At 35.3% G+C, this 128,896-nt stretch overlaps 1 protein-coding gene across 3 annotated transcripts; it reads left to right on the forward strand.

Moving 5' to 3' along the window:
- Positions 1-42,564: 42,564 nt before the first annotated feature.
- LOC126717484 (ankyrin repeat-containing protein ITN1-like) lies at positions 42,565-119,784 on the forward strand. Of its 3 annotated transcripts, none has more exons than XM_050419227.1 (6): positions 42,565-42,996; positions 60,757-60,939; positions 61,099-61,182; positions 69,998-70,153; positions 102,804-103,429; positions 118,682-119,784. In XM_050419227.1, the coding sequence occupies exons 2-6, from the start codon at positions 60,768-60,770 to the stop codon at positions 119,384-119,386; spliced, it is 1,743 nt and encodes a 580-aa protein (XP_050275184.1). In that variant the 5' UTR covers positions 42,565-42,996; positions 60,757-60,767; the 3' UTR covers positions 119,387-119,784. The 3 variants fall into 3 exon arrangements, with proteins under 3 accessions (XP_050275184.1, XP_050275186.1, XP_050275183.1); XM_050419226.1 differs by having other exon boundaries at positions 42,566-42,996; positions 61,096-61,182; XM_050419229.1 differs by lacking the exon at positions 69,998-70,153 and having other exon boundaries at positions 61,096-61,182.
- The last annotated feature ends 9,112 nt before the right edge of the window (positions 119,785-128,896 follow it).

Raw genomic sequence — 128,896 nt, forward strand, 5'->3', positions numbered from 1 at the left:
ATATGAGGGCCACAAATCCCTTTTTGAACTTCTTCCATTACCTTCTCGGCTTCTTCCTTCTTTAAGTAACGAAGGTGTACACCATTGTAGGACCTTCTATAGAGTTTTCCTCCACATAGGATGTATTGTGTTGCCAACGTCCTAATGGAATGGCATTTTCTCTTGTCGACGCCATCCAGATATGCCCCTATTTTCAAGAACTTCATGATGTCATAGTACCACGATACTTCCTCTTCCTCTACTGTTATTACTGAAGCTTCGGTCTTCCCTTTGTGCACTTCCTCATAACTTTGCTCAATCTCTAAGGGTTGTGCCCACACTCCTTCGAGTATTTCAACAATGAAGTCTAAGGTAGCTAAGGCATCCGCAAATTGATTTTGATCTCTAAGGATGATTGTGTACTCAATCTTGTCAAAGGTCTTAGTCAAGTTCTCCAAGTATTGTTGATAAGGCTTCAAGTGTTCCTCCTTCACCTTCTACAATTTTATTTTTGCATTTGGGCTATAACCAAAGTTGAATCTCCAAAGACTTCAGCCTCTTTTACCCTTAATTCTCAAAGAGCTTCCATTTCGGCAATACAAACCTCATATTTAGTCATGTTATTTGTTGCTTCAAAGTTCAACTTGATTGCCAACGGTATGTGAGATCCCTTGGGTGTGATCAAGAGTATTCTTATTCCATTCCCATATTGGTTTACGACTCCGTCAAAGTACATTTTTCCATATCCCTAACTCAACATTCAAAATTTCCTCATCTGGAAAGTCTTCTTTACCATCTTCCCCCTTCATAGGCTTTTTGGCACAAAAATCTGACACGAAGTTCCCTTTGATAGTTTTTCTAGCCACATACTTCAAATTGAATTCTGTCAATAAGATCAACCATCTTGACAAACTCCCACTCAAAGCGGGTTTCTCGAAGAGATACTTCAATGGGTCCATTCTTGCTACCACCCATATTTGGAAAAGTAAGATGATATGTCTCAATTTCTGTACGGCTCAAATAAGTGCAAAGCATGACTTTTTTATGGGGGTGTACGTAGTCTCATAATCATGGAATATCTTGCTTAAGTAGTATATGACCCTCTCATTCTTGTCATCATCTTCTTATACAAGCATACTTTCAACCGCATCCCCAATGATGGAGAGGTATAGGAGTAAGGCTTTTCCATGTTGTGGAGGCACTAGGATAGGTAAGTGGAGGAGGTATTTCTTAATAAGTTCAAAGGCTTTTTGGCACTCATCGTTCCATGTATGTGGTTCATTCTTCATTAGGAGTTTGAAGATGGGCTCACAAGTAAAGGTGAGCTTGGTAATGAATCGACTAATGTATTGTAATCGACCTAAGAAACCCCTTATCTCTTTCTCACTTTTGGGTGGAGGCATCTCCAATATGGCTTTGATCTTGGATGGGTCAACTTCTATCCCTCTATCACTCACTAGGAAGTGTAGCAATTTTCCGGCAGTAACTCCAAAGGTACACTTTTGTGGGTTTGATCTTAGCCTATACTCTTTAATCCTCTTGAAGAACTTCCTCAACTTACGATGTAGCTTTCTTTATCCTTGGATTTCAATATCATATCATTAACATACACCTCTACCTCATTATGTATCATATCATGTAAAAAGGCTGTGGCCATCCTTTGGTTAGTTGCCCTAGCATTTTTGATGCCAAACGGCATCACCCTGTAACAATATATTGCCCATTCGATAGTGAAAGTGGTTTTGGTCATATCCTTGGGAGCCATCTTGATTTGGTTGTACCCCAAAAAACCATCCATGAAAGACATCGAGGCACTTCCCCCATGTTATCCACCAAGACATCAATGTGAAGGAGAGGAAAGTCATCCTTAGGGCATGCCTTTCTCAAGTTCCTAAAATCCACACACATCCTCACCTTCCCATCCTTCTTAGGTACGGGCACGACATTAGCTATCCATTTGGCTTGGTCATATCCATGGGAGCCATCTTGATTTGGTTGTACCCCGAAAAACCATCCATGAAAGACATCAAGGCACTTCCCCCATGTTATCCACCAAGACATCAATGTGAAGGAGAGGAAAGTCATCCTTAGGGCATGCCTTGCTCAAGTTCCTAAAATCCACACACATCCTCACCTTCCCATCCTTCTTAGGTACGGGCACAACATTAGCTATCCATTCAGCTTGGTGTACGGGTTTGATGAACCCAACTTTAATTGCTTAGTGACTTCCTCCTTGATTTTTAAGAGCCATTTGGTCCTCATTCTTCTCAACTTTTGTTTAATGGGTACCATATGGTCATAAGTATCAATGTGATGTTGAGCTATCTCGACGTCAATTCCAGGCATATCTTCATAGGACCATGCAAACACCTCTTGAAATTCCATAAGGAGTTCTTGAACATATTTTCTTTCTTTTTCATTTAGTGTTAAGCCAATTTTAATTAAACGTGGATTCTCATCATTGCCCAAATTAATAGTTTCAAGAGTTGGTTCCATAGGTTCAATTTTCTTTTCCAATTGTTTATTAATTTTGTTTCAAATTCATTTGAATCATTTAAGTGCAGAATTTCAATTTATGGGACACATCAAAGTAAGTCATATCAGATGTCATCTTATTGAAAATTATAAGGTTGAATTTAATCAACTATCTTGTTGGCTTTATTCCGTGCCAAGTTTGCTTGTATTTCAGCATTTAGTAACCCTGTATTTAGGTGGGTTTTGTTGTAAGGGTAGTGAGTGAGATAGAGTGTTGAATGCTCAAGAGTGTGCAAGAAAATAGAGACTCGCGACTTGATCTCGCGGCTGCAAGCCGCCAGATGCAGCACACGTGCCAAGCATGCCAGAAGGTGAACAGTCATGCTGGCTGGAGCACTACAGGACAAAACAGGACAACTGGCCATACAGTTATCTCGCAACTGGATCTCGTGACTCAGTCAAGTTGAGAGGCCAAGTCGCGAGCCACCCCTGTTTTGAAAAACCTGACGTTTCACATTCTCTTCTCACCCCAGTATAAATACCCCTTATACCCATAAATGAAAGAGAGCTTCCAGAGAGAATTTTGAGAGAGAAACCCTAGAGTAAAACAAGATTGATTCATTTACAATCTTTACATAAGAGTCTCTTCATATTCTTCAACTCTCTTCCTCTCCATTGTCAAACCCTTGAGAGGCATTTTACCAAAACCTTGTTCTTACCATATTCATTACTGTGAGAGGGCTGTTTGGTGTTCTGGGAAGTAGTAAGGAAGGAACCAATCTACATTGGTTGATGCTATGGTCAAGTAGCGGAATCCGGGAAGCTAGAAAAGAAAAAGGTTCGACGCAACCTCGTTGGAGCAAGAAGCTTGAAGAGCTTAGGTGCACTGGGTAGATTAGGCTTGGAGGGTCTATTGCTGTCCATGTATCCCAACTACATTTTCTAGTAGATTGTTTACTACTTGGAGGGTGGCGGAGAGGTTTTACGCCGACGGTTTTGGTTTCCTCTTCGATAATACATCGTGTGTTGTCTTTGTGTTTGCATCTTCCTTCCCTTTTATCTTTGCCTTTTATTATTTGCGGTGGGTTGTGATTTTAATTTGGCTTAGATTGTTTACCAATTCTGTTTTATAGCTTTTGTTCATTTTTCGCACACTAGTTGTTTGACATAAGCTTGAATTGGTTAATTTGTAAATTGGAGGTCTAAACGTTCAAGGGTGTTTTTACACTATTTGAACTTTCAAAAATATTGAAAAGTACGTTGGAACTTGCATAACAAAACTTTTTCCCCATGTTTCCAGAAAACCCAACCTAAATCCAATTATTATTAGGCCCCACAATAGGCATGATGAATTTGGAAGGATCATTTGGCTCTTCATTGGTGACAGTGAACATGTCCCCACTTGTCTTTATCTTTGTCTTCATTGCTTTAGCATCTATGTAGTTCACCCAATCGACCTCTTCTTATATCTCCTTGATCACCATGGTAGGCTTCTCTTTAAAGGTGAGTTTTTCATTAAAAAACATTTCCTAACCTAGATACACCTTTCCATCCTTGCCTACCCAAAGCTCGGGGAAGCCACAATAAGGGAAGTTTTCTCTTTCTTTCATGAAGTTCCCATTGAGAGTGATAGGCCAAAAACAGATTGACCCCTTGTGATTGAAATTAATTAATTAATTTGCCAAGTTATTAATTAATCAATTTATCATGCAAAGCGCATGGTAGCACAAACAAATCACCAAACAACTAAATATGTAGCGGAAAATAAATGACACGGTGATTTGTTGACTAATGAGGAAAACCTATACGGCAAAAACCCCACCGGGTGATTTTCAGGTCACCACTCCCGAAACTCCATTATTATCACAACAAGCAGTTACAAGTAAAGGAATCCTAAGAACCTTACCAACCTACAGTTGAACTCTTACCCCAATACCCAATTGGACTTGTTCTATAGTGACAGTTCCCCTTTCAATGCACGACTCCCAAGTACGTGACTAACCAATTGCGCGGATCCCAATACGTGACTTCAATCACCAACTAAGAAGGCTATTGGCTGCAAAGTTCTTTAGTTCATCCACACGATGAAGAATCAAGAAGATGCTTGGTCACAAAACCCTACGATGCACATACACAACAACTTCTTCAATAGAAAGAGATAAACTAAGGCAAGAACTTCGTCTCTGGTCATAATTTTCTTGAACAGAGTTTACTCAATGCTTGTGCAACTTGTGAACTGTTTGATGGCCCTTAAAACAATCCTTTTATATATCTAGGGTTAGGAGAAAAGAAAGCCCAAAGACACATTCACAGATCCCAAGAAAATCATATCAGAATTTTGACTTTCTTAAACCTCAATAGATAGGAGGTGTCGAGCAGCTGTCAAGCAGGTGTTGAGCACACGGGCTGAACAGCTTCTCTAGACCTCGACACATGCTAGCTGTCGAGCTTTAGTGATTCTGCACTTTCAGCTTGTTTTCTTGGACAAACTTGAAAGCTTCAACACTTGATCTTGAAACATGGTTTTTTGAAGTATTTAAACACATCCTAAATCTACCCAATTACAAGTAAAGTGCGTTTTGTCAAAGGATAAGCCAATTACATAAAATCATGACATAAGTTCTTAACATGTGAAACACATATGTCCTAACAGAGAGTGCCCTAGTTTTTCTTGATTCCAACGCAGCCTTCAAAGAATCCTAGACCTTCCCTAGTCACTTGAGTCTTAACATTGGGGAACTCAATTACCCATTTTCCTTCTTTTACAAGGCCTATTCTAGGCATGTATCCCATGTTCTTCATCATTGTAATCACCTTATGGCTATAATATGGAAACAAATTGGCAACATATATCTTTCATCCTTCAACCCATAGTCAACCATATTCATGAACTCAAAGCCACTCATTTGAAGCTCACTTCCTCCTTCCTCGAGTCCACAAACCGGTGCTAGAATTTCACCATCTCCAAGCACGATGGAAATCCCTTATTTCCATGGGATCTTTATCTTTTGATGTAGTGAGGAGGGGATTGCCCTATTGGGGTGAAGTCAAGATCTTCCCAAGAGAATGTTGTAATTTGGGGTGATGTCCATGACATGAAACTCCATAATGGTTTCTATTGGCCCAATATTGCAAGGAGCCTTGAGCATACACATGACCTTCCTTAAAGTGTTGTCATATGCCTTTACGGTCAAGGGATAAGGGATGATAGTCCCTATATCTAGGCCAATAGTGAGGGCGGTCCTAAAAGGAGATACATTCAAGGCAGACCTATTGTCAATAAGGACCATTGGAACCTTGGCACCCATGCATTCAATGGTGATTTGCAAAGGTCTAGTGTGAGTAGCTCCTTTGGGAGGGAGATCTTCATTAGAAAAGACAAGGAAAGGGTGTGAGGAACCCTCAACTCCCATGAGAGACTATACTTCTTGTGGTGTAGATTCTATAGGTACTTTTTTCTCATTTAAGGTGTCCAAGAAAGCCTCGCGATGTTTTTGAGAGGCCATGAGTAAGCCCTATACAGACACATGAGCTTGAGTCTTTTTCAATTTCATTATGACCCTATCTTCTTCCTCTTTGTCCCCTTTAGGTTTTGTGGGTTTGGACCCTTCCTCTAAATCTCTACTAGGATGATCATTTTCCAAAAAGGATGGCTTGTAGTGCTTCCCACTCCTAGTGATATTTGCTACATTTGCCTCTAAGACCCTTTTCTTTAATTTTGTCACCCCTTTGGGAAGTATTTCCCACACCACTACTGCCTCCTTCAAGGCTTTACCTTCTTCATCCCATATTCCTTGGACTTCCACGGCATTGATATCGACATTTGTTATTTCTATCAACTTTGAGCAATCCCATTCAATCTCATTTATTTGCACCCAATTTTGATATGGAGGAGGAACCTTATGGTAATCGGGCAAAGGGTTCTTTTTAATTTTGGGTTTGGTGATGATGTTGGGATTTGGGAGGGTTCCATTGTCTATGAGGTCTTGTATTTCGTGTTTGAGGAGGAAGCAGTTGTTGGTTTTGTGGCCGGATTTTTGGTGGCACTGGCAATATTTATTGAGGCTCCAAGTGGGAGGTATGGGATTAGGCACGGGTGTAGGGTCTAAAGGTTTGATGAATCCTTTGGAGTATAGGTTTTCATATGGTTGAGTAAGGGTCATTCCTAAGTGGGAGAATTCTCGGCAAGCTTTCTTTGGGTAGGCTAGTGTTTGTTAGGGCATGATGGCGCTTACATTTACGGGATTGGGTGTTTTAGTGGTGGTTGCTTCCCCTCCATATGTTTTCTTGGTTGGAGGCTTGCTTTCCCCTTTCTCCAATTGTCCATTGTTGAGGGAATCTTTGATTCTTGTCCCATAATCACATAGTTCTCCAAATGAGCTAATAGGCGATGACAAAAGCCTACTATTATAAGCCAAAAGCAATTTCTTGATGTTCATGTTGATTTGGTCTTTCTCATTTGGCCTATTGACCATTCTAGATGCCTTGGTCTTCCATCTAGTCATGTATTTGGAAAATGTCTCCCCTACACCTTGTTTGGTAGTCTCCAAATCCCTTAGAGTCACATCAATCATGGTGTTCAAGATGAATTGGTCCACAAACAACTCCACTAGTTCATTCCACACCTTAATTTTGCTTGGATCAAGGCTATAGTACCACCTTGATGGATCTCCTGTGAGTGAGAGGGGGAATGCATGTAAAGTTTGCTTCTAATCTAGCCCTTTCATTTCAGCAATGCTTAGGTATCTTCTTGTGTGTTACTTCGGATCTCCAGTCCTATCAAACTTTTCTGCATCGGAGATCTTGAACTTGGGAGGCAATGCAATAAGAGCTTTTGAACTTACTCCCCCCCATGTTATAGAGGTAATCATCCATTCCTTGTGCCTTACAAAAGACAAGTTGCATTTTCTCCATCTTTTCCCTCATAGTTATGGTTTCTGTGGTGAGCTTCTCAAATTGCTTGTTCCTTTTATATTCCGCTTTGTCTTTTTCGTCCCATTCTTCCACTTCCTCTTCATCATCATGGATTTCCACGTGCAGATTTCCTGAGCTTAGATTCCTCCAACCTAGTGAGACGTCGTCCCATTGTCTTAAGGGCCTCTCCATGTTCATCCAAAGCCTTAAGGATCTTTTGTGCCATTGAATCTTCTACGGAGGTAGTCATTGTTTCTTGGAGGGTTGCTTCCTCTTCTTGGTGTGCGTCCTCAATCTTAATCAAGTGTCTTCCTTTCTTTCAAATCCAAATGGGAATGGGGACATGTTTTCTTGACTTTGATGGTGCAATTATGCCTAAAAAAAAGCCTCATTTTCATTAAGTTCATGTCCCAATTAATGGTTTTTTTTTAGATGTCCTTAGAAAATTCTTAAATTCATTTCAATGAAGGCCCAATTACAATATCACTCCCTTCCCTCTCATGGATTTTTGCCCCTTGTTTCATTAGGCTTTGGTCCATTTGCAATAAAGCTCATATCTTACTCTTAATGGTTGTCATTTGAATGTACTTAGAAATTTTCAGTCCTTTGTCTCAAACATGGGCTTACAATGTATTCATCACTTTTGGGCTTTTCGTTTTTTATTTATTATTTCACTTTTCTTTTCTTTTTTTTTTCTTTTTTTTGAAATAGCCCTTTAGCTAGAATACATTGTAGCCTTCCTCTCAAAGTCCACGAAGTTCTCATCCCCGAGATTAGGGAAGTTCATATTGGCTTTGTAGGATTTTTGGATGCTAAGTTTGTAGCATATTTGTTACCTTAGGCCCAAAGTCCTCTTTTTCAAAAGGCCTTTCGATTTGGGCCTATAATAACAATTAGTCTATGGTCTTATGAACCTTTCAAGTTAAGATATACCTTTAGATTTAGGGAGAAGCCTCTTATGTGTGAGAACTTCTTTTCTTTTATCCCAAAACATCTTAGGGTATACCATAACTTTAGGGCCATCACTTCTATCTTTACATCTTTTATTTGTTCTTTAGAATTAGGTGAACACATGATATATAGTTGAACAAATAAGAGATATAAAGGGCATCCTTTGTGATAGGGCCTAGGATCTCTCTAGTGTGGGTACGCTCCCTAAGGCTAGAAGGATAGATAAGTAAGTCACTCACAACTAGGTGGGCTATAATTCCAACCGAGGGCCTAAGTAGACCCCATAGTGGATTGGAAGCAAACCTTTAATGTACACAAAGCCCATTATAGGCGATGACACCAATTGTGAGTTGGTGGGATGAACACGGGAATATTTGGGCCAAAATAGAGCCTTCCATCTTCCCACTTATCACCAACCGAGGTTAAGGGACAAAGGATTACAAGTGATGTGTGTGCGAACAAATATTGAAATAGTTTTTATTAATTTTAAGAAATAAGAAACATAGGAATTAAACTCACTATCCCCTACGAAGTCACCATTGTGGACACAAGGGGTCTTTGGAGTCACCACCTAGTTTTTTCAATGATCTAGGAATCATATATATAGCGTCCTTTCAAGAAAGGACCTTTGATCTTACTACTAGAGTATGGGTTTGGAGTTTAGGTACACTTTTGGGAAAGTGTTAGGCACCCAAGATTGCCCAACCCTAACCTCCCATCATTGTGTCTTACATCTTAACCTTATTAAAAACATGTTCAATACTTATATCCTAACTCATACATACACTAGAATACATCTAAACATACAACATGCATCTTTCATCCCAAAACAACATATCATATCTATCCATAAAACAAAAGAGAGCCAAACACATATGAGAAATCCTAGTATATAAAACCCTATTATACATCTTAAAACAAGGCAGCAGCCTAAGCATGGCAGCAAGCATATCATGTTATCAATTAAGTGCATGGTGCCTATTTTGTATATTCATCAAGAAAAGATCAAATCAACCAAATGCATGTTCATATGAATGCATGACTCACCTTTACTTACCTTTCAGCAACTTAGCACCTATGGCATTAATGCATGGACATGTGAATGAATGATCATGATATTAAAACAAGGCATAAAACCCTAATCTAAACATATGAGGGATGAACAACAAATAAAACATGTGAAACAGAGGATTAGATACATGTGTACATATGAAAGAGTTTAAACAGGGGCAAAACATATGAAACAAACAAACCAAATAAAACAAGAAATCTGAATTAGGGTTTCTGGGCATGTACCTGCGTATGCATGCTCATGGCATGCGTGCGTGGACTTGTTCAAAAACCCCATCCCAAAAACACAAAACAGAAAACAAAGCATGAAAGAAAATGCTAATTCTAACAACAAAACATGCTCAGAATATAAAAAGAACTATAAAACTAACCTAAGCAAACATGTATAAACATAAACTAAGAAAAAACATGATTAAAACACAGAAAGAAAAGCACAAAATAAAAAGAAAGAGTTGAAGTTTGATACCTCAAAAAGGAGTTCCTACGCTTTGATTGACCGTTCCCCTCAGTCAAATCTATCACAAGTCATTAAATAAACAATTAGCATTGTTAAACTAAAAGGATTGGGGCCAGAAAAGGTCCCAATCAAATAAAAATGACTTGAGGGTGTTTTGTGAAAAAAATCCCTTTTGATTCACTATTTTCTAGTGAATCTTAGGTTTTTCCAATGGGATTTTCTGTGTATTTTGAAAATGTACCATGTAAGGCTTTATATAGTGGAAAAAAAAATGTGGTTTGGAATGGCTTTTAGATGATGTGGGATTCATTCCAAACCTTAGTCATTATAGTAGAAAACTTGCATTTTTGATGCTTCTGAAACCGTAGCTGTGTACGCAGGAATGTCCCTATGTATGCATGCTTTGGCCCATGTACGTAGGCCGCTACCCATGTACGTGGGTTGAAGGCCACTTTGGTCATTTTATTTCAAAAAATAGATTTTTGCTCATTTAAAAGGTTATATTTTCCATTTTAATACTCCTCAAGTCAATTTGATATCTAATTGGGTTCTAAACTGGCCTTGGGCCTTAGAGTTTGAGCATCATTGGGGAACGGGGGCCTGAGTCGTAAGGGGTACAAAATGCAGTGTCTACAAATAGGTGCAAAGGTCTCACCAAAGTCTGCTCCTTCTACTTGAATGTATCGTTGAGCAACAAGTCTAGATTTGTTTCTAATGACAGTTCCATGTTCATCAAACTTGTTCTTGAAGATCCATTTGGTACCTATCACAATAACATCCTTTGGTCTAGGAACCAATTCGCACACATCATTTCGAATGGATTGATGCAGTTTTTCATGCTTGGAATTTATCCAATTAGCATCTTCTAGAGCTTCATCTACCTTCTTGGGTTCTACTTGAGACATATAGCATGAATGTGTGATAACATTCAAGGCCTTTGACCTCAGACACATGTTGTCGTTTAGGCTTCCCAAGATGCTTGTGGCAGGGTGATTCAACTTGATCCTTATAGATGGGCCTTTCACAAGAGAAGTTGATGTTCTTTGTCATTCTAAAGGGGTACTAGTCTCACCTTGTTCTTGTATCCTCTCACGAACTGGTGTTATTGGTTCTGACATAACATCATTTAGAATTTATAATTCTTAGTCATTAGCTCTACTAGCATACTGCTTAGGTAGAGCATGTGGGTTTATCCTGGATACTTTGAATCACTACTTCAAAATGATCTTCAACACCTTGTTCATCATTGACCACAACGTTAGTAGATTCCATTACTGTTTTGGTCCTGAGATTGTACACCTTGTATGCTTTGCTTGATGTAGAATATCCAAGAAAGATCCCTTTATCACTTTTTGCATCAAACTTTTCAAAATTCTCACGATCTCAAAGGATGTAGCACTCACTACCAAATATTCTGAAGTATTTTACGACTACTTTTTTTCCTCTCCAAAGTTCATATGGAGTCTTCTTAGTATCCGATCGAAAATACACCTTGTTCAGTGTATAACATGCAGTGTTTACAGCTTCTTCCCAAAATGATTTTGCCATACTTTTGTTATTTAGCATGACTCTGGCCATTTCTTGGATCACTCAGTTCTTTCTTTCCACAACTCCATTCCACTGAGGTGTCTTGGGTCTGAGAACTCTTGCTTAGTTCCTTGATCATTGCAGAAAGATGCAAGCTTGGAGTTTTCAAACTCTCTTCCATGATCACTTCTAATGCTAGCAATCATAGAATTCTTCTCAATTTACAGCTTCTTGCATAAATGTGTCATCTTTTCTAGAGCTTTAGATTTGTCTTTCAAAAGAATCGCCCAAGTGTATCAAGTGAAGTCATCTACAACAACTAAAATGTACTTCATCCCTCCTAGACTTTGAACTCTGGCAGGACCCATTAGATCAATGTGTAGCAACTCTAACGGTCTAGATGTTTGAACATCACTTATGGACGGATGTTTGGATTTCAGTTGTTTACCAATCTGACATGGTCCACATATACTTTCTCAATCTTCTTAAATTTTGGTAAACATAGAACAACTTCACACTTAGAGATTTTTTCAATTTGTTTGTGACTTGCATGTCCTAACTGTTGATGCCATAAGTCGACCTTATTTATATTTACATTATAGCACTTGTGACTGATGCTTGGAGTTATGCCATTGCAATTATCAGCTGTCCTTATTCCAACACAAATGCAATCACCACCATCATCAAGTATTTCACATTCATACTTGGTAAATAACACATGCAGTCCATTATCACAAATATGATTGATACTCAGCAAATTAGCCTTTAATCCATCTACATACCAGACATCTTCAAACACTGGCAATCCTAGGATGTCTATAGTTCCAATACCTCAGACGACTAATTTGTTTCCATCTCCAAATATAACAGTTCCAATCTTTCCTTCAAAAAGAGTCTTGAACAAATCTTTGTTACTTGTCATGTGCCTAGAAAACCACTATCCAAATACCACAAACAAGTATCACTAAATTTTAAGGCAGATAAAGTAGTATAACAAACATAGTTATTACAACATGTAGTTATACTAAGAAATTTTAGAATAGGGTTAGCACATTTAAAAAACCACCTAGTCCAAGAAGAAAAATATTCAGTTTTCAGTCTAATTGAATGTAAAGGAAAGATGAGAGAATCCATGACAGCAGAGATTAAGGATCAACTCAAGGTAAACTACCTAATCAAAAGCTAACCCCCTCTAATACCACTTGTTTGTTTGTTTAGATCCCTGTAAACCAGATTGTTTAAACTAATTTATTAACTAAGTGATTACTTAGGTTAATTATGAGATCTAGGTTAAACTATAAAAGATCATATCATGCAAATAGCGGAAAAGTAAATAACACACAGTTATGATCACCTAGAAAAACTGATGAAACAAACCGTATCAAGGTAAAAACCTGGAGACGATTTGACCTAACTATCCTTAAGGTAAATAAATCCATTAATAGAGAATTAAAATTTTTACAAAAGATTTAATCCTAAATTTATTGTTACCTCCAGTAGTAGCTTACTAACATGACCACATGCAAGCTTCAAATCCACAAACTTTTCTCTCTTGGATTTGCAGCACACAAGCTCCTACACTTATGACTTTGAGATCCCACTCAAAGGTTTCAGATCACCACTTGTTGATCTTGCAGCAACTAGATTCCACCAACACTTGATTGTAAATCTTATTCCGGTAGACACTTGAAGAGTTAAAAGGCACAAAACCTCTCAGATTTCACATGAGTAACTCACAAGTCTTCCAAGAGTCTTTAAAATGTAGTTAGGGTTTTTATTTTATACTTAGGAAAGTTGGACTAAAACCCCCAACATTTTTGCGGGCTTGGGCTTGATTTAAGTTTTGCAGAAATTATTTTTCTACGTTTTTCGATCGTTCGAGCTTGTCCTTCAATCGATTGAGCTTCACTGATATTTAATTCTTTTCCTACAGTTTGAATATTCTTGAGAATTGACTTGAAACACTTTGAGCAATGTATAATACTTATTCTAGACATGTTTTTTGTTCTCAGTTTGCCAACATGGTTAGGCTTGCTCAAAGTGTGTTTATTTGTAAAATTGGAATTGAGTGATTGTAGGATTTATTGGTCTAAATCTGCAAGACTCGGTTGATCAAAAATTAGACTCGATCGATCGAATCTCGTGCAGATTTATTTTTCTACAGAATTTCCAATTCAGCCCAAGCCCGTTTGACGTGTAGGGCTTTATGTTTTACTCCAAGTATAAAAAGAAAAACCCTAGCTAAGTTTTAGATGTCTTTGATGTGCTGTGTGTTGAATCTCTTGTGAGATCTAGAGGTGTTTACCTTCATACACACTTAGGGTTATCAAGATCAAGATTCATGTCAAGAACTTGTTGATCGCTTCAGTTGCTGCATAAAGAATTTAAAGAAGCTCTGAAACCTTCCAGTGGAGTTTCAAAGTCACAAGTGGGAGTACTTGTAGTTGCAGTGGATCAAGGAAAGAAGTAGACCGTGGACTCGGAGCTTTCACGTGGTCATGGTAGTAAGTTTTCTACTCGAGGTAGAAATAGTATGTTAGTGGTCTAAGTCTTATTGTACAAACTTTAATTCTTTTATAGTGGATCTGTTTTACCTTAAGGATAGCTAGGTTAAATCTTCCCCAGGTTTTTTATTTGTTTGGTTTTCCTGGGTTATCATATCATGTGTTCTTTATATTTCCGCATTATTTATATGATATGATTTGCTTATGATAAACTAGATCTGAATAATTTATCTAAGTAATCACTTGGCTAAATAACTAGGTTAAATAACTTGTGTTTTAAGGGGTCTAAAAACGTATACATATTAGCAGTCTTGGGTGAAGGCCACAAAATTATTCCTCTTACTAGTCTATCTCCCTTTACTTTACCCTTCATGGCATTTAGTGCTTTGTAGAATGACATTTCCAAATTAAAAACTCGAATGTAATATTCATTCCTAATTAAAAACCGGAATGCAATTGGAATGCAATTGCAGGCAGCCTATTCTTTTTGGTTACTTTTCTATCGTTTATTATTTTTTGGTTTATTTTTATGATGAACGTCAAGAGTACTATACATTCCGAAAGGATAGATCGGACCTCAACTGCATGTAAGTCTCTCTATCTCTGTATGTACACAAAAATAAAGGATAGATCGGATTCTATGTGTGTTTTTTTTTTTTTTTTTTTTTTTTGATGAATAGGGAATATAGGCGAAAACAGCCAGATTCCACATTTTGACAAAATTTGTGGCAAACTAGCACTATTTCAAAAATATTTAGCAATCTACTACTTTTTTTAGTACTCAAGTTCCACAAAATCGAGTTCTAAATAGTACTCGAGTTCAATAAACTCAAGTTCCTAGTAAGTCACCAGCGTGGCACTGCTAACCTGGAATTTGTTTAATTAAAAAAATAATGTGGTACTCGATATTACTGAAATCGAGTACTTCTTTATAGTGCTCGAGCTTCATATAGTCGAGTACCTTGTTTTTCTTTTCTTTTTATTTTTTTATTTTTTTTTATTTTCTACTTTTCATACAGTCGAGGTCTTTTCTATCTCTCTGTCTCACGTAGAGGCACTCTTTCTTCTTCTTCTTTATTTTTTATTTTTTATCTCCCATAGGAACTCACTCTTGCAAGTTAAAGAAACTTGTCAAGTCAAAGAAAATGGCAAGCAATTATGGCCAAAGAAAAGAAGCATGAATTTGGTTTGCATGTCAGGTGTTATTCCTGGCCATCTTCTTTGACAATTCATGAAGAACATTTAATGCAAACTCTTACATTTCTTCATGCATGAAACTTCTTGAATATCATGCATCTTCCTGACATGGGCATGCAAGACATTTAATGGTTTGTTGGCTAATGTCAAGCCACTAAGTTTGACTATTCAAGCCATTCCAACAGAAGAAAAAAGTAGGAAAAAAAAAAAGTACTCGACTGCACTAAGCTCGAGTATTATAAAGAGATACTCGATTTCAGTAATATCGAGTACCACATCATTTTTTTAATTACACAAATTCCAGGTCAGCAGTGCCACGCTGGCTACTCACTAGGAACTTGAGTACTATTTAGAACTCGATTTTTTAGAGCTCGAGTACTAAAAAAGTGGTACATTGCTAAATATTTCCGAAACAGTGCTAGTTTGCCACAAATTTTGCCAAAACGTGGTATTTGGCTATTTTCGCCGAGAATATTTGGATTGTGCACACTTGATCATTTTCCTGGATTGTGCACAATTGATCATTTTCCTGGAGAGATATATATATATATATATATATATAAAAGAAAACTATTAATTAGTATATAAGATTATAAAAGTTAATGTTTTGAATATGGTTTTAGTGTCCAAGTTCTGTTTATTAGCTTTCATTTAGGCCCAGGTGCAGAGCTTGGATTTTTTTGTTAGGGAGGCTAAATTTTGTTACTAATATATTAGTTTCGAGTTAAGATAAACCATCACACACATATGTGCACATACACAAATATAAACATTAATATTTTGATACTAGAGTAAGTCATAATTTATAAATATATTGAATATAAAATTAACAATCTTCACATATGTATATTCCCAAACTTATCATCTTTTAAACTCCAATACTATACAAAAGCAGTCTAGTTTGATATTAATCATGTACAAAAAAAGAAAAATTAGAAAAAACAAAAACTACTTTGTCTCTATAACTACTAGATCAATTGACAAATTCTATTGGTTTTTAAGAGTATCATTGGACTAACTCAAACATTTGGGGGAGCTAACTTCTATTTTTGTAACTAAATATTTAGAGTTTTTAATACTTATACATAATATAAAATATTTTTAAAAATTTTTGGAGGGCCATGCGCCCCTAAGCTTTGCTATAGCTTCGACCCTGTCTAACTCCACTACTAACATCACTTTTTTATTTACTAATAATCATTGGCTATATTAACAGTTTGTAAAAAAATTTGTATCTTGAGCATTATTATTATTATTTTTTAATAAAAAAATTCAATTCTACCTCTCTAGTTATTCAATTTTTGTTTTTAACGTACAACTATAACGGATTTTATTAGACTAACAAATCATTTTGTATAATGGGTTGAAGAAAAGGAGGGACATTCCTCTAAAATCAAATGATGTCAACACTTTTCAATAGTTAATGACAGATATTTTGGGTAATATTTATTGTAGGTATGGTTGCCTAAGTTCACTAAATATGAAAAACAAAGTATTCCAACTAACTTGTATTTGAGAATCTATTTCAACTTAACTTTAGCCCCAATTTATATCCAAAAAATTTAGGCGGGGATTGATTACTAATTTTTCTCCTTGGATCTTGTCACTTGTCACCAATTAAAGAGCTAATGACTTGTATCCTCCAACCTGTCTCCTAATCTGTCATTGAATGATCTCGGCCTTTAAGTTTTAACCAACTTTTCTGGCCCTGCCTCTATCACCACCATCAACACCGAATTAAGTTTCAATCCAAATCATTCTTAGGAATATTTGAGATTCACTTATTTTGTTAAAACTGAAAACTTTTTACTGAAAATACTATAAATAAATGTAAAAGTTAGTTGAAATAGTACAGTGAGACTCATGAATAGTACTAAAAAATGTAGTAGGACTCATAAATAGTAGCAAAAATAAGTTGAATAATAAAATAAGTTGGTTTTTTAATTTGGAGCCAAACGTGCACTTAATGTAGCTTGACAATCACAATATTCACACATTTGCAAATTTTTCGTTCAGAATAATCCAAACAAAACCAAACATGCTAGTATTTTGAACAGATCAAATAATGAAAATATGAAATAGTTATACAAAAAATTTCATCTGTTTCAACCAAAAGAAGAATTTAATACTTTTCTATAAGTTACTATTATAGTAAATTAGTAATCATTCATTTTACGGTTACCATTCATAATCGTGTGGGACTTAATTTACCAACTTTAATAATGTTAATACTCTAAAACGAGTTCGTCTCCCAAAAAAAAAAAAAAAGAAAAAAAGAAAAAGAAAATTAAATGAGTAATATATATTTGAAGATGTTTTATGATAGAACATAGGACAAACAAAAAAGATAACTTTTTACTTATTATTTGTTTTTAAATACAATAGAATTTCCTTCTCAAAAAAAAAAAAAATACAATAGAATTTTAATATATGATGTCTTTAAGAAAATTGCTACTTATCATCGGACTAAGACACTTATTGATTTTTAGGTAAGCCTGATTCGAACTTCAGATTTTTTATTTGACAACTAGAAATTTTATTAATTTAGCTAATTCAAAGAAAAAAAAAATTGTAGTTGCCGAAACATAATAAATTTGGTCATTCATATTTGCCAAGCTGCTACCAACCGATGTATAGCACATTTAAGGCAAAGGTAGGAAAGTTTGAAAAATTTGGGAGTAATTCTTTAGTAAAAGGTGAAATAATAGTTCGCTCTGTGCTCACCGTGTGGTTACATATATTCAAGAGTAATTCTAGAACTATATTCTTTATTACACTCTTTTTCACAACTATTAACAGATTTTGATTTGTGATTACCATCAATTAATGTATAGCACGTTCATGGCAAAGATGATAAAATTTGAATAATTTTAGGACCACATTCTTTACCACACTATTTTTCACAACCATCAATAAATATGAATCTAAAACAAATTATTCCGACTAACCTATTTTTGAGAATCTATTCCAACTAACTTTAGCCTCAATTTATCTCCCAAAAAAAAAAAAAAAAAACCTTTAGTCTCAATTGTTAGGGCATATGTGGAACTTGTTAGAGATATATGTTATGTAAATTGGCTAATCTTTTGACAAAACGCACTTTACTTGTAATTAGGTAGATCTAGGATGAGTTTAGCACTTCAAGGACCAAGAGTTCAAGTTTAGTATTGAAGCCAAGCAAATCTGTCCAAGAAACAAGTGAAGAAGTGTTGTTCACTAAAACTCGACAGATAGCTCGACAGATCATATCTATCGAGGTTTAATGCTGGTGCTCGACAGCAGCTCGACAGAAGCTGTACTTATCAAGAATTACGAAATTCAAATTTCCAAATTTCATTTCACGCATATCCATGTGTATTTGTGTAGGGTTTCTTTTGTCATAACCCTAGACATATATAAGGATTATTTTAAGGGCTGTCAAATGTGATGCAACTTGATGAAAAGTCATTGTGCATGCAAATTGTGACTAGAGACAGAATTTGCCCTAGTTCATCACATTCTCTCTAGAAGTTATTGTGTCTTTGCGCCAAGGGTTTTGTGACCAAGGAGCTTCCTGATCTTCATTGTTAGATGAACTGAATAACTTTGCAGCCAACATCTTCCTCAAGTTGGTGTGTTAGTTACGTACTGTGATCTGTACATCATTGGTTAGTCACGTACTGGGATTCGTGCATTGAACGGAGAGATTGCCGCTACATCACAAGTCCAATTGGGTATTGGAGTAAGAGTTCAACTGTAGATTAGTATTAGGTACTGGGATTCCTTTTACTTGTAACCGCTTGTTTTGATAATAGTGGATTCTCGGGAGTGGTGACCTTAAATTCACCTGGTGGGGTTTTGCCTTGATGGTTTTCCCCATTCGTAAACAAATCACCTGTGTCAAATTTATTTTCCGCTGCATTTAACTTAGTTAGTGATTTATTTGTGCTACCACGCTTATTGCATGAAATTAAATCTAATTAATTTCACTTGGCTAATTAATTTATTAATTTACCAAAAGGATCAATACATTCTTAGCCTATCATCAATTTAGGCTTTCGGTACTGTTAATGATTTATAGATAGAGTACTCCTTTCTCTTTAGATCTTTTCACCAATTAAAGAGCTAAAGACTCGAATCCTCCAACCTATCGCCTTCAGGTTTTATCCAACAATTTTCTAGCCCCACCTCTATCACCACCATCGACACCGAGTTAAGGATCAATCCAAATTATTCTTAATTTCGCTTTGACAATCACAATGTTCACACACGCAACGTTCTCATTTTGAAAATTTTTCTTTCAGAATAATAATCCAAACAAAACCAAACATGCTAGTTTTTCGAACGAAATCAGATAACGAAATCGTTATATAAAAATTTCAGCCGTTACAACCAAAAGGATAATTTAATACTTTTCTATAGTTACTATTATAGTAAATTAGTAATCATTCATTTTATGGTTACCATTTTAATTTACCAACTTTAATAATATTAATCTTTATAACGAGTTTGTCTCAAAAAAAAAAAAAAAAGTAATATATATTTGAAGATGTTTTGTGATAGAACCTTCTTTTTTTTTTTTTAGAAATAATTACAACATGCTGCTAACTCCACAGCTCGAACCCTTTCCTCCCTAGACCCCCAAGCATTTTGTGCATGAGAAAGTGTCAATTTAGCTACAAAGCCTTTGACTTTTATAATAGAACCTAGGACAACCAAAAAATATAAATTTTTTCTTCTTATTTGTATTTTTTTATAATTTTTTTTATTATATATATATAAATTCCAGTTTAGCCCAATCTAAGTATATATATGTATGAAACTCCCTCTTAGAGACTTGAACCCTGACTTTTAGCCCCCACACCCCACAAGCACTTATACTTGTGGAGTGACCATCGTGCTAAGGGTGCACGGTGGTTCTTACTTGTTTTTAGATATAGTAGAATTACAATATATGACGTCTTTACAATAATTGTTCTTTATCATCAAATCAAGACACTGACTAATTTTTGTATAGGTGTGGTTTGAACCTCAAAATTTTCATTTCACAACTAGAGATTTTATTAATTTATCTAATTCCAAAAGCAAAAAATTGTAGATAAGGAAACATAATAAATTTGGTCATTCACATTTGCCAAGCTACTACCAACCGATGTATAGCACATTTAAGGCAAAGCTAGGAAAGTTTGAAAATCCAGGAGTAATTCTAGGACTATATTCTTTATTACATCATTTTTTAATATATGACGTCTTTACGATAATTGCTCTTTATCATTAGACCAGGACATTTATTAATTTTTCTATAAGTGTAATTCAAACCTCAAAATTTTCATTCCACAACTAGAGATTTTAATAATTTATCTAATTCAAAAAAAAAAAAAAAAAAAAAAAAGAAAAGAATTGCAGATGAGGAAACATAATAAATTTGGTCATTCATATTTGCCAAGTTACTACCAACCGATGTATAGCACATTTAACGCAAAGCTAGGAAAGTTCAAAAATTCAGGCGTAAGTCTAGGACAATATTTTTTATTACACAATTTTTTTACAAGAAATTACATGGTCCATATGGTGGACCACGTTTCTTGTCCACCATTTCACTAAAAAACTCATATATGTTTAAAATTCTTGAGTCAATTTATAAGAAAAAAAATATTTGTGAAACTAACTCAACAATTTTAAACAGGTATGAGTCTTTTAGTAGAATAGTGGACAAGTGACGTGGTCTAACATGATGACGGTAAAATTTCTCCTTTTCACAACTATTAACAGACTGTGACTACCATCAATTAATGTATAGCACATTCAAGGCAAAGCTAGGAAAATTTGAAAGTTCAGGAGTAATTCTAGAACCACATTCTTTACCAGACCATTTTTCACAACCATCAACAAATTGTGATGAGTTATCCATTACTTTTACATGGACTTGCTATTTTTTTTTTTTCCAACCTCTTACAGTCGGTCAGATTCTAGATTTTTTTCGAAGTTTTACAAGACAACCACTTCTGTATTTAAAAGGAGACAACAACTTGTTGCACATGGTTGCTAGATACAACATACAAGTCACAATAAATATACACGGAGCGTGATTGCATGAAGCAATCCTGACATCAGAAAGCGTTGTGTGGAGGGAAATTTCCGGTCATATCAGAAATAATTAGGTCCGCGGTAGATTCACATGCACTCTTTTCCTTCTTTCATACTAGCGGGTACCTCGCTCATGGCCCATGGGTCCTGTAAGCAAGTGAATTTAAGAGGCATTTGATTCGCTTGATGTTACATCAAGGTGTAATGTTACATTATTGTAATCTTAGATTCATATATTCACATTACAATAATGTAACATTATCATGTAATTGGTTTAATAGTTGCACTTCCATCACATCACAATAATGTATTATTATTTTTATTTGCTTGGTTCCTAATATTTCGAAAATAATTATCAATTTTAAAATAAACTTCCAAAAATATCCTTTTAAATAACTAAACAAAATTTTATTCTTTAATTAAAAAAATCCTCAAAATATAGAACACAATTTTATTTCATTTTACTTCCCTTTCTCACCAACCAAATAATTCACGATCTGTTAACAAATTTAACAAATTCCTCACATTTTCCCATGCTTTCTCAACTACCAAAAAACTGAGATGCACAAAAAATTAGCAAAATACAGAAAAGCCCTAACAAATCTAACTCCAACAACACGGAAACAAAAAGAATTTTTAGCTTCTTGGAGGCAGGGGGCTTCAGATTTGAGATTGTCTCCGGCGAGGCGGCCACCACAAGCCCTTATAGATCTTTCCTTTCATCTTGCTTTGGGACATACCTTCTGGGTGTTGATATGTCTACGTTTCCACTTTGTGTGATGAAAATATATTATGCATGCTTTACAATGCAAAGGTATACCGTGCACTTAGGATGATGGACATCGATGATTAGGTGGCAACCTCTCCTTAATCATGAATGCTCTTTAACCTTAGAGTATGTGTATATATTCAAGGCTTATACTACTGATGCATATCCATGCTTTATTGGGAGCGAGATATACCATGTGTGCGATTGCCCTCATCCCTGTCAGCTAGTGACATGTGGTTTCACTGTGTGTATGAAACATACCACATGTTTGGTACTTAGGTGCGCCTCGGTGTGCCTTAGACCAAGCATATTGGTGCACGCCGTACATACAAACATGAAACCCTGCCGGTGTGCCATGGTGCACCTAACGTGAATTTCTGCTAGATTTTTTCCATGAAAATATGGAAACTTCTTGCAATATTTTCACTGTGAAAACTTGGTGAGAATCACGCTATGTGTGCCACGACGCACCTGATCCAAAATATTATCAAATTTTTGTAACAAAAAATAAGGCAAAATGCTATCGAATTTTCGTCAAAGAAATTTGGTAGAAATTTGAATGTGCTAGCAAAACATGGATGAAGGCCACACACTTTTCAAAATCAAATCTCAAAACCTAAAGTCTTTAAAGCCACCAAAGCTACAGCCAATAGTTTGATTTTATCTGCCAATGACTAAAACTTAAAAGTTTATCAAAACAAAGGACTATCTCACGATAGGCGTCGTGGGATGCCTAACATTTTCCCAACATGTAAACAGACTTTCGAATCCAAGAATAAAGATTTTGTTATCATCCATTTAGATTGGGAAAAACTGAATTTTTTTTTTAACCTATAATTGGTAATAAAATCAAAATAGAGCTAGGTGACCAATCACACCTAGAAAAACCTAATGATTGGTTGCGACTCTTGAACCATAATAAAAATGGCTCACTATCAAAAATTCACACCCACTGTGCACATTCTTAGGGGGGAGTGGACACCTGTTTCCTTTTACACAACTAAGGGCATGCATCGCCATTTAGGGTGGTCGTAACTGTGAAATATCGACATTGTGGGCACCCCCAAAAAGAATAAAATTTTGGTTTTTTCAGGTGTGGTCGCACATGGGGTCCTTGGCGACGTGAGTCTTGTGTGCTTGTGTTTCTAGGGTGGGGTGTGTGTATGTGAGTCCCTTTTTCTTATTTTATTTTAGGAGTCACCACCAACTATTGGTTTTTTATTAGGTGTTATTGGTTACTTATGTGTCTAATTCATTTTAAATTACCTAATTAGATAAACCAAATTTTAAGGGTTTACTAATTAAGGCAAACTAAAAAGTCACAAACCAAAGATCTTCGACTTGGATGTTTGGTTACGTATGGGGAAGGTGTTAGGCACCCCACAGCGTCTATTTGAAGATAGTATCTCATTTTAATTTATTTTAAATGTTATCTTTTTAGTGTAAAATAGGATACTTCGCATTTTGATTTTTGAAAAAGGTTTTGCAAACAATAGACATGTACATACATGTGAATAATTATTTACCATATTCACATGTAAATATTAACTTCAAGGAATATTTATAAACAAAACATGTGAGGCATATGCATAGGTAACATGTGAGGAAGCGTACAAAAAAAAAAAAAAAAAAAAAAAAAAAAAAAAAAAAACTTACAAGAGCATGTGAATAGAGTATTTAATAGATAGGTAGCATATGAGTGTTATCTACGATATACAACAAACAACAACACAAAATAATAATAATAATAATAATAATAATAATAATAATAAAAATAAAAAACAGGACAAAGTTAGAAGAGGAGCACCTTTTTTGTCATCCACAATTTTCTCATTTTTATCATGCAAAAAAGATGATAAATGAAATATGTTAGTACCAAAGAAATAAGTGGGACAATGTGAGCTTGATTGGTATCTAAGGACTCAAGAAAATGAGCCATAGACATAAATCTTTGACAACACTATTCTAAGGAAAAGTTTGAAATCAAAAAGTGTGAATAAAAGTACAATGTCAACTTTTTATTATTATATTTTTTTTGAAAAGAAAAATTTTCTTTAGAAAGGTTTCATTATTCATATTTTGAGAAACTTCAAAAAAAAAAAAAAAATTTCAACACATATATTTTTAGGAAAAGTCCCTTTTGAACAAGCAAAGTTGCAAGGGAAAAACAAGCTTTCATTTTTTAGAAAAAAGGATTTTTGAAAGATGCCATTATTTAGAAAAAAGTGTATTATTTAAGTCAAAAAGATTTCTAGAAAAAGGTTCATGGATTTTTATTTTTGGAAGAAAAAGATTTTTGGGTTTCAAGAAAAATCCCATGATTTTTATGCAAAGACAAGTTTCTTTTAGAAATTAAAGACATTTGCTTGTTCAAAATATTTTTTTTATTGAGAGAAATTCTAATGTGGTAAAAACATTTTTATATTTGGGCATGTTTTTCAGATTTTTAGAAAAAAAAAAAAAAAACATTTTTTGAAACAGAATCCAACGTGGTAAAAAAAAATTAAAAAACTTTTTTTCAGATTTTTAAACAAAAAGAAAAAAACATTTTGTTTTGAAAGCTTTTTAGAAAAAGGAATTTTTTCTTAGAAAAGCCTTTTTTGAAGAAAAGTTTGGAAGAAAACCCCTTTTTTAACCTTATTTTAAAAAGGAGCATCCTTTGAAGAAGGGAGAAAAAGATATATATATATATATATATATATATATTAAAAGACATTTCCTTAAAATAATATGTAAAGAACTTGTTTCACCCAAGCAACTTTAATTTATGGCAACACTATCAATGGGAAAAATAAAGGAGCGATGATAATGAAGTGCATAAAATAAATAACAACGTAAGTAAAGTGCAGAAATTTAGATGACATAAAAGTAAAGTGCTGAAAAATAAATGACATAAAAGTAAAGTACTAAAAAATAAATGACAAGGAAAATAAAATGCTGAAATATTGTAAAGGTTCGTTAGAAAAGTTTTTAGAAGTCCCTTTTAAATAAGTTTTAATCCCTTTAAGTGGCGGAGCCACATTGGGACTGAAGCCCCCCCTCCCCCCCAATATTTGAAAAAAAATTAGTGTGTACATATATATAGAGTAGAGTTATTTTGATAGTGTGGTTAAAATAATTCTTGCAAAAGCAAGTGTGTAGCTGTGTAGGCTACTCCCACTTTACCATATACTTTTATTTTATTTTTCATTTTGTTTGATTTGACTTTTCTCATATTTTTATTTGTTCTTAAAATATTAAAATAATCAATATATCATAACATTATAAATGTATATATGATTAAAATATATTATTTTGATAATTTAATTTATATAAAAAATAATATAACATGTATTTAGTTGTAGTTATAGATTTTTTTTATATATTGAAATTTGAATGATTGTTTGTATTTTATTTAAGAATCTTTAAATTATTAGTATTTTTTTTTTAAATTTTAGTCATTATATTTAATGGGTGATAATTTAATTTAAAATATCTAGGTTCATAGACAAGTTTAGGAGATGGTAATTAAAAAATAATGCACTTTTGGATTTTGATTATTAAATTGTATATACATTACTATTAGTATGAATATAATTAATATATACATAGAGAAATAATTAATTATCTAATTTTATGTCCCCAGCCCCCCCCCCCCCCCCAAATATAAATTCCTGACTCCGCCACTAATCCCTTTCAAGCCTTATGGGTGCTTCATAAAAAAGAGATGAGATTTCTAAGCCATCAACCATCCTTAAGAGACATACCCATATTGTGCTTTACTTGGGGTTTAAAATCGATTTAAAAATGATGAATAGACAATCTTTTTTATTTTTATTTTAGGTGACTATATATATATATATTTAGACACACACATATATAAGTGCAACAAAGTAAAGGGGAGAGGTATTGAGCAAGAAACTAAAGGGGTGACATAAAAGTAAAGGAGGAGGGATTACTTGAAAATAAAATTGACAACAATATATAAATAACAAGAAAAACCCTTGATGCCTAGAAGAGAATGAGACTTCTTCCCCCTAAGGGTACTTCCCATGTAGAGTCTTGGAGGTGTTTCAATACCCATCAAGGGATAAAACACAACATCACAAACAAACAATAACAATATAGACATAAAGAGATATACAACAATAAAGGAATTTCAAACAAGTAAAATAAAGAGAAAACATGAATATAAGAACTTTATATATAAACAAATGATGTTTACATGAGAGAATGAAGAAAATGGGAAGGAATAAAAAATCTTTATCACTCTTTTTTACAGGAATGACTAAAAAATCCTAAGAGAAAGACATGAATAACCATCTCACTACTAAAACTTGTTAATCATAAAACATCTGTGTGCAATTCATAAAAGCCATGCTCAGTAAGGTGTAGCACTTACGCAACAAGAAAAGGATGTTTGGCTTACATAATTGGGTATTTCATTTCTCTTTCCTTTATGCCCATGCATGATATGTTTAAAAGAAAACTATGCAAAAAATTTGATAAAGCAAAAAAATCAAAATACTTTTATATATGATTGCATGAGTGTTTTTAGGAGATGTAGGAGTTATATGATGTACCTCAAAAGTGATGGTCTCCATCAAAAAATTATGATTGTGTGTGAATGTTCTTGATTTTACTATATCATTATTTTCACATGATGAGACACTTATGCTTTCTTGCTATAATTTCACACACAACACGCAATCTCTTTGCTACTCTTGATACTATTGTACATGTACAATGTGATTTGGCCATCACAAGGAATACACGTGGTAGTATAAGCTTACTAAACTGTCTTAACTTTAAAAAAAAAAAAAAAAAATTGGTTAGATTTGTTTAGTTGTATGTGTTGATCTGAGAATGCCTTGCATCTAGAGTTTGTGACTTGTTTGAGTGCCTAACATGCTTCTTTGAGATTTGATACAGTGTTTATCTTGTTTGCATTCATCTCTTGTGTTTTTCCCTCTTTGAGTAACCTTGTCTCTGTCTACTCAACACTAGCTCGATAGAAGCTCAATAGTAGCTCGATATCTCTCGACACAAACTTCTTCTATCAAAGTTTTCTAGATTTTTCTCGATACCTCTCAACACATAGCTCAATCAATTGAGCCAAATTTCTGAACTCTCTGTTTGCTTAATAGAAGCTCGACACCATCTTAATCCATCGAAGCAGTTTGGCCGTCGACACCTCCTCGATACCACTCAATCTATCGAGATGCCTAATTCTATATATATTCGAGGTTCGACCAGGTTCATTTCGTACTCAAATATTTTGATCTCTCTCTCTTCTCTCTCGACCCAAACATCTTCTTTTCACCAAAATTCCTTCCCCCTTCAAGAATTCGGGCTATTCCAAGCTCCAATTCTTTGGCAAGTGATCTAAATCTCTTCTTTTCTCATTATTCATGCATTTCATGCATTTTGTGACCTAGGTTTTAGGTTTTGGGAAAATTTTGGGGTTTTTGTGTTTTTGATAAATCTTTTGGGTTGGGTTTTGTTGAGATGATATTACATGATCATGCATTGTATTCTCTAGCATTCTATTCACATGTTCATGCATTCTAGGATTGTGTGACTGATTATATCTTGTGAGTATTATAGTTTGGATTGGGTTTTTGCCCATGACGTAATTTCTTTTTGCACGTAACATGCTCTTGCATTCCCATGCATTGCTCATTTCTTCCTTATCTTTCTTGAGTATTTCTTTTGCTATGTTCCTTTGTCTTTTTGCTATTTCCTTTAGATTTTCTGACTATGGCACCCAAGAAATCTGTTCCTTCGAAAAACCCGATCTCTCTTCATGGTTCTTCATCTTCTTCTTCTCTTCTTGCTAAAGGCAGGTTTTGTGATTCAAAATCCCAAAAGGATTTTGATGAGAAATATTTTGACAAGGCGATTCATTCGAAACGCCAAGTCATTATGTTTAACTTTTCAGACATGCCCTCTTTCTAGTGCATTTAGCTCTTAAGGTTGGGAATCTCTTTGTGAGAAACCCACGAGGTGTCCCGGTGTGTTAATACGAGAGTTCTTCTCCAACATACATATCATTGATACCTCTATTCCCCAGTTTACTATGGTTTTCTGAGGAACACGTATCGTAGCTACCCTAGAGCTCATTTCCAAGGTACTACATGTTCCGAGGGTAACTCATCCAGACTACCCTAGTCATCCTCGTCTTCGTTCCTTTTCTTGAGATGAATTGGCCTCACGTTTTTTCGTGAGAAAGATATGGTGTGGGGTGATCTTCTAAATTTCACCACACATGACTTTGCCAAGGGTCCAAGGATCCTTAATATGGTGATGACCTTTGTTCTCACACAACGGTCTCACTATAACACTATCATTAAGCCTCGTGCTCATTTTCTTTTATCTTTCTTGAAGGTTCCCTCTATAGACTTTCCTTCACACATGATAGATATCTATCAAGACACCACTACACATGATAAGCTAATCTTTCCTTCAGCTATCACATGCATTCTCATCCACGTTCATATTCCTTCTGCCCCTCTCTTCTCTGTTATGAGTGCTATTAGTCGGGAGTCTATATGGAGGAGTGATGCACAGCTAGCTGCTAAAGGCCAAGCAGCCTTGTACGAAGTCTACTTCCGCTTAGCAGGAGGAGGCTGACATTCGTGTTACGGAGGATGCTGCCTTTGCCCCCCGACCCCCTTCCATTTCTGTTCCATCTTCTTCTTCTTTTAGAGTGGAGGCATCTCTTGCCGCCATCTCGGATCAGCTTTAGCATATGTGTGATTATTTTGGTAGTTTTCTTGACCATCTTCCGAATGAGATATGTCAAATGAACCTCAGGATTGGACGCATTGCTCACCGTTAGTCATGCCTTGGTGGTTTTGCTCATTCTCTGACACCGATCCTTCTGAGAAATCTTCTGATAGTGGAGATGATGAGAGTGGTGATGCTTCTGGCTCAGAGTATGTTGATGAGATGACTATCTCTCAGTGATTCACCCTTTGTCACTTGTGACACAAAGGAGGAGTTGTGTTGATTATGAAAGTAGCCATCTTGTTAGGGGGAGAAATAGTCTAGTGTTAGTGATAGAGGGAGAGTGTTTTTGAGAGATGTAGTGAGGTTTTTGTTGTATAGTTTTCATTACATGTACCTTGGTCTTATGACCTTTTACATACATTTTACTTACTTGTGACCTATTACATGCATGTTTTTCACCTTATCTCACATATGTTGTTTATTTTCTCTCTTTATACACATGTTTCTTAGTTTATATAACTTGTCAATATTTCACACTTGATGCCTTGATGGATCTTGCTTTAAGTGTTTCAACTAAGATAGGTTGCAAGTCTTTCATGCCATGATCTCTCTTCTTGCAAAGTTTTTCAAGAGTTCATTGTATTAATTAGACTTATGTAGTCTTTGTGTAATAGTTATGAAGACTGTTGTTTATACTTTTCTCATATTTATACTTGTGATTTTGTCACAAATTGACAAGGGGGAGATAGTGAGGGTCATATTTTCTATGTAATTGGCTAATCCTTTGATAAAACGCACTTTACTTGTAATTGGGTAGATCTAAGTTGGGTTTAATGTATCAAGAAGTATGTTGCTCAAACATATCAAGTGGTATCTTTAAAGACATGAAGATTGATCCAAGAAACAAGTGAAGAAAACTGATTCATTAAGTCTCAACAGAAACTTGATAGATATTGCTATCAAGGTTAAATAAAGAAACTTGACACAAGCTCAATCTATCGAGAATTAAGATTTCAGAATTTCTAGATCTGAAACTTGTTCCATGTTGTCTTATTTGATTAGAGTTTGTTTTCCCACAATCCTCGTTATATACAAAGCAGATTTTTAAAGCCGTCATATACAGACACAAAGACCCTGAACTCATATAATTTGTGTGAAGCTGCTACGTTTGTATGCCTAAAGGTTTTGTAACCAAGTACTTCATGATCTTCATTGTTGATGAAGTGAAGAATTTTGCAGCCAACAACAATTATTCAAGTTGCTAGAGTTAGTCACATACTGGGATCCATGCAAAGGAGTTAGTCACAAATTGGAGATTTGTGCAACAAAAGAAAGAAGGATACTATAAGATCAAGTCCAATTGGGTATTGGAGCGAAGATTCAACTATAGGTTGGTATTTTGGGATAGGTCAGGGTAGTGGTAAGACTCCTTATACTTATAACCACTTGCTTATTGATTAATGGATTCTTAAAAGTGGTGACCTTAAATTCACTCGGTGAGGTTTTTGCCTTGTGAGAGGTTTTCCCAGTTTCTCAACAAATCATCTTGTTAATTTATTTTTTGTTGCATTTATTTTATTTGATGATTTGTTGGTGTCTCTACGATTTGCATATAATTTGACCTAATTAATCAACTTGAGTAATTGAATTAATTAATCGGGGTCAATCTATCTTAACCCAACACGGAGAAAGAAAAAGGACCAATATTTCTTTAATTTTTTTTCCCAAAAAATGATTCATGCCTTAGTTTTTGAACTTTCAAATATCACACCTGGGTTTCTGTTTGAATCCTTATAAGTATTTGAAACAATTGTAATCCATTGCTATGTAGTCAATACAAATAGGATCTAGATTTGGAAGTATATGGAGTTGTTGCTCTTTCATCTTTTCCCATAAGGCTTCATATGCATTGTGGAAATTTTGATTTAGGTTTGAAAAGAAGATCAAGATTATATTTAGATTTGAAACCCTACTAAAGTTGAAAAAAAAGGGGGGAATTTAGAAAATGTTTTGAAATTGAATAAAGTTATTCACCGTTGATTCTAAGTCATAAGAGACGCTAATATTGTGCAAATGAGTTAGTTGAATTAGAATTTGATATTGGGTATTTTCTAGGAGATGACAGAGAGAAGGGTTGAAGGGGAGAAATATGCAATTTTTAATTTTTTTTACCAAAATGATAAGGCTGCTTGGACGTGTAAATTTTTGTAATTTTTTAAATTAAAAAAATGACATTTCATTAAAAAAAAAATGGCAAGTCATTATTCAGTTAGCCACATAAGTAATATTATTAATTGTAGTTAACAAAAGGATTAACATCGTTCATTTTTAAAACTTGAAGGACCAATAACACACACTTGAAACTTAAGGGACTAATTATACTTACAAAGTAAATTTCAGGGACCAATAATATAGTTTACCCTCAAAATAAAACCCAAATTAAAATCTAAACACGTGAAATAACCCTCTCTCTCTCTCTCTCTCTCTCTCTTGTTAAGAAGTCCTTTGGGTTTTTGTTTTTGTTTTGGGTTTGATAGATTTGAAGGTTTTTCGGACATGTTTAGGTTCTTAACCAATTCAATGTTTTTTCTTGTAGAATCTGAATAGAGAGCAATTGGGTTTCTATTTATGAAATAAATTGGTTTGCAAAGATCCAGTTGCTATCAAGGGAGTCAATATCGTACCGGAGGCTGTACCAGTTTGGCCAGCGGTACGATATATTTCGGATACCGATTAATACCGGTGTACCGTTTTGGGTTTACCGCTATTTTTTATATTTATAAATATATATATATATATATATATATTTGTATGTGTGTGTATATATATTATAATAAATATAAAAGTTTACCATAAAACATTTCCTCAATTCAAAACTAATTATTCATGGTTTTAGACTTTAGTATCAATTAAAAGAAAAAAAAAAAAACACAATATAAAAAATAGAAAGCTTAAAAGTTACCATTGCATACTAAAAAAACAAATAATACTAATAAGTTAATACAAATAAGTTATCATTCTGCCTTAACAAAAATTCAAAAATTACAAAACTTAAAAAAAAAAAAAAAAAAACATTTTTCAGTACATGGCCAGTACAGCCAGTATTTAAACCGGTACGAAACGTTGATGTTTCGATACCGGTATACATACCGATACGGTACATACTGGCTGGTACGGCTGGTACTGGTACAGTATTGACTTCCTTGATTGCTATTGGTGAAGAAGTCACGCCTTTTCATCGATAACAATTTCTTTCTCTTTATTTTTGGGGGCTGAGATTTAGAAAATCTGTTTGGTTTTTTGTTCCCTTTGTTCTATTGCCTATTTCTTATTCATTATTTTTTGAATTCGAGGCTCTTCCCTAATCTATACAAAAACGCATCTGCAATTTCACTTGGAGCCGTGAGGTGTGAAAATTTTGTTGGGTTCATCTTCTTTGAGAGGAAAGTTTTCAAACTTTTGCGGTTTTTGCTTCTATTGTCCTTTTTCTCTTGCTCTTTTCTTCCTATTTTTCAATTCAAAGGCTCTTCTGAGAAAAAACCCAAGTGAAATTTCATAAAAAGAGCCGTGGGATAACTGATAATATCAACCTTTTACAATTTTTTTGCCTCTTGTTCTCCTTTTTCTCTTGGTCTTTTCTTGATGATTTTTTTTTTCATCAAGATTTTAATGATCGCAGATTTTAATTTGGATTAAAAAAAATAATATGACATGATAGATGTCAATTGATGTGACTTTAAAAATAATTTTTTTATTGTTTCGATTGACATGCCATATATATATATTTTAAATTTAAGGAATAACAGCAAGGATTAAATTGATACTGCATCAAAAAGGTTAAGAAACAAATTGATACAACTGAAAACTTATGGACCAAATTGAAATATTGTGTAAAGGATAATAAAGACTAACTTCCAAGTTTACCTTAAAATTTTTTATAAAATAACTTATAGTTTTAGCATTTTTCATGACCAACCTGAGAGCAAAGTTGTTAGGTTCTAAATGTTTAGAACAATTGGCAAATCGTGAAAACAAACTTGTCTAGATATAGATCTTAGAGTTTATAGGTATTATTAGAGAATGTTCAAGGTGATTCAAGTCAAGATTCAAGAACATACAAGTTACAGGAAGAAGATTTCATAATCTGTCTGGTTCGATCGATCGAAAGACAGGCTCGATCGATCGAAAGTCGTATCTGTAGAATTTTAATTAAGGCCAAACAGTAGTTCAAGCCCATTTAGGATTAGGGTTTCTAATCTACTTCTCCCAGTATATAAAGGAAACCCTAAACACGTTTTTATGTGGCTTTTCAGAGAGAAAAGAGTGTGCCTCTATTGTATTTAGGGTTTTGTTCCTAAAAAGTTCTCTTATGTCTTCTACCGGTGCTATTCCTTGAAGAATCTCAAGATCCGGTATTGTAGAAGTTGCTGCCTTCTCTTGTCATCAAAGGTGCTGATGATCTAAACCTTCAAGGGTAGTCTTGGAGTCACAAACAAGAGAGTTTGTGTTGCTAAACCTTTGAGTGGGATCTCAAAGTCACAAACGGGGGTGTTTGTGTTTTGCAAAGGCCAAAAAAAGAAGGAGTCTGTGGATTCGGAGTTTGCACATGGTCGTGTCAGTAAGTTCTACTGGTTGGTAGTAATAAGAAGTCGAGCGTGGGGGCTTGTAAGTCTTATTGTATGAACTTCGATTCTTTCTAGTGGATTTGCTTTTTACCTTGAGGATAGCTAGGTTAAATCCTCCCCAGGTCTTTTACCGGTTTGGTTTTACTGGGTTATCATATCGTTGTGTTATTTAATTTCTGCTGCTATACATTGATATGATATATTTGTGTTAACCTAGATCTGTTAATTTAACTAAGTAATCACTTGGTTAATTACCTAGGTTAATCCAATTGTGTTTTAAGGGGTCTAAAAACTAACAAGTGGTATCAGAGCGGGTTGCTCTTTTGTTTTAGATCTTTTGATCTAAGAGCTGATCCTTGACCCTTGTTGTCATGGATAATTTGAAGTGTCTTTCTGATCATGTTTCTGCTCATGCTTCTGTTGATTTTATTGATGCCTGTGAAACTCTTCGTAAGGAATTATTGAAATTTATGAAAATTGCTAAGAAATTAAAGGAAGAGTTAAAATTGGCTAATCTTGAAAAAGAGGAATTGATTGTTAGATTAGATGAATCTAATAAAAAGAATGAATTTTTGAGAAATCAAATTTCCTCTCAAGATGAGAAGATGAAAAGCTTGGAACAAGAATTAGTTGAATCTAAAGCTAAAATTGAAAATTTGACTTGTACCAAGTCTGCTGTTGATAACAGAAGTGTTTCTGTCTCTCTTAAGCCTAAAGCTGAGAAAGTTTATATCCCTCCTTTTAAGAGGAATAATAAAGAAAATGCTTATTTTGCTAGGTTAGACAAAGGTAAAAGTTCTGATGTAGACGCTGAAGTTTCTAAACCTAAGTCTAAACCTACTGTTAGAGAGCATAATAAATCTGTTTTTGTGCCTACTTGTCACCTTTGTGGTGTTGTTGGTCATATTAGACCAAATTGTTCTTTGTTGAGGCAAAAAACCAAAATCTGAGACTAGATTTGTTGTTAGGAATACTGATGTTCCTAAATTTCATATTCTTTTGAAAAATTTGAGCTTGTTGGTTTGTGAAAGGAATTTGCAGGATTTTAGTCTTTCTCAGAAGATTGGTGTAATCCCTCAAATACACTCTGCTTCTCATGGATTTTCACCTACAAAGCCGAAGACTCGTGTTATATGAGTGAGAAAAGATTCTCTAAGGGAGAGTGTTGCTGACTTGTCCCTGATTTAATTCTTTCAATTATTTATGGACATGTTTTATTTTTGTTTTTGGTTGTTTTTGTTTTTTTAAGGTTGTTTTTAAAAAAAAAAAAATCCAAAAACATTGAAAAATTTTCAAAAAGACAAAAATATTTTATTTTGTGTCTTGTTTTATTTTTCTTGAGGATTACATGAATTATGATATCTCTCTCTTGATTTAGAACATGCTTGACATTGTGGAGAAACTTGAATAGAATGTGTTATATATGTGCTAAATTATTTTTGATTTTGTATGAGTATGTACTAGTTTGTACATGTACTCGTGGGTTAATTAAGAAATTGATATTTCTTATTTGTGTACCCTCTATAGCTTAGTTAAGCACTGTCATGCATTGATCGGTGCAAAACTGCAAGTGCACAGTATCGTAGTTTTATAGTAAAGTGATGAGAAGAGTATCGTCCTCAGGGATTGGTAGCTTACTTTTGACAAATACCAAAATTATCGTCCTCAGCCCTCTTTCTTTCTTTTCTTTTGTTTCAACCCTCTTTCTTGTTTCTGTTCAGCGCCCCTTTTTTTGTTAAGCCCCCCCTTTTTGCTTCATTTAGCGCCTCCTTTTTGTTGTCTTCTTGTAGCCCTACGTTTTTTTCTTTTTTTTTTGACGTGTTGCCCTATTTTTTCAGCCCAAAACACTTTTTCAGCCCTAATACTTTTTCAGCCCAAAACGTTTTTCAACCTTTCTTTTTTTCTTAAGCGCCTCATTCTCTTTTTCTTGCCAACTTCCAAGGCCAAAAATATTCTCTCTAGCTACTTCACATCTCTTTTATTTGAGTAAATCTTTATTTTCTTCAAATCTGGAATAAAATTTAAATAACAAAAATCAAGTCTAAAATCAACAAAATAAATAAAATTAGACTAAAGTTTAAAGTTGAGAAGTGATAAATTACACTCAATTATGCAAGTTATCATGCATTGCATTTGCATTATTCATTTAGCATAATGTGTGCCTTTTGTTTTAGGTCATAAATTTTTTAAAACCAAAAAGATTTTTGTGTTTTGTATTTCACATCTTGGATTTATAATCAAGGATTGACCATATTATCTTTACATAACAAGTTTATGTACCTTGTTTAGCCTTGATGAGCTTACTTATTGCACTTTACTAGTTGAAGCTTTGTAGTGCATGTTGTGTGGGAAAGATGTTTATGGTTTTGATCACTTTGTCTTGATCTTGGAGTCACATGTCTTTGACTGTCGGACTTGAACTTTTAGAGAAAGGCATAAATAACCATCTCACCATTGTTCACTAGCCAATCATGAACACTTTAGTGTATATCGTAAGATTTGTACTCGAGAAAGTGTAGCACATGCACAAAAAGAACATAAGGTGTAGCCTCGGTTTAATTGCTTAATACTTAAAATTGGTGTGTACTATTAGGCTTGATGCCAAATCACATAATTAAAATTGGTGTGTATATTATGAGGCAAAATTCAAGAAACTTACATGATTGCAAGCTTATGATCTAGGAGATGTGGGAGTTATATGATGTAACTCTTTAGGTGATAGTCTCTTTCAAATTCTATGTGATGAATTTTGTAGACATTGTGATTGATTTCTATTTACATATCACCTCACATGTATCTCAAGTTTTTGTTAGTTGCACACACTACAAAACTTACTCTTTGCTAAACTTGGTACATTATATTGTGTGTGATCTTGTTGTGACCATCCAAGATTAAATTTCTTTGATTTTGATGCAAAATGTGCTTAATGCTTGAGTTTTTTAGGACAATTGGTTAAAAAACTTGTTTTTGAAAATCTGGGTTGAATTCAAGTTTTTTTTTTTTTAACTTTTAATCTCATACTCATGCATTTCATTCATGAAATATTGTGGTTTGAGAAGTTTCTGCATTAAATTGCTCCATTTTTTCAAAAATTTGATTTTTTCATGCATCATTTGTGTTTAGGATTCACATGCATTGCATTGTTTTTGTATCCATCTTGTAGTTTTGCAATCATATCTCTCATTGTTTTCACACATAACATGCATACACTTTGTTACATTGGGTACTCAACTTGATCAAAAAATTTATTGATTAATTTTTGAGCTATGTACTTTCTAGTATATGCCTTTTTTATGTGTGAATTGTAGAAAAAAAATTTCTTAAGAGATATGATGGATAATCAATGTGCAAATATTTTCTCTACTCATGCAACTGTTTATGGGTCACATAGTGCCATGTTTGCATTTTATTGAAAGGGAGAATATTTTTTGTGTATCCTCAACTTAGTTTTTTTTAACAACTTGGTTTATGTCTTTTTATTTATCCCCAACTCCTTTATTTTTTGTCAAAATTGTTTTTCCAAAACTTGTTTTGTTTTTCCTATTTTTATAGGGGGAGAAATTTCTTTTAACCTTTGCGGTTCTTAGGGGGAGTTGTTACTCTTCATAGGGGGAGTTGTCTCTATTTTCTCTTACTCTGTTGCGTATGTTTTTTGTCTACCTTCTGATTAGGTAGTCTTTGTCAATATGTGACAAAAAGGGGGACATAGATGACCTGTTTGTTTTGTTTAGGGGGAGAATATAAAAACTTTTTGATGTATCTAACTTAGGGAGAGAGTTAGAATTTACTTTTGTTTTTTTATATCCTGTTCATATTATTGTTTATATGTCTTTCTTTTCACACATGCGGTGATGTGTTTGTTGAGTGTTTCAGGAAAGACAGGTGCATTCTGATCAAGACCTTCTACCTCTTCTTGCAACTTCTAGGTTAGGAGTCTTAGATTGAGATTTGTGATGTAATTGAGCATTTTATTGTATTAGGTTGTTCTTGTATTTGAGCATTTCATTTTGTATGAAAGTTTTGTCACGAATTACCAAAGGGGGAGTTTGTTAGGTTCTAAATGTTTAGAACAATTGGCAAATTGTGAACACAAACTTGTCTAGATATAGATCTTAGAGTTTATAGGTATTATTAGACAATGCTCAAGGTGATTCAAGTCAAGATTCAAGAACATACAAGCTGTGGAAGAAGATTTCATAATCTGTTTGGTTCGATCGATCGAAAGACAGGCTCAATCAATCGAAAGTCGTATCTACAGAATTTTAATTAAGCCCAAATAGCAGTTCAAGCCCATTTAGGATTAGGGTTTCTAATCTACTAAAGTGGCTAGATCCAACACTTTAAATAAACAGTTCTCAATAAACTTATCTTAAGAGGGTGGTCAGACCCAACATTTTAAATAACCAGTTCTCAATAAACTTATTTTAAGAGGGTGGCCAAACCCAATACCTCAAATAACTAGTTCCTATTGAACTTATCTCAAGGGGATGTTTTGTGTCTCTATAGAAAAAGATTATGAATTCCGTATTGAAAATATGTGTTCCATCAACAATACATGTGCGATTACCCAAAATACTGAAGTTTTGACCGTTAGATTGGATCTCACTCTTGATATATCAAAGCAACCTACATTTCATGATTGGGTTAACAATTCTCTTAGGATTGAGAGTCTATGAAAATAGAAGTCGTGAAATTTATTATTTAGGTGACAGTTATTAGTTGAATAATTAATTTCACAGTGATCCTGTTCAATGTCAACTAGAAGTCACCACTTCCATGATCAAGACAAACCATTTTAGTTGATATGTTATAGTCTTCATAGATGAAACACCCAATTTCATCACTGACTATGAATTATGTTTTTGGGTTTATAAGAAACTTGTGATTTATATCTTTTGTAACTAAATCACATAAATCATATACAATGCATCTTAAGCATTATATGATAATATCCAATTAGTTCGTATACAAATGTCTCATATAACTAAAAATTTTAATTGTTTATAACATGCTGATAAATTGGATTTTAGGGCACAAACCCTAACAAGCTTGCCCACATAGACACACCACTCACAACGAAACACCCAATTTCATCACTGACTATGAATTATCTTTTTGGGTTTACAAGAAACTTGTGATTTATATCTTTTGTAACTAAATCACATAAATCATATACAATGCATCCCAAGCATTATATGATAATATCCAATTAGTTCATATACAAATGTCTCATATAACTAAAAATTTTAATTGTTTATAACATGCTAGTAAATTGGATTTTAGGGCACAAACCCTAACAAGCTTGCCCACATAGACACACCACTCACAACTTACCATGTGGGCAAATTGTGAAAATTATTGTGGTGGTGAAGTTTTTATTTTGCACTTTCTCACCGATTGATATCCACACTAATTAAAAGCATCTAAGCCAGTCTCTATCACAATTAATTGGGTCCTTTGATGCACTCCTTTCTCCCTTTCATACTAGGGGGAACGGGTAACCTCACTCATGGGTCCTGTAAACACATGGAGCTTATTATCATGTAAGAGGGATTATCATATAGACTCCTCCCTTCATCTCGTATTAGGTTGGTTCTCATCCACAAGTAGGGTTGTTCACATGATATAGTTTTAGCAAATGAAACAAGGCATAGAATTACCAACTTAGGCATTTAGAGAGAATCTACATGATTTTGACTAAGTACGATTAAAATAAAATACTAGGAATGAAAATTTAGTAAAAATATAAATAAAGATAAAGAGGTTGCAAGACATGATGTTCATGATAAGATCAAAGTAATGTTAAGAAAAATTGAAGAGTTAGTTCTTTCAATATCTTGGATCAATAATTTATAAGGATGGAGAGATTGAATAGGATGTTAATGATAAGATCAAAGTAAGGTGATGAAGAATCACATCAAGAGTATTGTACGATCATAGAATACATATTAACGGATGCCCTTAGAACAATGAATAATAATTCATTTAAAGAAAATTTTTATGGGAAAAGAAAAAATAAAACAATTAATGTTTTGACAATTTTTTCCATTTCTCATAAAAGTGTGTCAAAACTTTCCTAAAATGAATTGTTAACCATTGCCCTAAGGACACCCGTTAGCATAAATTGTTAACTATTGCCCTAAAATAAATTGTTAACCATTACCTCAAGTATTTTTATACATTTAATTGTATATATATAAAAGCGCACACAGCCATAATAAATTTATGAGAGTAATCCAATGTATCATTAATAAATGTGTTTATATTTTAAAAAAGAGTAATACTAAAGATACAAATTTTTTTTACAAAAGAATTTACAAACAGTTGACATGGTACGTGATTATTGATAAATGAAAATATGATATTAATGGTAAATCTTGATGAAAATCAATAAGAAATTAATCACATTAATAGTTTGTAAAAATATTATAAAATAGTTTATGATATAACATTACTCTTCAAAAAATATGCATTAAATCTCATAATTGAGTATTTAATCTATACAAACTCGCTCATAAACTTTATATTTTCAAATAAACAACATATATTAGTGAAAATGGTATTTTTTAAAAAAAAAAGGACATTTCATACTAAAGAATGACATGATTGATGTCAATGATATCATACAAGATACCGTTGATGAAACGTAATCAATTTTGTCATTTTGTACCGGCAACGCTGCCTTCAATGACTACTTTGAGAACAGTGCAATTAAGGCAAAGCTTGGAAAATTTGAAAATCATTAAGAAGACAACAATCTCTGTAGTCTGTGCGTTAAACAGAGACAACAACGTGACAATAACTATACATTGGAGTATAATGCAATCCTCAGATCAGAAAGCTTTGTGATATGTGTGGAGGAAAATTTTCTAGCTAAGCCAGTCGATCAATATCAGAAATAATTGATTCCGCGCGGTATGAACTCCTTTCTCCTTTTCTTACATGGAGCTTATTATCGGACGGACTCCTCCCTTCATCACATACTAGGTTGGGTTTCATTCGCCAGTCCTGCAAACAAATCAAGCAAATCTTGCTTTTAAATGTCAAATATAATTTAAAATTTATTCTGTACTAAATTAATTTTAAAATGTGGAATTTAAAAAATAAAATAAATGTCACACACCCTAAAACTGGCTAAAAATGAAAGGAAATTGGAGGATTCAATTAGAGGGGATATTGAAGAATTAATTTGGTTTTATGCTAGGAAGATCTAACATAAAAGCTATTTTCTTAATTAAATGTCTATTGAAAATAATATAGAAAATTCTGTGAAGAACTCCCTATGATCTTTACTATCCCAAAGAAAGCATATGATAGGGTAAGTAGTGGATTTTTAAAAATAGAAAAGTTACAAGTATATTACATTGCTTAAGGATATTTAAGATGGAGTTGTAATTAGTGTGCATACTTGTATTTATTTATAGAAGAAATTTAAAAATATGGATTTGATATTTTAAAAAGTATTTCGTATAAACCATTGAACGACATGTAACAAATATATAAACCATTAATATAAATCATAGGAAGTGTTTACTTTCTCATAGATTAAAGTACAAATGGCTTATTCTATGAGCATTTTCTAACTTTTTCTCCAAAAAAGAAAGGAAAAAAGAAAAAAAAGCTTTTAAGCTTATCCATATCATTATGTAAGATTACAAATATGTTGAAAAATTATCAAATTTTTCATATTAACATATGTAAACCTTAGAGTTTATAAAAAAAAAAAACCTAAACCTGATATGAGATATAGAGTAATAAGATATGAATATATATATAGAATGGCCAAATGGCCACATAATCCAATCGGCCATTTAAATAGTTGAACTTACCCAACCTGCTTGAAAATAAATATCATATCTATTCGGGATGTTTTGGAGCAGAGCAAATCGGACAGTTTAAGTGTACTGAGGTTGTTGGACAACCCGAGTATGCACAGGGAAAAGCTTCGCTGCTGCCTCAACAGTGAAAACGTAAAATGCAACTTTTCTACACAAAAGCGTAGAAAAGTTTACTAAATTACTCTAACTAAAATTCAACAACTGTCCATTTTATTTATTTATTTATTTTTAAATCATCAACTAAAAACATGTTTTTAAGAAATCGGTGTGGTAGAGTTTAATATCGTGTTCCCAAGTCTTTACCCATTACTCGAGTGCACATTCAATTCATTAACAATCTCCGTACAATACAAAATCCCACCCAAAGTATTGCGTCATAGTAGTTAGTAATCGTACCCTAATCCTATACCACTCTCTATACTCACACCACCACAAGCAAACCTCAAAAACAAAAAAAAAATATATATATATATATATATATGGTTATAATTTAAAAAAAATGTAAAAAGTCAATTTTATACCGAACGCCTTCTAAGCTTGCTTTAGGGAATAAAAATTTCATTACCATTTGATAACGATGTAACGTTTCAGAATCACCACCATTTATATATTTCTACACATAAATATGTGTTTTTATTTATTTGTGTAAGTATAATTTTATTAATTTTTATGTTTATCAACATAAATAGTCTGTTTGGATATAACTTATTTTGTTAAAACTGAAAACTGAAAACTGAAAACACTGCAGTGAAATATTTTTTAAATGTGTGAATAGTACTGTGAGACCCATTTTTAATGAAAAAGTTGTTAAAAAGTGTAATTTGTAAGACTCGTGAACAGTGCACGAGAGCACTGTTCACAATTGACTTGTCAATAATTGCGGGCTGAACAAAAAAAAAAAAAAAAAAAAGGCAAAACGCGCTACAGTGCAAACGTGGACGTGGGATAATCTCTATCAAAACATGTACAAAATTTATATATTTCTACACAAATATATGTTTGTATTTATTTAAGTATGAATATATTAATTTTTATATTTATCAACATAAAATTTAAAACCCACATATATATTTTATAAGCTAAAATATTAGTCTAAGTACCGTAAATAATATATTAGCTTAAATAACATGTTTTTAATAAATTTTTTCAGAATTTTAACATTTTTTAATTTATTTAATGTAGCAGTTGAAATGTCAATACCAGCCAAAATATCTCTGGTACAATTGATAAAGGTTGGTACAATCTAGTATTTTTTTGGTACATTTTAGTATTGATATCAGTTTAATGGCCGTACGATATATTTTTGAGATATAAGTTTATAACTGATTCCAATTTGGTATTAAATTCGATCAAAAGTCCTTGTCCCAAACTATACCTATTAGCTTTCTTCTTCCCCCTTCAATCAATTTAAGAATTTAACGGTGCGGTTTCAAAAAAAAAAAATAATAATAAATAAATAAATAACGGTGCGGTTTCAATTTTGTCAAGTCTATCCCAAACCCTCTTACCCACACCACACAACCCTGACTCTCTCTTGCGGTCTTGCCCCACCCAGTGTCCCTCATATCAAATCACTTACTCTATAAATATTTCACCACTTGGCTTCATCCCACGCATATGGTCATTTCAAACAAACCTGTTTTTGCTTTTCAATCACTACAAGTAAAAACTCTTTCAACTGTTTATCATAAACACAATGAAATTCCTACAACCATATCAACCATGAAACCCACCTGCAAGAGAATCCTCTTCTCCCGTTGACACTCAACTCAGTGTTCCAATTCCCAATCCCAATCCCAATCCCAATCCCTTGTAGAATCTTAAGCGCCTCTCCTTTTCTAATTTAGGCTCAAATAGGAATTTCTGAAAATTTCACGGTTTCTACGGCTGACTGAGTTGACTGCTTGGACAGGTATAATTATTTCATATAACAAAACGACTTCATAGACCAGTGTTTTTTTTTGGTAGCATGTGCAATACTCTGTTTTTTTTTTTCTATTACATATACGCACTATTACTCCCTCTTTTCCTCTTTTGTAGAACATGTGATTATTTTTAAGCCAATCTAAATATCTCTTTGCAAAGTGCGCTAAGAGTGTTTGTACTGTATTGAAAGCTGTCGAACTAGTATTACGTGTATTGTTAGCCATTAAACTAAATTACATAAATTATCTAGATAAACAATCTCAAACATAATAAAAAAAATAACAAGAAGTAAATATTATAAGTTGACACATTTGTAGGTTTCACTTAGTTCAAAAAGTAAAGTTTTTTGTCCCAAAATAACAAATTTAGAGTTCAAATCTTGTCTACACTAAAAAGAATTGATATTTTGGTTTATGATAAATAGCAGTTATCATGAAACTGATGCCAAGGTTGAAATTTTATTTTATTTATTTTTAAAAATTATCAATTTTAGTAAAATTTTTAAAAGCTCCTTGTCATATTCTTTAAGAAAAATAAACCAATTAAAATAAACACATGTACCTGTAGTTAATCACCAGGCCGTGAACTCTGTCAACTATATATGTTCTCCATTCTTTTGTGTAGAAATGAAAACATACAAGCTAGAAGGAATATTATTATTTTTTTGGAAAAGTGAACATGAGGCTGTTGGGTAAGAGCGACCAGCCGACTACCAAGTGTGGAGACTTAGATCTCTCTCTCTCTCTCTTTCTGAACAACCAACCACAAAAATCACCCACATCACCCACAAAAATTAAGTTTTTATGCTAAAATAGATAGATACTTTCGCACTAGCTAATGTGGATACTCTAAGAGGCTTAAATTATACAAAATATAATAAAAAAAACTTAAATATATTGACATCACACAAAAAAATACACACATACACAAATACATAAAATTTTACTATTTTCTTCTCTTAAAATGAAAATTCAACTCAACTCTAATTTTTGTTGTTGCAATATTTTTGTTGTGTACATAGCATTACTCCAGTAAAAATAAATTTTTTTATTGTGTCTATAGTAATACTCTATTAACAATTTAACTCAACTCAAATTTTTAGTTGTTGTATTTTTGTTGTCCACAATATTAATTTTGTTGTCACTCAACTTATTGATTTTTGTAATTGTGTTTACAATTATTGGTTTTTGTAACAATATTTTAGGGTGTTCATTTTTTATTTATGGTAGACAAAAAAATATATTCCAAAAATATTATATATAATTTTTTTTTATAAGTTAGGGTGTTCAAATAACATGGAGCCTCTCTCTCTCTCTCTCTCTCTCTCTCTCTCTCTCTCTCTCTCTCTCTCTATATATATATATATATATATATTAGTCATTTAAAATTGTGAGATTTCTAAAGTTTTTACGTGGCACAAAATTAAGAGATGAGTTATGCTATATTCATAATAATTTCAAAATAATTTAACAACAAATTCTAGATGGCAAGTGGATATTGGTGAGTAAAAATGTGATGTTAGTGAAGGGTTTAGATTAGAACAAAAAATAACTTACCACCCATGATTTATTATGAGCTCAACATTTATCGCAAAAGATTAATGAAAGTCAAACTAACTAATTTGTTTATATATACATATCAACTAGAAATATTAGTTTTACATATCGAAAGTGTTACATACAAACATAATAAACTTTAATTAAATATTTTATTTTTATTTTTACAGTTCAAATACCAAACCGAATTTAGAGATCAGAGTTGGTTTTTTTTGGGGGGGGGGGGGGGGGGGGGGGGGGGGTGTGGTTGGGGTTGCAACCTTCTCTTTTCTTTCCGCTCTCGTTGAAGCTTTAAATAAACGTCAGAAAATGCAGGGGGTTTGACATTTTTAATTTCTGTATTTTTTGTGGTGAAAATATGTAAGCATGTTTTCTACAAATTGTGGATTCTACTTAACTCAACTTGGAAACTCTCTTGTTTTTAAATAAAGAAATTGAATTAGAATTATACCATTACCAAAAATCAATTGGTGTTTTAGTTCAATGATAAAAATAATTATCATGAAGTAAACACTACATGTTCAAATCCCATTGTAATTATAAAAAAATTTCCTAAGCACATATAAGATTTAGAATGTGCAAAATGATTGTTTGTGCTTAATTATGTTATTATATTAACTACTCATTCTTCTCATTATTATTTAATGTGGGACTTCACTCACATGTATTCATCCAACAATCTTTGTTTTACATGCACGTACCTTCTCTTTTCTTTCCGCTTCTTGTTGAAACTTTAAGTAAAAGTTCGAAAATGCAGGGGCTTCCACTTTTTTAATTTCTGTATTTTTGGTTGTGGAAATATGTAAGCATGTTTTCTAAAAATTGTGAATTCTAGTTAACTCAACTTAGAAAGTCTCTTGTTTTCGAACAAAGAATTTGGATTTGAATTCTACCATTAGCAAAAATCAATTGGTGTTTTAGTTCAATGATAAAAATAATTAGCATGAAGTAAACTCTACAAGTTCAAATCCCATCGTAATTATAAAAAAAATTTCCTAAGCACATTTAAGATTTAAAATGTGTAAGGGTCATATATTCTATGTGTTAGCATATCCTTTGACAAAATGCACTTTACTTGTAATTGGGTAGATCTAAGATAAGTTTAATAAATCAAGAAGTGTGTTGCACAAACATCACAAGTGGTATCATTAAAGACATGAAGATTGAAGTAACAAATAAGTGAAGAAAAGCTTATTCAGACATGCTTGACACTAGTCTTGACACAAGTTAGACACTAGCATCTATCAAGACTTATGAGGAATTCTCGACAAGAGCTCGATCTATCGAGAATTACGATTTTAGAATTCTCAAATCTGAATCTCAGCCCATGATGACTTGGATAATTAGGGTGGTTTCATTCTCAAAAACCCTAGACCATACAAAAGGCTTATTTTAAAGTCATCAAAGACACAAAGACTCAATTAGAGAACTCATACACTTTGTGAGAAGCTACTGCACCTTAGAGTTTTATAACCAAGTGCTTTTAAATCTTCAACGTGCTTTGAAATGAAGAACTTTGCAGCCAATAGCAATCATTTAGTTGCTTGGAATTAGTCACATACTATGATCCATGCAAAGAAAGAAGTCTTCCACAAGATCAAGTCCAATTGGGGATTGGAGTAAAGGTTTAATTGTAGGTTAGTATTTTGGGATAGTTCAGGGTAGTGGTAAGATTCTTTATACTTGTAACCACTTGATTCTTGATTAGTAGATTCTTGAGAGTGGTGACCTGAATTCACTCGACAGGGTTTTTGCCTTATGAAAGGTTTTACCCATTTGTCAACAAATCATTGTGTTAATTTATTTTTTGATGCACTTAGTTCATTTGGTGATTTGTTGGTGTCTCCACAATTTGCATGTAATTTGGCCTAATTAATCAACTTGGATAATTAAATTAATTAACCGGGGTCAATCTATAACCCAATAGAATGTGCAAAATGCTTGTTTATGCTCAATTATGTTATTATATTAACTACTCATTCTTCTCATTATTATTTGATGTGGGACTTCACTCACATGTATTCACTCAACAATCTTCCTCTCACTTATGAGTCTGCCTTTTTGTGGGTTTCAAGATCTTTTTGTGAGCCATGAACATATCTTACTCGCTCCTCCTTGCCTAATGGGCTTTTTCCTTCACTAGTGCATCATCCATGGGTCTCCACATGTCAACCCACACGTCTTTCATCCATGAGAACCTCACATCTCACCATTGTTTAGTACCATTAACAATACTCCTTTATTAGGCCTTGTGTGCAATATACCTTCCCCGCTTTATTTATGTAGGATCTCTTAGTACATGCACCCCGTTCCCGTTCCAACTGCAAAAGGAACCTTGATAATCTTGCCATCTTTGCCCCACAGCACCATGAGCTCTGATACCCACTTGTTGGGGAGATAAACCCCTTAGGAATCTTCTTTGAACAATTAATATAACATATGTAAATGCACTTTAACTCAAAAGGCTTAAGCCCAATATGTATGTGCTTAATTATATTATTATATTAACTAATCATTATTTTCATCATTATTCAGTATGAGACTTCACTTACATGTGTTCACCCAACATCCAAAGCTATAAAACTGAATATATAACATTAAAACCAACACATAATTCAAAATTTTGATGATTTTCAATTGTCTGAATGACTAATTCACTTTAGTATATGAAATTTTACAATCTACGATTGCATTATATTCTATCTTCTATATAATGTATGTATGTGTGTGTGTGTGTATATATAGAGTTAGGTTTAAGTTACACCTAGTGTAATTCTAAACAATATTACACCACATAATATTTTTTAATTGGATGTGAATTTTGAAAAATCCACCGTTAGATCATTACATTATCTTCTATATTCTCCATATTTGTAAAATTTCAAGGTAAACAAAGATTAATAGCCATGTCATTAATCAATTGTTTAAATTCAAGTTTTTGTAATTTAAAATAATGCATAAAAGATGAGTTTATGGATTAAATGATAAATAACATCTGATTGTTATGAAAATTGGCATGAATGTTAAGAACATATAGAACATGCAATTCGATAGTGAGATTTTCAAATTTTCAATTTTATAACAAGTTATTAGGTGGTGTAACGTTGTTTAGAGTTATACTAAGTATAACTTAAACCCAACCATATATATATATATATATATATTCTACAACAATTAGATTTTACGCTCAAGACTCAAGAGAGAACATTTTCTTCAGATTTATCTATTTATTTCTTTTTAGGACCACGCTGTTTACATTAGGCTCTTTTAGATATACACCACTGTAAGTTTCTTTAAAAATCTTCTCTCCTCTCCCCGTATGTGTGTGTGTTAAAAATACTTAGTATTTTCAAAAGAAAAAATAGGGGGTTAATCCCACATTGGAAAATAAGTGTGAGTTAAAGAGGTTTAAAGTGCTGTGTATCCAAGAGTTAGGCCCTTTTAGATATACACTACTGTAAGTTTCTTTAAAAAAATTTCTCCTCCCCTCTTCCCTTGTGTGTGTTAAAAATACTTAGTATTCTAAAAAAAAAAAAAAAAAATTCATTATTTATACAAGTTTCCATGTTTTCCCTAAAAAGAAAATTTATTGGGAACCTTTTTTTTTTTTTTTTTTTTCTTTCTTAAAAGGCAATAAAAGTAAGAAAAATTATTTAAAAGAGACTAGAAAATGAATGGTTTATTTATTTATGTATTTTCAAATCAAATCTCGTTATAAAGTCTTTCGAGTTGATATAAGCACACAACAATTAACGTATTTCCAGGAATTTTTTAAAAAAGTTGCCTAAAAATGAATGGTTAGAATACACAATTAGCTTTAGTTAGTGTTAAACATTATATGCCATGTTTGTAATTTGTAATGTACAATATGATGAGAAAGTTTTAATTTGCAATAAATACACCATTTATTCAATAGCTTTTTTTTTTTTTTTTTTTTTTTTTTGGTGGAGAATCATCCATAGTTAAATCCTAAATGTGAATTAACCGGACTTTTGGTAAAAACCTGTGGAGCTGAAAATTTTGTATAATTTATTATTGACATATGGCACAAATAATTCCATGTACAAACAATTCTATGACATGTGGCATAGTTTGCCCATGTAAGTTCGCATGTGTCAAGTAGTGAGTTCTTTAAATAAAAATTAAAACAAAATCACAATCTTAGTCATACCATCCCAATAAAAATAATTAAAAAATATTCATGTGAAGCACCACGGCCACCAATATTTTCAAAAATCGATTCTAGATCAATATTTTGAAAATAGCACAATTAAATTACATGTTTTATGTGTTCTTCACATGCATTTTAAATTTTATGTTAATAAGATATTATTTATTATCTAGTCCATAAACTCATATTTATGCATAATTTTAAGATACAAAAACTTGAAATGTAAATGTGGGGACTATGGCCCAAAATAATGTATTGGGCCTTTGGCCTTGTCTGAGGACACTAACGAGTCCGAGGAGAGAAACACGACTTAGGCGATCTATTTTACAAGCCTCAGCATTGGGAGACAAAGGGAAGAAAGTCCGAGGAGGAGCTTCTCCTCGGACACGGCAAACCCAGACCAAGTGTATATTCAAGCGGTTGAAGTACACCCCCTGAACACATGAAAGAAAAGAAAACTCAAAATATCTAATGGAAAGCTGCCACCACCACATTAAATGCATTGCAGCTACTTTTTTGGCCGCATTAATATGGAGAAGACCCCTGAACAGTGTTGTCTTGGCTGCCGCAACTCACAAAGGACTAAAAGGGGTGTCTGATGGGACGAGTGCTCAAGTGGAGGTCCAGATGATCAACAAGTGTAAGGCCTAGATGATCAGAAAGAGCCTATATAATGTAAAGAAACCCCCATGAAGTAGGGGGCGAAAAAGAAGAAAATAAAACTGTACCATGCAAAAGAACCTTAATGTAGTGATTTGTATTCATAAATAAAATTCTAAGTCTCCTCGGATAGAAGGTCCTTTGATCATAACAGTTTTTATTCTTGTCTATTTGTTCCTTAATCCCATGCAAGCCATTGCTCAACTCATCTAAACCTAGTTCTTTGACCCATACTCTACAAAATTCATTGTATTGGGCTTTTTAGACCAGGATTCCATACGATTCGGGCTTGGGTTCCAAAATTTGTCCCTACAATTGGCGTTGTCTGTGGGAAGAACTTGGGTGTTAGTGAGTGCAACAGTTAAACATGGTAGGGTCAAGTCCACACCAAGAAAACCCACGCCAAACCGATCCCCAGCGGACAGAACCCATTGGGCCTTAGCGGCAAAGTAATCCTTCTGACCCTGAGCAAAATTAGGGCAATGAAAGGAATCGAGAGGGGAGTGTACATACTACCCAGACGAGCCAAAGCCATTCCCAAGTAGGTAGTCACATATCCCAAAGACAAAACAATCGTTAGGCCATGCAACGAGAGATTGATGACTCTAAAAGAAGATTGCGCCATGCATAGGAAAAGCGGTCCCCTACCAATTTTGACATATCATTTAATAAAGAGGAGGACGTCAGTTATAGGCGGAGATCAAGAACTCCCCCAAGCGAAACCTTCTTTTATGAAAAGGAGCAGCATCATGGACGGAGACATGAGAGCCCATCTGGTAAGGGCTTGGGTAATGATGCCATGAATAAAGCTTTGGATCAGATCTCTAAGTCACCCTTCACGCATAAGATAGAAGGGGCTAGACTACCTCGACATTTCCACCAACCTACATTCACCATTTATAATGGCCGAACAGACCCTGTGGAGCTTGTGAGCCAGTTAACCAAAGAATGACCATCCATTCTCGAAACGAGGCTTTGATGTGCAAAGTTTTCCCGTCCAGTCTAGGACCCGTGGCAATGAGGTGGTTCAACAGCTTGAAAAAGAACTCCATAGATTCCTATAAATAGCTCACCCAAGCCTTTGGCTCTCATTTCATTACGAACAGCAGGGTTCCTCGGCCTTTGAGTTCATTGTTGTCGTTATCCATGCGCGAAGGGGAAACTTTAAAAGCGTACTCGAACAAATATTGGGAAATGTACAATGAGATGGATGGTAACTATGACGACGTCGCCATCAACACGTTTAAAAGCGGTCTCCCTACCGAGCATTGTTTAAGGAAATCCCTAACTGGTAAACCTATTACCAGCGTTTGTCAACTAATGGACTAGATTGATCAATACAAAAGGGTGGAAGAGGACCAACTACAAGGGAAGGGAAAGAAGAAGATCATCCCTCACAAGAGGAATGATTTTAGGTCGGAACAATACAAAAATAACCATCCGAAGAGATTTTGCGGGGCAATCTGGATCAACCAACACGCAAGCGGTCAACGCCGTATTCAGAGAACTGGTACAACAGGTTTTGGAGAAAGTCAAGAATGAGCCATTCTTCAAGTGGCCGAACAAAATGGCCAGAGACTCCTCAAAACGCAATCAGAGTCTATATTGGTAGTACCACCAAGACCACAGACATACCACCGAAGACTGCAGGAACCTATGGAACCACCTAGATCAGTTGGTTTGAGAAGGAAAATTGCTGCACCTGTTACGTCCTTCCAGTGGTCATCTGGGTCAGGTAAACCAAGAACCTTGTAGAGACATATCTCTAAGACCTCCCATGGGCACAATAAATGTCATCCTTGCCGCTCCGGGAAGAATCGGCTCTTTTCCCTCTAAGGTAATGTCTGTGGCTCGGCTCTCCACCAAGGACAATGATAGGGAATCCAAAAGGTCTAAGAAGGGAGCCTCACCTGTGCTGGGATTCTCGGACGAGGATAAGATTGGAACCATCTAACCCCATGATGATGCTTTGGTAGTTACACTTAGGATTGAGGGGTTTGACGTGAAGAGAGTACTGGTAGACCAGGGCAGTGTTGTGGAAGTAATGTACACTGATCTGTACAAGGAGCTGAACCTAAAGCCCGAGGACCTAACAGCATATGACTCCCCTTTGGTAAGTTTCGAAGGGAAGATTGTTACACCAAAGTGACAAATTAGACTGCCCATACAGACCAGTTCAAATGTGGTGGAGGTGGATTTCATCGTGGTCGATGCCTACTCACTGTACACAGCCATAGTGGCCAGACCTTGGCTCCACGCCTTAAGAGCCGTTTCTTCTACACTTCACTAGAAGGTAAAATACCCGTCAGAGGGTCGAGTAGAGGAGATTGTAGGAAATTAAGTCATGGCTAGACAATGCATGGTGGCTGCCATCTCACGCTAGTCTAATGTAGAATCCTCGGTTTCTATAGGAAAGGACTTATAGCAATCAGCCATCTTGGCAATACCCGTTGATGAGCCAATCGAGGAGACAAAATGCGAAAGTCTAGAAAGGGTTACTGTTGACAATGACCCAGAGAGATTCTTTCAAGTCGGCTCGAAACTACCCCTCCGAGAGAGAGAGAGGAATTGATTGGGTTTCTAAAAGAAAATGTTGATGTATTTGCATGGGACGCCTACGATGCCCTAAGGGTTGATCCAAATCTCATTTGCCATTACCTAAATGTTAACCCATCCTCTATTCCCAAAAAGCAACCACCTCGACGCCCGTTAAAAGAGCATGCCGACTCTGTTAAGGACGAAGTGACAAAGCTGAAAAAGGCAGGGGCTATCAAAGAAGTCTTTTACCTTGAGTGGTTGGCGAATATAGTAGTGGTAAAAAAGAAAACTGGGAAATGGCGAGTCTGCGTAGATTTCACAGACTTGAACAAGGCGTGCCCAAAAGACCAATTCCTAATGTCTCGGATAGACCGGTTGGTAGACGTAACTGTAGGCCACCCTCGAATGAGCTTCTTGGATGCCTTCCAGGGTTATCATCAAATACCACTGGCCCCGGGAGATCAAGAAAAAACAGCATTCTTGACTCCTGTCGGAAACTACCACTACAAAGTGATGCCATTCGGATTAAAGAATGCAGGGTCTACCTACCGAAGGATGATGACCAGAATGTTTGAACCACAACTAGGCAAAAGTGTTGAAGTCTACATAGACGATATGGTAGTAAAGAGTAAAATGGTATCCGAGCATGTGAGAGATCTCAAAGTAATCTTTGGCATCTTATGAAAACACAAACTGCGTCTTAATGCCTCTAAGTGCTCATTTGGTGTCTTGTCCGGCAAATTTTTGGGCTATATGGTAACTCATAGGGGAATAGAGGTGAGCCCAGACCAAATCAAAGAAATTCATAACTTACAAGCTCCTTGGAACCCAAAAGAAGTCCAGAAACTCACTGGAATGATCGCGGCATTGAATTTGTTTATTTCCCAATCTGCAGACCAATGCCATCCTTTCTACCTCCTGATGAACAAGTGGAAAGGATTTGAGTGGTCCGAGGACTGTGCCTTAGCCTTCTGGCAACTTAAAGAGTACCTGTCGCGGCCGCCCATCATGTCTAGCCCTGAGGCTGACGAAGTTCTGTTTGCCTACATAGTAGTGGCCCCTCACACTGTGAGCCTGGTGTTAATACGGGTTGACAACGGCGTACAACGGCCAGTTTACTATGTGAGTAAATCATTACATGAGGCCGAGGTGTGTTACCTACCATTGGAGAAGGCAATTCTTGCAGTAGTGCATGCTACACGGAAACTCCCCCACTACTTCCAGGCACACACGGTTGTTGTCCTAACTCAACTTTCCTTCAGGTCGGTACTCCGAAGCGCCGATTACACAGGAAGAATTGCCATGTGGAGCACGCTCCTAGGGGTTTTCGATATTAAATACATGCCTCGGACCTCCGTCAAGGGCCAAGTTCTCACTAATTTAATAGTCGAATTTACTGAACCCACAGTAGAAGCAGTAGTAGAGGAGGAAAACATGGATAGAAAATCGGTTGGCACAATCTCTACACAAGGAGCCTCACGGTGGAAAGTCTATGTTGATGGGGCGGCAAACCAAAGGGGATCTGGGGTAGGGTTGGTTCTAATATCCCCCGAAAGGATTACCATTGAAAAATCATTGAGACTAGGGTTCTCGGCTACAAACAACGAAGCTGAGTATGAGGCTTTATTGCAAGGAATGACTATGGTGCAGAAACTAGGGGGAAAGGCCTTAGAAGTGTTCTCGGATTCCAGACTGGTTGTAGGCCAGGTGAGGGGCGAGTTGGAAGCTAGGGATGTAAGAATGTAGGGATACCTTAGTCAAGTTAAGCGCTTATAGTCGGACTTTGAATTTTTCAACTTGACGCACGTCTCTAGAAGCGGGAACACACATGCGGATTCATTAACCACTCTTGCGACGTCCTCGGAGCAGGGTCTACCCCGAATCATCCTCGTCGAGGATTTGTGCAAGGCAGATGCAATCAAAAAGGACATGGTTCGAATCCATCAAGTCAGAGTGAGTCCGAGCTGGATGGATCCCATAGTGAGTTTTCTCAAGGATGATGTATTGCCCGAAGAGAAAACGGAAGCCGAGAAAATACGAAGAAAAGCTCATCGGTTCTGGCTGTCAGGAGATCATAAGCTGTACAAGCGCTCCTATTCTGGGCCATATCTATTATGCGTGCACTCAGAAGCATTAGAGATGTTACTCGAAGAATTGCATGAGGGAATTTGTGGTAGTCACACAGGAGGAAGATCGCTGGCACATAGAGCCCTCACTCAAAGGTACTGGTGGCCGGGCATGCAAAAAGAGGCCCAAGAATATGTCAAGAAGTGCGACCAATGCCAGAGGTTTGCCCCAAATATCCACCAACCGGGAGGGGTCCTTAATCCCCTCTCCAATCCTTGGCCGTTCGCTCAATGGGGTCTGGATATTGTGGGCCCTTTCCCGAAAGCAGCAGGAAACAAGCGATACTTGATGGTCGGCACAAATTATTTCACCAAATAGGTCGAAGCTGAGCCTCTAGCCAACATTAGGGACGTGGATGCAAAGAAATTCATTTGGGGAAACATCATTACACGCTTCTAAATTCCTCATACCCTTATCTCGGACAACGACCTTCAATTTGATAGTAAGACCTCAGGAAATACTGCTGCGACCTGTGAATTACGAACTGATATTCCACTCTGGCCTATCCTCAAGGAAACGGGCAAGCCGAGGTTGTAAATAAGGTCATAGTTAATGGGATAAAGAAGATATTGGATGATGCAAAGGGAAGATGGGTGGAAGAACTACCACACGTCCTATGGACCTATTGGACTACGCCACGACGGTCAACGGGAGAGACTCCTTTTTCTATGACTTACGGGGCCGAGGCTATACTCCCCTTAGAAACTAGCTTTCCAATGTTGAAAGCAAGCACCTTTACCCCAAGCAACAATGACGAACTCCTAGAAAGAAGTTTAGATTTAATCGAGGAGAAAAGAGAAAAGGCAATGATCCAACTGGCCTATTACCACTAGAAGCTCAAGCAGGGGTATGATGCCAATGTAAAACTGCGGCCACTAGGGCTAGGAGACCTAGTGCTAAGAAAAATTTTGGGCAGCGCTAAGAACCCATCTTGGGGAAAGCTGGGACTTAACTAGGAAGGCCCGTACCGCATCACTTCGGTGGCAGGAATAGGTGCATATTATTTGGAGGACTTAGATGAGAGAGCTGTACCCCGCCCATGGAATGTAAATAAGCTAAGAAGGTATTATTATTAATAAAAATGATTTTGCCTACACTATATTTCATGATAGTTGCACGTCTTTCGTCTATCCAAGTTTTAAACAGAACCTAAGTCCTGCATGGCTCCTCGGACCACAAGCTTAGGGGAAATTAATAACTTATGGCATCTATCCAAGTTTTAAACAGAACCTAAGTCCTACATGGCTCCTCGGACCACAGGCTTAGGGGAAATTAATAACTTATGGCATCTATCCAAGTTTTAAACAGAACCTAAGTCCTGCATGGCTCCTCGGACCACAGGCTTAAGGGAAATTAATAACTTATGGCATCTATCCAGTTTAAACACAACCAAAGTCTTGCACTGCAGCCTTCACTGCCTAAAGTTCATTGCACAGTCCTACTCTTATCACTTGATTATATTGGCAAAATCTTGTTGTAAACTTCAACTAAAGCAACAGTCACATTGACTCGGAACAATACAATAAAATCCCATCAACATCAAGCAGAAGAATAAAGAATGAGAGAAAGAGCATTTATATTAATAAATGGAGATAATACAATACTATTGGATGAGAAGTATTTGAAAACAAAAATATAATACAACTTCTCTTCAAAATGATACAAAAAAAAGAGAAAGAGAAAAACCCTAGGTGCTAAACCTCAGCAGGGGGATCTTCTTTTTGCTTTGGCTGAGGAGTAGGAACATCCTTGGCTTTTGGGTCAACCCCATGACCCTCGGCCTCAGTAACTGTCTCCTTAGAAGGATCCTTAGATTTGGAGGACGGTTTCTTCCCTTTGCCCTTACCTTTGCCTTTCTCCCCCTCAGCATCCTCACTTTGGACGGTGACCTGGCTAGAGCCCTTAGTAATTTCGGCTATGGGGATGGCATCAGGGACAGCCGTAGGCTGTTCAGAAGCTTCAGGGGCATCAGCAGGGACCTCCTGGATCTCTAGAGGGTAGAAGACATTTTCGGGCAACCTCCAAGCAGAATCTGCAGGGACACCCACAACATTGAGAGCCTAACCCCATGTAATGCTGCAGTAATCCCTGCATACTTCTGACAATTCCTCGGTGAGCCTTGTTTTCATCTCCTCCACTCCAAGCTGATAAGCAGCCCTCTTCTCGGCCTCGGCTGCTTCCTTGGCTAGTTGGACCTCTTCCTTAGCTTTCTGCAACGCGGTTTTGAGATTCAGAACGGCTTGCTTTTCGATGGCAAGGTTAATCTCAGTCACGTGTAGCAACTAGTGTTGGTCTTCAGCTTGTTTCTCAGCGTTCTTCAGGCTAACCTCAGTGCTCCTACGGCCTGTCTCCGCTTCCTTGAACTTCTCAACCAGTTCATACTGCTCCTGCTTGAGGGCCCCTAGTGTCTTCTCTACCTCGGCATGAGAGATGGCTTCAGCATCAGCCATCTTGCGAGCGTCACGACACCACTCCTCGGCCACAAAGACCTGTTGAGTAATCTGCCAAAAAATCACAAAATGGCATGAGTTAGAATATAGTATGGCCCAATAATTATGCCTGTAAGAGGATAAGTTGTCTTACCATCACAAGATCCCTCTTCAGAGACAGGAAGAGTTCATTTTGCAAAATGTGCCTGTAAGCTTCCATGTCCTAAGGAAGGAGCATGGGTTGCTCCAGGGCTTCAGCAATGTACCCTGCTCGGCCCCTCTAGTACTCCCGGACTGAGGCATTGTAGGGAATTGCTGCTTCGTCCACCTCGAGCTGAGGGCTTCAAGTATGCAGCGGGATGCGCACTTTAGTCCTTTCCAGCTCATCTCGGCTCTCCACTGATGGAGCCCTTTTGTCCCGAGGCTCTCGGATCACTTTTTTTTGTTTCGTGCCCTGGCGAGGACCCACCTCGCCTTCCTCAAGGGACTCGACCGGCCTTTTCTTCTTCAAGTCGGGATTGACTTTCAGGCCGAGGTCGGCGGGGACCTGTGAAGGAGCAGGAGGAAGGTTGGAGGGAGTTTGGGACTTAGTGGGCGCTTTCGAGGTTTGCCCCTTACCTTAAGCAGCCATGAGCTCCCATAAACTCTTATTGCCTTTGTTTGAGGCCATGCCATCCACCTCTTCGTCGGAGGAGTCGTCCGGGCAGGCAATAACAAGAGGAGGAACGAAAATTGTTGAGTTTCTATCAGGCTCGCCCTCGGCGTTCGAGAGTTCAATTAGGGGAGCTTTTGGGTTATCCTCCTTAAAATAGAACTCGTCTATCTCCTCCTCTAGTGAAAGACAAGATGACTCGGTCTCCTCTTCAACAAATGCTGCAGCTTTGGGATTGTCTTGTGGAGGTAGCTGTGCAGCTGGTTGATGATTTTGAAGAATGGGCAGAGTAACCGGTGGAAGGTCCCTTCGAGCCAAGAATCCCGGCTTCGACATGTCAATCTGAGATAACCTTGTACTACCCGCTCTTATTGATTGGCTGACATCCAAAAAAGTGCGGGATAAGGGCTCGTAACCCAAGATCAAGTGGGCGGCACGCAATTGTCCTTCCTCGTGAATGAAGATCTCTGACCTCAGGAGATAGTTGAGGGCTTGAACATTTGTATGGCTTAGCCGAGAAGCAACGTGGGCTCGATCTGCAAAACAGCAGAGAAGGGAATTGTAGTCAGATTGTTAAAAAGACATTTTCTAAAAAAATTAAAAAAAAAGGGGAAAAGTTTGAATTTCCAAGCGAAAGAAATAAAACTAAAGGGTTAAATCCCCTTCCCAAGGGATTGATCCTAGAGGTACCGCACCTGGATCTCCTGCCCGAGTTGAACAATAAAGACTGTCGCTCCATTCCCCCGAGGCAATCAGGTAGTCATCCTTCATACCCTTATTGGACTTAGGAAGACAGGAGATTAGCCTAACGATCTCGGACCAAGATTTAAGGTAGTACCCCGGTTTGGCAAGATGGTGGCACTCGTACATGTGAACTACGTTGTGCCATGTGAGACTTAAGCCTATCTGCTTGTTCAGGGCATCTATGCTGCCCAAGACCCTAAATAGGTTGGGGGCGCACTGATAAGGTGTCAACCTATGGTTAAGCAAGTAATCTCGGGTAATCCTACGCATGGGAAGCGTCATCCCTCCCTCTATGAAAGCAATCATGGGAATGACGACTTTACCCACATCTTTATCGGTCAGTACTTAGTCTTTGGGACAATACGCCAAAACCACCCCCTGTGGAATGCGGTACCTAGCTCTAAAAGCCTCCATGGCGGCTAGTGTATCTACTAAACGCTTGAATTTACCCATCTATATGAATTGAAGGGCCGAGGAGGAAGGCCGAGATGAAGATAGGGTAATGTGAAGGAATAAGAACTTACTAGTATCCGTACAATAGTCTCTAAAGCTTTCAGAGATCTGTTCAAGGGAAAACTTCTCACAGGAATGACTACGGGAATTCAAAGGTCTGGTGCATTTTAGGAAGACTGGGCGCTGAAGTTCTCTGAAGTTCTTGGAAGTTCGTAAAAAAAGAAAGGCAAAAGAGTTTCATCAAGGCTTTATATAGCAAGGAAGGAGGGGAAAGGTTGCTCCCGCTCAAAATTCAAGGAGGAATGCCAGCCATTGGATCTACGCTTCGCTGTTGGATGGGGGAACACATAGCCGCCTGGAGCAATTAATAGCGCATCACAATCTACAACGCGTCAGAAGCAACCACTCCCGCACGTGTGAACTAAAAATTAATTGATCTTATCTCTCCAAAAAATCAAAACCCCGCTTTTCTCCTCGGATGGAGAGAAAAACCAGAGTTTTGAGGGGCTATTGTGGGGACTATAGCCCAAAATAATGTATTGGGCCTTAGGCCTTGTCCGAGGACACTAACAAGCCTAAGGAGAGAAGCATGACTTAGGTGATCTACTTTACAAGCCTCAGCATTGGGAGACAAAGGGAAGAAAGTCCGAGGAGGAATTTCTCTTCGGACACAGCAAACCCAGACCAAGTGTATATTCAAGTGGTTGAAGTACGCCCCTTGAACGCGTGAAAGAGAAGAAAACTCAAAATATCTAAGGAAAGGCTGCCACCACCACATTAAATGCATTGCAGCTGCTTTTCTGGCCGCATTAATGTGGAGAAGACCCCTGAATAGTGTTGCCTTGGCTGCCGCAACTCACAAAGGACCGAAAGGGATGTCTAATGGGACGGGTGCTCAAGTGGAGGTCTAGATGATCAACAAGTGTAAGACCCAGATGATCAGAAAGAGCCTATATAATGTAAAGAAGCCCCTATGAAGTAGGGGGCGAAAAAGAAGATAATAATACTGTAGCATGCAAAAGAACTCTAATGTGGTGATCTGTATTCATAAATAAAATTCTAAGTCTCCTCGGACAGAAGGTCCTTCGATCATAATAGTTTTTATTCTTGTTTGTTTGTTCCTTAATCCCATGCAAGTCATTGCTCAACTCATCTAAAGCTAGTTCTTTGACCCATATTCTACAAAATTCATTGTATTGGGCTTTTTGGACCAGGATTCCATGCGATTCGGGCTTGGGTTCCAAACTTTGTCCCTACAGTAAAGATTTAATACATGAAATAATTATTTAAGTTTGATTGTATTGAAATTTTGCAAACATGGAAAGGTATTAGAAGAAAATGTAATTCAATAGTGAAGTTGTCAAAATTTGTATCATATAAAAAAATATTGAATAGTGAAATTTTACTTAAAGTTACACCTGACATAATATATATGAGTTGGATTCAAGTTATACCTGATATAACTCTAAATAATATGACATCATCCAATAACTTATTACTGAATTCATATTTTTTCTTTAATTAAAACATATCACTGCATGCTTTGAATTTTGTTCCATTCCACCTAGAATGGCCGAAAAATTTTCATTCCAAGTAATTAATCAATACAAAACACCCCTCTATTCTATCTTGTTCTAAATTCTAACATATTTTACCCAATTTCACCTGTTTCTGTCCATTCAACTAAATTATAGCCGGTATGATTATTTTGGCTGGTATGTAAATGAATCATTATTTTTTTCCTAAACTTATTTTTGTATTACTTAGTCACATATGGCATTTTATTATTATTTTACTTTAACAATGTATTTTTCTTGTTTACATTACTCACACATGACATGTTTTTGTTTTCTTCATTAATATATATTTTTTTCCTTTACTCATATATGACATATTATTACTTATATTATCATTGTGTATTGATGATATTAAGAATGCATATATTTTTTTTTTGTTATTTTGAATTAATAATTTGATATGGTATGATATCATGTGATGCGGACTTAAGGATATAAATTTTGTACTATATATATATATATATATATATATATTACAAAATTTATTAGCGGTAATCTGGAAATATAGTACACTTAAATAAGTTGGTACTGAAATATTCCGTTTTATTAGACAAACCAAAACGCGGTCCAAAACACTAATAAGAACATTGAAACATATGAAGAATTTTTTTTAAAATATATTGATAGCATTGATTTTAGGTAAAGTTAAATGGTGCAATTTGTTGGCTGATTTACATGACCTCGCTACCGTTCCTTTGGTAACATTCACATAAAACACCATTCTTGATGTTGCAGCAAAATATGGAAAGAAGGATGTGTTGCGTAACAAATTATAAATGATTGTCCATCGTTTCTGTATAAAACAAACAACACCCTAAAGCATATTGCTGCTGGTTTAGGGCATCTGGAGATGGGCAACGCTCCATTGGGTAGTGCAGGACACGAAGATATTGAAGAACCACTACTACGGAATAAAGAGTTGGAAGATGATAACTGGCATAATGCCGATGATGAAGAATCTCCTCTGTTCAGGGCTGTGGATAGAGAGCGTTACCAAGTTGCTCTGCTTATCCTAGAAAAGAGTAGGTGTCTATTTGGCAGCAAAATTTTTATCTGCTGATTCTGCTTTATTGTTGAAATCCATTTTTTGTCTCTACTTCTACTAAGTAAATAAATAAATCAATTCTGATTTGATAATATACTAACTTATTTTCTTTTTGTCTTTCCCTTCACTTTAGTAGAGGGCAACCCTGACACAAAATTCTACTCGCGGGGAAGGAAAGGCATGAATGTCTTGCATGCAGCTGTCATTCGCACGCAGAAAAGTAAGTCCCCTCATCTGTCTAGTTTTTTTTGTTTTGGTTTTTACATCAAACTTTTTATTTTGAAAGCAATAATTTTATACAATCTCGCAGCAGATTATATACCAACTTGTCGCTAACACGTGCAATGCGCAGGAAAACTATTAAATATGAGATGTTGTGTATTTTCTTATTATAGTTTAAGAGCTTATTTCAAATCTTCATTTCATATATTTTTGTTGGAATAATTTACATAATATATGTAGCAATTATTCAAAATATCATCCAAAAATGGTTTTTTTTTTTTAAGAACAAATGTAATAAATTGAAACATAATATACTATATTGTTCTATGGATCTTACAACTTTAAAATAAGAATTGTAATAAATTGAAATACAAAAATTGTCTTCCAACCCAAATGTTTATGAAGTTGCATTCCAGTGATAAACTCCCCATGAAAAAAATATAAATCGACCCAAAAACATAATTTTAGAATCAAAACATGGATAGTGATTTTTAATGGATTGGGTTAATAGCACTAGCTTTCAGCAGGGAACAATCTGATTTAAAAAGTCGCATACCTACGATCATATACAGGAAAGGAATTGAAACTGATGTCTATAACTAATTTTGATTTCTTACTTATTCATCCCTTGAATGTCAAATTATTCTTTTTATTTTTTGCACTTGAATTTTATTATTTAAGTGACAATTTTATCTTTCTTAGTCACACACTACATGATAATGTTTCCCCTAAGACAATTAGTCAAACTTTGAGAATAAAATATCTCACATATATATTATAAAGAACTTGCATTTTTATTTTTTCATTCTATGGTAAAGAAAGTACTAAGAAGAGCACTGGGATTAACAGGATCAGGAAAAAAAAAAAAAAAAACTACTAACCACTATGATTAGTGTTATGGTTTTAGACCCCAGTTGAGTCAGATTCAATCAAATCTCTAGCCAATTAATTAAAGTGATTAATTATGCAGTTAGATATGATTTAAACAAACATCACACAATCACAAATCACATTAACACCAAGAATGATGACACAGGAAAACTTTTGAAACTGTGGTTTCAAAGTAATAAATTTGAGGAGGATTTATCCTAAATAATCCTCAAGACAACTAAGAGTTCAATAAGTGTATGAAACACCTTGAACGTTTAGACCCCCAATTTACAAATTACCAATTCAAGCTTAATATCAAACAATTAATGTGCGGAAAATGAACATAAGCTTAATGCAGAATTGATAAACAATCTAAACCAAATAAAATCACATTCACAGCAGAAATTAAATGGAAAAGATTAAGGGAAGAGAAATGCAAACACAAGGACAACACTCGTTGTGTTATTGAAGAGGAAACCGAAACCCTTGTCGTAAAACCTCTTTGCCGCCCTCCAAGAGGTAAACAATCCACTAAAGAATGTAGTTGGGATACATAAACAGCAGAAGACCCTCCAAGCCTAATCTACTCAATGTACCTAAGCCCTCCAAGCTCCTACTCCAACGAGGTTACGCCGAACCTATTTATTCTTTAACTTGCCAGATTCCGCTACTTGACCATAGCATCTACCAATATGAAATTGGTCCCTTCTTAACTGCTTCCTAAACACCAAATGGTCTTCTCACAGATATGGTTATGGTGAGAAAAGGTTTTGGTAATGTACCTCTCAAGGATTTGACAATGGAGAGGAAGAGAGTAGAAGAATTTGAAGAGTCTCTATGTGAAGATTGTGGATGAATCAATCTTGTTTTTCTCTAGGGTTTTTCTCTCAAAATTCTCTTTGGAAGCTCTCTCAAAATCGTGGGCATAAGGGTATATATATAGTAGGGTGAGAAGGAATGTGAAAAGTCAGTTTTTCCCAAACAGGGTGTTTTGGCGACTTGACCTCGCAACTGGGTTGAGTCTCGAGTTCAAGCTGCGAGCTAATGGCCTGGCCAGCCTGGGACTTTTGTCCTGTAGTGCAACAGCTGGTGCGACTCTTTAACTTCTGGCATGCTTGGCACGTGTTCAACTTTCTGGCGGCTTGCAAGCTGCGAGCCACCCGCGAGATCCAGTCACGAGTCCCTGCTTCGTTGCACAATCTTGAGCATTTCTTCATACTCTCTCATACACTACCCTTACATGATTCCCACCTAAATATAGGGTTACTAATTGCTAAAATACAAGCAAATTTGGCACGGAATAAAGCCAACAAGATGGTTGATAAAATTCAACTTTACAATCTCCCCCTTTGGCTATTCCATGACAAAACCCTAAAACAAACTCTAGACTTAATATGTGAGTTGGGAACCGTTGAACAAAACTCACTCACACCTAACTCTAAAATCTGATAAGCTCTTGAAACATATGAACAAGTAACTCCTGAAACACAACAACACAATTTGATCATTGTATGCAGAAAACTTGTAAGGCATATGAGACAAGCACAATGCGATCAAGCAAAATGGAATGAGAAATAAACCATGGCTTGACCAAACAGGTAATCATTATAAAATAGTGACCACAATGCTCATTTGCACTTGGAATGAACATCCAGACATACAAGTTAATAAGCTCAATACAAATTACTTGCATGGCCAACACTCAACCAATGCACAATACTTAAAGTATATGCATCTAGGAACAAAATCCTACTAGGGCACAAGAGTGAGAATACTTAAAGAAAATGCATAACATTTAGCTAGAAGTATTATGGTAACAGAACATAAAGGCTGCATAGCATGGTACAAACCATAAAAGCCTACAAAACACATGGAAACAAACCCTAAAAGCTTACAAAAGCAACATAGGCACAAACCACCACAAACATACTGGAAAACAACTTTAAATATTAACAAACCAATGTAACATGAGTTGTAATAAAACAGATCCATGAGTTTAAAACCAAAACATTAACCTAAGTGCTTAGACACATTAAACCCATAAACTATAATAAACATAAAGTAAAACCAAAGCATAAACAGCTCCCCCTTAAACTAACACTCCCTCTCAGGAGCTATTCCTTAAAAGTTCTCCCCCTTTTTGACCGGAATAGCCAAAGGGTCATTGCTGGGTGCTAAAGCTGTCAAACTTGGTTGAAAGTATGTTAAGTTGATCCTGAAGTGCTGCCATCCTGTCAGTATGCTTATTCTGGACCTCTTTGAGTCCATCAATCCTCTCAAGAATGATCTGGAATGCATCAGGTGGTACCTCTGATGAGGTTGAAGCTCTTCTCCTCTTGCCTCGGCTTCTGGGTGTTGAAGCTTGTCCTACAGTCATTGTCTCAGTCTCCATTTGGTCACCCTCATCTTGATCACCTACCTCTTCATCACCTAGAAGACGAACTTGAATCCTGATGATGGTTAGCTTGTTGATAGCTGAAGGTGTAGACATGGGACTGATATCTTGAGGGATTTCAACACCTTTTACTCTGAAAAGCCTCATAAGAAGGCTAGGAAAGATCAGCTTGGGCCTAGAAGTGGTTTTAGTCTCATCCACAATAGTGTCAAAGATGTGAGAGCTGATGTCAATGAAAGTTTTCTCCTTAAGTTCCATGAGGAAGATAGCTCTGGCATTATTGATTGTAGTCAGCTTCCTCACAGGATACAGATTGAACATCATGATGGTGGTTAGGCACCTCATGTCAGCTAGAAATGCGGTAGTGTTGAGGCATCTCCCTTCTCGTTGTCCACCAATGCGAGTTTGGACAGTTTCTATAAAAAGCATCCTGTCCTTGTAGTTGGTGAAGTCAAAGTCTCTAATCCTTCAAGCCCTAGCACCTCATCAATATCATGGGCATCTATGGTGAATTCCTTTCTTCTAACCCAACAACTCAACTCATCCTCCCTTATCACAGCATTTGCATAGAATTCTCTAATTAAAGGCTCATAGACAACAGGTAGGTCATTCAGTAATTTATCCCATCCTCTGCCCTCAAAGCAACTTGGAATGAAGGTGTCCCTAAAATCCCCTAAGTCAACAAATCTTTCCTGAATGATGGTACCCCTCAAGAAAGAATCCCTATATCTATCAAAGTGTTAAACCGACCTAAATAAGTTATGGTCCATTTTTAACATTTTGTCAACTTTCTTAGTAGGAGTCTTCTTCTTTGTAGGAGAATGTGCCATCTGTGAACAAGCAGAAAAGGCCACAATACAGAGCACAATAGAGGAATACTCAGAACATTAGTAACACGTTATTGTCAAAAATATAGCACCAAAGCACTCAATCAAGACATAGTTCAGAGACAGGTGTAGAATAAGAAAGTTCAAAGCAGTGAAGAATAGAACAAGCTATTTACACAACAGCTCTTGGACTTTGATTTCATCAAGGTCTTTGCTCTCCTTAATTGCAGTCACCTTTGCACGGAAGCTCTCCGGCAATGAACGAAGAATTTTTCTTACAACTTTCGAGTCCTCCGTTTTCTCTGCCAAGTTAAACTTGCCAATTACCACTTCATTTAGCTTACTATAGAAAGAGTCAAAGGACTCATCCTCGCTCATCCTGAGCTCATCAAACTGGGTAGTCAGCATTTGTATCTTTGTGTCTTTAACTTTCTTTGTACCCTTATAAGTGGTTTCCAAAATCTGCCATGCTTCCTGGGCAACGGTGATATGAGAAATCCGATGGAATTCATCTAGGGACACACCACAAAAAATTGCATTAAGTGCTTTACTATTAGCATTTGACACCGCGAGAGCTGCCTTATCCCAAGTGGATTTGGCTACCTCTGGCTTTGTCCAACCTATTTCAACAGCATCCCAAACAGCCTCATCAATAAAACACAGAAATGCTTTCATCCTTACCTTCCAAAAGGCATAGTTGCTACCATCAAAATATGGTGAAACATTTAATGTGCGGAAAATGAACATAAGCTTAATGCATAATTGATAAACAATCTAAACCAAATAAAATCACATTCATAGCAGAAATTAAATGGAAAAGATTAAGGGAAGAGAGATGCAAACATAAGGACAATACTCGATGTGTTATCAAAGAGGAAACCGAAGCCCTCGGTGTAAAACCTCTCTGCCGCCCTTTAAGTGGTAAACAATCCACTAAAGAATGTAGTTGGGATATATGAACAGCAGAAGACCCTCCAAGCCTAATCTACCCAATGTACCTAAGCCCTCCAAGCTCCTACTCCAACGAGGTTATGTCGAACCTATTTCTTCTTTAGCTTGCCGGATTCCGCTACTTGACCATAACATCTACCAATATGAAATTGGTCCCTTCTTAACTGCTTCCTAAACACCAAATGGCCTTCTCATAGATATGGGTATGGTGAGAAAAGGTTTTGGTAATGTACCTTTCAAGGATTTGACAATGGAGAGGAAGAGAGTAGAGGAATTTGAAGAGTCTTTATGTGAAGATTGTGGATGAATCAATCTTGTTTTTCTCTAGGGTTTCTCTCACAAAATCCTCTCTGGAAGCTCTCTCAAAATCGTGGGTATAAGGTTATATATATAGTAGGATGAGAAGGAATGTGAAAAGTCAGTTTTTCCCAAACAAGGTGTTTTAGCGACTTGACCTCGCGACTAGGTTGAGTCGCAAGTTCAAGCCGCGAGCTAACGACCTGGCCAGCCTGGGAATTTTGTCCTGTAGTGCAACAGCTAACGCGACTCTTCAGCTTCTAGCATGCTTGGCACGTGTGCAACTTTTTGGCGGCTTGCAAGCCGCGAGCCACCCGCGAGATCCAGTCGCGAGTCCTTACTTCTTTGCACAATCTTGAGCATTTCTTTACACTCTCTCACACATTACCTTACATGATTCCCACCTAAATACAGGGTTACTAATTGCTAAAATAAAAGCAAATTTGGCATGAAATAAAGCCAACAAGATAGTTGATAAAATTCAACCTTACAGCAACATTTCACTAATAGAATAGAAGTTTGTATAATAGTATTTACTTACGTGACCACACGCAACTCCGAATCCACATACTCTTCTATTGTGAAACTATTGCACACAAACTCTCTAGTTTGTGACTTTGAGATCTCCACTTTTAAATCATCAACGGTAGTTGAATTGATGCAACAACTTTACTCTATTATTGGATTTGTTATTTGCACAAGGTCTTCAGCTGTAACTTAAAAAGGGTTTGGAAAACTTCAAATATGTGTACAAAATACTGCCCTCTTGAGTGTGAGTAAAATGTGCTCTAGGGTTTGTATTTACATCTATCAAAACCTTAGATCCAATAGTTGAGAAAGAAAGTGAGAATTTAGATCTGCACAAATCTCGATCGGTCGAGATAAGTGAGTTTTTTTTCAGCACTTATCTTTTCCTACTTTCTTGAGTCTTCATTTCTAGACTAAACAACTAGAAAAAACTAAGGCTGGGTTTGGATAGCAATGCATTTGCATTGCTTTACGCATCTGCGTTTTTTTTTCTATGGGTTCCGTGCACTGTTCACGGGACTCGCAAGTACGGAATTCAGCAAATATAACTTTAAAACTGGGTCCCACGACATTATTCACACATTTAGAAATTATTTTGCTACAGTATTTTCAGTTTTCAGTTTTCAGCAATAAACGGTATCCAAACAGACCCTAAGTTCTAAAGGTTACAATTTTTTCATGGTTGCCAACCTAAAAATATTGACTTTACAAGTAGTATTACATATAGTGGCTATAACAGCGTTTATAGAAAATGCCACTATATGGTACCTATAGTGGCGTTTTAGACAAACGCCACTAAAAAAAACGCCACTATAGTGTTTGCTTTCCAGCCCAAAGTCGAGTTTACCAAACTCGACTTTCAAAAAGAGTCTAACTAACTAAATAAGTTTGAACACATTCCATGCGCCTAATATTTTGCTGGAAATAGTCTATTCAGCAATTTTTGCCGTCTCTATGTGATAAACGAAAGAAAGAAAAGAAATAGGAAAGAATTAAATAAAGAAAGAGAGAAAATATTATTTTAATGTTAGTGGGAATATAAAATTGTTATTATTATTTTTTTTTTCAGCTTCAAGCTACCGTACGTTGTTAAAAGTAGTTGGTACTATAGCTTTAGGTAAAATTTTTAACATTACCTTTACTATTGTAAAGTATTTTTTGTATTTTAGTAGAGTTAAAATAGTAATATAGCTATTTAATTTTATTATTGCTGTTTCTCAAAAAAAAAAAAGAAAACTTCATTATTGCTAGTGCTCTTACACCTGATGGACCTTTCACCTTTTTTTTTCCTTTTCCTAGTTTCACCCCTTTATTTTTTTTTTCCTTAGGATCCGCCCATCCCACCGCAAAATCTGCATTCATCACTCCACTATAGGCTGTCACTATGTTTGGATTTTCACCCCCCCCGCCCCCCCCCCCCCCTCTCATGACAGGTCTGCTAAACTGCCGCTCATTCCAAATTTGAATTTGTTATCCTTGAGATCCTTTTTAATCCTCGAAACAATAAGATTTGAAATTGGAAAATCATCATTAAGCTCCTTATCAATATCCTCAATTATCGCCTCCAAATTAGGGGCTAAGTTGGCCGAAATTGAATTCCTTACATTCATGGTAGTTTCCAAATTCGAACCCAAAAGCTCCTAATCACTCCCCCCCCCCCCCCCGTTCCACTACCGTGGCCAGGGTTTCTCGCCCCCCTTTCCACTCCTACCATCCCTTGATTGTTCTGAGTCAGCTGCAATCCCCGATTCTGACGGCCTCATTAAACTAGGTTGGGATTTCCTTGAATCATATCCCTTGACCTTAATCGTTTGGCGTCTAGATGAGCTAAACTAAGAAGCTCTTATCTAGTGCCCAAACTATTGGTTTACTACAGACAGAGTGCCCTTGCTTTTCAACCAAATCTCGCAGTCTTTGTCATCATGGGACAGCATTCCACACCAAAAGCATATATTTGGTAGACGTTCATATTGAAAAGCAACCCACCCTTCGGACCTTCCATCAAACATAATTCTCCATCCTCGACATAAAGGTCGGGATACATCTATATTGATTCGAACATGCATGAAAGTGCCACCCTTCACCTCTGATAGATCTTAGGAGATTGTAACCTGGCCGATTGCCTCCCCTATTTCAATAGCAGTCTCCAGAGTCATATACTTGAAAGGCAGATCATGGATTTGAACCCAAAAGGAACAAGTCTTAAATTCTAACTTCGAAATAGATTTACTCCCATCAAAATGTTGCAAAACAACCAGATGCCGATCATATGACCACGGTTCTCCCAAAAGAACTTTATCAGCATCAACCTCAAGATCAAAAGCAAATAACAGAGTGTTGCTCCCGATCATATGAATATACTTAGCTTGTTTGAACATGTAATTTAGTTTGATGACAAATTTAAACTCGATTCGTGTTTGAAATAAAATTAAATAAAAATTAATTACTTTTAATACTCAACTTAATTTAGCTTATTTAGGAGGCCATCAACCGTTGCTGTATTTTTTTTTTTTTGGATTAGAACCATTGCTGTATTGATCATTTTTGTTAAATTATATTATTAGCAACTCGATGTGTTATATCATGTTGTATATGTTAAAGTGGATGCGGAAGGAGAAGCATAGAATAGGTCACTAAGAACACGAGGGTTTACATGGTTCAGCCTTGTTGACCTACATCCACAAAGGAATCCCTCAAGAGCTACATCTTTATTGTATAAGAGTGTAGTACAATAACCTATGTTACAATGAACTCTAACATGAATATATATAATAGACTAAACCCTAGACTAATAGACTTCTAGTACAAGTAGGAGACTTAGCTTGCACACAAAGTAGAATTAGGTTTGGACCTATTATATTGGGCTAATATGTCTAATATATCTCTAACAATTTTGTTGCGTGGTTTAGGACTAAGATCTGCTACTCTTGATTTATTCGTTGTAGGCAATCTGTTTAAAAGCAAAGATACTCTGGGAACTATTTCGTTTCTTACTTCGTCCCTGGTAAATGCTATTATGAACTTATCAGAGAGAATTTATCTCAAGGAGCGCCTTCCCATAATAGATTACCAATCATATAATGTCCACATCACAAGAGAAGGTAATCAATTTCCTCTCGTTGAGTAATTCCTGTTATTATATCTTTTAAATTGGAACTTTTTTTTCCTCTGTCTTGACTTTGTTGGACAACTCGACAACATAGAAAGAATAGCCCAAATCGATTTTCCCCTTAATAATCTCAATTTGCAGGTGTAAAATGTTTTGGATAGTACTGGATTTGTCTGGCTTTGAGCCTCTAAGGTTTAGGTTGAAATTATCCGCACCTAAACGGGATATTATTTTTAAACCTGTGACAAGTTTGCACAGTTTCAGGTTGACCTATGAGTGTTGGCCCCCCTTATTTTTTATTTATGTAATCTGTTTAAGCTGTTGTATGATGATTAAATGATGAGTGGAAGTATAAAAGAGAAAGCACATATAAAGGTTCACATAGTTCGACCTAATAGTTTACGTCCATAATAAAAAAGAAAAACTTCTTCACGGCTACATATTATATTAATCATTTGGGTTACAATGAAATTAACGTGATGTTTATATAGTATAAAATAATTGACTAATCCTATGCTAACCATAGACTAACCTAGGGTTAATATGCTTGTTTTACAAGTACATGTGTAGTGTCAACTCGGGTTAGCATGTTGGGTTCGTGTCCTGTCAAGATAGGGGTATACGACTAAAATGTCTCAACCCAAACCCGACTCATTTCATAATTGTGTGATGGCTCTTCAACCCTAACCCAACCTGTTAATGAAGTGGGTTGACATGACCCGACCCACTTGACATGTTTAATAAACAAGTCATGTTGGGTTGACATAAATGAGATACAACCCATTTTAGCCTGCTTAATATTAAATATAACATTCATATATAAATAAGCTCTTTACATCCTAAAAGTAATGCATACACTTCAAGTTTTCAATTCACATTCAAAATAGCATAGTTCAACAAAAATATAACATCCATCTACAAAAAATTTCTTTAAACTCCAAAAGAAGTCCATACACTTCAACTCAAATTTAAAATAACATAGTTCAACAAACAGAATACGTCAAAAGCTAAGTATTAATATTGAAAGAATTAGTGCAAACAGTATACTGATCATGACCAGGGTTTATAAAGTTTTAGTTTCTAATTATATCACTTGTAAGGTTTTGTAATTACTCACTTTTCTTTTTAAGTTTAAAAGGTATTTGACCAATCTAAAATAAAACGAATATTTATATGTTATATGAGTTAAATGGTTTGTGTTAAATGGGTCATTTTGGGTTAACACAAATAAATTGTCATGTTAAACATGTCTATTGCGGCTCACGTGAGTTGACCTGCCTATGACACATTTCTTATCGAGTCACTTTTAGGTCGAACCGTTTAAGACCCAAACCTGCAAAGGCCTAACCCTAACTTTAACCCACAAAAACCTGTGTTGTGTTCAAGTCGTGTTTGCGGATTGGGTCAAACATTGACACCCATGTCTACAATTAGTTTGAGTCACTAGAGTCATAATATGTCTAACATAAATATTAAAAATAAATTAATTAGCAACATGAAAATGATATTAAGAATCTCAGGTTAGTGTTAGGAGGATTATCACCAAACTAATACAACTTATAAAGCCATTCAAGTCAAATAATTTTAACAAATTATAACCAAATTTTGAAAAAACAAATCTAACTAGATATGTGCCAATTACAATTTACAAATGTATTTATATATATACAATCAAATTCATCACAATAATCTTCTCAAAAAAGAAATCATCATAATAAAAAGTAATATTTTGGTTGCATTGTTGTAGTCCCGTGAATTCCATGAGTAAAAGTTACGAAAACAAAAGGAGTTGAGAGAAAGAATAATAAAAGAAACAAGACAGAAATGCCATCTTTTAAAAAGGTATACTTATAACCTCAAGGGGTTAACTTAATGCAGGGTCAGCTCTAGACATTTTAGGGTCTAAGGCGACAATTAAAATGGGGTATTTTTATATTAATGTGTTAATTAATTAAATTAAAATTTATTTAATATTTTTATAGTATAATATATATAATTTAAAATCTATTTTTCTTGCCTTCTGAAATGCAAATTGACTAATTAAATTTTTGTATTCAAGTTCTTCTGACATCTTTTTTTCAATAATATAACTAATCTACTTAATATTTCTTGGGACATTGTTGATCTTAGATATGATTTTATAAATTTAATTTTGAAAAAATTCTTTCTGCTGAGCAACTGTAACATATGTTGTTAGTAAAATTCTATAAGCATTAAATGTATTTGGACATCTTTTAACTCTTTTTGGTAAACTTCTTCTTCATTTATGAGATTTTCATCATTATAAATTATTTTAAAGTTTATTATCAAGATTTGTTTTATTGCAAAATTGAACATCATTATGGTTATTTTCATTGTTATCTTGTAATTGTATCATTTCATTATCTTCTAAGTCTTTTTGGTGAATTTCATGCTCATATATTTGTGATATTTTAATCTAAATTTGTATTTTATTTTGTTTATTACTAATAAAAATTTATCCATTCATCATTTTTGAGACTCAATTTATTTTTCTTCACTCACACATATAATGTTTTTATTTTGTTTTTCCTTTAGTATTATTATTTCATTTTCTTTTTTCTTTTTTGGATTGAAGTTTTTTATTTTTTTTATTTTTTGCTTTAGTCTTAGTGTAGTTAGTGGCTACTTATACACAACAAAACACAAGATTTGGTAATAACTACATTCTATAACAAAAATGATAACAACTAGCCTCTGAGCACGTGCTCACGCACGTGCTCAAAGGCTCTTCTATTTTTTTGGTAATAATTAATTTAGAGCATTTATTATAATTTGGAATTACTACATTTTCCAATCACAAAAAATTAATCACACCCCTAGGTTTTTTTTTTTTTTTTTTTTTTTTTTTTTTTTTTTTTTTTTTTTTTTTTGCGATTGAAAAATGTAGTGATCCCAAATTATAACAAATGCTCTAAATTAACCCTTACCCAAAAAATAGAAGAGCTTCTGAGCACGCATGTGAGCGCGTGCTCAGAGGCTATTTTTGTTTTTTTTTTGGGTGCATGTATTAATTTTTTGAACCCAAGCCCAAAAGTTTAATAAATAAAAAATACCTAGGTAAAATTCTATAAAGCGTGTTTTTTTTTCCCCCTCTTTTCTTTAAAGATAATATTATAAAATCATGGAAAAAATTGCTTCTAAATAATATCTAAATAATAGGCAAAATTTTTGGAATAAAAATACCTAAATCATGTTTTTTTTTTTTTTTTTTTTTAAATGTAAAATAGTGCTGGCATATTATTAAAATACCCACAACATGAAACCAACGTTAGTTTTTTTTTTTTTTTTTAATTTTACATTTAAATTTTAAATGTAAAACAGTGCTGACATGTTTTTTTTTGCTTGAAATTGTAAAAAAATATGAAACCAACATTGAAGTACTCACACTTTGTGCAAATTAAAAAAGCATGGTTTGTTTGGAGTCTTTTTGTCTTTTGGTATGTTATTTTGAATCAGATTAAATTTTACCAATTTTTAAAATGTATGTACATTAAAATTTAAAATAATGTAACATTTTAAACTATTAAATATAAGATATATTTAAGGGTGTAGGTTTTTATCCCTAAAAGTTAGTCTATTATTTAGAAGCAATTTTCACCACAATTTTTAAATTTAATCTTTAAAGATAACTTCTCTTGTATCATTCTTGTTTTAGCAAATTTGTATGGCAATTTCTTACGGAATCATCAAATGTGCAATGAAAGGCACAAAAGAGGACAATATTAAATTTCATATGGTAGGATATTTACAAAAAATGTTTTTTAACAACTACTTAATAGATTGACTACCACTTCACTCACCCGAATTCATCCAATGTGCTTGCTATGCAATCTAACCAAATTGTTGATATGTCACCCTAAAAAAAAATACAAAAAAATAGAGAGTAAGCCTTAAATGTAAGAAAAACAACAGACAAAAATAATAGGAGGAAGAGAGGGCACCACTTAAAACACATACACTAAAATAATGAGTCAAACCCAAAAACCACAAAAAACAAAGAAAAAAAAAAGACAAATTAATATCTATCATTCCCATTATTTAAAAATAGTCATTAATTAAAGAAAATATTAAACACCCATCAAACTGACTAGATAAAAGAAAAGAAACGATTAAAACAAATAAGATAATGGTATGGAAAAGATAATAGAATTACATTTTATTATTTATATTTAATACTTTGCTTTTTTTTTTCTTTTTTTTTTTTGGAGAAGATTAAATACTTTGATCTTGATCTACATAATTGCAAGTTGCAACAACAATCATCCCGTCACTTTGGTAGTAGAGTAAGGGCTGGATATTTGCTATCCAATGAATCTGGGACAAAGTATAATTTTGTTTCATAGGGAATCAATGAGTTTCCTTTTTTGTGGACTCCAAACTTGATTTATACTTATCGGGTAAAAAAGAAGTTTATCTACAATTTACACGCTTAGAAAATTAAGATCATCTAGGATTGTTGTTGAATTCAAGATTAAAATCATCTACAATTTCTTTTCATTAGGATTCTTGCAGGTGGCTGAGAACGTTTACTGTAAACTATCTTAATAACTAAAAACTAATTAATGAGAGTTTTATATATTAGAGTATACTATTGGCAATGGAATTCAATCCACGTTGAAGAGTTGTAATATGAGTTGTGAACAAAACAATAGGAATATAAGAAAACGTGAAAGCAAAAAAAAACCAACATAGAGAACCCAACACGCATGAGGCATCCAAAATAGAGGTGGTCAAAGATACTTACATTTTGGCTGTTGACTACACCTTAAGTCCAAAGTTCAAATAGTCCGTTGCAGTTGGAGGACAGAGCATACGAAAATCTTGAAAATCAACACCCCAGTGCACGTTCCTTTAAGAAATATGTGAAAGAAATTAAAGGTGGGATTGAAATATTTGATTTCTTTGTACAATATAAGAAGTTGTTCATGAATTAAAAAACCAAAATAGAAAAAATCAATGTACATTAACATACACACACCATTGAGCCGGAGCAAATTTGAGCGGAGCAAATAGAAAAAATGATTATAATGGTGAAAAGAAGATTAACACAGAGTTGAGAGAATTGGAGAATTGAAGAAGAAAAAATTTCAGTTTGAAAACCAACGTGAGTGTATTGGGAGTGTGGTCCTATTTTGTAGATTGTGTTTTATATGGGAGTTAATGAGAGTTCAAAAACGTGTACAAAACACCTTTGAACGTTTAGACCCCCAAATTACAACTTAACCAATACAAGCAATATGTCAAACAACTAGTGTGCGGAAACTTAACACATGCTATAATATGAAATTGGTTAAAGACTATCTAAGCCATAACAAAATAAAACCACAGCAGATAATAAAAAGGCAAAGATAGAGAGGAAGGAAGATGCAAACACAAAGACAACACGCGATGTGTTATCGAAGAGGAAACCGAAGTCCTCGGCGAAAAACCTCTCCGCCGCCCTCCAAGCGGTAATCAATCCACTAGAAAATACAGTTGGGATACAAGGACAGCAATAGACCCTCCAAGCCTAATCTACCCAGTGCACCTAAGCCCTCCAAGCTTCTTGCTCCAACGAGGTTGCGCCGAACCTTTTTCTTTTCTAGCTTCCCGGATTCCACTACTAGACCGTAGTATCAACCAATGAAGATTGGTTCCTTCCTAACTGCTTCCTAGAAATCCAAACAACTGTCTCACAGTGATGATGATGGTGAGAACCAGGTTTGGTATAATGCCTCTCAAGGATTTGACAATGGAGAGGAAGAGAGTAGGGGAATTTGAAGAGACTCTAAGGTATAGATTGTGGGTGAAACAATCTTGTTTTTCTTTAGGGTTTCTCTCTCAAAATTCTCTCTGGAAGCTCTCTTTCAATCGTGGGTAAAAGGGGTATTTATACTGGAGTGGGAGAGGAATGTGAAACGTCAGGTTTTACAAAACAGGGGTGGCTCGCGGCTTGACCTCGCGGCTTGACTAAGTCGCGAGATCCAGTCGCGAGTTAACCGTATGGCCAGTTGTCCTGTTTTGTCCTGTAGTGCTCCAGCTAGCATGACTGTTCATCTTCCAGCATGCTTGGCACATGTGCTGCTTCTGGCGGCTTGTAGCCGCGAGTCACCCACGAGTCCCAGCCGCGAGTCTCTGTTTTCTTGCACACTCTTGAGCAATCTTCACTCTATCTCACTCACTACCCTTACAACAAACCCACCTAAATATAGGGTTACTAAATGCTGAATTACAAGCAAATTTGGCACGGAATAAAGCCAATTAGATGGTTGAATAAATTCAACCTTACAATCTCCCCCTTTGGCTATTCCGTGACAAAACCCTAAAACAGACTCTAGACTTAACATGTGAGTTGGGAACAGTTGAACAAAACTCACTCACACCTAACTCTAGAAGCTGTGAAGCACTTGAATCATATGAACATAATACTCCTGAAACACAACAATACACCATGATCATTGTAAGCAGAAAATTATAAATGCATATGAAACAGGCAATATGTGATCAAGCAAAGATGGAGTTAATAAACAAACCATGGCTTGATCAACCAAGTGAACACCACAAGGTAGTGATCACAGTGCTCATTCACACTTGGAATGAACACAAGGACATACAAGTTAACAAGCACAAGGCAAGACACTTGTATGCTCAACACTCAACCAATGCATAACACACAAGACATATGCATCTAGGAACAATCCTACAAGGGCACAAGAGTGACAGTACATAAACCAAAATGCAGAACATTTAGATTAAAGTACTGATTTCAACATAGCATAAAGGCTGCATTAAGCAAGGTACATACCATAAAGCCTACAAACTATGCATAAAACATTAACCCTAAAAGCTTACAAAAGCACATGGGTACAAACCACAAAAACATCCTGAATAACATCATCAAAATATATTAAAGTTTAAACCAAGAGTATAGGTTAAGAGTTAGAAACAGCTAAACACCAAAACACAATGTATCAAACCCATTAAATAGTACGCAACAAACATAAACCTAAAACCATAAGTTTAGAGGATAAGACTAAAAACAAAAGTATGACAAAAGTATGTGTGTACTCCCCCTATCACTATGCACACTTCCCTTTGAACTTTTCTCCCCCTTACTGAATGCTCTCCCCCTTTTTGTCACGAATAGCTAAAGGCTCTCGTCCAACTTTCGTTGAATATCATCTAGCTGATTCTCCATAGTCTCGAGACGCATTTAGACATGGTTGTTTGTGGAGTAGAGAAGTGCCACAAGCTCATCAACGCGTTTCTGAATATGCTCAAGTACACTGCCGACTCTATCAGTATGAGGAGCAGTCTGTGCTTGCGGAATACTAGCCGGTGAAGCTTCAGGAACAGCACGTGATGTAGATGTGGTATGTGCATGTGTCTCTGAGTCAGGGGCAGATGGAGTAACCGGAGAGATGTGAGCACTTCTTGGTGATTTAGAGGAGTGACTTCTGCTAGCTTGAAGAGTGAACAAGGAAATGGGACGTTGACTAGTCAACATTTTTCCATCTGCAGGAGGAATAATGCCTGCACGAAGAATGAGCTTCATGATGAGACTGCAAAATGGAATAACTCCTCGAGCTGCAGATCGACGCGCGGTCTTCCTCAAGGTGTAGTAGATGTGAGCACATATATCAATGGGGGCTCCTGTAATAAGGTCACATAGAAATAGAGCTCTCCCAAGATTGATGAATGTAGTGTTGGACAGTGGGTAGAGATTGGTGAACATGATCAACTTCAGTGTGGTCAGCTCAGGTGCAAACTTTGCGGTGCTGATGGATGTTCCTGCACTGGATACTTCATGATCGTATCCTAAGATTTGTAAAATTTCTCCAACTTCTGGATTTCGTTCATCATAAGGAGTTATATTCACATTCTGAGGTCTGGTGATGCCGAGAAGATCTGCGATGGAGTCTGGGGTAACACTAAACTCTGTTCCTCTGACCTAGAAAATGAGTTCAGGTCCAAGATCAGTTGCATTGGAGAAGCATTCTTTGACCAGCTCATCCATTGGATCATCAAAGTTCCCGAACAAGTTTGCCCAATCTCGTTTCTCAAAGATTCGAGGGATGAAAGTGGTCCCTAAGGTGTTGAACTCTACCACCCGTTCCACTATAGTGGTTGACTTGTCAAACACATTTGAGTAGGCGTGTGAGTTAAGCGGAAGTCTGAACCTATCCTCATTGGGATCTTGAGATGCTTGAGATGATAGACGAGTCCTTTTAGCAACTGGTGTTGCTGGTTCGTCAGCAACAATGTCTTTACCCCTAGAAGATCGACGAGACATCTGCAAGAGAACAGACCCACAGCAAAGAACCAAACAACAATACCACACAAGATAATTGTCAACAAGATTCAGTGTAAACAAAATTTCAATATACAAGCATAAACTGAAGATAGTGCAGACCCAACCAAACTTCCAACAATACAAAGAAGCACAAAATAACAGGTGCAGTAAAATGGTGAAAGTGCACCAAGACATAGACAGACAACACAACTAACAAAACTGTCAATGAGACAGGTCATCATGACCATGATATGCAAACAGATACATCATTCGAACATTTAGAGCAGATAACATAAATCACTCCACCAGAGATGTGAACAAGGGGAAAATATTTCAACATGAAGAAACCAATCATCCACATTAGAGCACATGGTTGAGAGACATACATTATGTTATCATAAAAACTCAGTAACCAATACCGAACACCAACATCAATACTTAAGCAAGTGAAATGAGTAAGTCAAATAGACACCAAACCCATTTAAGAAAAAATTTTCAGACTCAATAATAGGCAAACAAATCAGAACAATGAAAAAACACATTGTGACCGCTCAGTATGAAAGCAGGTGAGAACAATATCAAACAAGACACTCCATACCCATTACACAAAGAGAGAAGTATTTCGAACACACTATCAGTCCAAACAGTAACAAAAATATGCAGGAAAAAAGGAACATGAGATTGAGAAAGCAAAACCCATACCTTTTCTTGATGATTTGGATAAGAAATGAAGCACCAATGAGGTTTGAAAATGGATTCACGAAGTGTTTGGAAGGAAGATAGTTTAGAGAAAATATGAACAGTTACAAAAGTTCGAGGGAAAACTGAAAAGAGGTTTAAAAACTGCTCCTGTTTCTGCCAAACACGCGATTTTTGCGACTTGATTAAGTCGCCACACAGTCGCCAGCTCAAGCCGCCAAAGCACTCAAGAACAAAAATTTGAAAAATTTTTCTAAGTGTTTTTCGCGACTGGAAGGTCTACCCGCGAGTGAGTCGCGAGCTGAGCCGCGAAAATTTCTGAGTGAACCTCGCGACTGGACCTTCCACTTGCGAACAAGTTACCAAAAATGACCAGCGAAGATGCGACTGAGGCTCGCGACTTGACATACCCGCGACTGAGCCGCCAAAACAGGGCAAAACTGGATTTTTGAAATTTTCAAATTTTTAAACAAAATACTTTCCAAAAACACCTAAAACACTCAAAAATCTTTTTGTGCTTGAATTAACAAAGATTGAGCATGTGAAAACACATTTCATCAAGTACAATCACACAAATGAGTATGGCATTTATTGAACATAAACTTGTGTGTTGTGTGTGGATATCAACAATGAGATAGGCCTTCGTCTAATGTGAAGCTTCAATGATTGATTCAACCAAGGCATACACAATTAGCACTAGATCATGTGACCTATCTCAATTATAGAAATATGTATATATGACCTCCCACAAAACTTGATAACATGACTTGGAGCTTTATATTTTACTCCACTTTTAATCATAACATTTTATCTTTTTGATCTTTTGAGGCAATCACCTCTCATTGTGAGAGTGATATTTGACATTTCACCTTAATGAACAAGCCTTTGGCTTTTTGAATAAACATTCACTTTAATATAAGGTCGCTTACCCTTTTTCCTAGTCGAATACTAGAATGTGCAACAGGCTTTTGCAGCTCAATATCTCTTTTCATTTGGAGATTTACATTTGGTGAGCTCTTTTTAGCAAAACAAAAATAAAAAGTGGGAAGATATATAGACACAAGTCTATGCATGTCTCAAGATCAACATAACCATTCACTAATCATTAATGACAAGTTTGAAGATCTATTTACAACAATCACATAGATTTCAAGATTTTTCCCACAGTGAAATAAGTGCATGAAAACAAGAAATGCTCGAAAATGCACACAGCCATTAGCACAAAGGTACAAGGCAAAACAAGTTTTGAGACAAAACTCAACAAAGTCAATCAAACTTTTTGATTTTCTAATTTTTTATGTGATTTTTGGATTTTTGACACAAGAAACAAAAAGATTGATAAAACAAAATTAAAAAATATTCACAAGTAGACAAGCAAACAACCAACATCAAAAACAGCAAGCAAACCAAACAAACATTGTCGCAAAGCATAGGAAGTATTAATGCATGGACATGTTGTAATGCTTATGCATGAGTACCCTTTTTCACCCACACGTCACTTGCATTTGGGGTGATTTCCTTATAGGATTGGGTACGGGAGTTAGGGCTTTCAAACTTTCGTGAGAAGCTTTCCAAGCAGTTGGTGAATGCACCAATCATCTTCATCACGTTCATCATTCCGGGATCTCCATTTTGATCTCTAGATTGATCACCTGCCCAAATTCTCCTATCATTTCTGGGTCCTCCTGACCTTTGAGGAGTTGCACTGTTCTTTGCTCTCAGCTTTTGGCAATTTGGTCGAGTATGCCCTTGAAGTCCGCAATAATGGCACACATAAGTTCCTTTAGGACCTCTTTGTGGTCGTGGACGTGACTTGGCACGAGATTCAGACCTGCCCACAGACTGATTACGGGGATTCAGCATCCGTTGGTTCACCACATTCTTCTTCTCCTCCACCTCGAGCTTCTCACTAGTAAGGTCAGCTACAACTGGATCTTTGGCCTTTACAAACTTCACTTCTTTAGTGACATTTTCAGATGAACTACTTCCTCCGGTATATCCCAATCCGGATTTGTCTGAAAAGCTCTTCTGAGATGATATAACATCATCTAGCTTCTTGGTGGTGACCCTATCTATTTTAGCATTCGCTTGCACAACCTCATTCTCAATAAATCTCACTTTTGTGTAAGTTTCGGACAACTCACCATTCAATGTTTCTATCTCACATTTGGCCTCCCTATATCGAATTAGGAGACTTTTGTAGTCCTCCTCAGCCTTCTTCATTTTTCTCACAGCAGCCTTGGCCACCCTTGTGTACTCACCCGACTTCTCCAAGAGTGAGTTATAATTCTCTTGAAGATTTGCTGTGCTTTCATCTTCTTCAGCATCTGATTCTTCAACAATTCCTAGTGATTCATCATCACTATGTTCTCCAAGGTCTCGTACAAGCAGATTTAACTCATCCGAAGACTCAACATGAGCAATAGTCATAAAAGCTGATAGTTCCCCTCTCCATCACAGCTCTCTTCAGATTCTGAGTCAGACGAATCCGAGTCACTCAAGGTCGTGGCATACACTTTACCTTTCGATTTCAAATAATTCGGACATTCCTTCTTAAAGTGTCCATGCCCGTTACATTCAAAACAAGTGACACCTTGTGTGGGTTGGGATTCTTTTCCATCTTTCTTTTTGAAATCCCTCTTCTCCCTTCCAGAACTTTGGAATTTTCTTTTATCATCAAATTTGCCATTATTTTTGAATTTCAAGAACTTTCTGAAATTTTTGACAAGGTAGGCTACATCTTTGTCAACCACATCTTCTCCCGATGAGTCTTGATCTTCCACCTTCTCATTAATGGTCTTTAGAGCAAGGGATTTACTCTTCCGTTGATTGGGCAGCGACATCTCATAAGTCTGCAGAGAACCAACCAGCTCCTGTACTTTGATGTCATCAAGATCCTTGCTCTCTTCAATTGCTGTCACTTTAGCACGAAAACTTTCCGGCAATGATCGAAGGATCTTCCTTACAATCTTTGAGTCCTTCGTTTTCTCCCCCAAGTTGAACTTACTGACAACCACCTCATTTAGCTTTCCATAGAAAGAGTCAAAAGACTCATCCTCACTCATTTTGAGCTCCTCAAACCGAGTGGTCAGCATTTGTAACTTGGTGTCTTTCACTTTCTTCGTGCCTTCATAAGTGGTTTCCAGAATCTCCCATGCTTCTTTGGCAATGGTAATGTGAGAAATCCTGTGAAATTCATCTGGAGACACACCACAGAAAATAGCATTGAGTGCTTTACTGTTAGCATTAGATGCAGCAAGTGCTGCCTTATCCCATGTGGATTTGGCTGCCTCAGGTTTGGTCCAACCAATCTCAACAGCATCCCAAACGGATTCATCAATAGAACACAGAAAAGCTCTCATGCGAACCTTCCAAAAAGCATAATTACTACCATCAAAATATGGAGGTGCATTTAGGGATTGAGACCTATCCATCTCAAAAGGGAGTCAAGGATCACACAATGGTAATGAAACCAATCACAGTGTACCCGCTCTGATACCAATTGAAAGTTCAAAAACGTGTACAAAACACCTTTGAACGTTTAGACCCCCAAATTACAACTTAACCAATACAAGCAATATGTCAAACAACTAGTGTGCGGAAACTTAACACATGCTATAATATGAAATTGGTTAAAGACTATCTAAGCCATAACAAAATAAAACCACAGCAGATAATAAAAAGGCAAAGATAGAGAGGAAGGAAGATGCAAACACAAAGACAACACGCGATGTGTTATCGAAGAGGAAACCGAAGTCCTCGGCGAAAAACCTCTCCGCCGCCCTCCAAGCGGTAATCAATCCACTAGAAAATACAGTTGGGATATAAGGACAGCAATAGACCCTCCAAGCCTAATCTACCCAGTGCACCTAAGCCCTCCAAGCTTCTTGCTCCAACGAGGTTGCGCCGAACCTTTTTCTTTTCTAGGTTCCCGGATTCCTCTACTAGACCGTAGCATCAACCAATGAAGATTGGTTCCTTCCTAACTGCTTTCCAGAAATCCAAACAACTGTCTCACAGTGATGATGATGGTGAGAACCAGGTTTGGTATAATGCCTCTCAAGGATTTGACAATGGAGAGGAAGAGAGTAGGGAAATTTGAAGAGACTTTAAGGTATAGATTGTGGGTGAAACAATCTTGTTTTTCTTTAGGGTTTCTCTCTCAAAATTCTCTCTGGAAGCTCTCTTTCAATCGTGGGTAAAAGGGGTATTTATACTGGAGTGGGAGAGGAATGTGAAACGTCAGGTTTTACAAAACAGGGGTGGCTCGCGGCTTGACCTCGCGGCTTGACTAAGTCGCGAGATCTAGTCGCGAGTTAACCGTATGGCCAGTTGTCCTGTTTTGTCCTGTAGTGCTCCAGCTAGCATGACTGTTCATCTTCCAGCATGCTTGGCACGTGTGCTGCTTCTGGCGGCTTGCAGCCGCGAGTCACCCGCGAGTCCCAGCCGCGAGTCTCTGTTTTCTTGCACACTCTTGAGCAATCTTCACTCTATCTCACTCACTACCCTTACAACAAACCCACCTAAATACAGGGTTACTAAATGCTGAATTACAAGCAAATTTGGCACGGAATAAAGCCAATTAGATGGTTGAATAAATTCAACCTTACAGTTAAAGAAGCACTTTTACCAAATTTTGCCCCTACTTAGACGTAGGCTATAGGGGTATTTTGGAATAAAAGAAAAATCTGGTCCAAACTGGGGAAGCCTCTTAAATATTAGTATAGATAAAATGCAAGATTTAAAAAAAAAAAAAAAAACTAAATGCCATAGGCCCATAAGTAGTTACTAGCCCACATCCACAAGTCTATAGTCTTAATAGCAATCAATATCATCACTCAGCAGCCACATCCCACAAGCTCCACCCACTGACCCAAGTGTGAGTAGTGAATGATAGATTAGATCGGAGGAAAAGTGGAGCCACCAACAGAAGAGATTTAACTTTTAAGAGTAGTGACCATTGACCAGTGGAGAGGAAAAATGAGATTCAAAATTGCAAAGGCATAGAGAGAGAGAGAGAGAGAGAGAGAGAGAGAGAGAGAGAGAGAGAGAGAGAGAGAGAGAGAGAGTATGGGTTTTTTTTTTTTTTTTTTTTTTTTTTGGGAGAAATGATATGGGTAAAATTTTGGGATTTGAGATTTTTGATTTGTATTTATTTATGATTTTTTTATGATTAATATTTTACGACCGGATTTGTATTTTATCTGGTTGTAAATTTTGGTTTATCTAGAGGTTAATGATGTTATTTTTGGGACAATTAATTTTTTTTTTACCAAAGAATTTTCTTCTTGTTCTTGGGTCAAAGGGATGAAGCATATTTTTTTGGGTTTAGGAACCAATTTTTTTTTTTGTTTTTTTTTTTTTTCTGATATCTATTTTTTCCCAAAATTTAGGGGATCCCTTCCACTTGGGGGCCTTAGGCAATGGCCTAACTGGCCTAGTGGAAGGGTCGGTCCTGACTTAGTGGTTCGTAAGGCCAAATGATATCCATGAGATCATGAATTCGAAACCTTTTACCAGCACTTTGGGGCCACCCCCAAAGGTTTCTTCTCTGTAATAACCTGACGTGTGTGAGATGGGGGGATTGCACATGTTCAAGAGAATAGTCAGATACTCAAAAAGGTTTGAATACCATTGTTTATCCAAAAAAAAAAAAAAAACAGAAAGAAAGAAAGAAAGATGTACATGTGTTATGTAAGGACTAGATTTGGCTCCCTAACCCAAAAGGTGGATGGACTTAAGCCCAAAAAACCCAAAATAATGAATTTGTAGAGAGTGGGTTGGAAAACTGGGCTTTAATGAATTAGATAATAAATAGGGTAGATCTTGATGATAAGAGAATGAAGATAGACAAGTTTTGACTAAAGAAAATCGTCATCGGCAAAGTCTAAGAGGATTAGTTCTTAGGTATTACTCTCAACTGTAGGCTAATGCATAATTGCAGGCATAAGGCACTGCTTAGACATGGATTTACTCCCTACTAGCTCCTCAATCCGGTCCCCTAATGAATACTTTACTTTCAAATGCAGAGTTGAAGAAACGGCCCCTAGGGCAAGAAGCTAGGGTCTTGCCACAATGACCGTGTAGGGAGAGTATGCATCCACCACAATGAAGTCCACTTCTACCACCTTTGAACCTACTTGCACAGGCAACCTAATCTGGCCCTTTGGGATGACAATCTTCCCATCGAAACTCACCAAAGGTGAATCATAGGCTGTCAAGTCCTCAGGCTTTAAGTTCAGCCCTCTGTACAAGTCAGGGTACATAATCTTTGCACCACTGCCCTGGTCTACCATCACCCTCTTCACATTATACCCTTCAATTCTGAGGGTAACCACTAAAGCATTATTGTGTGGCTGGATGGTTCCCATCTAATCCTTGTCCAAAAAACTTAGTACCAGTCGGATCTCCACTCTAGCCCTCTTTGGTTCAGAGTTAAGAGTCCTCGGCTATCAGCCGAGCTACAGACATTACCCTGGAAGGATGAGAACTAGTTCTTCCAGGTGTAGCAAAAATGACATTGAATATGCCTAACGGGGGCCTTGAAGAAGCATTCCCTTAAGCCCTTGACCTTGATTGGTCTCCTTGCCGATTAGGACAATACAAAAACTGCTGTAACCTTCCCTCCCTAACTAGTTGCTCTAGATGGTTCCACAAAGTCCTGTAGTCCTCAGTGGTGTGCCTCCGCTCCTGATGGTATTGGAAATTGTTAGGAAATTTAGACCCCGTTTGATAGAATCAACAAGTTTTAGACCCAAGTTGTTAAATAGATTTATTATGAATAAAACTTGTTAAAACAAACAAACATCAATATTATGTAAAAATCATGCAACGGAAAAAATAAATAAGACAAGATATAATGACCTAGGAAAAACAATAAACAAACTAGTTTCACAGTAAAAAACCTGTGGGGAAACCTTTCCGAAAAGCAATCCAATATAGTAAAGAGAAGTTTCAAATTTTGTACAAAACCTTTATCTCTAGACTCTACAATCCCCGTAGATGAACTTACAGCAGAAACCTTCTACTGCTTCAGAACCTTTGAACTCTTCAATATATGAATGCCACCCTTTTTATGCACAGATCCCAGTACGTGACTAACTCCTTTGCACGAATTCCAATACGTGACTCACTCACCAACTTGAGGAAAATGTTGGCTGCAAAGTTCTTCACTTCATCAACAATGAAGATCAAGAAGCACTTGGTTACAAAACCCTAAGGCACAAAGACGCAGTAGCTTCTTTTAGAGAGAATAAGGCATCGGTCACCTTTTGCATATGTTCTCCTTGTATTCTCTTATGTGACGGCCTCTAAAATAAGTTTTATATATGTCTAGGGTTGTGAGAAAAGAAACCTTACACAAATACAAAAGCATGGGCCGAAAATCAGATCTGAAAATATGAATTCCCGTAACCTTGATAGATACCTCGATAGATAGTATCTGTCGAGCCTCATTAAACCTTGATAGATAGCTATCTGTCGAGCAGCTGTCGAGCTATCTGTCCACAAGTGTCGAGCTATCTGTCCAGCTTTAGTGAATAGCTTTTCGTCACTTGTTTGTTGGTTCAATCTTCATGCTTTTAATACTAGACTTGAACAACATGTTTCTTGAAGTATTAAACACATCTTAGATCTACCCAAATACAAGTAAAGTGTGTTTTGTCAAAAGATTAGCCAATTACATAAAATAGTGACATATGTTCCTAACAAGTGAATCACATATGTCCTAACAATCTCCCCCTTTGACAATCCGTGACAAAACCACTACAAACAAATGAGATATGAGAGAAGTCATAAATCACTCAACTTATATTCACTTGTTGAATACAATAAAATCTATCCCAACACAAACTCTTGAAAAACTTTGCAAGAAGAGAGTTTATGGCAAGTAGACTTTGACAACCTGTATTTTTGAAACACTTTAAACAAAACTCATCAAGGCATCTTTGTGTGAAACAAAAATAATAGATTGCATACAAGTTATAAGAAACATGTGTATGGAGATAGAAAAGAAACAACACATGTAGAGGTAGGTGAAGAAGACATACATCATCATAAATATATATCAAAGATAAGCACAATGTATGTAAACATAGTCACAAGACTGGTGTACACAAAGAAGGAGGTAAGCACTCCCTCTAACAAGATGAAACACATCTCCCCCTTACAGAGGCATGTATTTCTTCCCCTAACATATAGAATCTTAAAAAAAGAAACCACAAATTCTCCACAATTTCTCCCTTTTTTGTCATAATTGACAAAGGGTACAAGAAGCTAGAACGCTTCACCCGAGAAATATAGAGATGATCAAGGGGGCACAAAGAATCCATAAAAATGCACGAATGTAATGAAACAAGATGTTATGGATGACAAGATAAAAGAAAGATGCAAAACATGTGAAAACAATGTACGTAAGAGGATCTCGATCGAGAAAAAGGTGTCGAGATGCTATCGAGCCAACCTCGATGGATCGAGAAGCTATTGAGAAGCTATCGAGGATCCAGGAACTTTCTCGATCGATCCACCTAGCTGTCGAGGAAGTGTCGAGATTGCGATAAGAAATAACATAAGAGCTCGACAGATAGTCAGGTGTCGAGATTGCTTAAAAATCAGTTTTTCAAGAAGGGAAAAACACAAATATGAATGCAATCAAGCATGCAACTTAACCAAGGATCCAATCAACATTTTAAACTCTCAAAACCATCTCTCAACAACAATTTTTAAGCACATGGATCCCAAAACACATGCACACACTAAACAAGTCTAACCAATTTTATATTTTAAAAACAAGTCAAGACAGTTTAGTGAGCATACATTAACACAGATAAACCTTGTGATGGCCAAATCACATTGTACCTGCACATATATCAAGAGTAGCAAAGAATATTGCGTGTTGTGTGTGAAAAATATCGCAAGATTGCATAAGTGTCAACATGTTATGACGATTTAAGATATGAGAAAATCACTTTAACTCACACACAATCATAATTGTTTGATGAGGATTATCACCTTCGAGGTATATCCTATAACTCCCACATCTCCTAGAATACACCCTTGCAATCATATTTAAAGCATTTTGATCTTTTTGCTTTTTATTTTTCTTTGCATATTTTTCTTTTTAAGTAAATCGTGCATGGGCATATAAGAGAGAGAAAAGAAATACCCAATTATGTTAAGCTAAACATCACAATTTCGCTATGCCTAAGCATACAGATGTTATATCATGATTAGCGGGTAACAGTGGTGAGATGGTTATTTATGCCTTTCTCTTAGGATTTTTTAGTCATTCTTGTCAAAAAGAGTGATACGAGTGTTAAGTACAAGAGATTACTTAATCTTACTCATCACAAACAAGAGCTACAAAGCTCACTTGCTTAGTTGTGCATGGAGATGCTTATCTAAGTTACAAGAGATACAAAGTTTAGAAAACTTTGTTTCAATGGCCATCCGAGGTACACAAGTACCAATGTACATAAAACACACACTGTTTTTGTATTTTCTTATTTTTTGTTTTTTTTGTTTTGAAAAACAAACAAAATAAAAACTAAACAACCAAACAAAAACAGACAAACAATATGAAAGTATGAAAGAAAGATGCATATGCATGAAAGCATGAAAGAAAGGTGCAGATGCATGAAAGCATGATTTCAAAATCAGATAAGAAATCAAGCAAAGAGAGTCCTACTTTAGATAGAAAGAATTAAAGCATAGGACAGATAAAAAAGACAATTAAGTCTTAGGCTTCTTTCTCACCCACACAGCACGAGTCTTTGGCCGTGAAGATGAAAATGCATGTGTCCTAGTATGTCTACTAAAGGACATAGAAGAATTAAAATTCTCCTGAAATTGAGTTAAAAAGCTCAAGACTTTTAATAACTCTCCAAACAAAGGTGTAGGTCCTTAAGAGGAAACCTGTGATCATTTGGACACTTGCTTTTGAGGATACAACTTAAAGCAATTAGGAGGAATGTGTCCAAAAACACCACAATGATAACAAACATTAGGTCTAACAAAGGATTTAGAATTAGTCAAATCAGTTTTGGATTTCATACCTTTATTACCTTTCTTAGATTAGGGCACAAAGACAGTCCTTGATCAAGAAGCCATGGAAGAGAAGGGGCCAGAGGAGACAACATATCCTAAGTCAGTCTTATCAGAACTAGGCTTTTGAGCACTCAAAACCTCATCAAGCTTTGCACTAGACATCCTCTCTATTTGAGTTCTAGCTTGACTAAGCAACCTCAAGATTCTTGACCTTCTCTACTAATGAGGTGTTCTCCACAACAAAAGTCTCAACTAACCTTGTAGTCTCATCTAGTTTGACAAACAAATCAACTTTCTCAGTTTTTACCTCATTAAGCTATTTTCTACAAAGATGAGAAGTTTTTTCAGATTTATGAATTCAGTGCATAGCTTATCATAGGCTTCCTGAAGGGTCAATTTCTTGGGTACTTCTTCATCAGAAGAATCCTTACTATCATAGCACTCTCCACAATCACCTTATCGGTTGTGGCAGCAAAAGCCATAATGTGACTACATTCATCCACATACTCATCAGAAGAGACATTCTTAATATCACTCCAAGTAGCAACCAACTCTTTATCTTTTGACTCCTTGATCTTTTCCTTCATAAGGTAGTTTGGGCACTCTATTCTCATATGACCAAAACCTTTGCACTCATGGCACTGGATGAGGGGTTTCTCACTCTTACCCTTCCTAGAGGATTTAGATTTCCTAGGAGGTTTGCCCTTATCCTTTTTGCTGAACTGAAGAAGCTTGATAATCTCATCAGTTATGAAGGTTAGATCCTCATCCTCATCATCATATTCATCTTCATCTTCATCTTCACTTTCATCTTCATCTTCAGAGTCCTCAATCTCTTTCTCTATACCCTTAAGAGCCAAGTTTTTACTCTTTCCACATTTTCCCATTGAGCCTAATCCCATCTCATAGGTTTGAAGGTTCCCTACAAGCTCAGTCAAAGGAAGTTGATCAATATCCTTCACTTCCTCTATGGCAGTGATCTTGGCATGGAATCTTTTAGGTAAAGACCTAAGGATTTTTCTAATAATTTTGGATTTTACAATACATTCTCCAAGGTTGAAGGCAGAATTCACAATATCCTTGAGTTTGGCATAGAACTCATCAAAGATCTCATCCTCCTCCATCCTTATTTCTTCAAAACTACTAATGAGTCTTTGAAGCTTCACAGTCTTTACTGCCTTGGTACCTTCATAGGTGGTATCAAGAATGGTCCATGCTTCCTTGGTAACTTTCATGGATGATATTTTCTTGAATTCCTTATTGGTCACCCCACAAAACAAAGCATTCAAGGCCCTACTGTTGAAATTCGCTGCTATGATTATTGCATCATCCCAATCCACCGGCGCTTCCTTTGGCTTAATCCAACCAACTTCAATAGCTTGCCATACTTGTTCACCTAGAGCCTGCAAAAAGACTTTCATACGAACTTTCCAGTACGTATAATTAGTGCCATCAAATAAAGGAGAAATCAAAAGAGATTGTCCACGATCCATGACAATAGGGGTCAAGGATCACACTCAGGAAATTAATCCAATCAGAGTGTACCCACTATGATACCACTTTTTGGAAAATTTAGACTCTGGTTAATAGAATTAACAAGTTTTAGACACAATTTGTTAATTAGATTTATTGTGAATAAAACTTGTTAAAACAAACAAATATCGATATCATGTCAAAATCATGCAGCGGAAAAAATAAATAAGACAAGATATGATGACCCAAGAAAACCAATGAAACAAACTAGTTTCACAGTAAAAAACCTAGGGGGAAACCTTCCCGAAAAGCAATCCACTATAGTAAAGAGAAGTTTCAAATCTAGTATAAAACTTTTGTCCCTAGACTCTACTATCCTTATAGATGAACTTATAGCAGAAACCTTCTACCGCTTCAGAACCTCTGAACTCTTTAATATATGAACGCCACCCTTTTTATGCACGGATCCCATTACATGACTAACTCCTTTGCATGAATGTCAGCACGTGACTCACTCATCAACTTGAAGAAGATGTTGGCTGCAAAGTTCTTCACTTCATCAACAATGAAGATCAAGAAGCACTTGGTTACAAAACCCTAAGGCACAAAGACGCAGTAGCTTCTTTTAGAGAGAATAAGGCATCGGTCACCTTTTGCATATGTTCTCCTTGTATTCTCTTATGTGACGGCCTCTAAAATAAGCCTTATATATGTCTAGGGTTGTGAGAGAAGAAACCCTACACAAATACAAAAGCATGGGTTGAAAATTATATCTAAAAATTTGAATTCCCATAACCTCAATAGATACCTCGATAGATAGTATCTGTCAAGCCTCATTAAACCTCGATAGATAGTTATCTGTTGAGCAGCTATCGACCTATCTGTCCAGCTTTAGTGAACAACTTTTCTTCACTTGTTTGTTGGTCCAATCTTTATGGCTTTAATACTAGACTTAAACAACATGTTTCTTGAAGTATTAAACACATCCTAGATGTACCCAAATACAAGTAAAATGGGTTTTGTCAAAAGATTAGCCAATTACATAAAATAGTGACATATGTTCCTAAAAAGTGAATCACATATGTCCTAATAGCAATGAAGGCTCTGATTGCGCCTCAAGGAGTCTCCACTCATTTTGTTCAACCATTTGAAGTATGACTCGTTCTTGATCTTCTCCAAAACTTGATGCACCGATTCTCGGAACATAGTGTTTACCACTTGAGGAGCTGTAAGCTCAGATTGCCTATCAAAATCCCTCTGGGGTCTGTTATTGTTGTAGCGGCCCAACCTGAAATCCCTCATATCCTGAGGGATAACCTTACCCTTTCCCTTCTCTTGTTGTTGGTCCTCCTCAACCCTTTTATACTTATTAATCTGATCTATGAGTTGGCGTACACTGGTAACAGGTTTCCCAGTCAAAGACTTCCTCAAGCCATGCTTGGTAGGTAGGACGACCTTGAAAGTCCTAATGGCCACGTTGTCAAAGTCAGCATCTATCTTATTAAACATCTCTTAGTATCTATCCGAATATGTTTTTAGGGTCTCCCCTTCTCTCATGAACAGGGACAGCAAGGAATCTAAGGGTCGAGGAACCCTGCTGCATGTGATAAATTGGGATCGAAACACTTGAGTGAGTTTCTTAAAGGAATCAATGGAACCTGCACCCAGACCATCGAACCACCTTATCACCACAGGCCCCAAGCTAGATGGGAATACTTTGCACATCAAGGCCTCGTTCTTGGAGTGCACAGCCATTCTTTGATTGAAGTGGCTAACATGCTCCACAGGGTCTGTTCGACCATTGTACATGATGAATGTGGGCTGATTGAACCGTTGAGGAAGACTTCCTCCCTCAATCCTGCGTGTAAAAGGTGATTTGGAAATTTGGTTGAGTGCTCTACTTATAGCATCATTTCCCAGGCCTCTCGAAGATGAATTTCAGTTTTTGCGCTCATGGTGGTAGTCTTCATCATACGAGAAAGACTCACTAGGAGGAGTCTTTGATCTACGCCTATAGCTACCATCCTCTTCCTTGTCGGAAGAGAAGTCAGAATTGGAGGGAGCTCGCTTTTGCCGTTCATGGCGTAAGCTTCTCTTCAAGCGATCAATCTCCAGCTGCATGGCTTTGGTATTTTTCTCATGAGAGAGGTGGCTACCACCCTGAGAATGACTCCTACTAGTATGGGTAGTATGCACACTCCCCTCTCAGTCCTTTCTTTGTTCAAGATCACGGAAGTGATCTTGACGCTGAGACCCTGTAGATTCTGCTTGGTTTGGACCTGAATCTACCATTGTTGAACGTTAGACTCAATACAACCCCAATAATTCCCATAGACGGCGCCAATTGTAAGAACCAAATTTGGCTTCCTAACCCAAAAGGTGGATGGACTTAAGCCCAAAAAACCCAAAACAATGAATTTCTAGAGAGTGGGTTGGAAAACTGGGCTTTAATGAATCAGACAATAAATAGGGTAGATCTTGATGATAAGAGAATGAAGATAGACAAGCTTTGACTAAAGAAAATCGTTCTCGGCAAAGTCCAAGAGGATTAGTTCTTAGGTATTACTATCAAGTTAGGTTACAAATGCAATTCTTGATTTCTACAGTCTTTTTCCTTTTCTTTTTCAATTCCCACCTTTCTCAGGGGTTCCTTACCTTATATATCTCCCCTTCAATGATCTTGACCCTCCATTTATTGATCATCCAGGCCACTCCTTGAGTACTTGTCCTATCGGACACCCCCTTTGACCCTCTGTGAGTTGGGGTAGCCAAGACAGCACTGTTCAGGGGTCTTCTCCATATAAATGAGGCCAAAAAGTTTGCTACAGAGCATACAATGCTGTGGCAACAGCTTTTTCTTAGATATTTCCTAGTTCTCATTCTTCCAGTACGTTCATAATGCACGTCCCTATCAGTGGAATTTCTTGGAAGGTCACTTTGAGCGATAAGATATACACTTGATCTGTGCTTCGTTTATCCAAGGAGACACTCCTCCTCGGATCACCTTTCACAACCTTTCCATTTGCATGTTACTTATAGGACTCTGAGTTTTACACCTTCACTACTGTTTATTCGTCCTCGGACCAACGTCCTAGGCCAAGGCCCAAGGCCTAATATACAATTTTGGGCCCTTATCCCTACATGTTACAACTTACAAACCTATTTTACTGAAAAAAATGAAAACAAAAAAAAAAAAACAATAAAAACTACTATATATTTTTAGTTATTGGGCTCAAGAAGCCATGGTCGAATCTCATAAATTTACACTAGCCCATAATAACTCAACATGCTTATAAATTGGACGATAGGCATCAATACATTGATTTTATATAATTCATTTGATATATACACATATTGTACGATTCATGAACATCCATCATGCACCCTATTGTCTATTAATTTCAATCAACCATACACCGAAAAAAGATATTAGTAGGAGAACTATCACAAGATAAATACGATCAGGAGCGGAGCTATCTACATGGTTGCCAAAATTTTTGAAATTTTTCCTAGTATATATATAATTATTTTAACATTTTTCAAATTTAGCCTGCAAAAATAAGAGTTGGCCTTTCCAAATATTTGAATTAGTCCAATGATGCTCTTAAAAAAATAATTGGTCTAATAGTATTAGAGATATAATTTTATTTTTCTCAATTTTATTTTTATTGTAAAATGTATTCTTATATCTGTTAAATATTTGATAAAATTTGGTATCAAACATGTTTGAATCTATTTTTATTCAACTCGTTATGGGGCGATTAACAAGTCATTGACTCATTAAAAAAATCTTGTGACTAAAACTACACATGAAATGTCTCTTTATTTGTCACATAATGAGTTAGAGTAATATAGCTTCAAATATATTTAGAGCATCTCCTATAGGCTCTCCAAAGCCAACTATGGAGAGCAAACACACAAAAAAACCCCTCCAATAGCCTCTCCATCGCCAAAATTTTTTTTAGATTTGCTACAGTAGCTCTCCAGGCATGGAGAGCACTGCAGTAATTACTGTAGCTCCTCTAAACAATATCCTCCCTTAAAATGTTATCCGGTTGAATAAAAAATTACTTTTTCCTCTTTCCTCCCTTTCTCTTTCTTCCTCGCTCTCTTTCTCTCTTCTTTATCTCAATAGCTACAAAACGCAAAATACAACCCAAACACGAAAATAATTTTTCTCATAAACCAAATGAAATCAGAAAAAAAAAAAAAAAAAAAAGAAAAAAAAAGAAAAAAAAAAGAGAGAGACCTGTTCATGAGCAAAAGAATTAATTCAGTCTCAATAATCACAACCGATTAAAATATTTAATTTTCACTTAATAATCACAATGGTAACAACAGAACTATTCTTGATCTTTTCTCTCAAACATCTCTAAACTTAGTCTCAATCAAACATTTACAACGGCTACAAACACAACAATCATTTCTCTTAAACATCTCTAAACTCAAGCATAATCAAAATACAAACTCAAATACACAATCTTAAAATTAATCAAATCATAACAAAAAAGAAAAAAAAAAAAGAGACAGAAGCCATCTGACCCACGGTGGAGCAAGCAAGCAACCCACGGTGGAGCAAAAAAGAGACAACGCCTTCCTGTGTCCTTCAATCAACGGTGGAGCAAGCAATTGCTTGTTCTTAATTTCTCTGTTTCTTATCACTGTAGAGAGTGTTCTAGAATCAAGTAGAAATAGAAAAAGTAAAAAAAAAAAAAAAAAAAAAAAAAAAAAAAAAGGGAGCTAGAGAAAGAAAGAGAGAGCTGGAGAAAGTGAAAGTGAGATTTGGAATGAACTAGAAAAAGAAAAAGAAGGGTAGATAGAGATGGGAGTGGGATAGGTTTGTGGTGGAGAAAAAACCAAGAGAAAAAAAAAAGAAAAAGAAACGTATGGATGTAATTAAGTTTGGAAAAATAATATAAAAAATAAGAAATGGCAATTAAAAAATGCTACCACAATATTTTCACAATAAATTTTAAGTAATAGATTGTTATTAGCTAATATTGGTGAGTAAAAAAATAATTTCAGTGGTGGGTTCAAATTAGAATTAGTAACAACTTTCCACATAAGATTTTGATGTGATTCTTGTGAAAGTATTACGAAAAATATTGTGGATATAACATTTTTCATTGAAAAATATAATTGTTGGGAATGAATATAGGAAGAATAAATGATGATAAAAAAAGAATAAAGAATGAATGAAGAAATAATATTTAAATGAGATGAAGAAAATGATAGAGAGTCTGTTGGAAAGTGTATTTGAAAAAGTAAGTAGGCAAAAGGTAAAATGAACTGTTTACTCTCCAAACAGTACAAAAATTTGAAGAGACTGCTGGAGATGCTCTTAGAGCCTAACTTATTCCTCTAAGTTTTGAATCATTCAAGTTTTTGAAAATTTCATTAGTTCAATTGAAATATTTTTTACTTACTTTAGTAAATAATTTGACAATTTGTATTGAAAATTAAACTTTTTAAGAATTTCATTATGAAAATGGTAAAAAAAATTAATTTTATTTGAAAGATCGCCATTAAACATAATTTTGATTGAAAATACTAAATTTTTTAAAAAAAAATTATGAGTGTGTGTATATATATAACTTATCAAATAAATAAAAAAGTGTGTGTATATATATACATATTTGTGGGGGGTTGTCTTGATAAGTATATTAGTGCTGCAACTTGACTTCTCCAAACAAAATTCCTTGCTCCGCCGATGAATACAATGTATAAAATCGGATACCTATGACAAATTATAACCAAAATGAGAATATGGTCCTAAATATTTAAAAATACAAAAAAAAGAAACAAAAAGAAAAGGCGTCGCATAACTTAAATAAAGCACATGTTCAACACGTGAATGAATTGGAGTCTGTTAACAGTTAGGACACGTATTTTATTTTCATTGGCCAAGCTTGTAACCTCACACAGTAGTTAGTTTTTCTGTTTCTTTGATTTACGCTTTCCCGCCCATTTTCTGGGCTTGTGTCTGCTATTCAATATAAAGACTTGAATTTATTTCTTATGCTCTCAGATTCTCTTATCCTCTTCAATAATAATTTTATTATTTATTTAGAGAGCTTGTGAATCTTAATACCAAGGCAGCAAAAACTCAGCTGATCAACTTAAAGTCCTGTACACACTACGCTAACTTGACCTCAATGGAGTATGTTTCAAATTAAAAAATTAATTAAAAAAATATATAATATCAAGTGCTTAATAATTAATATTCCAAGAGTTAGCATCTCACTTATTGAAACACATTTACCCAATAAGTTATTTCATTAATAGATGTATTTTAGTTTCGAATTAGTCACAAATTATAGAGTTGAGTTAATACTCGCATTGAAGGCTAGGGATATCTTTCTTATTCTCAATTGTTTTTATTGTTGTTTCAAAATGTTTTAATTTTTTTTTTTTTTTGAGTAACTTTGAAATTACATTTTTTCAAAGAATTGTAAAATTATAACTAATGTCTTGGTATAATAAAAAACAATTATCATAGAATGGAACTCATTAATAATTGTAAAATTATAATTAGTGCAACTCATTATAATTTGTTAAAATTCACATTTAATTAAAAAATATTGAGTGATGTTGTTGTGAAAATACACCCCCTAAATGCAAGATTAAAGAAAAGAGAAGAAAAATAGACGCAAGAAATTTACATAGTTCGACAATATGCTTATATCCACAGGCGACGATAGATAAAGTTCCACAATAAAATAAGGAAATTACAATAATAGCACAATAACACTCTTACAAGACCCAAGCCCCAAATACACCCTTTGGCTCTCTCACACAAAGAATAGAGCACCCTATTGTATTTGCACTAGTCTTGTAGCACTACACTTTCTCACACACAATACAATTCAAACAATAGCCACATAATATATAAACAAAAACCTCATCACTATTTGAGGACTAAGGACCTAGGGTTTGTGTTTGAGAGAGAGAGAGAGAGAGAGAGAGAGATGATGGCAAATAAATGGTGACAGCAAGGTGATGACTTGCTACAATGGTGGCTGCATGAGTCGCTGTGAGGGTCATGAGGGGTGAGGTAAGAGAAGAAAGAGAGATTGATTTTTTTTTTTTTGATAAAATGAGAGAGAGTGCTATTTGGTAAAGTTAAGAGGCTGGGAGTATTGAAATTTGAAATTTTGTCAGACTCTACAGTGACGAAAATGTTCCATCAACTAATGTCATTTTTCATCACCATAAACTTCCTTTTTGCGCGTGCTCAACATTTTAGTGTGGCACCTAATTTTTTTGGACTTATTGGTGACGAATTTAGCTTTTCGTCACCAATGATACTAATCTTTTTTTCTTTTTTCTTTGTTTAAATACATATTTGGTGAAGGTTTTAGTGTTTTGTCACCTATTGTCTCTATTTAGTGACGAAAATAGTTGTCACCCTAGAGCTCCATTTTTTGTGACGAAATATTTTGTCACAATACCCTCCTACCACATTTTGTGCTCAAAAATAATATTGGCGTAAGAATCTTTTGAGACATATGGTAATGAAAATTTCATTTCGTCACTAATTTAATTCCTTTTTCCATGTTAGGTGACAAAATATAAATTTTGTCACTGAATGTTCATATTTGGTGACGAAGTAAATTTTCCTCACTAGATTTTGTCACCATACGCCTTGTTTGTTGTAGTTACTTTGGACAGCCAAACCCCACACCTTCTTCCAAACATCTTGACCATCATCCTGTACTTTGAGATACAAAGCTTCATTCTCTTGAGTTAAAAAAATTTTTAGCCTGATTTGACGGTGAATACACCAGACTAAGTAAAAGGCCATACAAGTCTATCTTCTATTGGTCTTTGACACAATAATGGAATGGATTGGATCGATAGCACCTCATGAGGTTGAAATAATTTATTTAAGAGATATATTTACATCCTAGAGTTTGGTTATCGGATTGAGGAAACTAACTTGTGCAACTGCAAATTCTTGAATCACAGGAGATTGAATTTTTGATTGTGTAGTTGAAGGTAACCACGGGTCAAACCATAAACTAATAGCATCACCTGTACCTACTCTCCATCTAAGACCTCTCCTCGATACGTCTCTACCTTTCAATATACTTTTCTAAGCATACGAATCTTGTGATGGATCTGGGACTTCCATGATCGAGCAATGTGGAAAGTGTTGGGCTTTGTGGAGCCTAGTTGTGTTTGATCTGGATTATGACCTAATCCGAAATAATGTTGTTACGGTTTTTAATGAGAGATTTTCTGAGACTTTGGCCCGTTTTTGTAGTCCATTGTGAATCCTGTGCGCAGGATATAAAAACTATTGTTTTGGAGATTTAGGGTTTTTTTTATGTCATTTTGAGAGAGAGAAAACTGTACTGTCGCATTCTGTATTTTTCCCTGAGAATAGTGAAATCCCTGCAACTCCGTAGATGTAGGCAAATTGCTAAACCACGTAAATACTATCTTGTGTGTGATTATTTTTCTTTGGCGTATATTTTCTCCATTTTTACATTTCATAGTTTTAGGGAATTTTGAATATATTCCCATTAGAAAAACTTAGCCTTGAACACATGGTAAAAAAATGAATCTTTATCATGTAGAAGTCTCCAAGTTTGCTTGGCTAAATGAGCACCGTTGAACAGTGCCAAATCTTTAAATCCCATGCCACCTTCAGCCTTTAGTATGCATAATACCTCCCATTTAACCCAATGTATTTTCTTGCAGTCACCTCTTTGCCCCTACTAAAACTTTCTAATCATGCTCTCAATTTCATAACACAACCCTAGAGGTAATTTAAAATAGTTCATGGCGTATAGGTGGGAATGACTTGGACTACTACTTTGATTAAAACTTTCCTGCCTGCCCGAGAAAGTAATTTTTCCTCCCAACCCTGTAAAATTGAGAGCAAATTTGATAATTGCTAATTCACACTTTCAATTGTACAAACCAAAAAGCTCTTACTACATCTAGTGCATTCCACACAACTACTGTTGTACATTTATACCAAGTAGAGCATCCCTAGAACCTAGCCGAATGAAACCTCCCTAATAGGCTCACCAGGTTGTTTAAGCAATGCCTCCCCTAACATTTGGCTAAATGGAGTCTCCCTAATAAGTTCACCCTTTCATACTTGTTAAGTAAGTTAAGCTGAGCCTCCATGGCACCTCGTCGAGCGACCTCCCTAACAAGTTCACACTTTCATGCTTTCCAAGTAGGTTAAGCAAACCTGGCCTAACCCCTAATCGAAAGGAGCCTTGCTAATAGGCTCACTTTTTCATGCTTTCCATGTAGGTCCAGCAGAGCTTCCCTTAATAGGCCCTCCCTTTCATGTTTACCAGGTAGTTTGACGAAAACCTCCCTAACAACTAGTAGAATGGAGCCTCCCTATCAAGCACTCCCTTTCATGCTTATCAAGTAGGTCGAGCAAAACCTCCCGAACAAACTCACTATTTCATGCTTGCCAGGTAGATTAAGTTAAGCCATCCTAATACCTAGCTGAATGAAGCCTCCCTAATAGGCTTACCCTTTCATGCTTATTATGGTAGGTAGAGTAAAGCCTCCTTATCACCTGGCCAAATAAAGCCTTCTTAGAGCAATTGCATTAGTGTGTCTATAATAGAAAAAGTGCTCAAATTTACATATTTTTGTCCCAAAACAGACCATATCAGTGGGTGTACAAGTGTGTATATTTACACATTTGCTACAGTAACCGTGTAAATATAAATGTATAGTTACTGTAGCTTTGCAAATCAATATTTTATTTTAGTTTCTCTCTCATCGGTTAAAGCCCTCTCTTCTTCTTCTTCTTCTTCTTCATTTCTCTCTCTCTCTCTCTCTCTCTCTCTCTCCATCTAAAAAGCACAACCGATCAAACATCCACCCACCACCACAACCTAGCACCACCCCCACCACCACCACCACCACCATTACAACACATAATAATCCAACCAAAAAATCAATGGAAAATTAAACCAAAAATCAACAGAAAATCGAACCCAAAATCAATAGAAAATCAAACCAAAACCACGCAAAAGCTGTTGTCGCCGCCGCTACTATGGAAGCTTGGGTGGAGTGTTTGCCACTGCCCTGAGAGAGACTGAAGATTTGGACCACTATTTGTGGCAGTGCTATTGTTAATCTTTGCTACTACTGGTGGTGGTGAAGGCTTTGGGGCTCCTGGCCTTGGACAGAGCTTAAGGCGAGCTTTGGCTATGGAGGATTGTGAGAGACAGAGTTTTAGAGTTAGATAGGAGATGGTTGGGCTGTGGAGAAGAGAGAATATTGCTCTAAAAAATGAGAAAAATAGAGACAAAGATGATTTGATGGATATAGTGTGTGGTGGATATAGTTAGAGAGACCATGTGGTATATATAGTAGGTAGTGGGTAGGTGGGTAAGTTAAATAATAAAATAATAATAAAAAATGATTATTTAAAGAAAACATAGCATATAATAGATGATCTGATATAGGTGTTTTTGCAAATTACTTGTGTAAAATGGAAAAAGTAAGTCCTTAGTGTAAAATAGGCAGAAAATTTTAGACAAACTGATGTAAATGCTCTTAACATGCTTACCCTTTCATGGTTGCTACTTGCTAGTTTGATTGAGCAGAGCGTCTCTATGAAGCCAAAATTTTCATTTTTCCCAAATACAACTTCATTTTCCACTTCCCTTTCTCGACTCGTGCAAGTGAAAGTTGGGGAGCTAATATACATGGCACTGATGGCAGCCCCTTAGGCCAACTTATAGAGTGATGTACTAAAGCCTATACCCTTTCAATTATAAAGACCCCATAATTTCCCTCCTAATTCTCCTTGTAACTGTACACCAAAGAAAGATGGCTCCTACTTTCCAGATTATTTCTACAAAATAAACATGTTGAGTCACCCTTATGACCCCATTAATCGTAGTTACTTATCCCAAGCTGTCAAGTTATTTGCAAGGATCACGTTTACGATAAATAAGTTTATTTCATTGTTTTGTTAGATTATGCTTTGTATACAATTGTTATGAAAAAAAAAAAAAACATCCTTCATAGTATGAATTATAATCTATAATTAATTTGATTTTAAATATATTCATCTTTTTCGGTGATGTTTAAGATTATCGGGTGATTTCATTATTAATTTTTCTTCCAAGTAACAAAATGTGAATAAAAAATAAGTGAAAATCTTACTAATGTACATGAAAATATCTCATATAAAGTTTGAGGAAATTCAGAATCGCATTGAAGCTATAGAGAATTGGCATAATAGTAATCTTGCAAAATCATTTGAGATGAAGAAGAAGAATATATATATTTATGGAAGAGAAAATATTATTAGAAACCAACAAAAAAAAAAGAAAAAAGAAACAAAAAGATAAGCAAGCCTAACTAACTGGCTAAACATCCTCGACGATTACATTTACAAAAGAAGAAGGGCGCCATGCCCAAAGTCAAAGACACCTGAGACAGGATTTTCTGAAGACCATTGGGCCAACAAGTGAGCGGCCTTATTTGCTACTCTATTTTAATCCATGCAACCTCTTAACCAATAAAATTTGCCTTCAAGGCTTTTGCATCAGCAACAAAATTAACTAAAAACCATGCAACATAATTCATTGCCATCAAGAATATAATTCATTACATAAATTAAATTGATTACATTCATATTTCATACATCGTATTTAAAGGCAATTATTCAAGCTTGAGGACCACTGTCTTGGTAAACAACTTCTGCTTGCTGATATAGCCATTTGCATGCAACTAACCACACTACGAACAACCATAAAACTGATGACTAACTGCTCGTGTTTGGATTGTTTTGAGATTTGATGATCTGTGGCTGAGCTTGAACTAAGGTTTTATTTTACTGAGCTGGAGCTGAGGTGTATGCTATCAAAGTTATCACCTTAGGCCTGGAAATTATTTCAAGCCAGTCTTGTTGAAACATATCTTTTCACCTTCCTGGTTTCCATCTCCACTCATTACCTTGTAACAGACTAGAAATTGGCATCCACGTTGCTAGTATATAAACCTAAAAGTATTTTGAGCTACATCATATATAAACCTAAAAGTATTTTGAGCTATTCATCAACACATGCATGCTAACTTTAGTTAACCCTTAACAATGTGACTCTCTCTCTCTCTCTCTCTCTCTCTCTCTCTGCAGAATTTGTGGAAAAAATTTCAAAACAATTTCCAGATGCAATTTGGGAAGCGGATAATGACTTTGGCTGGACTCCTCTTCATTATGCTGCACTCTTCAACGATAAAGAACTTGTCAAACTATTCTTAAAAAATTCCCCTTCTCCCAATAATGGCATAAATGACAAATTGGATTCCCTTGTTTCCAAAGAAGACAAAGAAGGCATGCTTGCTCTTCACATTTCAGCTAAGGAAGGAAGTGTTCAGGTACTAAAAATACTCTTTGACTATGAAAAAAAGAAAGGCAAAGAAATATATCCAAATAATCTTAACAAGGTGGACAGAAGAAAAAGGACAGCTCTTCATCTTGCTGTGTTAAGTGGAAAGAGAAAAGCAGTGAAAATTTTCTTACAAGATGAAATCAAGCAAGATAAAAATGGAAACAAGAATCCCGTAGATAGAGACAGAAACATGCATCTCATAAATGTGCAAGATAAAGACGGAAACACGCCTTTGCATCTAGCTGCCATTAATGGGCATTATGGAATATTAATGATGCTGGCATTTCACCCGCGAATCGACCGGATGGCTATGAACAACAAAGGGATGAGTGCTGCTGACATTATTCTATCAGATGAGCAAGAAGGGAAGGTATGCCTCTTAAATCTAAAAACTAGTAGCACTAGAAAACTGCTGACATATTTTTTTTTTTTTTTTTTTTTTTTTTTTTTTTTTTTTAATGGGGAAGGGTTTTTTTTTTGTTTGAGAAAACACCCAAGGTGGGAAGGTTATTTATTCCAAATTTAAATTAGAAAAGTAAACGTTAGAAAAACTAGTAGAACGGACTCCGTCAAGACAAGAAAAAGAGTAGAAACATTAACTCCTCTAGCAAGTTTATGAGTGTGGGCACAAGCGCCCGTGATGAGTGGAGGTTTTCCAATTATGGGAAGTATGTCTTGGCCTAGGGTGAACCATGGCAGAGAGTGTAAATAGAGTCACCACTTAGATCAAATTTAGGAACCATATATATAGCAACCTTATGGAATGACTAATCTTTACTAAAGCACGTGTCTAGAGTTTAGGTATGGGGATGAGAAAGTGTTAGGCACCCAATCCCACTCGACCTATGGCTTGGTCTCCATTCATTGTATTTCAAATCCTAATCTCATTGAAAAGTTTTCTAACATGTTATTCTAAACTCACACACACTCTAACATGCATCTAAAGAAATCAACATGCCATATCATCCCCAAACCTAGCAATCATCTATCATGGCATTAAACACATATCACCAAAGGTAGTAACATCACAAGGTAGCAAAATCAACAAGATATAAGCTAAACACACACGTTAAACCAAAACTCGTGGGATTAAACCAAGCATATTAAACAACTCATGCTCAAACACTCAAGTGCATGTTCATGCGATTTATGTAAGACTTACCTCACTGCATCACAGCACTTATGCATCAATGCATGTTCATATTCATATGCATGTTCATGACATTTAACCAACAAAAATCCTAATCACTCCTAAACAAAATTCAAGAAAAAACATGTGAAAAAACTGACCCAGGACTTAAACATATGAAAAACAGATTAAACAAAGCCTAAACACATGAAAGAAAACAAATAAAATAGCAAAGAAACAGAATCTGGGTTTTTGGGTACGAGTGTGTGTGCGCATCCCAGTTGTATGTGTCCACACACTTCAAGCATGCACATGCATGCATGAAGCATGTGCATGCATACACACCTAGAAACTCAAACCCACCAACTAGTGTGGAAAACAAAGAAAAACAAGATATCTAGCAACCTATCATGCTTCTAATATGAACACAACATAAACCTAAGCTAACACAAACATATCAAAGCAATAAAACATATAAATAAACAACAAAAAAGAAGAAAGTGAAGAGCTAAAGTTTGAACCTTTACCTTAACACAAGAACTCTCTAAAGCTTGATTTGACCATTGCCCTCAGTCAATATAATTAACAACAAAACCAAAATGTTAATAAGCTTTAGAACTCAAAGGCCAAGACCAAAATAGGTCCCAACCAATTAAGTAAAACTTCACTTGTGGATGTTTTGTATGAAAAACTCCCTCTTTTATTCACAATTTTCTAGTGAATCTTCTATATTTTGTCATCTCCTGAAAAAGTGCCTTTTATGGCTTTTGGTAGTGGTAAAAAAATGGTGTGGGGTGGCTCCTAAACAATGTGGGATTCAATTTACACAAATTTATGCCCAAAAAAGCTTTCTGTTTGTTTGTTTAGACCCCTTAAAAATTAGACCAGTTTAACTTAATGAATTAGCCAAGTAGTTAATTAAATTAATTATTCAAATCTAGGTTAAACTCATGCAATCATATTACCTTGTGCGGAAAAGTAAATAACACAACGATATGATGATCCATGAAAACCAATGAAACCAACCGTTTCAAGGTAAAAAACCTAGGGAGGATTTAACCTAGCTATCCTCAAGGTAAACAAATCCACCATAATAGAATGGAGGTTTACAATAGATTTAAACCCTAAATCTAAAGCTACCTCATGTAGAACTTATGAACACGACCATGTGCATCTTCGAATTTACGGACTCTTCTATCTTGAATCTGTTAAACACAAACACCTACGTTTGTGACTTTAAGATCCAACTCAAAGATTTAGCAACACAAGCTCTCCAGTTTGTGACTCCAAACCACCCTTGAAGATTTAAATCATCAGCTATGTATGATATTGTTGAACAACTTCAAATCTACTAGTTCTAATGGTATGAGAATGATTTCTGGTAGTGACTTTTAAAAAGAAAGGTACAATACCTTTTAGATCTCACAAGAGCACCTCCAAAGTCTTTCTAGAATACTAACATGTAGTTAGGGTTTTCCTTTTTATACTAGAAGTGTTTCACTTGAAACCCTAAACGTTTAAGCAAAGTTTGGGCTGGATTCTGCATAATGAAAATCTGCGATTTTCGATTCGTCAAGGCTTAAGTTTGATCAGTTGAACTCTTCAAAAATTGAATTCTTCTTTCTGCAACTGGAATGTTCTTGAAACTTGACTTAAAGAACTTCGAGCATTGTCTAATCAAACCTATAGACTTAGGAATCTATATGTAGACAAGTTTGTATTCACGATTTACCAATTGTTCTAAACTTTTAGAACCTAACAATCTACCCCTTTGGCAATCCGTGATAAAACTTACATACACAATGAAATGCTCAAATACAAGAACAGCTCTATTACAATAAAATGCCCAAATACATCACAAATCTCAATCCATGACTTTAGGCCTAAAAGTTGCTAGAAAAGGCAAAAGGTCTTTATCAGAATATACTTGTCTTTCCTAAAACACTCACAAGAGCACATTAACACGTGTGGAAATAAAGGCAAATAAACAACAAATAACAAATATGCAATCTAACTCTGCCCCTAAGTTAGATATATCAAAAACTTTTATTTTCTTCCCTTTTCAAAAACATATTCATCTCCCCCTAAAAAAATACAATTAAAAACCTTTTACCAAATTTCATTTCTCCCCCCTTTTGTCATGTATTGACAAAGATAATCCAATCAGAAGGTAGACAGAAAAAAAAAATTTAGGGGAACACAAAAGAATTCAGCTCTATGGAAGATAGAAGCAACTCTCCCTATGAAGAGCAACAACCCCCCCCCCCCCCCCCCCTCCTCCCCCAAGAACAACATAGGTTTTAAAAACAGTTTTCTCCCCCAATAAAAATAGGAAAAACAAAACAAATTTTGGGAAAAACATTTTTGGGGAAATTTTAGGTAGGGGGGAAAACTAAAAAGATACAAACCAAACTAAAAAAATAAGTTGAGGATACACATGAATACAAATATTCTCTCTTTCAATATATGCAAACTTGACACTATATGACCCATAAACAGATGCATGCAAACATTCCAGGCACAATCAGTTAAGAATATACAATATATATCTCAATGATATAAAAATTTAGCATGCACTATGTTTTCATGTGTCAAGAACTCAAATCAACTTCAAGAGTAGAGAATATATTTGCACATTTATTGTCCATCATATCTATTAAAAAAAATATTTCGAATTTTTAGCAGTTCACACATCAAGAAAAATAGCATATATTAAAATGTACAAAACTCAAAAATTAATCGATCAATTTTTAAATCAAGTTGAGTAGCCAATTTAGCAAAGTGTATGCGTGTTGTATGTGAAAACAATGAGAGATATGACTGCAAAAATGCAAGATAGATAAAAACAATGTAATGCAGGTGAATCCTATCACAAATGATAAATGAAAAGACTGATCGGTCAAGAAACTAAAAACTGAAAATTTTCTAGTTTTGATCGGACATTAATCGAATTAAGCAGAGAGTTTTGCTTTAAAACTAAAAAATTTCGATTGGTCGAGAACATCTTCGATCGTTTAAACAATGTAAATTTTAAATTTTATAAATTTGAAAATTTTATGTAGAAAAACAACTTTGAAAAAAGCAGTTTTTAAGACTCGATGTATATGAACATAATCCAAAAAAGTTTTAAAAACATGATACCTCTTAAATGCAGGTATCAAAATCAATCAAGAAGTTAAAACAAAAGTTTTAAACTTCCAAAACACATTTTTCTTCAATTTCCAACCAAAACAAAATTTACATTTACTCATCAAATCATATACAATTAAAGATGACCAGATTAGTCAACACACAATCATATGTACAGAATTTAGCAATGATTTGCATGTAGTGTGTGCAACTAGTAAGTGTACAAAGTACAAAAAATGTGATATGTAGATAGTAATTAAACAAATTTCTACATCATCAATCACATTGGTTTGAAAGTGACTATCACCAAAAGAGTTACATTATATAACTCTCACATCTCCTAGAAAACACACTTGCAATCATGTAAATTGAATTTTTTTTTTTTTTTTGCTTTTCTTTTTCTTTTTGAGGCAATATCATTTTCTTTTCTTTTCTTTTTCTTTTGAAAAATAACACCTCATTTAATCTTGTTGTGCAAGTGCTACACCTTACTGAGCGTGGCTTTTATAATTTGCACACAGGTGTTCATGATTGGCGAGTATTAGTGGTGAGATAATTATTTATGCCTTTCTCCTAGGAATTTCTAGTCCTTACGATCAAAATATGTGACATCAGAATCAAGATTGTTTGTTTATAGACTATAAACAACTCATACTACTAAGCACTATGTAGCACAAACTAGCAAAGTGGAGAAACTAGCTCATCAAAGCTAAACATGGTACACAGTTATGAAATGCAAATTTCATTGGCCAACCTTAATTACACATTAAGTGATGTGTAATACCAAAAAAAAAAAAATCTTTTTGGATTTTCAAAATTTTATGACAAAAAACAAAAAACACACATTATGCTAAATGAATAAAATGCAAAACAATGCATGATAGTGCTCAACTAAGCTATAGAGAGTACACAAACAAGAAATATCAATTTCTTAATTAACCCATGAGTATATGTACAAACTAGTACATACTCATACAAAATCATAAATAACTTATGCATTCAGTTATGCAACACATACTTTCTACATTTCTCCACAATGTCAAGTATGTTCTAAATTAAAAAAGCGATATTATAATTCATGTAATCCTCAAGAAAAAAAAAAAAAAAGACCCAAAATAATTTTTTTTTTCTTTTTGAAATTTATCAATTTTTTTGGATTTTTTTTAAATAATAAAAAAAAAACTAAAAACAATACAACCAAAAATAGAAGGAAAACATGTTCACAAATAATTAAAAGAATTAAATCAAGGACAAGTAAACGACACTCACCTAAGCGAATTTTTTCTCACCCATACAACACGAGTCTTTGGCTTTGTAGGTGAAGAACCATGAGAAGCAAAGTGTATTTGAGGGATTACATAATTCTTTTGAGAGAGACTGAAATCCTGCAATTTCCTTTCACAAGCCAACAAGCTTAAATTTTTCAAAAGCATATGAAACAATTTATCAAGACTTGTAGTAGGAGATATATCATCACATATCCTAAATTGAAACACAGAATGCTTAATTTTCAATTTATGACAGTTAGGACGAATGTGACCAGACACACCACAAAAGTGAAAAACAAAAAAAAATTTAGGAACATCAGTTTTCCTAACAGTAGATCTAGTCTCATATTTTGGTTTTTTTCTCAACAAAGAACAATTTGGTCTAATGTGACCAACAACACCACAAAGGTGATAGGTAGGCACAAAAACATATTTCTTATGTACTCTAACAAGATGTTTAGACATAGGTTTAGAAATTTCAGCATCTATATCAGAACTTTTACCTTTGTCTAACCTATTAAAATAAGCCTTTTCTTTATGATTCCTCTTGAAAGAAGGAATATAAATATTATCAGCTTTAGGCTTAAGAGAAATAGATACAGATCTGTTATCAACAAGAAGTTTGATATTAGTCAAATTTTCAAGTTTAGCTTCAGACTTAGCTAACTTTTATTCCATACTTTTCACCTTTTCATCTTGAGAGGAAAATTGATTTCTCAAAAATTCATTCTTTTTATTAGATTCATCTAATTTCACAATCAATTCCTCTTTTTCAAGATTAGCCAATTTTAACTATTCCTTGAATTTCTTATCAATTTTCATAGATTTAGTTAATTCCCTATGGAGAGTTTCACAAACATCAATAAGATCAACAGAAACAATAGCATCTTCTTTATTCAAATTTTCACAAATATAAGCTGAAAGACACTTAAAATTATCCATTACAGCAGGGATCAAGGATCTCACTCAGGACGTTAATCCAATTAGAGCCCACTCTGATACCACTTGTTTGTTTGTTTAAACCCCTTGAAAATCAAATCAGTTTAACCTAATAAATTAGCCAAGTAGTTACTTAGGTTAATTATTCAAATCTAGGTTAGACTCATGCAATCATATTACCTAGTGTGGAAAAGTAAACAACACAACGATATGATGACCCAAGCAAACCAATGAAACCAACTGTTTCAAGGTAAAAAACCTGGGAACGATTTAACCTGGCTATTCTCAAGGTAAACAAATCCACTATGATAGAATGGAAGTTTACAATAGATTTAAACCCTAAATCTAAAGCTACCTCATGTAGAACTTACTAACACGACCACATGCAGCTCCAAATTCATGGACTCTTCTATCTTGAATATGTTGAACACAAATATCCACATTTGTGACTTTGAGATCCCATTCAAAGATTTAGCAACACAAACTCTCCAACTTGTGACTCCAAGACCACCCTTGACTATTTAAATCATCAGCTATATATGATCTTGTTGTAGCAACTTCAAATCTACCAGTTTTAATGGTATGAGAATGATTTCTGGTAGTGATTTTGAAAGAGGAAGGCACAATACCTGTTAGATCTCACAAGAGCACCTCTAAATTCTTTCTAAAACACTAAAAAATAGTTAGGGTTTTCCTTTTATACTAGAAGTGTTTCACTTGAAACCCTAAACGTTTAAGCAGTGTTTAGGCTGGATTAGAATTCTGCATAATGAAAATCTATCAATCGAGGCTTAAGTTTGATTGATCAGACTCTTCAAAAATTGAATTCTTCTTTCTACAGCTTGAATGTTCTTGAAACTTGACTTGGAGAACCTTGAGCATTGTCTATTCAAACCTATAGACTAAGGAATCTATATTTAGACAAGTTTGTCCTTAAAATTTGCCAGTTATTCTAAACTTTTAGAACTTAACACTTTTCTTTCATAGTTTTTAGAACCCTAAATGCGTGCCCATACGTGGGGTATACATGCACATTATGTAAGTATGTGTACACATGGTATGCATCCGTATGTCTGTGTACACACACTTAGGGTTTCCTGCAGCTTTTCTTTTCCAAAATAAGTTTTATTTTCCAAAAATGACTTCTTAAGCCAAGATTTTATGAGATTGGGCCATAAATCAACCTTGGGCCTCAAAGTAATGTTATCACTGGGGAACAGTGGCTCGAGTCATAAGGGATACAAAATGAGGTGTTTTGAATAGGTGACATTATTATCTTGTCCACGAATATGAAAAAAATGAGAATTCATAAAGGAAGAAGACATAGACTTGATACCACTGATGATATGGCCAAACTAGATGAGGATAAGTCTTCATTATTTATAGCATTGATAAATATTTCTGAGTCTCCTTCACAGATCACATTTTCAAAGCCCAACTCTTTTGCAAAACAAATAGTTGTACGTGCTGTTAACACTTCCACAATCTCTACTGAAGTAGGCAATGGGATTAATTGTGTAAAAGTAGCCATAACTAGATTATAACTCACAGACTAGCATAATTACCATCTTTAAAAACCGTTGCATCAAAGTTAATCTTGACCCAATCTTTTCAAGGGGATGCCATTTGGTGAGATAGGGTAAAGATGGGCTTTTTGTTGGGCATGGACAAGATCTATGGAGTTTCTGCAAATTATCAAAGGCCAAAGGGCTGATTTTGTCAAGAGGGATTGCTAGTTCACCTACTCGATGTGATTATAGAAAAAAGATCAGTGAGAGAGCTTTCCTAAATAGAGAACTATATCACACCCAAGAAACTATTGCAATTCTTAGTAGCGTTAACCAACCATTTGAAATTTTGGGACCAAACCTTAGCCAGGGCAAGGCAAGACTGTAGAGCATGAAGAGTAGTTTCCTGATTCGAGCCACAGCATTGGAAAAGGGGGTCCAAGATGACCTTCCTTCTAACTAGGTTTGCATGAGATGGAAGGGAATCTAATACATCTCTCCAAAGTAAAATTTTAACTCTGTTAGGGACACTTAACTTCCAAACACCGTTCCATATCATTTTCATCAAACCATTGTTACAGGAACTCAGGTTCTCATTCTCCACAGCTTCCATTGGTAACTTGTAGCCCAATCTCACTAAGTATTCACCATCCAAGTTTTTAGGCCAAAACGGCTTATCATTGTTGTGAGAAAAACTTGGTGGATTCGCCTTGATCATGTTAGCTTCCTAGGGCATAAAGATATAATCAATTACCTCTTCACAAGGAGATTGGACAACACGCTCATTAATTAAGCTTTCGTATGGGCTGGACTTTTGTGCACATGGTGCACCCCAACAATCTCCACCTCCAGTCCACCAATTGGAGGAGATCTTCAATCTAGCTCTTCAATTCAAATCCATGTAAGTCAAGCCAACACAAGGCTCGACCTTCTTTAATATCTTCACCAACACTCTGACAACCTCATCAAAATCAATACCTTTCGTTCTCAAAGAATTAATCTCATCTCGGATATTCCTAATCCAATCCCTTGGCTCCCCCTAATCAGATGCCCAAATATTCTTGACACTAACAACTTGACATTCTCTAGTAGTCCTTTTCTTATAAGGTTCAACAATCTCTAGTGGAGGATATTGCTCCCCTTGCTCAAGACCTCTAGGATCTTTCACTTCATCATCATCCCATGTAGCCTTAGCATCCTTATATTCTTCATCACCTATTACTTCCTCATGTGAAGCACTATTAGCCAATGAGAATTTCACCCTCTTGGTATCAACACCATTAATCCCAACTCTCAACTATGGAATCTTCTCAAAATCTTTAATCTTATTGAACTTCTTCTTACAGATTTTCAAATGAGTCCTGTACATATTGCAACAAGAATGTCCTCTTGCAACAACTAATGAACCTTTAGTAAGTTTCCATCTTTCGTTGCTAAGGTGGTTACAATAACTTGCTTGATCTATAGGCATTGTAGAAAACACATTCATCCTTACATCTAGAACAGGTCGCACATCCTTCAACATCATGGTGCTACCAACATTGGTTTTGATATTCACACATCACCAATTTCCACAATTTTTGAATGGAATTACCCATCTTCAAAGAACCAAAGTCCCCTGCTTTGCACATGGTGAACAACCATTTTGTAGGTATAACATGGTGGGAAGCTACCAAACCAACAACCCACACAATATTATTATTAACAACATGCTCTTCAATAGAGAGCACCATAATGTCCTCAGCAATCACAATAACTGTAGTATTTTTCTCACTGTCATTTTTTTCATCTTTACGTTTGCTTTGGTCTTTATTCCAATGCCAACAATTTCTTCTTTTGTGGTCCTTTTTCCCAAAATAAAAGTATTATCTAGTTTCCTTAAACTAAGATCTATCTCTTGATTGTGACCTATCATTGAAATTAAATTGATCATTAGGTCTCTTCTACAATTCTACCTTTGCTCTTGTTCTCTATGACAAAAGCTTAATCTTGTACATTGTTTATACTTGCATCTCTCTTCTGAACCCCCTCACATAAAATCAAATATCATTATAATATTTGAGTTTTCTTTTTCTTGTAGAATTGCTTACTATCATTCTTATGGCCTCCCAATTGTTTGGTAAAAAAGCCAAGACAATTAATGCCCGAATCTCATCATCAAAATCAATTTCCATCAAAGATAATTGAATGTTTGTTTGTTTAGTCAAGTAATTACTTAGGTTAATTGTGAGATCTAGGTTAAATAAAGAGAGATCATATCATGCACAACAACGGAAAAATAAAGAACACACTGATATGATCACCCCAGAAAACTAATGAAACAAACCATCTCAAGGTAAAAACCTGTGGAGGATTTGATCAAACTATCCTCAAGGTAAAACAAATCCACTGTAAGAGAATTAAAGTTTTTACAATAAGATTTAACCATAAATCTATTGCTACCTCCAGTAATAATTTACTGACACAACCATGTACAAGCTTCGAATCCATGAACTCCTTCAGATTTAACACAATTTGTTTTCCTGCAGCTTGAATATTCTTGAGTCTTGACTTGAAAAACTTTGAGCAATATCTAATACCTATCCTAGACATGTTTTTTTTCTTGGTTTTCCAACACATACAAATTGAGACTCTAAACATTTATCCTAAATCTTTAGAACCTAACATTGATTTATGATTGTATTCAACTATTCAAATATCTAAAAGTTCTATTTGCATCCTCCAACACCCAAAGTCTGTATTATCAAACTTCTCGATTCCTGGCAACTTTCCTTTTTCTCCGGCCATCGCTTCCACTCAAACCTATGCTATGATACCACTTTTTAGGGAGATAAATGCCTTAGGGAGATTCCTTGATAGTTAACATAACTTATAGAAACACGCTTGTAGAGTTGTGATTTCCAACTAGCCTTTATTGGCTTTAATTCCATGCCAAATTTGATTGTAATTTTTTCAATCATTTCCCTATATTTATATGGGTTTATTTGTAAGGGATGAGTGTGAGAGATTGGTGAAGAATCAAGTGTCAAAGAAGAATCAGTGCAGTTTGCGACTAGCTCGCAAGAAAAGTAACTCGTGAAAGGCCACGTGTGAAGCACATGACTAGAAACTGAAAAGTCATGCCAGACTGTCAAATTTGCGAGTACTTCATGAGAAAGGCCATCTCACGAGGTACCCGCGAAATTCTTTGTTTGGCAAAAAGAAAAAATGCTTTACCAAATTCTTTACCCACACTATATATACCCTCATTACCCAAGAAATGTAAGGAGCGATTTTCAGAAAGGGAACCCTAACAAAAACATTTGAGAGTTAGAGATTGTTATACCCACAATCATCTACACATTTTCTCTTGGTTTTCCTCTACTCCTACCTCTCCATCTCTACATCCTTGAGAGGTTCTTAGCCCAAACATTTATATCACCCAATCTGAGTGTAGAGTCAAGTTTTTGTGTCTTTGGGAAGCATTGAAAGAAGCCATTATGTTGCGGATGCAATCAGGCTGAATTATGGGATCCGGTTTATTGTGCTCATTTACTCTTGTTCTGCATTTTGATAAATTAGAAGCTTTAGTGTTTTCACACTAATTGAGTTTTCAACACTTAACCTAGAAGGCCTAAGCCCAATGGGTATGTGCTCAACTATGATATATTAATCACTCTCTTTTCTCATTATTATTCAATGTGAGACTTTGCTCACACACGTGCACACTACAAGGTTATCTCATAAGTTGGTATTGATGTATGAGAATTTGAAATAACAAAGCAAGCAAAATATTTACTCCTAGATTCCTTTTTCCCTCTCACATTTAGGCAATTAGTCATCTCATATAGACTAAGTTATCTTTGCAATTATTATTTACAACCTAGTTCATATCATTTGGTTTGGTATCAGAACCCACAATTCGAGATTATCGGATTTGCCGCAACTCATAAGAAATCTATAGAAATAGCAAAATGCAAAGGTGGAGATACGTTTTCGGTGACTTTTTATGGATTACGATATCTTCACTCTTGATCCATTGCCTCTTGTTACATGGAAGAAGAGGCGTGGGAGTGGTTTCAAACCGCAAAGGCATTAGGGCTATGCAAAAATTGGGTGGAATTCCTAATTTCCTACAAGATCACTTTTGTGCACCCAAAAAAAAAAAAAAAAAAAACCAATTTAGGCTCCTAAGGAAACATAATTAAAAAATTTCGTCTAACCAGTTCAAAAATCAAGGATTCAAGAATTGACTATTCATTCGAAAGCATAAATGATAATTAAGCATAATTAATCCCAATTTCTCTTCCTCTCTTATTCTTGGAGGCTAGCAACCACAAACCAAATTTTATATTCAATACATTTAACAAAATCTAGTAATATCATTTGGTACAAGTGCCGATGATCCAGGAAGTTACCAAGATTCAAAAGCAAAGATCTTTTTTGGTAGATTCTCAAGGTCAATGAATTCTTTTTTTTTTTTTTTTTTGCAACACATCACCACTCCACATGGTTTTCATGGATGATCCATACTTCTAGGGAAAGGTGTGAAAATGACTTCCGACCACAGAGACATCTGGATTATGCACAGCCTTTTGATTAATTGTGGCTTTTCCTTGAACCGGTCTGATTCGAGTTTGAAAACCAAGTACAAGAGACTCAAGACTTCATTGTTGGGTTATTGATTGACCCCAGTTAATTAATTTAATTATACAAGTTGATTAATTAGATCAAATTACATGCAATATTATGGAGGCACAAATAAATTACCAAATAATCTAGAGTGCAACAGAAAGTAAATTTGATAAGGTGATTTTTTTACTAATGGGGAAAACAAACATCACACATTCATAAATCACATGAACACCAAGAATAATGACCCATGAAAACTTTTAAAATTGTATTTTCAAAGTAAAACACTTAGGGAGGATTTAACCCAAACAATCCTCAAGGCAACATTTCACTAATAGAATGGAAGTTTATACAATAGACATAATTCTAAATCTACTGCTGTCTCATGTAGTACTTATTCACGTGACAACACGTAGCTCCATGAACTCTTCTACTGTGAAACTATTGCACACAATCTCTCCAGTTTATAACTTTGAGATTTTCACTCAAAGGTTTAGATCATCAATTGTGGTTGATTTGATGTAGCAACTTTACTTTATAACTGGATTTGTTGTTTTCACAAGGTCTCCAGTTGTAGCTCCAAAAGGGTATGGAAAATCTCCAAATCTATGTACCAAACACTGCCCTATTGAATGTGTAAAAACATGCTCTAGGGTTTTTTATTTAAATATTCTTAAGTTCCATCAAAACCCTAGATCCAATGGTTAAGAAAGAAAGTGAGATTTCAAAACTGCACGAATCTTGATTGGTTGAGATGTGCATCTCAATCGGTCTAGATGTGCATCTCAATTGGTTGAGATAAGTTAGTCTTTTTTATGAACTTATCTTTTCTTGATTTCTTGAGTCTTCATTTGTGCAAAACTTCATTTGACTTGTTTCATAATATATCTAGACTAAACCACTAGAAAAAAACTAAGTTCTAAAAATTATAATTTGTTCATGGTTGCCAACCTAAAAATATAGACTTACAGGTGTGCCTAGGATGGATTGAGCATCACCTGGGAGGAAGTTTTGATTCACAAACTCTATTCGCCATTCGTGGGTAGAAGGTTCAATGAGTGTGCTCACCCTTGAATTTTGGAGAATGGTGTTAGGCCTAGAAATCACGCTAAAGGAGGACGGCCCATGTAGCCATTTGTCATTCCAAATTCCAATCAAAGTTCCATCACCCACTTGCCAACTACAACCTTGTTTTACCAGTTTTTGAGCTGCTATCATACTCCTCCACGCATAAGATTTTTGAGGTCCCAACTTTGCTCCAAGGAAATCACTTTTGAGAAAGTATTGAGCTTTTAAAACTCTATGCATGATCCAGTGATGTTGTATTCTTCTGGAGCCTCCAGCCCTGTTTAGCTAAGAGTGTGAGGTTAAAAGCCTTAAGATCATGAAAACCTAAGCCATCCTCTTCCTTTGATGTAAAAACTTTGTCCTAACCAAGCCATGCCATCTTAGTTATATCATTTGTCTGTTCCCACCAAAATTTTCGAACCATTCTAGTCATCTCATCACATAGAGTGTTAAGAAGTTTGAAAATACTCATAGTATATTTAGGAATAGCTTGAGCCATTGTTTTAATCGAAATTTCCTTCTCTTCACTCAATAGCATCTAGTCCTTTAGATACTTAAAACCTAGCACTAACTCATAACATAGTTTTTTTTTTTTTTTTTTTTTTTTTTAAGCCAATTCATAAGATAATTTCTTTCATAGTTTACAAAATCTTAATGCATTTTACAATTTTCCTAAGGCAATTGTTAAAAGAGTGCAATATAATCATGTAATATGCAACATATTAACTAGTTAGTAAATTCAATAATCAGCAGATAATTAGTGATGGCTCTCTTCTCGCTTGGTTTATTATTTTTTTATAATTCGATAATTAAGATGGAGGGTGAATTTGAACCATAAATGTCCTTATTGAAAATATCATTAGGTCTTAATTAAAATACAAGCCTCTTGACCCTTAATTTGGTCTATTATTTTTTATTTTCTTATTTTTTAAGAATCTTTTTGGTCTATTATTAGATTTGGGGTGACTGAAAAATCAACAGGTCCAAATTTTAAGGGCCAAGGGGGGAAGGGAGAGAGAAGAGAAATAAACTCATGAACATTATTCATAATAATCGTTTATCATATTGTGTATTCATATTTTGTGCATATAGTTTTTTTGTTTTTGCTTTTTTTTTTTTAAAGAGTAAAACTAAAAATATAGTTTCTTTTTTATTTTATTTGGAAAATTAAGTCATTGAACTAATTAAGTTTTTCTCAAAAAAAAAAAAAGTCATAGAACTAAGATTTATTTATGGACAAAATTTAGGTACAGTATCTTAGGTGCTGTTTTTTAGGTTCCCTTTTTAAGATTTAGTCATGTGGCTACTTAACTAAAAATTGCATTTTCATCCCATGAGAAAAAATCCATATGGCAAAATCTTAAAATGAGAACCTAAAGAACAGTACCTAAATCTTTCCCTTTATTTAAATGTCCTATGTTTTTTTTTTTTTTTTCTTGAATAATTTAAAATTTCGATTTTCAACTTTGAATCTCTTCAGAAAATATCTAAAGTTGATAAGGCTGGATTGACGGATCCCACGCGTCTTAAGATGGAAAATTTAGGCATTTGAAAACTTTGTTACACGAAATTACTTTGGTTTGCATCATCTTTATTTACTGTACTTCACATATTTTGCATCATTCAATTATGTTTATCCATGCAACTATTGAGTATTTTGATTAATTAATTGGTTAATTACGTAAATTCCACATTAATTGTATTTAACCTAAAATAATTAAGTCCTAACTAAAATTGGGGGTAGTGTTTGGCTAGTGCAAACTCTCATAATTAATTTTTGTATCCTGAACATATCATATCTAGTTTTCAAGGAATGGCGTATTCCCGTACACATTATCGTGTTATACATGTGTCTGTGTTGGTACTGTGAAACTTTGTAAGTAATATTTTCCTATAACATTTGCAGGATAAAATCTTATCAGAGTTGGTACCGTGAAACTTTGTTTGTAAGTAATATTTTACATTTGCAGGATATAATCTTATTCGTGCTGAAGACTCATCACGTTCTTCTGAGTTTGGAAAAAGTGGTTGAGACTAAGAAAGTGAAGATTCTCGAGACAAAAGAACATGGAAAATTTATTCAAGAAAGAGAGAGGAATGATTCTGCAGACAAGGCAGGAACTAGTGCGGTGGATAGTGCAGAGAAAACTCAGTCGAATGATAGCAACGCCAAAAACCCTATAAAAGAGTTAATAAAGGATGTATTCAATGTCAATTCTGTGGTAGCCACACTAATTGCAGCTGCCACCTTCTCAGCAACCATGCAAGTGCCTGGTGGATACGACGGCAACGGCAAGGCAATTTTATTTAAAAATACATACTTCAAGAAATTTCTGATATTTGACTTCCTGGCTTTTGGTCTCTCACTTTTCTCTGTGGTTGTCCAATTTGGTCATTCGATTCTACCTCGAACCTTCAGTTACCAAGTAGTGCTATTGGTTATGGCGAGTTTGACTACTTTATCCGTTGTGTGTTTGATCCAGGCTTTTATTGAAGGCCTAAACGCAATCTTGCCTGAAAAATCAGCGATTCCAAACTTCTTGTACGGTTTCTATGTTCTCACCGTCCTTTATGCAATCGTTAAAATCTATTATAGAAAAAAAAAGATTCTGAACGTCGACAACACCAAAGGCACCAGAGATGTTCCTTCTGTGATTTCAGACCCGTTGTTCTAACTTTGAACCCCACATGCTCTACATGAGGCATTTCTTGTCCAAATGTCATCATTTCATTATCAAATTGAAGAGCTTCTGGTCTTAGCAGCTGAGTCTGTCTTGGTCTTGTAGTATCTCACCACTTGTGATTCCTTCCCAGTAACCTTTCTCAACTGATGTGGTTGTTTTTCCTTAATAACAGAGACAGAGTCCTCTGGCAGATTGTTTTGTGATATTTCTATCTTTTAATTCTATCTGGGTTGAAATAAGAGAATACAATGCGATTTGGCGTTTCGGCCAGTCTTTGTCTGTACTTGAAAATAAAGATAGACTTGATATAGTCTATGTTAGTGGTTGTTCTTGGTGTGTAACGAACTGATTATTTTAAATTTTACATGAAGTTTCTATATGTATATATATACTCTCTCTCTCTCTCTCTCTCTCTCGTATCTTATCTATATATGAAGTTCTCCTCTATTAAAAGAATCGTCCCATCTGTTTGAAAACTTATCCCATAGAAGATGCTATGTATTAACCACTAGCCCCCATCTAATTAGCAAGAGTTCAGTTTTTTAGATGGAGATGTAACGAAAGAAATTATCTCCGATAAATTAAATTTTAAATCCAAAAGTATAAAAATATTTTCGAATTAATTAAGCTTCCTATTTTCTGAATTTTTTCAGAAATTTTAAACCTTAAACTTTCGAGAATGTTTCTATTGAAATTATAAAAACTATTTTGCACGAAGTAATTAATGAAAAATGATGTCTGGTAAATTTGGATTGAAAAAATGTGTATATAAAATAGAAACATTGTTGGGCTTTGTGGAGCCTAGTTTTGTTTGATCCGGTTCGACGACCCGACCCGACCCGACCCGACCCGACCCGACCCGAATAATATTGCGTGGTTTTTAATGGGAGATTTACTGAGGCTTAGTCTATGGAGCGGAGGTTTGGGCCGATAGGCCCGCCTTTTGTAATTAGGGTTTTTTAATGTGGTGTTGTTGCCGTGTTTTATATATAGAGAGAAAATATTGTAACCGCAAGTTGTACTCTGTATTCTTCCCTGATAATAGTGATATCCTTACAACTCCGTGGACGTAGGCAAATTACCGAACCACGTAAATACTGTTTTGTGCGTGTGATTATTTTTCTTTGGCGTTTGTTTTTTTCTCTATTTTTGTTTCTCACAGGTTGGAATTTTGATTAAATTCCCTACAAACATGTCTGGAAATAATCACATTGTGTTGTTTGGTTTAACTATTTTCTCAATTACAACATCATTTTATATGAATTTATGTTTTAATTGATTTTTTTTTTAAGTATAAGGTTTAATTTGAAACTTTTTAAAATACGAGGTTAATTTGAAACCAACATCAAACTACAAGATTAAAATGTAATTTGCCTTATTAGGCCAAGAAAAAAAAAATTAATGTTGTCAAAGTATCAACCGTTGGTTATACACATGCGAGTGGAAAGAACCATAAAGTAAAGAAGTAGAAGAATTAGTACAACACAACTAAGTCCAAACCATGGCAAAAGTTTTAGGATTAAATGGCATTCCTATAGTTATATTAAGGCATTATTGAAGTCTCCTCGAGGTATTATCTTCCCAATACCAATATGGTTCATCAAACATGTTTAGATTTAATTGTAATTTGTGTCATTGTCTAATGTTAGCACTAGTAGTAGAAACATGTCATGTAATTGCAAAATTATTTCATTAATAACTTTTAGGTCAAATGTTATTTTTTTAGTATTTTTAATAGAGATATACATATTGTAAATCTCCCTATTCAACTTTATATATATATATATATATATATATATATATATATAAAACTACAAAAAGTCTTTTTATTTCCCCTCAGAAGATTCCATAACTCTCAATCCCGCGAATTTACACCAAATGTAAAAGTAGACTTGAAAAAATTGGATGTGGATATGATATGGGTGTAAGTAGAAAGTTTTAAACCTCAAAAAAGGGGTCAGCTAGTGCTCGATCCGTTAAAATGGTGAGTGGGGTTGAGTCTACACGGGTTAACCCTTTTTTCGGAATCTAGGTGAATGTGTTTTACACTTTCACTTCTTACTCTTTTCTTAGCTACTTTGTTTTCTAAGTTATTTTCTTTTCACAGACATTCACAAATGTATTCTTCACTAGGTAAAGACTTGTAGGCTTCAGTTTAATTAGTGAATCATGGCCTATGCAAACGTAGGAATTTGTGCATATTTTAATTTTTAATATTTTTAGTTTTTTTTTTAATAGAAAGAAAACAAAAATAAGATTATTAAGCTATTTTTATAAATTTTATTATGTAAGGAAATAAGAGTCTGATGTAGGACACAATTTACTATTTATTATTGTAATTTATTAATTTGGGTATTTAATTTGTAATTTTTGTTATTTTAGATTTAGGGTTATTATTTCCTTGTTTTTAGGTTCTTTTAATGCTTTTTAGGTCAAATTTGGTTCCAGTTATGGTTAGGTATTAATTAGGAGTTATTTTAGAATATATTTTCTTGTCTATTAAATTTTACGGAGCCCTTAAATAGGCTCTTAAGTCTGTAAATGTTTTTTTAACAATTAGAAAATCAATAAAATTCAAACTTTTGTCTTTCTATTTCTAGTGGATTCCAGACTTTTTCTCCTTGTATATTCAAGGAACCCTCGTGGATTTGAGGTTATTTCAAAAGCAAACATGTTTTGTTTTTTGTTTTTTAGAAGTAGACATGTTCTGCTTCTTAACGTTTTCACATTCCTGCATCAATTGGTATTAGAGCCTTGACTTATCCTGGTTTGGTAGCAGATATATGAGACGGTAGCAATTCCAGTGACGGAAAACTTAGCAAGTATTATATGACGTATAGCTATTACTCACAAATATCTTTGCTAGGATGCCGTTGTTGGAGCATGGAAACAATATGGATAACTGTTGCGGAGACATAACTCATAGGCAACCTATTGGTAAGCAAATTTCATATAGGCCTTATAAAAGAATTGCAAGTTTTAATAGTTATTTTTGTAATGAAGATTTTCTTGATTGGTTACTTGATCTAGAGGATCTATTTGACTATGAGAATATTTGTGACGAGAGAAAAGTTGAACTTGCTTTGTACAAACTTAGAGAGTATGCCTTACGTTAGTGGGTACGAATGCAGTTTGATAGACTCATATGAGGTAAAAACAAAATTCGTTTATGGCCAAGGATACAAAAGATGCTTGCTATTAGATTTTATCCCTTTTGGATTGTGATGAATTTTTGTCGTATACAAAGCAAGGTTATTATTGGCCAAGAAGTTCACACTTGAATTATTTTAAAGAGCCATATATTCCACCATTAAGAGACGAATTACATGTTGAAGAAAATACTTTTCTTGAAGAATATGTAGAAGTCAAAGAAGAAAATATAGAGTGAAAGCTAAAAAATGTGTTAAAAACACAAGAGTTTGTTTAGACCCCCAATTCAAATTACGGCTTGGTTGATTTTACATTAACTTAATACTAAGTGCAGAATAGTGTAAACACAAGCATATAAGCACGAGAGCTACTCTAATCCATATTTAAAGCAACACAACAGCAAAATGAAATGAACAAGAGTAGGGAAGAGAGATGCAAACACAGATAACACCGAAATGTGTTATTGAAGAGAAAACCTAAGAACTCGATGAAAAACCTCTCCACCACCCTCCAAGCGGTAATCGATCCAAAGACAATCAGTTGGGATACATGGGTAAGCAAGAGACCCTCCAAGTCTAATCTACCCTTTGTATCTAAGCCCTCCTATCTCTTACTCCAACAAGACTTCTCGAAACCATGTCTTGTCTAGCTCTCCAGATCCTGCAACAAGCTCCATGTTGCATATGCCATCCTTGGCTTCTTCCAATGTTTCCCAGCAGCACCAAAACCTCACTGGACACTCTCAAAAGGTGTGGTAAGTGTTTAGGCTATTGACCTCTCAATGGTATGAAAATGGAGAGGTAGGAGATGAGGAAAATCCACAAGCAAATGTGTAGAGAATTGTTGGATTAACAATTTCTAACTCTCAAGTGTTTTAGCTAAGGTTTTCTCTCAGAAGCTCTCTCTTACATTTATGGGTAATGTGTGTATAAATAATGTAGGCACAGAAAGTTTGTATCAGACTGGACAGGCTGGCAGAACAGAATGTCTCGCGGGAAGGCCTTACTCACGAGACACAGTTGTCTCCATCTAGCCTGACTCTTCGCATTCCAGTCATGTGCAAGGCACATGCTTCCTTTCGCGGGATGTTTAGTCGTGGTATACCCGCGAAAACTCTTCAGTCTTCAATAGCTTGAGTCTTCACACTCTCTCTCACTATCACACAACCCTTACAATAAATTCCCACAACAAATACAAGATACAGAAGATTGAATAAAATTACAATCAAATTTGGCAAGGAATAAAAGCTAACAAAATACATATTTGTAAATCACAACTTTACAATCTTACCCTTTGGCTATTCTGTGACAAAACCCCTAAAATAGACTCTAGACTTAAACGTGAATTTGGGAACAATGGAAAAACTCACTCACACCTAATCTAGAAACTGTGGAGCACTTGCAGTTTATACTTGTAACCTGAAACATTCGCACACAAACAAAACTTTCATTAAGCTTATGACAAGTTGAACACAAGGTATGAACAAGAGCAAGCATAAAGCGATCAAGTATGTAAACAATAGATATCATGCAAACAAATACTTGATCAAATAAAGGCAATCATTAAAGAATGACTCCAGTGAACATATAACAAGTAAATGTTCATCTAGACATGTACAACGAAGCAATCACTTATGATTACTTGCATGTCTAATCACACAACCAATGCAACATACACGAAGTATATGCATCTAGGAACAATCCTACTAAGGGCACAAGTGTGAAGTACTCAAGACATTTTAGCCATATCTATAAGTACAAGAAAAAAATGCTACAAAAGCATTGAGATAGTTACAAACAAAAACAAATAATGAATATTAAACCATAGAGTACTAAAGCTTTACATAAATCAGTAAAAACATAAACAAGAACTATTAGTTATAAAAACTAAAAACAGTTTAAACCAAAACAACTATGTTTATGTGTTAGCTTTTCAAACTCCCCCTTTTCACTATGCAGGCTCTCCCTCAGCTCCCCCTCAAATTTTCTCCCCATTTTTGATCGGAATGGCCAAAGGGCTAGAATGCCTCGGACTCGAACTCGAACTCAGAACCATGATCGATGGATAACTCCTCTATCTGAGTAGATAAGGCTGTGATCTGTCCTTGAACATAAGTGAACTAGTTTGCTGTATGCTGTACATGGGAATCCAGCATTGTGTACATCTGCTAAACTCTGGCCAGAATGTGATCAAGTCTATCTAGTCCCCGTGCTGGTGCTGAGGAAGATGGTTGTGTTGATGATTCTGGAGCGGAAGTGAATCTATCAATCTCCTCCTCTGTATCTCCACCCTCATCCTCAACATAATCCTGTGGTATCGTGTGTACACTAGGGTTACATTACATCCTTGTGAAGACTGAGAACATGCTTTTACTTGATAAAGTTAAGAATTTGGAACATGAGCTTTCTATTGCTAGAGAACAATCTAATAGGTCTGCTCGTTCCAAACTTGATCATATGCTAAGTGTTCAAAAGTCTCCTTCTGATAAAACTGGGTTAGATTTTATAGAAAGCATCAATGTGTCTGCACCCAATTCCACTATCTTTGTTTCTTCATCTTCTTCTGAACCCCCTGTGAGTGAGGTTGTCAAGCCCTTAGAAGTTACACCTTCTAGGAAAATTAGGGTTAATCTGAAAGAGTCTAAACCTAAGCAGCCTACCCTTTCTAAGGACAAGTTACATGATAAGCTTGCATGGGTTTGTCATTTTTGTGGAAAGTCTAGACACATTCGTCCAAACTGTTACAAGCTACAAACTGCTAAGAGAGCAAACAAACCAAAAGTACCTGTGCCTCAAGCACAAGATCCTATGGTACTTATTAGTGAATTGGTAAAGGCTTTAAACCTTTATTCCAATCCTAGAGTTGGAAATCATTCCCATGTGAATATGAACTCCAATGCTCGTGGTACATCTAAAAAGTTTTGGATGCAAAAGGCTCAATCTAATTGAGTATTTCTGACATTGTCCTTGTGTTTCATTGCTATTCTTTGTGACCATTGTTCTTTGGTTTTTGTTTTCTCTGTTTCTAAGATTTGCATTGCATAACATTCATACATTTCATTCTAGGTTGTTTTTGTTTATCTTTTTCAAATTAAAATAAATAATAAAAAAAGAACAAAGAAAAAGGAAGCAAATTGTGTTTTGCACTATTTTCTTGGTTTTTGAAAACAAGGTTGGTCAATTATTTTCACATAACATGTCTTTTGTATCTTGTTTAGTTTTGAAAGAAATTGTACAATGTTTTATTAGTTAGGCAAAAGAAAGCAACGTTGTGTTATTTATTAGTTTTTTGTGAAAATGAAAAAGAGACAGAATGTTGTGTCTCCAGTTTAGTTTGTATTGTATATATATATATATATATATGCCAAAAAGGTGCCTATTGAAATGTCATAACTCTTCATATTAGATATACCAAAAAGTGCCTATTGACCAAAAAATGTGCCTATTGAATGAAAATGTATCTATTGACCAAAAAAATGTGGATTTTAAATGAAAAGGTGCCTATTGACCAAAAAAAGTGCTTATTTAATGAAAATGTGCCTGTTGACCGAAAATGTGTCTATTAAATAAAAAAATGTCTATTGACTGAAAATGTGCCTATTAAAAAAATGAAAAGACACAACTGTTTGATGTTTTTAAATGTATATGTGACATTAACTTATGTAGCCATATGGCGTAATGAGGAGTGGTCAACAAAAAGTCAAATGTTTCACTTTTATATTATATTAATCTCTAACTCGTGTGATACACGGGTTTATCTCTTTCAATATTTTTGTAATGAAACATGTAAGAAACATTACATACCTTAAAAAGCGAGACATGTAATAAGAAAAGTGATTATAAATTGGATCAAATTTTAACCTAAAATCCATAATAGAACCAATAAAAATTAGAATCTAAGACTTCCTTTTTATATTTTCTCAAAAAAATTCAGGGGTAAGAAATTCTTCTTAAACCCCTATCATTCACAAAACGTTAAAATTAAAATGCTAAGACTAAGCCTATGTTAAATACCAATCCCACCATCAAATGCCCTATCAAATTAGTAAAAATATCTAATGTATGAAACTTTACATTCACAGACTCACAATTCTTTTCCAAATATACATTGAAAAACACCAAGCTACCTCTAAATTAAACCCAAATTCATTGAACCTACAATTCTCTCTCAATAATAAATTTCAAATTTGCAAAGAAAATACAAAATTTTAATCTCAATGCACAAACCTACCCTGAAATAAATCATAATAATCAAATCAAATCCACTTCACAGTTTCCCAAAAACTTTCAAATACATAATATCAAAGACCATTGTGATTCAATTTATCTCATTTTTACTACATCAAGCCCTCTTTTTCACAAAACCTGAAATTGTCTTCTAAAATTATATAAAAAATCTCATGATTACAAAGTCAATGTTTGGTACATATTTAGTCATATAATATACCCAAAAAAAAAAAAAAAAAAAAAGAATTGAAAGTCATACATTGCAAGTTTTGCATATCTTTTCTTAGATTCATTACGACTGATTTGGATTGAAATGGCTTTGCATTCTTCTTCTCATGGTCATGGTCTAGTTCCTCCCAACTTATAGATATTTAATAATTAAATAAGACATATATATATATATATATATATAGATATAAAACAAATCTGTGTATCTTTTTTACCTATAGGATCTACAAAAGTAATAGAAACGTTTGAATTTCATATAAGACGATTTAAAATTTTGATTTATTTTTTTGAAAACTAAATTTTGCATATTGAAAAAGTAAAACCTTTTTTTTTTATTAGTGAAAAAGTAAAACCTAATTTCAAAGAGCCCTAAACTGTTCTACATACCTACACGATACATATCTACTATTCTACATAAGAACCCTAACTTGTTCAAAATACTGGATTATTTAGTATAGAGAAGGAGAAAACAAACCTCAATCATTGTAGAAAAAACAAAAAATGATGAAAAAGATAAAGATTTAGGGTTCGAACTATTCTAATTAACCTTGTTTGCAATAGAGGTTTGAGGTGTTTAGGGTCACAATTGCCGGCTTTGAGTTAGGTTTGTGTTGTGGAGAGAGAACGGCTAAGGGTAGTGACTGATGTGTCTATATATTCCGAAGTGAAACGATGCAGTTGCATCTGGAAGATGGTCAAAGAAGAGAGACTGCCATAGTGTGTTTGAAAGAGAGAGAGAAGTGTATAAGAAAAAAAAAAAAAAAAAAAGATAAGAAAGAAGTGATTTTATGTTTTTTATGGGAAGAAATATGAAAGGTGCAAAATTTGTAACTACCTAAAAGCCAAAAAGAAGTATTTGTTTGATATTTTGTAATTACTATCCAAAAGACAGAACCATTGAATCACTAATTTACTATAGACAACTGAACATAATGATATTGAAAAATGAAAATATTACTGAAACAATTCTCTTATTCTACTAAACGAAAAAATACAATGTTTCAAGGATTTTAAATATAAACGTGGTATTAATTTGTGTGCCACATGGCGCAATAAGATACAGTCAATAAAAAGTCAAACATTTTACTTTTATATTAAATATGTAGATATTGATATTGATAGATTATGTAACTAATTCTCTAACGAACTCAAGAAGATTCTAGAAAATATCTTCGAGAAAATCGGGATATATCTTGAGGATTCTAACTAACATATAACTAACTTTCCCGCCTCTGCCCAGTCGGTTAGCCTTGAGTCTAAATACAAAACGATAGCGTTTGATTAAGTTTATATTGCTTGTTGGAATGGTACCGTTTCTCATTTAAACGTTTTTTTTTTTTTTTTTTTTTTAATCTGTATTCTTCTGTTTTAGACGAGCGACATCGTTTTGCTTGTCTTCTTCAACAATTATTTCTTTCACGAGCCCAAAGGTTTTACTATTTTTAATCGTAATGAGTATCATAATACAAAATCATGTGTCTGTACATTTAACAGGGTTATATTTTGGACCCTCAGGTGCCGGAGAAAGAATCCACAGATGGAGGTTCCGTAAATGCTACAGCCATTGAAGAGAAAGCTCAGAAAGGGCAGACAGCGAAGGAAAATGTGGTAAAGAATGCTGACAAGGACAACAGCATGTCTGAATCGGAGAGGGTAGTCGCCATTATATGTTTCGGATACTACAGTTTCAAACGGGCTTTCTCGCACTAACTAATTGGTACAATGGGTCATATTGCTCTTTGGTGTTTATGTTTTATTTTTTAATTGCCTATCGTGGAATAGCCTCGATCTTGTTTATGATTGCTATTAATAAACATGATCCATATGTTGTGAAGCTCGGATCATTAATCTACAAATGTGCTTATAATATTTTAAATTATGACACATCATCGATAGA

This window comes from Quercus robur, chromosome 3, assembly GCF_932294415.1.
Source record: "Quercus robur chromosome 3, dhQueRobu3.1, whole genome shotgun sequence".
NCBI lineage: Eukaryota > Viridiplantae > Streptophyta > Magnoliopsida > Fagales > Fagaceae > Quercus > Quercus robur.

What these genes read in the sequence shown, in the direction of transcription:
- LOC126717484 (XM_050419226.1), top strand. Translation starts at nt 60,768, where the DNA reads ATGGGCAACGCTCCATTGGGTAGTGCAGGACACGAAGATATTGAAGAA. An exon ending in TGTCATTCGCACGCAGAAAA is followed by an intron (nt 61,183 to 69,997) that starts GTAAGTCCCCTC and finishes TATTCGTTGTAG; the next exon opens with GCAATCTGTTTAAAAGCAAA. An exon ending in CAGATGAGCAAGAAGGGAAG is followed by an intron (nt 103,430 to 118,681) that starts GTATGCCTCTTA and finishes TTACATTTGCAG; the next exon opens with GATATAATCTTATTCGTGCT.